Raw genomic sequence first — 118,321 nt, forward strand, 5'->3', positions numbered from 1 at the left:
CATATGTGGTCAAAATGAGACGTACAAAGGACACATTTAAATGCGAGGTGTGAACACTCGGTCTCAGTGCTATGTCCACATGTGATCAGATTACTGAGGATCGATGTTAATACCAGGTTTAACCAAGCCCAGAGTGTAGGAGAATCATGAATTAGCCGTGTCAGGAGTTTTCCCGCCTCAGCACCATCCATCACCGTGACTTTGTTCTCTTCTGCTGCTCTTAACCGTGTTAAAGTCAGGGCTATTTGTGCATGTTAATGGCCTTGTCAAAGGCCCCCGCTTAAGGTGTGCATACACTTGCAGAGACTGTTAACCACAGCAGGACAATTGGATTGTCAGACAGAGTAATTCACCACATTTCCCTCCGTGTTCCTCTGCTACTTACGCCTGGCGCACAAGTGCCCTCCGCTGCACTCAGGAGCACTCCTGGGTTCAAGTGAAGGAGTCGGTGTTTTCAGACACATTCAGAGCAGGAGGTGTTGGAATGAGTGTCTGGACTGACTCGCAGCTCTGCGCCCACAAGCTGTACTTCACCTCCCAGCTGCTCTCTGTCCCTCTGGATTCAAAGCAGGGGCCAAAGGAGAGGAAGGGAGGGTGAGAGGAGTGGTTTGGGTGGTGGTGGTGTTGAAGTTGGAGGTGGTGGGGGGGTTCGGGGGGGGGGCTCAGGCCCCTGGAAATTTCCGTTGCATGTTTCAGCCCTTTTCAGGATGGGAGGGGTTTGGGTTTGGGTTGGCGGGTGGTTGGGTTAGGGTTTGGGGACTTGGCTGCAGGCCAGCCACAGCAGGAAGCTTGCTAGTTTCACACGGACGAAAAAAAACCAGCCTCGGACGCTGCCTGGCTATCTGAGCGCAGCACTCCCGTTATCACCCAAAAAAAACAGGAACTCAGAAATGTGGCCCGTGCACTGATGGTGGCACACAGCTGCAGTCAATGCTCATATTTATTCATTTGTGTTGCCAAAGTAAAAAAGCGAGAGAGGATGTGTCTCCCATTTGTTTTCCTTGCAGCTGAATCCCTCCCTCCCTTCCTTCTGAAATTGTTCAGATCTCATGTATTCAGCGTGCATTCACCTGATGGGAGACGACGTCTGGCTGCCAAGTTTTCACTCCGGATTTTTACTGTACGTGTCAAATCGCCATGTTTTCTCTCGGCTGAGCCGAGCCTGTAAACATCCTCATTTACCAAAACTAAGCAGACAATCCGTCATCTGCTATTTCAAGCGCATGTCACAATAGGGATCTGACACCAAAGGATCCACAATTACAACAACAGCAAAACTCGTCTCGGGGCCATTTGGGAGCGAGGGAAGTCACAATTAAAAAAAAAAACCTGCCGAAAACAAAAAAAACACGACAATTACAAAACAAACTGGAGCACAACATGTTTTTATACTGAACTGAAAGAGATGTCGTGCGTTTATTTGCCCTGGCAAAGAGCCACCTCTCAAACAGGAGACTAATACCAGCAGCCCCGACATGCACAGCCTGGAGGACAGGAGGTGCTGCTGTGCATCAGGTGGACTGTTTGTGTGTGTGTGTGTGTATGAGGGAGAGAGAGAGATAAAGAGATGGGGAGGGGGTAGCAGGGGGCAGGTGGACACTGGTGTGGCTCGCTGAGGACTTAGGGCCCTGAGCAGGTGGATGCACAGAGATTGGAAACTGAAAAAAAAATAAAGGAGGGATTTGAAGGATGAAAGGAAAGCAAGAATGACTTGTCTCCTTTCCTGCAGTGAGGACAGAATTCAAACCAGCAGTCTCTGGTTTGACAGTTTTTACCGCCATGACACCTATTGTCGTTTTGAATATAAACCAACCAAGAGATATGTTTGATAAATGAACAAGATCAGTTTATTGAAAACACACATTTCATATTCTCAAATGGCCCCAAAAAAATGAAAAAAAAATCCATGCATGAGTTCTTTAACTGTTACAAACGCAGGGGTCAGTTCACAGCTGATCGTTTGGATTAATGTGGCACAGACAGGACTGTGGTGGAAAATAAATGAGCCTCTTCATATGAATCTTGATGAAAAGGCAGTAAAAAAAGTTCTGCAAGTTTATTTGGTAACACTTGACACCATGACCCAGTCTGTGGGAATGACTGATTACACGACAACAGACTCTTCCTATTTGGGAAAACCAAAGTTCAGAAGTAGAAATTGACATGATTTTTTTGTGTGAGATGTCGCAGTGAATGTAATTCATTATTAAAATTATAATTACTGCATATATATATATATATATATATATATATATATATACAGTATATATATGCAAATACCTTCTCTTTGAATTATCAGCCAGTCTAATAGATTTGCTTTCGTCTAGCAAAAGAACTGTCACACTTTGTGTTAAATGGGATTTTTTTCCAACAGACCATAATATTTGCTTTATAATTTGATATCTTGCAAAAAAAACCACAATTATTCACCTTCACTGCAAGAGCCAACAGCCAGCAACAAAATCCACTTGTGATGAATTAATCGCTGATTAACATGTCACTTCTTTGTTTACTCAATACAAAAGCCGAAGTGTAAAAACAGCTCTTTGAGGATTTATGTTGATCTCTGCTGGTCTCCTAGCAACCTGGCGGTGACACCAACAAGTCACCGTGGCTCATGTCCCAATTAAGCAAACAGCATGTTACAATTTAATTTGTGAGACGCTTCTGACAGAGACAAAGAAATACGAGCTGCTGCCACCATTTTCAGTTACTTAATACTAAACTACGCTGACGAACTCTTAAGCGGTTTGATATTCTCATTTAAGGTTTTGACAACAAACAAAAAAAACTATTACCTTATATAGTTTTCCAAATTATATTTCAATCAATTCATCAGTAAATCACCAATCTTGTAACTGAAATAGGCATACATCAGTTTAATATTATGCACTTTTTATTATATATATATATATATATATATATATATATATACATATATACACATATGTATATATATACTGTACATATATGTGTATATATATATACATATATACATGTATGTATATATGTATATATACATATATACGTATATATATACTGTACATATATACACATATACGTATATATATAAATATATGTATATATACTGTACATATATGTGTATGTATACATATATGTACAGTATATATATACGTATATATGTATATATACACATATACGTATATATAAATATATGTATATATACTGTACATATATGTATATATACATATATGTATATATGTGTATATACATATATAAATATATATACATATATGTATATATATACATACATGTATACACATATATGTATATATGTGTATGCATATATATACATATATATAAATATATATGTATACATGTACAATGGCCGTTTTAAAGTTGATGTAACTCCACTTGTGTAAGATAGAATTAGACAAATATGAGTCTCGTCTGCATCATGTCCAGCACTCATCTGGAACGAATAAAACGCTTCACTCTGTGCCTCGGACTGAAAATCAATATGATCTATATGAAAATTACACCGCTGCGTACAGTTTACTTGTGTTGTTGTGTATGGGGGAACACGACTGGATCATCGTGTGGATCGTTGGGGATCATTGTACACAACATTACTTATTCATGGCAGGGAACGATAGATGTGGTGCAAGGTTCCCCCCCGAGTATTGTCCATCTGTTGGCTGGACTACTGTACACACTAATGTAATATGGGAGTCCTCAGGAGGCGCGCTAATAGCCGCTCATGTGTTAGCGCTTCACACTGTTTATCTGTGTAATAACACTATCATTAATTAAAATGAGTGTCTCGTCGTTGGAATGTGATTTATCTTTCCCCAAAGAAGGCCAAGACAAACAGCGACGTAAGGTGTGACCTTACTGGTTTTATTTGATCACCACCGTGCTTGACAGCAGCTCCACCTCTCACAAGACACCTCCAACATGGGAAAATCCTCAGGTCTAATTGCTTCCTATAAGGCAGTCTATAATCTGTCTCCGAGGACTGCTGTACACATCATTTTACACAAAGCTGTAGATAATTTAATTTCCACCCTGGGAGTTTTCAGCATTAGCCTGTAATAGAAAAGGAAGATTGCTGCCAGATTTCCAACCTCGGTGCTTCTGTATCACTCTGATCATAAACTGAAGCAGGGAAATCAGTTTCCTTGCATTGATTGTTTTTCTAATGACAAAAAAAAAGGCAGCTGTACTTAAGTTGTTCAAACTTCCCAAAAGCAGATACGCTGCCCACGTCACAGAGCAATATTTGACTGTGACTCCCTGTCTGTGTGTTATGAGCCGTAATTAATAGTGTCTCGCTTTTAATGTCGTTTTCATTTTCTGCAACACATTAGGGCTAAATGTATCCATTACCTGCACATCTTCAGCTCAAATGACTTTTAGATTGAGCACACTGCAGTTCCAAACACACCTTTACATTATGTTGCTTCCATCTGTCACCAGATGCTGTGATTTATATGCAACAACTAAAATCATGAGGGGAAGGTGTTAGTCTCAGCTGTCATTTAATGAAATGTAACAAAGAGGCTCCTGCAGATGGTTTACATAATCACTTTCTTTTCGTTTCACAGTCTGACGGAAAAAAAAGACATCAGTGGTCTAGTCTGCATATAGGTAGATAATAACATGCTTTACCATGTGGTGTAATAGCCACACTGCAACATCTGATCACCTCTTCAGATCTTATCTGTGTCTTGCCTTCCAGCTTCAGCGTAAAAACACACAGCTGTTACAATAGACTGCAGTGTGGAGGGGTGTCTCACTTTGATCTTTAAATACCCTCTATCGTTAAAGCATGCTCATTGGCTTTGATATTTTTATTTCTTTTAACCAACTGTTGGGAAAAATGCAGACGCTCCCTTGAATCACTGTAGTACGGCAGAAAATACATTGCACCTCTATCTGTGCTCTCTTTTTATTTTTTCCTCTCCCTCTCTCTCCCTCCAACACCACCACCATCTGTCCCTTTATTCCACTTCATGTCCTCAAGCAATATCCACACCCCTCTCATAGCAACAGCACGTCGCCGCCTCGCCGCCGCCCCCCGCGCCTTGCAGTGGATTTTTCTTCCCCTGGATCTTCGCCTCGCACTATGCAGACGGTCCCTAGGTCCTGCCTGGCTGTTCACTGTTCCCCCCTCCCCCACCAGCCGCGCTCCTGTTTCACTCAAAGATGGCGGCGGCTCCAGAGCCCCTAGTCTCTGGCTGCATTTTTAGGCTTGTTGTTGTCTCCGTTTCACACGGTTTTGGCACCTTCTTCTCGGCGGCTCGACAAGAGATTCCGGTGAGTAGTAGCGGAAGCCAGACAGAGGAGAGTGTGAGGTTTTTATTTTTTCTCGGTCCGCTTTTACACGAGCTTCCCTCTCAAAGCAGAACCGGACCAGCTCGGGCTTTCAGGGGAACCGCGAGAGGTGGAGGAAGCGAGGGGTACGGAGGGATGATGATCGCGGAGGTGGGAGGGTGGTTAGAGGGGCACACGGAGGGGGGAGCCGAGGCCTAGCTACTTCGTTCCAGCGGCCTTGTCTTCACCGCACTGCAAGCTTTAGCGTTACGTGGGAGGGCGGTTGTTGGAGGGAGGAAGTCAGCGAGGTGGGGACGCGTCTAATGCCCGGAGACTTTTCTCTTAAACAGAAGGCTCAGAGCGACGCCGCGGAGCATGTTAACACTGCGGACTCCGCCGCTCTCACGTCTTGATTTTCGCAGTTGCCCGCTAGCGGAGATGGCCGTCTGCATGTTGCATTGTGCCTTTTACAAGGCCGCGCTTTCACGTTATTATCTGAATGACATTGGAAAAAAATCACATTATCCGCTGTGCGTGCTGTGGTGCGATTGTTTGTGTTGTGTATAACATTGGTTGGGAAGATGGGGATGTTGTCTCTCCGCACAGGAGCTCTGAACAAGCCCACAGTTCGTGCTGTTTACGTTTCGTGTTAGCAAGTAACGTTAGTAACCTAATCGTAACGTTAGCTCGCTGTTTAGCTCCCCGGGTTAGCTTGCTAAACAACAACAGTTAGCGGGAAAGCTTGTTGTTGATACTTCATTGATAAACATCATGTCAGAGGGAGAGGGCAACACCACCATATTTATCAGTATATTTATGTTGTAGTTAAACTGCTTCGTTTAAAGTTAGCACCCCAGCTAATGTTTGCTAACAGTCTATGTTTTCACTTCATCATGTTTACGTTAGCAACCCAAGAAGTCAACATTGCTGCTGCATGTATAAGGATGTTTTTGTGTAACTTGTTATAACCCAGCTCCTTTCTTTTCGGGGTCTTCTTTTGAATCATTCTGTCATTTCTGGCAGTTATTAGTAGACTGGTCGTACATGTTTGTTTACAATGTTTGTATCACAGTGGCTCTGATTTGGAGAATACTGCCGTTGTTGTATGAATACAAGCACGACATAGTTACAGTTAACTGTTAAGAGTTAACAGGAGTCGTTGTAGTATTTTTTTCGTTTCGTTTTGTTGTGCATGGCTAAACCTCATGGTGCTGTTTAAGGGAAAGCATGGCTTTATTTATATATCTGCGTGTGGGCACTGTGCCAGTGTTGTTGAACAGCCTGTTACCCTCTTTAAGATTCTCTGCATCTACCTCAAACACATGATCATTGAAAACCTAAACTTTGTTGTTGTTGCACTTTTGATGCTTTATAAAAACAACAACATTGTATTAAATGTTTTGCTAAGCAGAAAATAAGGAGTGATCATAAATATTATTGTATGCACGTATGAAGCTAAAACTCACAAAGGCGGTCAGTTATAATATTATTTGCCTTTCTCTTGTCAAAAGTTTTGACGCGTACTGAAATAACTTTTGTGTGGGAAAAACACCTAAATCGCCATTTTACAATACACTGTAGGCCATAAGCTATACTTTCATAGTTTTCTGTTTTCGCTGTATTAAATTGCTGCAGTACAACCCAACCAAGTATCTCAGGCTTTAACTTCATGTGCATGGCACAGGGGCACTTACTTGCCATGGCATCAAAGTGACCCTGACACAAGCTGACAGACAATCTTTGAATTAATAGAGAGATTGGCGGGTTGCACTGTTGTGCTGGTATGATGTTCCGTTATTTACATAGCTGATGCAGCTATTGCTATTAGGTCTACACACCCCATGGTGGAAATGGAAGCCAGATCAGTGTTTATTGTTTCAAATCATACCATATTGACGTGAATAGCACTGATGATGCATGCTGGAAATACATTTAAAAACAACCCATACTGAAATAAATATACTCCTATATATATATATATGTTTGTGTGTGTATGTATATCCTCCAATGCATCCTATACACAGACTACCACATCCTAAAACATTACAATAAACTTTCAAGGGTCTGGAAACAATGCAGCTTATAACAGACAATCATCTTAATTACTGAACAGTACCTTAATATGAGCCGGGTCATAGCTCTTAAAACCTTTTTTCCCAATTTCAATTTTGTCCTAATTTCCTTCTTTGCGCTTTCATGGTCCCTAAATATTAAAACTATACTTTTTTAAAGTTTAACTTTTCCCTGCAAGTTTTACTTACCCCTGTCTGTCTGTGTGTTATTTCCTTTCTTTTCTGCAGGGTTTGTCAGCTACTCAAGTGTACTGGGCATGAAGGTGATCGGCCCTGGCTGCTCCCTGGGGTGAGAAGCCTAGACTGCCAGTAGATCAGAAGAGGACAAGAAAGCAGGACAGTGAAGACAAGTGGACGTGGATACACAGAAAAATCCTCGATCTTGTGGAATGTCATAATCCACAAAAACATATTTTCTGCATTGCACCCACCTTTATCGTTAAAACACTAATTTCACATTGTGGACACCATGGTCATCTTTCACAGCGCACACTAAGAACTGGCTAGTTTGCCAGCAACACAACACAGATTGAATAGGTGTTTGTATTTTTGCTGCGGGCAAAGTGGGACCCTCCCTCTTTGAGATCTACTATCTTGCCAAGTGTGTCGTGGGAGTGTAACTTTCTATTATACTTTTTTTTAACCTCCTCCATACACCCCCCACTTTTTGCCAGGGATTGTCACCTGCCTGGTGGTGGGTGGACCTGACTTTACTGGGTAGAGGGTTGACAGGGGGTTTGTGCTATGGTTAGCTGCTCCCTTCCGTGCTCCGCACACTCAGCTTCTGAGGGACTCTCTGTACGACCCCAGGACAAGGGATAGTAAGAAGCAGAGGGCAAAAAAGAGGAGGCGGCGGCGCTACGGCGCAGGCCAGGTATTCCTTGGCTTACCGTGTCTATTTTTGTGTGTGGTCATTGTGGTAAGGCCCCAGGGCCCCCACACCCACCCAGACCGCAGCCATGGTGAAATTGGCAAACCCAACGTACACCCAATGGCTCCTAGAGGCCATCAAAAAGGTGAAGAAGCAGAAGCAGCGACCATCAGAGGAGCGCATCTGCAATGCGGTCAATATGTCCCATGGCCTGGACCGCAACACAGTTCTGGAACAGTTAGAGCTCAGTGTCAAGGACGGAACCATCCTTAAGGTCACCAACAAAGGTCTAAATTCCTTCAAGGACCCTGATAACCCTGGACGCTTGGCTCTGCCCAAGCCCAAAGGGGGTAGCAGCTCTGGGGGAGGAGGCGGCAGCAGCGGTTGCAGTGGAAGTGGAGGAGGAGGAAGTGGAGGTGGAGGCGGAGGCGGAGGTGGAGGTGGTGGGGGAGGTAGCGGTGGTGGGGGTGGTAGCAGTGGTGGTAGTAGCTCCCATTCTCATTCAGGAAAGAAACCAGGACTCGACTGGAACAAGCTTATCAAGCGGGCACTGGAGGGGCTCCATGAGCCTGGTGGCTCAGGCTTGAAGAACATTGAGCGCTTTCTCAAGTGCCAGGCTGATGTGGCAGCCTACTTGTCGAGCAGCGGTTCCATTGGGACTAGCCTCTTCCATCAGCAGCTGAGGGTGGCCTTGAAGAGAGCAGTGGCCCATGGACGTGTGGTTAAGCAGGGTCCACTGTTCCAGCTCATCAGTCGCAGCAGCTCCCAGGATGATGGCACTGGAACAGTGTCTCTGGAATCTCTGCCACCTGTTCGTTTGCTGCCCCACGAGAAAGACAAGGTAACATAATGCACAAGTACACAGCAAACAAATGTGTAAATTGTGTGCAAGCTTGTATAACTTATTTTAAATGTTAGTCTGTATTTTTAAGTCTTTTTCTAGTCATGATGATTACTCAAAAATGCTTTACAGTTCAAGTTTGTCATTTGCTTATTCGCAATCGCATTCATTAAGTGCATCTACAGTATATGCAGTACCTTTCCTGTCTGTCATACCCATTCCTATGCTGCAAGCCAGCAGCAAGTAACAATTTGGAGTTAAGTGTCTTGCCCAGGGACACATTGGCATGTAGACTAGACTAGATCACAGATGTCCTGTTAAAACGACTGTAGCTTAGTTGTAAATGTGCTTCTCAGTTGAACGTTTTTAGCATGATCTGTGGAAAAAAAAGGAAACCAATATACTGCTTCTATTTCACACTCGTGTTCTACTTATAAACTAGCTGCTGCGTGCCCAGAACTGTCCAGATTGATTGACTGGCAATGCTCTTAACATTGCCCATGCATTTTACTGCTTGTTGAAATTGGTCTTGCCCAACAAAGGTGTAATTACTGATAGTACAGTAAAGTCTTTAAATATGTGACTCTTAAGTTGTGAGTTTTCATCCAGCATATGGTGTTGTGGTTTATAGTTAGCATCTTGCAGGGTTATTTTAGAGGTTGAGCTGAGTAGGGCTGGGCAGCAGTTATAAGATCAGGCACATACCATTGTGAGTTTCCACAAATTGCAGAGTGTGTGTCTTTTTTAATCAATGAGTGTTTGGAAGTCCAGGGGTATTAGGTTGTTATACATGGCAGAGATACATCAATAGAGCCAGTTGGTCAGCATTAGTGCGCGTCTGCTGTGGTCCAGGCTGGCAGTACAGAGGTGATGCTGCGTGGGCGGCTGGAGTACCAGTTTACAGCGGTGGAGGAGGAGGAGGTCGGCGGAGTCTCATGGCTCACAGCCTCCTACAGGGAGTATGGACCAGCTGCATGGCTGCTCCCTGTTTAGAGCCGCCAGGAGATGGGAGAAAGAAAGAAGGAAAGATGGAGTGCAGACAGGAACAAGAGGGAGAGGTGGTCTGTGGTGAGGAAGAGGCCTGGATGACGCAAGCTTCAGGCCTCTGTATCCTGAAAGTGAGAGAGAGGCAGAGACATACAGGGAGAAAAAAAATAGAGAGACAGAATGAGTTAGAGGGAGAGCGGGAGAGGGAGAGGCAGACATGCAGGCGACAGTGGAGAGCAGAAACACACCCACTTTTGTAACTTGATCACAGAGAGCACCCGCCTGCTAACCTCTGGTTGTAAGGGACATGTACTCACTCACGCACTACCCATGCTGCTGTATATAAAGAAAGAAGCCATCACTAGCTGGACATATTATGCCTTGACATCCCACACACACATTCACACATTGGTTCACATCATACAGCATCTGCTTTAAATGCCTACTGTCTTGCTAACATTCAGTTTTACACCCATCGTAAAAAATAAACCTGTTGGACTTACACACAAGTGTGTGCCAACCTAGAGGCCCATTAGCTGGTCATATGTCAGCCAGGTTATCAGACAGTCAGTAGGACACTAGACTGTTCCTAAACACTGTTTTGACTGGCTCCTGGCTTTATATGGCCCTTAGTGGGTATGTGTGTGTAGCCACACAACCTTCTGGTAAAGACACACACACACACACACACACAGTCACAGGATTAGCCTAGAGAGCCGGCTGGAGTCTCATGGGCTCTGTCTAACACAGTGACCTGCTTAGCTGCAGATGGTCCACCTCTCAAGACAAACACAGTTCAGCCACTTCCTCCTTTGTGACTCAGCTACTGATTAGCTTATTCCCCAAAGGCACAAAAAACAAACCAGAAATGAATGTGTGTCTTATTGTGAAAGGAGGTAAATATTGGCAAAAAGCGAACTTTAGCACAAGTAATTATTTTGTGTTGCACCAGTGTAATTACTCGGTAATGTGAGAATTTGAATGTATGGTAATTAATATAGGTGATTTGTTGTTTGTTTGTTTGTCACTCCTCCTCAGGCTAGATAGGTCTTTGAGAAGCTGCTGCAGCAGTGAGGAAGTTGACATTTGTCGCTGGCATTCACATAAACCTGTTCTCTATTTCTTCTTGTGATTTTGCCTTGTTATTTCTCTCCAGAGAAACCAACCATACTGCTGCTCCATCATGTGTGTTTTTTTACCCACCGGTGTGTTCTTTAAGTATATAAGCAATTCTTTGCCTGTGCAAGTGGCACCTGCATGAAAGAGTTAGAAAACGGTGTGTGGGGAAAACAGAGACTGGTGTTGCACGATCATTCTCCCGCCTTCTCTTCCACTGGTGCATCATTACCATATTTCTCTGCATGATTGCTTATAGTCACGCTTTTCAGTGGAAATAGAGAGTATATGTGTGTGTGTATTAAGGCTGAGGGGGAGGAAAATCAAAACAAATGGATAAGCACTGGCTTTGACCCATTTGCAGGGAGATCTGTGTACTCAAATACGCTGATGTTTGTATTGGAGCACTCTCCTCAAACGGGATCCTGGACCCTATTTCTGTCTGTCTCACCCTCATAGGGTGCCATTGCCAGGTCATGAAGGGGGAGGTGAATGGGGGAGTGAAGTCATCCAGGGGTCATGGATATATAGATGGCAAACCTCATTGCCTCCCTGAGCACCCGTTAGCAGTATGAGGATACAGCCATTAGGTGGGATGGGCTTGAAGCTGAGCCTTTGTGTGTATATTCATCTGAGCGTGTGTGTGTATGCGTTCATTCTGTCATAATAGGCAAGCACAATCTCTCTGCCCCGCGATTGCCCTCTGCTCAACAGCTGGAGTGGGGTGAACCAGAGTTCTCGATGTCGATGTGCAGTGTCATGGCAGGGATGAGTGAAAAAATCAACTCGAGCAACATACCCACTGAGAGAGCCACATTCTCGTTGTCACATGCACCATGTTATGGTGATTTCCCTCCAAAATGTTGCACTGACCCCTTAACAGGTTTAATAGTTCATTTGCTGCAAGCAGTTGTAAGGCAGCTGCTACGTGAGATTTTTGATCATTATGAACCATAATGGAGTTATTTATCCTATGAAATGTATTCCTCTTGGCCTGTATTGGGTTGTCCACCACCTGTCTTTGTGACATCACACATTTACCTCTGCTTGTTTGCTGGAGGTGTAGACACCATGTATCGTCACTTAGAGGTCCATGAATACAAAATGTCCCCAGACATCGATTATATGCCTTGCTTACAACCTGCCTCTTCATTTGTTTCTCGATCGCCTTCTCTCCACTTTCCCATCCCCCGTCACCACTACATTACATTATGTAGTCACAGGAGAGGATTTGTGTCTTTGCTGGATGGATGGAAACATTCGCAGGGTTACATTGCTACACCACAGGAATGCTGGGAAAATGACTGAAGTTGGGTACTGTGAAATCGACTCCCAGGGATCTATTGTCAACTTTTCTTAAAATTTCTGATTTTGGATTGTGCCATTTTTAAAAGGAGGTGAAACATGAAGAAATTTGTCATTTCTGCCGCCCATTTCCTTGACACAGGCTTCTATTGTTTCCATTTTGCCAGCGCCCTGGCCTAAGTTGACCCATTATTATTTGCTAAAGCTAAAAAAGCCTTGCATCTCTGTGGTGACACCAGCTTTAACCTCAGGCTGTGTGCTACGACAGGCCCAGTTTTATTTGACATTTAGTGAGACATACCAACAGCGAAATGGAAAAAGTAAGTTATTTTTAAAATTAACTGCAACAAGTATAAAAAGACATTGATGCCTTAATAAGTAGAAATTAAGGGCCAACCTTTTGATCACTAATTGTTAAAACATAGTAATTGAATCTGTAGATAAAGGATTATGAAAACGGTCAGTAGTTGCATACTTAAATCAGGCTCGCCGTTCCTTTTGTGCTGTTTAGCCATGAAGACTGTGATCTGCTTTGACTGATAAGAAGCTTAATAACTTACAGGAACAATGAGCTGATAAAAAGTAAAAATTAAAATTTTACTAGTTTCATGGTAAATCCACAGCAAATTATTTTACGAATTTATATTCTCATCAAAATAGTTTGGATTACGCTTTGAAAAATACAAAGTAAACACCACAGTAATTATCTAGCATCAGCCAAAGTGGGCAGATTTTACTCAGGTCCCCTTTACACCTGTCACTGAAATGCATTTCCTGTGATCGGATTGCAGATAGCACCTGACCACATAAGTACAGGTGTAAATACGCCCGAGGACAAATTGTTATACAATATGCATATCGAAACTGAAATTGCAATACTAACCCACAAACCAGTGTTGCGGTTAGGAAAGGCACATTTGCGACACGCCCCTTCCAACTCCCAGTTTGTGCTAAAAAACTAAACATTTTTAAATTACTATTTAATATTTGCAGTGGTTGAGAATGAGAGGTTCAAGTAATTACTTAGTTACGCAGAGAGCAAGCCTCTCGCCAGACAATGTGGACATGATGGTGTTTCTCATGAAGAATTTTCATCTTCCTTGAATCAACTCTGCAATGCAACAAGTTTGGTTCTCTTAAGAAAAGAGTTGTTCATTTGTTAACTTGTGGTTTATGTGGTTAATGTATATTTGTGGCTAATGGTGCAGACAGCAAGTTTGTTCCCAAGGCTTAAATCATCTCCACAATGGAGTTTAGTTCTGTACATTCTTTTTAGCAGTATTTTGTTAGATGTTATTTCATTTCTGATTTGCAGCTCAGACTGGAAGTCTGTTACCTCAGAGTGTGGAAGAGATTATTTTAAACAATAATCTATGTAATTTACTTTGTCACAGAATGTGGAAGTGAAAAACATTGTTTGTTATATTGATTAAGTGTTTATTAAGTTTTGCTTTTCCACGTACTCCTTCCACATCCATACAATAGCGCAACTTCACCTGTGGCAAACATTTTGGTTGTTGATATGGCAGTGCACAGAGGTGGGGCGGTGGCCCACCGTGATCGGATAGCAATCAGATCCTGATGTGGACACCAGAGGCACATGTTAATATCAGGTGTAAATGTATGAGATGAATATCTGATCGTTATCTGACCACAGTAAATGCTTTCTAATGCAAGGTCATGTGTAAAAGTGGCCTCGGATGCAGGTGCAGAAGGCATCACAGAGTTGTAACAGAGACTTTCCAGCCTCTTTAGGTAAAGTAGTGTCGCCGAGATCATACAGTGGTTCTGTAGTGATTGAAACCTGGTCACACCACAGAAATCTAAATCGCTGCAAAAGGGGGCAACGGCTGAGACACTGTTTCAGACCTGAGGTGAAACACTGCATGTTGTTGGGCCACTGTTGGTGTTGTTGTCTGAAGAGTGCAGATACCATTCCTCTCATATGTTTCGAACTGGTTGTAAAAATGTAGCAGGAGAAACCCCTCAGACTCTTTGCAATTACCTAAGTTTTTGTCTTACTTTTGTATAAGTTTTGCTGTGAGACATTATATTTGGACTGGAATGTATCAGAATTTTTGTTGTATCTATTAACTGCCATTATCTTTTATCAATACAAATGTAACAACATAGACAAACAGAACATATCAGTGAGCCTCTAATATCTGTATAAATCTATTGAAAACAACACAATTATTGGCGTGGTGTAGAGCCACACTGCTGCAAAGGAGAGGGAGAGATGTCATTTTGATAGAAAATCATTCACAAAGTTAAACTATATTTACTGCCCTTTATGCATCATTGAGAAATTTTGACAAAAATGGAAATATTGGCTGAGACAACGTCTACCTCTGACTATAGAGCAGCACTGTCCTGCTGACCGAAGCAGAGAGAAGCAGCCATCAGCTGATTATCTGCAAGTCTTCTAGGTCTTTAATTGAAAATGATTAATAAATGTAAACAATTATTACCGCTCTGGTAGTTGTTCTTCTCTTAATACTCTCATAACCCTTTATTTAACTCTGTGACTATTCCATGGCATGAGCAAGAGTAAACGGAGGCAATACAGGTGACAGATGTTTTTTCAATTTGTATTGATTTTTCCACATCGATTGATCGTCAGTTTAGGCAAAGAAACCTGAAGAAACTCACCTTACCCAATTTGTCAGTGATAATAATGATCATGTTGTTACACCAAGGTGTAACAACATGATCATTATTGTTGAAAGCCATTTAGCGATCATTATCATTTTAGTCACAATAATTATGTTGTGACATATTCATACATTCATAGAAACAGTATTAGCAGTGTTGTCAGTGCCTGGGGTGAGCAGTTACCTCGAGCTCACTAGTGGCTGTGATGTGAATAACATTTGGCTCAGGAAGAGTAGCTGTGTGAGGCCTTGTGCATGGCTAACCTCACCAGCCCAACAATGTGTTGAGCAGCTGTGGAAGGAAGTGACGGCTGGAGCACGGCCAACTCCGCTCTGTTTGATGCAGTGATTTAGCTTTGTGCTCCCTGGATAACCTCAATTCTAATGGAGGATGATGCTTGGCTGAAAAGAGGATGCCCTGGCACTGCACAACCTTTTTCGAGATGTCACATTTGGACAACTTGATTTGAGTTTTAAAGTGTCCCATATCAAATAAATTGAAATTCTACAAATGTCCATGCATGTGTGTTTTTAAATGACAGTGTAACAATAGAGTATGAAGCTGTGTCTCATGACTGCTAACTTCAAGAGCATGTAATGGCTTTTTTGGACAAGTGCGTACGTGTTTGTGTATTGTCCCTGCTTGTGTGACGTGTCCTGTAACGGTGATCAATGAGTTTGTGTTGGAGGTGGGGCCAGCCATGAGCATCTGTGTGGTGGTGGAGTTAGTGGGGTGTGTTTCTGGGATTGGGCTCCCATGTTAATGAGATCCTTGACTTGAAATGAGACAAGGACAACAGTAAGGCTTTTCCCTTTTTTCTCTGTTGCCTTTTATCCTTTCTCCCCTCCTCCTTTTCCATTTCTGCTTCTCCTTTTGTCCTTCTGCCTTTGTCCTCTCCTTCCTGTCTCTATATGAGGGAGGCGGTGACATTGGTTGTTTTGTACATTTTATATCCCTTCTCAAGGTCCCAGACAATGCTACATGTTCCTCAAATATTAATGTCAACTGTAAAAAATTGGGAAGTAAAGGTATTTTTTTGGATTTTACGATGTTTGAAGACCTGTGGACCTGTGGAGGTATCTTCAGGGCAAAACTGTCGTTTTGTTTCAGCTGCAGTGGAGCACAGCAGAGAAAAGTGAGAAACTAGGGATGTCACGATGAAGGAATTGTCACTGCAGTTAATGAAAGTGGCTTAACAGCGCGGCGTCCCCTAATACCACAACCTCTCCAACACACACACACAGCAGCTGCAGAGATCTGCTCTGTTGTTGCTGTGCATCACAAGTCCTTTTTTTTTATTCCTCTCTCTCTAATATCTTCTCCTTCAGTATAATTGTGTAAAACTCACTTTCACTGTTAAGTTTGACTTCACTGAGAATGAAAGTGAGTAGCCATTGCTGCTAAGCTAACTGCTGGGCTTGGACAACCACTTTATATGAATATATGTTACTATACAGAGTGAGTTAGTGAAAGTATCACTTAGAGAGGATTGAACTGAAGTGTATGTCCAGTGGACTGATAGTCACAATTAAAAATGTGTGAAGTTGTAGAGAGCCAGGGCTCTAGGGTGCACCTAACTTGTGGCCAGAATGCATAGTTCACTCTCTCTCACACACAAACAGCTGATTTGTCTGCCCCTCCCCACACAGTGATTGCAGCCTAAACTGAGACACAGCACAGTATCAACATTATCTAGCGAGTGAAACACCATCACCCTTGTAAGTAAACTTGCTGCTCGAAAAATGCGGAGTTGTGGTTCTGACTGACAACATACTCAGTACAGTAGACCACACTACACAATTTGGTATAGTAGTATTCATTATATAGTATAGTGGTTTCATATTTTCAATAGATTTAGTCAGTAATAATTGAATAAAGTGGGCCACACGGTTGGTGTAGTGGTTAGTACTCTTGCCCTTGCAGCAAAAAGACCGGGGTTCGCGACCTGGTCGGAACAAGGGCCTTTCTGCATGGAGTTTGCATGTTGGGTGTGTGGGTTTCCTCTCATAGTCCAGAAACATGCAGATTTGGGGATTAGGCAAATTAGACACTCTAAATTGACCGTGAGTGTGATGGTTGTTTGTCTCTATGTGGTCCTATGATGGACTGGACTGTTCCACACCTATGTCTGCTGAGATTGGCACGACACCCCCCGCGACCCTCATGTGGAGGATAAAGCGGTAGAAAATGGATGGATGAAGTCTGCCATTAATTTTGTTAATTGTGTTTTTGTATGTCGCCCTATATTCGCCATTTAACTACGACAAAATTGTCAGGATTTTCTCTGTTGATATAACAAGTGAAGTGATGTCACCATTTGATGTGTGCGTTTTATGTTTACCTACACCTAAACATCATTAAAAAATGTATGAATGTATATTGGAAGTGACAAAAAGGCAACTTTTAAAATGTGTGCTGAAAGTGTACATTTTTTGCTGGTACATCTAGGTGAAAAAAGTAGGCGCATCAGTGCACCAATGCAAAATTTAGTCTGGAGCCTTTAGCGCAGTCGTAAACACAGCACAATACCAGTGAAACAGGAAGTGACGCAATATGCTGTTGGAGGAAGTCTGCTTGTGCTGCTCTAGCACCTGTTTAGCCTCTGGTGCAGTGGCTATTGTTTCTGTCTGAGTCAGGTTGTGGCAGTAGCTGTAATCCTCTGTGGGTTCGATCCTTACGCATTTTGTGGTTACTGCGGTACCACGAGTGAGAACTGCTGAGACCTTCCTCCCATGCGTACAGTCATCATTTTTAGTGTTGGTGGCAAGGGAGAAGTAGGGGTCAGCGATATTGGCAAAAAATATCGATGGACGATATTTTTATTATGACGATATTGATATTTAGCCGATATCCTTTAAAAATGTGATTTTAATTGTCTGAGTTATAACTTATTTATTGTTGCTTACAGATTACATCAATGGACACAATATTAAAGGAAACACTCTTATTTATTGTATTTAAACTGTAAAAAATAAAGAAAAAAAACAAATGTCATTAATATAAACAAAATCCCCAATTTTCAGTCAAATAGAAATGTATACCATTACTATACTGTATAGACCTGTTAGGACTGTCAGTTTCTTTCTCCAAAAGTTCAAATTAACTTATAATGACCCGTAATGTCGTTTTTCAGGGGCTCTCTTCAAACAGGTTATGAGATAATTCCGAGCATAAAAGAACAACACCCTAAGCAATAACGAGCGTGCAGACAATTTTTTGTATTTTGGCTGTTTTGTCAGTCCTGCCCAGCACCCAGTCTTAATTAAGGTTAAATGTGTGTGCCTAGTAAAGTTGGTTAGCACGTTATGTAGCAAGGCTAATCACAACAAAAACCGGTTTGCAGTCTATTGTACGTACCAGAAACTGGTCCTCCAGTATTCTCAGGTGACATGTCTCAGCAGACAAGAGAACAATCATGACAATAGTCCATGTGAGTGATACGACAACAGCTGACATCATGTTGGACCTCTGAGAATAATGTTGCGTTTGCTTACGTAAACTCCTGATGACTTTTCATGCTCTTATAGGGGAGTCAAATTTCATAGAGATAACATTTTTAACCACTACCTGTTGGGCAAGAGGTAGGGAAATGATATTGGGCCTAAATATAACGTGGACAAGTATTTTTTATTTCATCTGTGTCAAGAATAAGAAAGGAGAAAGATAACGAACAGAGTGGTGACCTACACATTGGGGAATATAAGTAATTTGAGAAGCGACTTGGCAAATTGTCTCCTCACAAGGATTTCAAAGAAGATGGGAGGGTAAAAAAATCCAGCCAGGCCAAAAGACTCTTAAGGAAGCATTTACCCCACTTCCGTATAAAGGCTCAAGATTCTTTGTAGAATATTTAGCCAAATACCTACTACACCCCTTTTCTGTCGTGGACAGCAAAAGATTCAGAAGTGTAGTTACACAGAACCTCAAGCAATTGGAGTGCATCTCACTCAGTGAACTGGTTTTTACTATGATATCATTACAACCCTTGTTAGCAAACAAAATAAAGAAGTAGGTAGCACAGACAGTGCTTCATGGAGTGTAGGGCTGCAACGATTGTTCGATTAATTGTTTACTATTACTATGTTTTGATAATCCATCTGTTTGTGTCCATCCATCTTCTACCACCTTATCCTCCTATATAACAAATAAATCATTACAACTGAATTAAAACTAATTTTGTTTTGTGGACAATAAGAGATTTTCTGACATTGTACGGACCAAAGTGGAAAAGCGCATGCCAACAGAACACATGAACCCTCACAGCCTTAAAATAGACACACACACCGCACACATGCGCATTTTCAGTCAAATGTTGGCCATGACACTTAACTGGAACAGCTAGTCAATGTGAGAAATTTCCACAGAGCTGTTGTGGTGAAAGAGCAGCCTGGGCAGGCAGCTGAGGAAGCTGACTGAGGTAGAAAAGGCCGGAACAGGGAGAAAAAGAAAGCTCTCAGGAGGAATTTGAAGATTGTGTTTCACCGTTCCAATTTCTCCGTCATGAAGGGAGGGTTAGCCTTTCATTTTTTAGTGTCTGTTGGGGATTATTTTACAGTGGGAGCCAGTAACGGAAGCTTCAATGTAACATGCATCTCTACACAAGGTGTCTGTTTGTGTTGACGGCAACGTTCACTCACTTGATTGCTCACTCGCTCACACTCGACTTGTGTTTACTCGAGCATTCTCGGGGTGAGAGGAAGCAGCTGACCTCCTCTGGCAGAGAAGGGGTTAAGCGTCAAGAATGATTGAGGTGGTGGTCTCACGCAAGCTGCTCTGAGGACTGCTGCTGCAGATTTTCTCTTTCTTAACACTTTACTTTGCTCTTGTGTCCTCTGAATTCTTATTTCTGTCCTCGTTCTGCTGTTTTAATACTCACCTCCTCTCTTTCTTGTAACTGAGATCAATTTCTCTTCAGTGGCTTTTTAGTTTTGTTGACCTTTTTTTGATCTTAATTCATTTCATGATCAAGACTTCAGTGAAAATGTGAGAAATGGAGAGCCAGTCAGAAGCCACCGTCTTCTCCTCCGCACCCTTCATATCTCTCCCTATCTACCTCTCTGTTCACCACTCACTGTTTTTAACCCTTCTCTCTCTCTGTTTACCTCTTTCTTTCCTTGCTTCGTTGCTCCATACCTTTTTGTTTCTCTTTCTGTGCCTGTGCTGTGTTGTGTTGTGTTGGTGTGCAAGGTGTAATGGGGGCTGCTGGAAGCAGCCTGAGTAAGAAGGAAATGAACCCAATAAATCAAGCCCTTGTCCCTGTCTCCTCCCTGCCAGGACCTGGTGCCTACCCAGCTCTCTGCAGCTCTGTGCATTTACACCACTGTCCTGCAAAAAACCTCACACCAATTTCACTGAATGTCACATTGTTTTTTTTCTTCTTTTTTTTAACCTGGCTAAATAAAGGATTAGATGGTCCTTTGTGAGTTGGGGGCATGATATTGACCTTGGCTGTTAGAAAAGCTCTTTCATGGTTTGCAGATCATTACATCATTATCTTAAACATACAGATGAGTGTTTTTCCAGTGATTCATCGCCGATTCCAAGGATGTGCTTGAGTAGAAGGTTTTCCTCTTGCCCCTCGTTAATCTTTCAGCCTGCGAATTCATTGCAAGTTGTGACAAAAGTTATGTGCAAGGGTGTATGTATGTCATGGAAAATAAGCTTTAATACAATTACATTTTATGTCAATAGTGTTCCTGAATAACAGCCAGTATTAAGGTGGTAGTAGTAAGGTACCACAGGCGAAGGCCTCATCGAGTAGTTTAAGTATATGAAATTAGGCTGACATTTATTTTAAATTAAGTTGATCTGTATTACCACTGGTTGTGATGGTATAAGAATTTGAACTCCTGTCTTGAAGCCTCCAGAGTCAGGAGTTGGCCGGTGCCATGTTGAGGTTTTACCAACAGAAGTTTAGAGACGTCACTTGCAACCAGGCACCTATTGGAAGATACCAGCTGGCAAGCACACTGGTCCACTTATATCTGCCATATTAAATCATCTGTTTTACTCTCAATGGGAACTTAATTTACAAAATTGATTACCCTATTGAAGAAGACCTTATACTAGCAAATAAGATAATTATCTCCTCAGAAAAAGTGTTAGTTGTGGCTGCTGGCTAAGTCTACGTCCAATTTTTATACACAAAAAACCCAATAGCCCACAAACAACACTTGATTCCTTATTGTCGTCGTTGTGCGACAGACAAGGCAACATCAATACGACTGCCATCTGTGTCCAGATGAGTGTTTCATCTCAAACATCAGAAGCAATCTGCATCCCACAGCTGAAAGTGTTTATCACATGACCATTCATGTAGCCTGGGTATGCACATTTAAAAAGGAAACAGATCGTCTCTTCTGCAGTTGTTTGCTTAGTTATAATATAAAGCCAGCAGCCAAGCACTCTTAAATGTTATATCACAGAAGTTTATTATATATATGTTATTACATATACATATAAAAATATTGGAAATAATATTTATAAGTCAACCATCTGGACTAACCACATTCCAAGTGTGAAGATTACCTCTGAAAAGTAAAGTGCCTGATGTTCCAACATTAAAAAAACACAAAATAGTTTATGTATATAACAAAGCCATTTTTACTATGAAAGTTTTTCTAAAAAATAGACCATTATGGGCCAAAATAATTGCAACAAATCACCTTGCTCATAGTGTCCCAATATATGGCAGTATTTTGTACTGCCCCTCCTGTATCTGGATTTAATACACAGCCCTCTGACTTGTGTATCATTACATCATCATACAATCGGTCTGTGGCAGGCTTTGCTACACTTATGTCACCCATGCTGCAGAAAAACACCAGTACTGCAACCATGCAGGGCTGCAACTAATCAATTAATCTGTTGACTATTTTCTCGATTAATTGATTTGATGTTTGGTCCAAAAAATGTTTTATTGTTGAATAGTGTTTCCCAAATTTTGAAATGTTGAAGTTCTCAAATATCTTGTTTTGTCCACAAAACAAAAGAATTCAGTTTCACTATTCAGACTTTTTTTTTTTATGGAGCAAAGAAACCAGAAAATATTCACATTTAAGAGAAATCTGAGATTTTGTTTGTGATAGATTAGCAAAATAGTTGGCGATAAATTTAGTAATCGTTTAATTGTTGCAGCTGTACAACCATGCAGTGTCTGTGGTCAATAGAAAAAGAGTGTGAAAAAACCTGGACTTTGGTGATCAGATCACAGAAGCTTCTTCATGCCTGCTGCTAAACACCAGCCCAGATGTGATGTCATGCGAGTTGTTTTCACTCAGTATTTCTCTCTGCCACTCTGCTGTAAAGGTGTGAATGTGAAAGCAGTCGGGGCAGTGAAAGACAGTGTTGTGTTCACACTCAGACTTGTACCTTTCTCCACCAGTGCTCACAGATATTTATTTTTAGGAAAAACCTGTGTATCTAGCTTTGCTTTTGTTGACACTTTTTTCCTGGATGAACACTTTGCACTTACTGGTACTTGAGTGCTACTTAAAATGAATTTAATTGCCACACAAGACTGATCGTTATATGAGGGTACATTTATAATTTGACCAGTTGTTGGTGCAGTTCAAGATGAGCATGCTGCTTCCAACAGGTATTGTCGTTTATCTTAATGACACTCGCTAAGAGTCTATTTATCAGAGATGCATAATTTTGGAACACACTGACATTGCGAGAGTGAGTTATTCTGTGATGTATTTGGGATTTATATATTGTAACAAGTTCAAAAAATGTGTATCTTAGTGTAATATTGTCTTGAGAAGCACTTTTCACTAAAGTTCCTTTGAATTGTTTGGATCGTCTTCATGACATAATTTGTTTGTGATTGGTATTGTTACAGATACAGAGGTGGACTGTATTTAAACCAAACATACTCTGTGTACACTTGTTTACACACGTGCAGCAGTAGCATGAGTAGCAGTGTGCTTAAAATAAGATATTTGTATTATCATTTATGATAATGATATTTAAGAGAGAGCGCAGAGACAGGCATGGAGGGACACTGGTAAAGGACAGCAGCTGTGTGCCGCAGCAAGATAATGAGTGGAAGAAAGAATGAAGTCATCATGCAGCTATATTGTGTTTATTGCAATATGGGATTTTCTCGTCTTATTGGAATGTTACTGGTGTTATCGCAAACTATACCATATGACACTGTCCTGGTGTTTGTGTAAATATGCAATATCAGAAAAAACTGTGCTTTTTGTAAATTAGAAGGAGGTCTTGTCTACCGCAAGTGTGGGATTGGCCAAATGTACGTAGAAATACATACAACCTTTATTTATGCCCAAGAAATCACTGAAGGGAGACATTTATTTACAATGATATTGAGTAAAATAGTGAGACACATACATTAAAGCAATACCGACTTGGATAAACAAAGACATAAAGACTGTGCTGTATAGTGTTCCATGAGTCATCCATCAACACTAAAAGCAGTTTTTCCTAAATGAGTCTGATGAGGTCCATCTATAAGCAGCTGGTTACATTAGCCATTGGCATTTGCATTATAAATGTATAACTATTGAGTTTAATTACTCTTATCATAAAATCTTAATGCCACTCAAGGATATCATTACTGTTAAACAGAATTTGAAAAGGTCAATGTTTTGAATGTTTGTCTTAAATTACCACAAACACTGTTATAGCGTTGGTTTTGTTTCCTGGCGGTTAATGCTCGTAAAATGTGTTTGTACACTAGGCATGTCACAGTTAAGGAATTTCCACTGCAATTATTGAGAGGAGCTAAACAGTGCAGTGTGCTGTCCCTCGTCGCTCCCTCTGTCCCACTTTCTAACATGTCCTCTTTCATTGTGACAATGTCTGACTTCATGGACATCTGAGAGGGAGAGCAAGTAGCCATCACTGCTAAGCTACCCGTGAATATACATGGTGCAACACAGTGAGTGTGTTGAGTGGAGTGTGAGGGCTGTTATGAATTAAAGAGAATAAGTGTATGTGCAGTGGAATGACAAGCAAAACATTTTTTGTTGAGAACTAGAAAACAAAGTGTAAGGTGTCCACCAAGTATCTAGTTTGGCCAGTGGGAAAACAAGTCAAACTTTAAAACATTTAAATGCTGAAAAAGCAACTATTCAAAACTGGGTCGGGGGTGTTATGAGATCAAAATCATATCATGATGGAATACCAGCCATATAAATATTAGTACTATGAGTTAAAATATGATAACTATTTAAAGAATCTCAAAATAAAAATAAAAACTGTAAACAAAATGACTTGTTTACTTTGCTCCACCTCCTCTCTTGGCGTTGTGTCTATGTAAAGTGTTTGATGTGCACATGCACAGCTTCAGGGATGTGATTTTTGCCATTTATTTTTCACACAAATCCCATTTGATGGCTCCAAAACTGTGTTTTTGTTTTCATTTCAAGTTTTGTTCTTGTGTGCATTGGAGGTACTGTGTTTTGAATTGGTAAAGATTAGTTGAGTACTTTCTGCATGACCTGAGAGGCTCCGTCTGACACAGTCACTGAACCAAAATATGGCTGAAGGGGTTGTGACTCACCTCACGATCTCCCTGTAACAGAGATTTTAGACATTTCATACTAAATGTTGGAGATTAACGCATGTTTTCAGGATTTTGAAGTCTTTTTAACGGATCTACAGTTCGGCATTGTTCGGTTTGATTCTTGTGTTGGATGTCATGGTCATGATTTGGTGACGTCTGTCAACATCATATTTTAGTATCGACTCAGCTCGCTTGGAACCTCGTCAGAGCATGTACCAAATAAAGCACCAGGTACTATCACTAATGGAACAGCAAAAAGAGTCCGCTAGAACTGTATAGTGGAAAAGCACCAAATAGCTTGTTGTAGCATGTCAGCTTGTGACTCATTACTGCTCTCTTTGAACTGATCTGAATACAAGGTGACGTTGTGTGCAGTTGTGGCGATGGCGTCCTTGTTTGTCCTCCTCATGGACTTGTTCCTACTGCAGTTTCATTTTTGCGATTACCGTGACAGCCCTTATGCACACACACCATTTATGTGAGCTGTAAAATATAGCAGCTTAGACTATAAAAAATGTTATGGTTAAAGTGACAGCAGTACCAATTTGACTTGATTCTATTTGTTGCATCCGGCTCAAAAGTAAACAAAAATGACTTGTTTACTGTGAGATATCAGGATGCCAACACTTTGCTTGTGGCTTCCAGGCTTGAGAAACTTTGAAGTAGACTTGCCCCGGGGCCCCACCTCCTCTCTTGGCATTGTGTCTGTGTAAAGTCTGTGAAGTGCACCTGCACCGCTTCAGGGATGTGATTTTTCAGGATTATTTTTCACACAAATCTTATTTGATGGCTCCAAAACGTGTTAAGTGTTGCACAGCCTTTTTGTTTTCATGCACACAAACCTCACTTAGGTTTGTTCTTGTGTGCACTGGAGGTACTGTTCTGTTTTCTATCTGAGTACACGCCTGCTGATGTTTTTTTTGGGACACATTAAAAGATTGATGAAGCTCCAGAACTGAATGTGTCAGTTTTAGTAAGTGGGACAGTGGGACATGCTGCAGCTCCTCAACCAATACAACCAAAATGACTGAACCACAACTTTTGATCAGGCAGCTCAGGAGTCAGAAAGAGGCACGAGTCCATGATGGCAGCCTCTAACATGACACAGTCCCATAAATTATACAAGCTCACTCATCACGGTAGCTCTCATGCTCTTTACTATCTAGAGCCTCTCTTCCATGGTGCCATTGTAGTTTCCAGTCTGCTGTTAGCTTGTTAATACACACTACAACAGTGGTCCGCTGTGGCAGGATAGACAAGGCCACTTTGTTGTTTTCATTTGTACAATGAAGCTGTTAAACTGACTGACAGTCTAAACTTGTGTCTACTCTTTCCCTCTGGCAGCCTGTGGCAGAACCCATCCCCATCTGCAGCTTCTGTTTGGGCACCAAGGAGCAGAATCGCGATAAAAAGCCCGAAGAGCTCATCTCCTGTGCCGACTGTGGCAATAGTGGTGAGTGGTAATTTGTAACTTTAGACATATGAAGCTTCACTTTTTAACGACACACACTCGATGTTGTCCTTTTGAAATTCCTTTATGCCCATCTTTAAATGTCATTTCTGCTACATTCATCGCTCACTCTTCAAGTGACATTTCTTTTATCTCTTGCTCTTAAAATTCAGCTACTTTTAGTGGTTACATGTCAACAGTCATTTCCTCTGCCTTCATCATTTACTCTTCAACTGATATTTTACACTTGCTTTCCCTCAACCTTCACTGAGCACTTACTCTGCACTTAAAGGTGCAGTGTCGAAAAATGAAGCAACATTTATAGGTGAAGTTGCATGTTGCAGCTGAACACGCGACGCGTCGCTTTCCGTGACTTCACAGTACCTCCTCAAAGTGGGAGGTGTCGTTATAGCTCGACCGCAGGAAACTGCTGTGACGTCGTTTTATACGACAACTAGTGGCGGGCAAAGCAGTTTTTTCTGATGTAATTGAATCATTAATCAGTTCATTAAAAAAGATTAGTTCAGTACTTCCTGCATGAGTCACTAAACTAAAATATGGCAGAGCAGCTTGTGATTCGGCTGAAGATCGCCTGCTTTAAGCTGTGCTGTTAAATACACCAGACTCCTCTGTTAAATATTGAGATTTTAGACATTTCCTTGCCAAATGTTGGAGATTAACGCATTGTTTTCGCATTTTTAAGTCTTTTTAAGTGATCTACAGTTCGGCATTGTTCGGTTTGATTTGAATGTCACGCCCAAGAGCAAAAAGCTGCATAAGAACTGAACTGGTTAGTCCACTGTGGGCTATTGTAAAAACATGGAGCTCCAATATGAAAGGCTCATTCTAGGTTATCAGAAAATAACAATTTATACAACCAAGTGATTGTGCACTTATAAAAGGAATTTAGTGTAATTATTCTATCTTCAATTTCTGCCAAATGAAAATGCCCCTGACCTTTTGAAGCCCACTTCATCTTTCACAACTTACTGTCGTCTGATTCAGAGTCTCAAGGCCTTTGCACATAAACAGTGGCCCAAATAAATGTGTTGGAATAATCATTGAAAATAAATGAATGTGTATTTCAATGAACCCTCGCGTTAAAGCATACCACGATTCAGTGATTAAACTCTGAGGACCAGAACAAGAAAAAAAGATCTTTCAATCGGGAGCAGCCTTTGACTTCTCATTTCTCCGCATGAAAACAGCAGTGGTTCTAAATAACATGTGTGACGTGGCGCAAGGAATTATGGGAGAAACCAGGGCTTAATTTAGCTTGATTTTGACCACTGAGCTGTTGTTTTTAATCATGTCTTTCAACAGTCCACACATCCGCACTGTTGAGGGCGGATTGGCTGTAAGTTGCAAAACTTGTCAGCAAACATAAAAATGATGTAGTGTGAACCAGGCTTAAATTAACACATACGCTTTTTTCTGGGCTTTCGCTTGAACCGAAACTTGAATCCTCTTTTAGATTTCACTTGTTTACTTCTATTTTGACTTATATTTGGCCATTCATTATTTAAATTATTATTATTTTTATTATTATTTTTTTTTAACGGATCAACTTATTTTTAGCAATAAGGACCCCCTGTTGTTCGCCATCTCATTAAATTCCCAGGATACTTTTCTTAAACCTAAAGACAATGATTGAACACATTCTGGTACTTGCCTATGCTTTCAGTAAAGCTGAGATATGATGGATTCTCTATAAAAATAATTTTCTCCACCAGCAGTTGTAGTGTTCTTGCCAAACCCTGACATTGCTGAGTGAAAGCAGAGGACAGATTGTTCTTTCCTCACTGGGTTTCTTTCCCAGACAAGGCTGTCTTGTTTGCTCTTCCTCAAACAGAGCAAAAGCACAGCTCTGACAGATTGTCATTTATGTTTGAACACTCTCTTCGCAGCCAGGTTTGATTCAGTGAGGGCTTTAATTCCAAAAGGAGCTTTTTCTCCCTCCTCCAATGATGCAAGTGGGTCACAGCTGTCAGTCAACAGTGGCATAAAGAAAAGGAGTGTGACATTAATGCACTCATTTGTATATGTCTGTCTCTGTACCTGCAGGCCACCCGTCCTGTCTCAAGTTCTCCCCAGAACTTACTGCACGTGTCAAGGCTCTTTGGTGGCAGTGCATCGAATGCAAGACTTGCAGCAGCTGTCAGGATCAAGGGAAGAATGCGGTGAGTGGATGAGTGAATATGGCCGCCTGGCAGGCACACAGCATCTGTGAACGATCTCTTCTCTGCTAAAGTGCCAGATCGAGATGCTGATAGTCATACTGTAACTGTGGTCGTGGGTTTGAGCTATTTTAGTCAGACTCTGCACAAATCCACCATGTTCCCCTTTTTGTTAAGGAATCCTTATCATTCAGATGTTTATTCATTGGATAAAATACACAATATACTTATTGTTATGATGCGCAGTGATACAAATCTGAGGAAGGTTGATAGAATTGCACAAGTATATGGTGATTTCATAAGAATGAGCTCTGCACATTTGATCACATTTGTTCGAATATGAATTGCATATGCATATGATGCATATTTCAGTATCACTTGGATGTTTTTACCTGTATAATTTATAGTAATCATCACTATTTAGCCCTTGCTACCTTCAAAGGCACGAGTTAAGTCCAAATTATTGTTAATATTTTGTAGTAGTATTAGTAGAATTATTCATGATGACATCACTGTATCAAAAAGTGCATCTTAAGGGCTTTAATAATGATTGAAATGTGTGTTTGTCTGTGCATTCCAGGACAACATGTTGTTTTGCGACTCCTGTGATCGGGGTTTCCACATGGAGTGCTGCGATCCTCCCCTCACGCGAATGCCAAAAGGTAAATAAACAGGACTAGTTCTTTTAACTAATAACCCACCTCCTGCTCTTCAGAGCAAGTGTCCTGCCTTTTACTTGAGTGACCCAGACACCTGGTGTGTTTTTTTTGTATGAGAACTGAAAAAACAAAGCAAAACTAATTTCTTTTAGTTGTCTACATCTGAAAAGAGCTTAAGATTCATCCCAGGCCGTGTTAGTATTTGCACTAAAGCCTGTCCTGTCTAATCTATCTCAGTGTATGTGAACCGGTGCTTTTTTTTTGCCCTCTCTTGTCTCAAAGGCATGTGGATTTGTCAAATCTGCCAACCCAGGAAAAAGGGAAAGACGCTTTTACATGAAAAGGCAGCACAAATCAAACGGCGCTACAGCGCACCACTGGGACGGCCTAAAAACAGGTAAGAGAAAAGTTTATGGCTTTTTGCGATCAATGTCAGCCCAATGAGAGATGCAGAAAGATGTTTCTAAGTTTTCTGCAGTGTTTTTCTTTGATAAAAATGTTCTATTTATGTTCCTTTTATCATTAAAAAACAGTGATGTATTTAATTTAGGGCTGCAGAGTTCTCTCAGGGTTTGGAGTCCATGTGTGCAGTTTGTCACAGACATGCAGATAGGGGTTAGGACAAACTGTTGGAGACTCTAAAATGACTACAGGTGTGAGTGTGAATGGTTGTTGGCTCTGTGACAGGCTGCTGGTGACCAGTGCAGGTTTATCCTTCCTCTCTCTGTCAGCTGGAATTGGCAGCTGAATTTCTCCACAACCCTCAAAGAATAAAATAGATTATACCCAGATTATAGTAGCCTGTCTTGGTTTTACCACTGCCAGTTTCATAATAATCAGACATTTTTTTTACACTTTTGGTTGGTAGATAGGTAGGTGGGTAGATAATAACCCCATAGGGGAATTTGGTTTGCAGAAAGTCAACTAAAGAAGAAAATATAATAAATGCACAGTCCACTCAACACAGTGTCCACCATCACCCTCTGTTGACCATGTCAAGGAAAGGAGAGCAGGAAGAGATGGTCTTAGATTGGAGCTACAATAGCAGATGTAAGAAAAAAAAATCTGTACCCATTGGTATTACATTTGTAGAAGCTATAGCTTCATATTTATGGAAGATTGGTTTGTTGTTGTTTCACACTAGTAGTGTAGTAGTAGAGTTCTCATCTCTCTTCCACATGCAGTGATCCATCTATCATAGTCAGGATGGCCGTCTTCGGCACTGAGAAATCCCTTAGCCTCGGTGGGGTCATTTTACAAACCCATAGTTTTTTACCTTCCTCAGTGGCCTGACAGAACTCATTAGTTTCTACTTTGGCAACGGGCACACAGATCTCAGCAGGCAGACAGACATTGTTATAACACATGGAGCTGACACTGTGAAGTCACAGTAAATGATCCTCATTGACCTGAACGCCTCTACTACCACAGATTGAATCTGTACCGTAGGCAACACTCTGAATCTACTCCACTTTACCACACTCCTGTCTTTCCCCACAGACCGGGGCGGCCTTTCAAGAAACTTAGCGGGCGTGGTCGACGGAAGCGCTCGGCCTCAGCAAACTCGTCCTCCAGCTCCTCCTGTGAGGGTTACCCTGGTGATGACCGGCTGCTTTTTTCAATGCGGGAGGATGATGACATGTCACAGAGCGGCCTTCGCTTCAACAACAAGACCAAGGGCCTCATCGACGCCCTCACGAAGTTCTTCACGCCGTCACCCGAGGGCCGCAAGGCGCGGCAGGAGGTGGTGGACTACTCGCAGTGCCGCATCCGTAAGAAATCTGGTCGCAAGGGAGAAGGAGATGACAGGGGGGGTACGTTCACTGAAAGAGGCATTAAGCTGAAGTTTGGAACAGCACATTGACAAAATTAATGTGTTACTAAAGTAATTGCGTAAAAGCAACATTAAATCCTTTTGTAATACTTTTGTCAGATTCTGTGCTTTGGGTCTCTTTGTCCCATTTAAAGTCTAATAGAATATCCAGCCCTGATTGAACTTACTTGAAAGTTGTAAGCGAAAGATAAAATGACACAAAATTGTTGCTGATATATAAAACAAATTGCTGCCACCTGAAGTTCTGTCTTCACTTTGTATTGATGGAAAACACAACAGCAGCAGTAGTGCTGTTGAGCAATTACTCATTTTCACATTCAAATTACAATTTGAGATAGACCAGTTGACAAATCACAGCGGCTGAAATGCATTTATTTACTTTCTGTGGGAGGAACAACATGAAAGGACAACATATCTTGGCACTCTATTCAACAATCTTCTCGCTAGTTTCGCATTAACGGCAGCTCTTGTTTTTTCGATCCTCAGACAATCAGGAAGGCAGCGACTGGCGTGACGAAGATGAAAAACTGCCTGGCCACGAGAACCTGACGGAAAAAGACATTGAACTCTTCAGACATATCCAGGAGGTGGCATTGCAGGTAACCTGCCAGAAAGATCAAATATTACATGTCTTACAAATGTGGTGAATGGACAGATGTGTGACAATGGGATGGTTGGAGGTGAATAGGTGAATTATTCACATGGGAAAGCACCAGCTGGGAGACACCTGTGAGACTATGACTGAGGCTGCAGTCTGCGAATGTGATATTGTGTGAATGTACTAGGGATGGGACTTTTTTCAACAAAACGACCGCCAATCGACACGTGCTCACCTTGACAAAAAAAAAAGAGTTGAAATGTCGGGGGGGCGGGGCTTGTGGGATTTTCATGTGTATTTGCGAATTGCATTTTATCTTTCAAGTGATGACATTGCCTATTCAAATAAACATCATAAAGTGCGCTACACAAATGAAGACGGCATCTCACCCCGTCAAGATCCTGCACTCTGGTGGTTCAAAAACCTGAGCCGTCTGGTGAAAGCCTACCTCTGCATCCCTGCCACATCCGTGCCAGCGGAGAGAGTTTTCTCTGCCGCGGGATTAATAGTGAATAGACTTGGGACTCGCCTTCGCATTGCTGCTGTTGAAGAAAAAAAAAAAAAAGGCCGGCAATTCGACAAAAATTCGACATGTGAGCCTCAACAATCGACTCTCAAAATGCTGTGTCGTTCCCATCCCTAGGATGTACTGTGTGTGGAGAAGGTGATTCTAGTGGTGATGCTCGGTTAACAGTAGCTGGAGTGTAAGAAAAGTGGAAAAAGTCAATGAGCTGTGAGAGGCCATTGTATTTCACCTCTGAAACAAATTAATTTGCCACGGAACAGCTGCCAGGTATAGTGTGTATATTAAAATCATCCATTACCATAGGTGCAGTGCACATAAGGCAGACCTGGCTGATCATTGAAGGAGTCTGAGGGGTTGAAAGATCTGGTTTTAAATTACCGGTAATTGTGAGTATCACGGGGTGAATGAAGGACAGCAGTTTAAATATAAGGTATATAATGAAATAAAAGTATAGTGTTGTCATTGGAATTTAACTTGAATTTCACATTGTACTTGTAATATAAATCCTACTTCCTGTTTTGGAGCTCACATAATCAATAACTGTATCATACCCAGTAGATTAGAATGTATAAGGCTGCTGTGAAGTCTTGGTTTGAGACATAAAGTTAGCATGGGTGTCAAAACATCTTCTATTTTATGGTATGATCACTGATCTGATTGGCCGAGCCAGAAGTTGCAGAGAGATATCATAAGTTCGCCACATTAGTGCCCTGTTTCATGGTGTCACTGCAGCAGTAGGTTGACCTGCGAGTGTGTTTGGCCACTGTCGTCAAAGTCATATTAAAACACCATCGCAGATCCGGACTGGAACATCCACACCAGTGTTTAAGTGTTTGATGCAGGCAGAGCACTAAGAATTAATGGCGTGCAAAAAGGGCTGATGTGATTATCGAGGCTGAGTAACAGTGGAGTCAAGTACATGATGTTCATAAAAGGCAGGCAGAGATGTTCAAAACGGTCTGTTTACATTCTTCAATAATGCATTTTGACAATTTCACTCGATACAGACTTTCCATGGATCAGAAATTGAGGAGAAAGTGTTGCTTTTGGCTCTTTGCCTGTATGAACCTTCATTGATTTTCCTACCTGTCAGGCTGATGTGTGAGATCTTAAACCTCTAATGTCCAATCTGCCTGATAAATGAACAGCTAATCTCTCCTGTAGTGACCTTCCCTGCCTCTTTCTCACCTTCTTCCTTCATCTTTGCCCGTACAGAAAGTCGGGGTGACGGGTCCACCAGACCCTCAGATGCGATGTCCGTCGGTCATCGAATTTGGCAAGTTTGAAATCCAGACGTGGTATTCATCTCCGTACCCACAAGAGTACAGCAGGTAAGCTAATGCACCCTAATAAAGCCCACCAGCGTTAATGTACTTAAGCTCACAGTCGGCTCGCAGCCACAGAACTTACAGCAGTTTAATGGAGCTCAGTTATATGGTTGTTTACAGTATCACTTAGGTTGGTGCTCAGCTTCTGCCACAGAGCCAAATAGATTTTCTTAAAGCTGCAGTAAATTGTTTACACAATTCTTGTCAATGTGAAATTTGTAAAAGATACAGAATACTGGGAGTGAATGATGCCCTTCACATCATAAATGATATTATTAATATAAATCCATTGGTTCTACACATACAAGTTGTAAAAAGGCTTACTATAACTTCTCTGTTAATTGTTCTTTTAAGTTAATCATTCATTTGCTTGTTCTGTAGAATTTCAGACAGAAGTAAAAAGCCCAATTTCATTTATGCCTGATGTTTTTTTGCCTGGGCGACTGTCCAGACCTCACGCATGTTCAATAAAGCTTTTATAGACATCACCCAATATTTATATCTGAAAAGCTATAACCAAAGAAAGTGGAACTGATAAAGAATTAATCTTTTCACACACTTTAAGTGCTTATTTTAGCTGAAGCTGTGACTTTTTTTTCGGCCTTGCCCTCCTTCAATGTATTCATAGTCTTCCTTCCATTTCCAGACTACCCAAGCTCTACCTGTGTGAGTTCTGCCTCCGCTACATGAAGAGTCGCAGCATCCTCTACCAGCACATGAAGAAGTGCAACTGGTTCCACCCTCCTGCCAACGAGATTTACAGGAAGGACGAAGTCTCTGTATTTGAGGTGAGGAGCTATTCAGAGAGAGGAACAGAATGAGTGACAATAGCAAAAACACACAGATCATCATGTGTTGGGGAGTCGAGCTAATACTGCATGTATACCTGCAGTCGGACCAGAGCCAGACTCAAGCTGACCTGGGCTCACGCTGCACAGTTCCCACCCTGACTTAAACTCGGAAATAATAAAAGAAGCATTTTTACTGGAGAATAAGACGATAGTAACACAAACATGAAGAAAACTGGAACTGTTCCAGACTGATTTTATTAGCTTAAACGACTGGATATTTCCCAGTTAATGGATGGTAGGAATGATGCTGGACATGCTAATAACTAGCCTCATACTAACAAGCTGAAAGGTCTATTCATCTGTATACAATCACAGCCATTAGAGCTGAAACAATTAATCGTTGAATCAATTAATCGAACAACTAAATTAATTGACAACTATTTTGATAATCGATTAATTGGTTGGAAGTTTTTTTCATGATTAAAACAAGATTTCCAAACTGATATTTTATGGACCAAAACGATTAATCGATTATGAAAATAATTGTTAGTTGCAGCTCTAACAGCCATAAACTTAACTGTGCATGGGAACGTAAGTGTCGCTACTTCAGTGACACCTCACAGTGTTTGATTGTCACATAAATGAGATCAACTTGAACGGAAGTTAACTGTCGGGGTGACCGTGATGAAATAGCAAGAGGATCTTGATGTGAACACCGGAGACGCATGTTAATATCACATATAAATACATGTGGTATAAAGCTATTCGATCATGGGACAATTTTAATGGCAGGTGTGAAGGGGGCCATAGATCATCAGAGATTAAAGATATGCATGGCACTTGCCAACCTCCTCATAAAAATACACTGTTTATTAGTCAAAGCGTAGTGATCTTTAATTGGCATCCCTACCTACCACAGTCGGAAGGATTAGAAGAAATTCATAATTACTCATTTCCACTTAAGCTCTTCCTCTGGGACTCATAATGTGGACTGTAGCCTGCCGGCCATGGCTTCTGCGGCTCCTGTGTCTCTGCTCCGCAGTCCATCTTGGCTCTGAGTCGAGCAGAGATGACTGGCGAGCTGCCAATCTGAACCTCCCTCCTCTTTCTCTTTGTAGCTCTTTGTTTCTCTCCCCTGCCCTATCTATCTGTCAGGCTCTCCAGAGACTCGGCTGAGATCATTGCTTGACACTAACGTCTTTACCATTCACTTTCGCTTCTGCTCCTCGGATCTCAAACAGAGGATTAAAGATGTGCCTAGGACCATTTCTCTGTGTGTGTTGCACTCATGTGTTTCCTCATTAATGTCACAACAGGTGGACGGGAACGTGAGCACAATCTACTGTCAGAACCTGTGTCTACTGGCCAAATTGTTCCTGGACCATAAGACACTGTACTATGACGTGGAGCCTTTTCTTTTCTATGTCCTGACCCAGAACGACGGCAAGGGGTGCCACCTTGTCGGCTACTTTTCAAAGGTATGTGTGTGATGCTCCTGGTATCAATTCTGTACTGTCATGCAACTTCTCAGTGAAACGACTTCAGGCTTGACTATTGTACGTCAAGTGTCCACTCCACTAAGCTTCTGAAGATTTGTACAGTAGCTTCCCAAATTTGAATCATCCTGCAAAAGCTAAAGAAACCCAAAATATGCACCGACATCATCCCACACTGGCACATTTCTACAAACACGCTCATGCTGATGTGTGCCAGATAAACACTGGCTGCTGTGAGCTCTGCGCCTCTGTTCAGTTTGCAGTTGCAGGTGTTCCAATTAAAATGCCACCACACTGCCAAAAATACTGCACTTATTGAACGGACACAAGACCGTCTCTGCTGCACACTCACACAGCTCTCTGTATTGTGACACAATGTTCTCTTTGCTAATGTGGTGATGTGTCCGTGTCTTTCCCTCTTCTCCAGGAGAAACACTGTCAACAGAAATACAACGTATCATGCATCATGATTCTTCCACAATACCAGCGCAAGGGCTATGGGCGCTTTCTCATCGACTTCAGTAAGGACATCGGCCTTAAACAAAACACTGACAACAACTGAAACTCAATTCAAAAACAAAGAAATAGTGTTTTATACAACATTAAATATGGTGTCTGTCCTTGGTTGTCTGCAGGCTACTTACTGTCGAAGCATGAGGGCCAGCCAGGGTCTCCAGAGAAGCCTTTGTCGGACCTGGGTCGGCTATCCTACATGGCCTACTGGCGCAGTGTGGTGCTGGAATGTCTCCACGAGGTCCGCGACCGAAAACTCTCCATACGACAGCTCAGCAAACAGACGGGGATCTGCCCGCAGGACATCACCACCACACTGCACAGCCTCACCATGCTGGAGCAGCGAGGAGACAGGTCAGACACAGGACGCTCATTATTCAGTCCCACAAATGACCTCATTCAGACCTGGTATTAACATCTGTGAGGCTTCAGCCATACTACTTTTTCATTTGAAAATCTCAGTATTAGAAGTCATCTGCAGCCATACCTGAAAACATACAGCATGTCATCATTTAGGCAGACTGGGCACGTACATGTTGGTGTAAACAGGAAGTAGATTTTCTCCTCTGCAGTTGTTTGTTTAGTTTCAGAAATTGCTACCCAGGAGTAAGCATAGTCATTTCTTTTATTAGACTGCCGGCGAGCTATAACTGGAAGTAAATGTTAACAGAGCTTTTCAGTCGCAGCTGTCACAACCAATTAGGAAGTAAATGCAGGTAACTGCGTCATTGTTTCCAACGGTCTCGGTTTCTGCTGCTCCAGTCTGACACACAGCCCTTGAGTTTTCAAATGAAAACAAAGCGGCCACATTTTTAACCGTCCCTGTTTTGGCAGCTCTAAAACACTGGGGTAGTGTGGACAGGAGGCTCATCCAGATCAGAAATTAAAGCAGAGTAGAAGCCTCAGTACGTCTGTTTATAGCTGGCATTAAAGTGCATCTGGAATGTGTCTCCTGTGTCCACTTGTGATTTCTATTACCCCCACACACAGACATCATTTCTGTTCAGAAAGATGTTTTTAAATGTTTAATCAAGGCTCCAAACAAACTTTTTGCATTGGTAACTTTTTAATTTATTGCCAACAAGAATAAACTTTGTATGAAGCACAAATATGCCATGTGGTAAACTGTATATGAGTATACTAGGGCTGTGTAATTAATCGAAACTTGCATTTCAATTACGATTATGGCCCCAAACGATTACAAAAACAAAATAATCAAAACTAATTGATTAGTGCAAAATGAGGGCTTTTATTATGAATCTTTTAATGTTGTAACGGTGGCTGACTTCCTGTCACGCTCGTCATCCGGCAAACAGTGTTGCCAACTTAGCGACTTTGTCACTATATTTAGCAAGTGTTCAGATCACTCTAGCTACTTTTTCAATAAAGCGACTAGTGACGAATCTAGCATCTTTTTCTTATGTTATCAGACGCCTTCGGAGACTCTGACGTGAAAGCACGTATCGCTCTAAAGGTCTTTACACAGCAGATGGTTCGAAAGTGAATCATTTGGATGGGAGGATGTACACACGCACAAACACCAGCTGCTGCTGCTGTACCATTAACAACACTCTGATTGTGACATAAAGAACACAAGAATCAAAAGAAGAAAGTTCATTTGTAGTTCTGAACATATTTAGGGCGTTTTTTACTCACTTTTTATCTATCCCATGACGTTATTCCTAGGTGATGACGTCATTTAGTGTCTTCCAAGACAGCCAATAGCCATTTTTTGCTTGCTGAGGAGTCATCCTTTGAAATAATCGTAATTCCAATTTTGACCCAAATAATCAGAATTACTGTTATTTTCCATAATCGAGCAGCCCTAGAGTATACTACTCACTCAAATCCACTTGCTGAATACACACAGACACTGATACACTTATTTAAATATTCAGTTTATAAGACTTAACCATTTAACTAAATACACTTATTAGACGTTACAATGTTCCAGAAATTGTCTCTATCTGGACCTCTCAGGATTGAAAGGTAAATGTCAGTATTAGACAGCCGCACTTGTTTTAGTATTGACCTATGAAACAGGTTTTAGTCACAGTGATGCAAAGTGGCAACCTGTCACTGTGACACTGACCCTGTGACATCTGTACTCTAAATATGCATGCGTGTAGTTACTGTATCTTCATGCACACAAAACACACACATACTGTCATATTCAGCGTGTAGTAAGACATGCACAGGGTTGTGATGCTGTTGTCTGTCTGTGACGGCTTTCATCAGACTCGTTCTGGTGCGGCGGGACAAGCTGGTGTCGACCCACATGACTCGTCTGAAGGCCCGGCCGCGACAGCTGGACGTGGACCCCGAGTGTCTCCGCTGGACTCCCGTCATTGTAACCAACACAGTGGTTTCTGACGCTGATGGAGATGACGACGATGATGAGGAGGATGAAGAGCCAGAGAGAGATAACCACAAGGAGGTAACTTTAATCTGTTTCAATGCTTTATTTTTGAGATTACAGATTGATAGTCTTGTTTTTATGGATTTTTTTAATGTAATTTTGTGTGCTTTATCTCTAAATAGATAAAACCAAGTCACAAAGTCCCCCCCATTTCCTGGCACATGCGCCAAGGGAGGAAGAAAAAGGAAGAGGAGGAGGAGGAAGATGACGACGACGATGATGAAGATGAGGAGGAGGAGGAAAGGAAGAGCTTCTTAGGGTTTCCGCTGAGACAAAGCTCTCCAATGTCCCCTCCGCTCCGCTGTCCACCCCCTGTCCAAGAACCACCACGACCCACTCCCCCAACAAATGGAGAGCGAAGACCACGGGGACGCCCACCTAAGAACTGGCCTTGGGGCAAGGTAAAAGACAGCGCACGCGTGGGAAGACCACCAAAGATCCGACCCGTGGAGGACGAGGACGAGGAAGATGAGAGAACAGAGGGGGGGAAAAACACCAGCTCTGCCAGCGGCCCCCCCTCACTCTTCTCCCTGGACAGACAAACAGAGTCCACAGCTTTTCACTCACTGGACTTGGCCCGGCACACCCCCATAACCCCCACACGGAGAGGACGACCCCCGAGGAAAAAGAGAGGTCCAAAGCCCAGACTGACTGAGGGACCTGGAGAGGCGCTGACGCAGCTTCCTGTGGTCTCTAAGTTAAATGACGCTCCGCCTGTCAGGAAGAGCTGCTTCAGTGAGAGCAGCGAAGAAGAGGATGATGACGAAGATGATGACGATGACGATGATGACAGGAGGGCATGCTCCCCACCCATCCTCACTAAACCTGCCATGGGGTTAAAATGCAAGGTAAGAAGATTTTAAAATGAGTCATTTTTCTGAAGAGTTTTAACAAATGTGAATAAATCACCGTCAGCTGTATTTGGAACTTGGGATGCCTCAGACAGCTTTTTGGCCCCTGATCTAATCTCGTTACTCCTTACTGTTGAGTATCTTGTCCCAATCTGATGCTTATATTTTCCCAGATAACAGAGCTGCACAGTAGACTTTTTTTTTTTTTTTTTTAAATATATGGTCTCTGTGAGTAAAATAAATAATGTTCCTAACTGAAGTTTGGAGAGAAGACTAGCTATTCTATTATACCATCTGTCTGTGCTGCTGCTGCTGCTGCTGCTGCTGCTGTTGCTGTACTGTTGGCAGAGACAAAGAGGGAGAGGGGGTGGGTGCGTAACCATCTCTCTGTTAGTTAAATTAATGCTATGTTTGTGTACATCTCACATCTCATTAAACAGCAGCCAAAATGGTGAAATGTTTGTTAATACCAGAGTATGTGTATTCTGTACACTTTGATGGTACGGGGTGTATAAGTGTGTGTGTGTGTGTGTGTGTGTGTGTGTGTGTGTGTGTGTGTGTGTGTGTGTGTGTGTGGGTGGGTGTGTGCGCACTAGGCCTGCAACTAACGATTATTTTTATAATCGACACATCAGTGGGTTTTTTTCTCGATTAATCAAGTATTCATTTGTTCTAGATGATGTCAGAAAATGTTGAAAAATTATGTTCTCAAATCAACCGGTTAAAGCAATTATTAAAGTTGTTGATGGTTAATTAAGTAATTGATTAAGTGTTGCAGCCCTAATCAAAATAAGGCATCATATGAAAATATGACCAGTTGTAGCAAACACAGGTAATATGAAATAACCTCTGTGATTGCCAATCTCTGACTGGTTAAAAAATACCCAGATCAGCCCAGATTTGATACTTGAGATCAGGATGATGACATCCCTAAAAAATTTTTTATGTACATCCCCTTAAATCTACTATAATCATCTTGATCTCAGTTAAAGGTCTGTAGGCATTCAAATTCAAAAACACACCTAATTTCTTCTCTGTTTCTCCCAGAAGCCTCTTAGGAAACGTCGATTTCGCCAGCGCAGCCACCCTCACAGCAGCGTGGTGACAGAGACCATTTCTGAGACCACAGAGGTGTTGGATGAGCCCTTCGTAGACTCCGACTCGGAGAGGCCTATGCCCAGGTTGGAGGAGGAGACGCCTCTGGGCCACCCGCTGCGCCGTTACCCTCCCGCACGCTCTGCTCTGAGGTTGTCAGACCCAGCACCCAAAAGGGGGCGACACTCCATGCTGTCTGATTCAGAGGACGATGGTGAGTATATGCGACCGACCAGTTCGTCCATCACATTTGTTTTCCAAAACGACACTTGTTTACTGTGATAGTAAAGCAAAGAAGCCAAAGCTTTAATGAAGCTGAAAGCAGATAATTTGTTTTTATTCTGAAAAACACTGTTGAAACAATGAACTGATAATTAAAATAGTTGTTTAGTGGTTCATTAATTATTATTTAAATGTTGTATAGCTCTGTAGAGAATATTAGCACATTCAAAAGTGATCAAAATCAGTTGTGAATAAGAAAGGACTGCATCTTTTTTTCACTGAATATTATCTGTGTATATATATAACACGTTACAGAAAATCCACAACATTAACGAGGAAAAGTTCTGAATTCCTCATGAGTTGATGTGGAATGACCGATGTGAACTTTTGCAGGATTTAATGACTGTTACGTGAGAAGGGTGCAGAGCTTTATCTAACACTGGCTTCTCTTCTTTTCTCCTCTCAGAGCTCACGCCTGTGCTGCAGCCTGCTTTGCCTGTAACTCCGTCAAACACCCTAACAGCCAATTCTGAAGTCCCAGTCAAGAAGAAGAAAGGCTGGCCCAAAGGAAAGAGCCGCAAGCCACTGCACTGGAAGAAACGTGGCCCTGGTAAACCACCTAGTGGTGGGCCCAGTGCTACTGCAGATAGTCAGGCCTTAAGTGGAGACCCTCCGCCTCCCAAAATCAAGATGAAGCCTGGCCGCAAGCCCCGTAGCTGGTACCTGCAGCGGGAGCAGGAGGAGGCAGACAGAAAGGAGCAGGAAAGACAAAGGCTTCTGGCACAGCATCTAGATAAAGATGCTCAGTCGCTGCTGACAGACGATCGTAACAGCAAGCGAGTCTGCAGAACCAGCACGGACAGAGACAACAAACAGAAAGACTCAGACGAAGAAGACGACTATCTCCCAAAGCCTGTTGAGCAGAAGGTGCCCAGGAGGCGAGGGAGGCCGCCCAAGAACCGCGCTCTCTGCCAGCCACCACAGCCTGCCCCCAAACCACCTCCCACCTCTGAGCCAGAGGAGGAAGATGAGGAGGATGAGGAGGAGGACACTGAAAGAGTGTGGGAGGAGGAGAAACCTAGCCGTCCACCGTCCCGTCCCCTGCTGTCCCCTTCTTCCTCCTCTTCCACATCAGCACCACGGGCACCACAGTCTCGGCCTCAGGACACAGATATGGGTGACAGAGAAGAAGACGATGATGACGATGACAGGGAGGAAGAGGAATGTGGCAGCACGGGCAGCGGTGGTGGGAATATCAACAGGAGAACAGCTGTCACAACAGGTTCAGGGAGCAGGCGCAGTGAAGACCACGATGCGGACGATGAAGGTGATGGGCACTTAGAGGAGAAGAGCAACAGCAGCAACAACAGCAGTAAGAAGAGAAAAAGTCAAGACTCTGAAGATGACGACGACGACGATGAGGAGGAGGAGGAGCCTGCCTCCCGCGCAAGCTCTCCTCCTGTCAAAGAAGAACCCCAAGGTGGCGAGGCTTTTTTAGACATGGAGAACAGCGTGGCCGGGGACTATGTCAGCAAGCAGGAGGAGGAGGAAGAAGAGGAGGAGGAGGAGGAGGCTGAGGAGGTGCAGGAGACCAAGTGTCGGCCCTCCTCGGCTGACCCTCAGCAGGAGGAGAGGCGGCGCAGAGAACAAGAGGAGTCTGCTGCAGCAGCTGCAGCAGTGGAAACAGTTACAGCCATGTCTGTTCCCTCTGAGCCCATGGAGCTCCAGCCTCTGCACCCTGATGACAAGGACGTCACGCTGTTGATGGAACCCCAGCACACACATCCACACTCGCACTCCCACCAGCACTCCGACTTCAAAGAGGAGCTGGGCCACCATCACCCGCACCACTCCCATCACCACTCTAATGAGCTGGACCTGGAGACAATGCAGGCCGTCCAGTCTCTGACTCAGGGCGAGGCCCAGGACGAAGAGACGGAGCCCCAACCACACCACGGGGCGTACCAGGACTGTGAGGAGACCCTAGCTGCCTGCCGAACCCTGCAGAGTTACAGCCACACAGGGGAGGCAGAGGAGGAGGCCCTGGCTTTAGTGGAAGAGTGTGGGGCCTCCCAACACAGCAGCCCCCTTCCTAATCCCCCAGTGCCACCCCTGCCCAGTCAGTCTGTACGGTCGGTGAACAGTCCAGGGTTACCATCAGGAATCATGGACACAGGACCAGCAGGGCAGAGGGGAGGGACTCCTGGACCCACAGGAGCAGGGGGCAATGGTGGAGGTGCTGGAGCTGGGTACACCCAAATCACACCAGAGCATCCCAGTTCTCTGTCTGCCCCATCCCAGCAGAACATGGAGACGTCGCCAATGATGGATGTGCCGTCTGTGTCCGATCACTCACAGCAGGTGGTGGACAGTGGCTTCAGTGACCTTGGCAGCATAGAGAGCACCACAGAGAACTATGACAACCCCAGCAGCTATGACTCTACCATGGGTGGCAATGGAACAGCAAGTGGGGGCAACGGAGGTGGAATGACCGCTGCTGTAGTTGCAGGAGCTTCCACAGCTTCCTCATCATCAGCCTCCTCTTCCTCCAGTTCAGCCACCCCGTCCTCCTCATCCCAGTCAAACAGCTGCTCCTTTGTGCCGGCCCCCAGCCTCACATCATCCACAGGCACTGGAGCATCCCAGATCACTATGGGAAGCTGTAGCCTCATTCAGCAGACTGGTCCGGGGCCCACTGGGCCTGGTTCCAATAACGTAGGCAGTGGTGTCCCTCAGCCCCCACCACCCCCACCGCCATCCAACACCCCTAGCTGTGGCATTAAGTCTCCACAGAGCTGTGGTGTTATTGAAAGACCTCCCAGCACCAACCAGCAGCAACAGCAACAGTCACTAAAAAAGGTTCCTCAGCAGCAGCAAACTTCCAACCCTCAGCCTCCACCCTCGGTGCAGCAGCAGCAGCAGCAACAACAGCAGCAGCAGCAGCAGCAGCAGCAGCAACAACAACATCAACAGCAGCAGCAGCAGCAGCAGCAACAACAACAACAACAACAACAACAGCAGCAGCAGCAAGCCTTGTCCCAGTGTAGCATGGGCAATGGCTTTGCCTCCACTCCCATGATCATGGAGATCCCAGAGAGTGGAGGAGGGGGCCGCACCCTCTACGAGCGCATGGGTCAGGACTTTGGCACAGGGGGTTACCCGCAGCCTTCGGCCACGTTCAGTCTGGCCAAGCTGCAGCAGCTCACCAACACCATCATGGACCCCCATGCTATGCCCTACTCTCACTCAGCCTCCGTCACGTCCTACGCCACCAGTGTTTCTCTGTCCAGTCCTGGGCTGGCCCCCTCACCCCACAACCCCCTCCCTCAGGGCCAGCCCACCATGACCCCGCCTCCTAACCTCAGCTCCGGCTCCATGAACCTGGGCTCGCTGCAGCTACAGTGCAACATGCCTACCACCAATATTGGCCTTGGACCACCGCCGCACACTCAGAGGCTACAGGGCCAGATGGCCACTGTCAAAGGTCATATCTCCATCCGGTCCAAAGCCACCCAACAACTGGCCCCTGCCCCACACCAGCAGCAGCTCTATGGTCGCAGCTCAGGGGCTGTGACCATGCAGGGCACACCGCGCACGTTGGCTGTGCAGCGCGGTATGATGCCAAACCTCATGCCGACGCCGGCAGCGTATAATTCCATGAACATGACGCCGCTGAACGCCATGTCAGCCGGCTACCGGATGCCCCAGCCGATGATGAACAGTGGTTATCATGGCAATCCCCCTTACATGAACCAGCCCGCTCAGTACCCGATGCAGATGCAGATGGGTATGATGGGAGGGCAGGGTTACCCACAGCAGCCTATGCAGCCCAATCACCATGGCAACATGATGTACACCGGCCCCTCCCATCACAGCTATGCTGGTGTCCCAAAGCAGTCGCCGTACATGAGTAGATGAGCAGCCCTGAACTGAAAAAGGAGACATGAGGCCAGAGTTGATACTCGCTGTACTCTAAATGTCCATAACTCCTGTTCACCCTCTCCAGTGCCTCAGCAGGCACCAGTGAGTGCGGGTGAAGGAAACAGAGAGGGTCTTTGGGGTTCCTGTTTTTCTGTGTTGACATTTTGTCCCCTTTAATTTGGACTCGTTTCCCCTCCCCTCCCAGCTGGCTGTGTATGGGAGCAAGTCGGTAGGATTCAGGAGTCACGGTGTGTACATGGACCACGACTGTGCCGTGCTGCTTCAGGTCAGGCCTACACAGTCCACGCGACCTGGAACGACGGGGAAGGTCCACAGAGACGGAGCGTACAGGCGAACCTGCAAATGAAAAGTGAACATTGTAAACCATGCACACAATCTTTTAACTGATATAGGAAGCCTTACCGTAAAAAAAAAAAAAAAAAGAGACAGTGAAACGTTGTAGGTGGACGTTTTTGTTTTGTTTTGCTCAACATTGACGTTGAATCTTTATTTTTTTTTTGTTGTCGTTTTTGTTTTGTTTTTTTTAATACTCGTGTGCAGTCCGACATTTTATATGCTTTTGTCTTTATGTGTGTCATTCTGTGATGGTGAAACACCCTCATGCATCTCTGCGTCTCACGTGGTGAGACCGCTTTTCGCCTGGTTCCAGGGGTTGGAGGTGTTGAGCCGTTTCCACAGTCTCGGTCTTCCTGGAATAGTAGACAGTGTTGTACCAAAACACGGCAAAGACACGGGCGCGTTACTGTCTTTTTTTTTTTATGTCCATAAATGAAACAAGTAGCATTATTTTCCAGTTTGCCGCCTCTCTGAAACGTTTAGATGTAAATATTCTGGTACTTCCCAATATCCAGCACATGTATACACACAAATGAACACAGAGCCCGGGCTAGCTGTCGCCAACAGGCGGCTGGCACAGGAAGCATTCAGCTGTCCCACACTCCACTCACAGACAGTGTAAACAATGTCAGCCTTTTTAGCAGTGTAGGAAACGCAGAAGTAACGGTGAGACTCCCTCATAACTGCTTTAAAGAAATTCTCCCTCCCTTAAGTGTTAGTGACCTAAGAAGGTGGAGGAGTCTGCTTTTGAATGGTGTATTCTGTTGAAACTGTCCTTTAGTTTTCTTTCTCCAAAGTTCTGCACTCCCATTGGCTAGAAATGAGGCAGTAAGACGGTTAGCCTTTATAAAAGGCGTGTGCCTAAATGCCCGGTCTAGTGCATGGTTTGGCCTTCACATATAAGGCACAGACACACAGAAGCAGGGTCAGAGGTGAGTCGGTGTCCGACGTCTCACGGGTGAAACGGTCGACCTTGTTGTTCCGTGTACCAGTATTCAAAGTCAAAAGAGGAGTTTTGATTTTTCTTACAGAGCTGACATTGCATACTTTATTCGTGTGTACTGTTGTGTTCTGTACGTACTTATTGTTTTGTTTTCTTTCTGAATTTTATCAGACTGGGCAGCTTTCTTTTATGACACAAGCTGACTCTTTTTGACTTAGAAAAACCTATTGTAGAGAAAATGTTTTTTCTATAATATAAAAAGGAAATTCTGACATTGATATTGGTACTGTCATTTTTTTCCACTTCTGTTTCAGGAAAAAAAAAAACAATACATATTTTTTAGCTCGCCTCTTGGGTAATAATTACTAAGAAATTCAAAATTTAAAAAATTACCACTCACTTTTAGTGACTTTAAGATGCCTTTAACCTCTCCATTCCATCTCATCTCTAGAATTTTTCTATCTTTGTGTAGTATATTAATGCTATTTTAAACAAAATGACTACAAATATCTAAAGGTCACTTGGCATTCTTTTCTTTTTTTTTTTACTTGTGTGTATAGGATGACTTCCTTACATTTAAGAGGCATGTAAAAATGAGCTCAGTATATTTCTGTCTGTTTATATCGCTTCCCTTTTTGTATCCTTTGTAATTGTACATGTTGCGTTGTATGCTAAGAGATGGCGCAAAATAAAGAGAGGAGTGACAGCTGGGCACACAGTGAAGGTTGATTTGCACCCAGCAGCCTCGACTCTCGATTCTGTCCCTGTATGTATTTCCATTTATTTGTTTATTATTTTTTTTTCTTTCTTAGCAAGTACTTTCAAAGAACTCTGTACATTTTAACATAAAATGAAAATAAATTATGTTGAGCCATTCACGTTTCCCTTGAGCCTTTCATAATTTTCAGTTTGATTGCAGTCGTCGTCACAGCTCACTCCTGTGAGAGTTGCCTCCAAACCTGTGGCTTAATTAAATGACACAGACGTCCTTCCTTCGTAGGCTTAATGTTTAATGGAAAGGACACAAGATTGTGTCGTTAAATGTCTCGTGCAGAAATAAACTAAACTGTTTCCACTTAGTATGTACTGTATGTCTCTGGAACTCAGACACGCAATAAAAGTTCTTATAAAGAATCACAAAACATGTTAAAAAAGGCAGAGGTCTGACAGTTTGATTCTATGGAGTTTATTCCTCTTGAACTCAAGCCTGGCCCATTGCGACCCGATTCTGTGTCCATGTTTCACTATGGTCTGAACCAGCTCACATCCAACACTTGGTGAATTCTGCTTCTCAGCTGTAAGGATACAGCAGCTATACCAAGGACACACTGATGGGAACCAACCTGCACCAGGACACTCAGAGGTGAGGTGTCACTGACACATTTCTTTCAAAAATTAAAGAATTGAGCAGAAGTTAAATGATGTTCAGATGAAATGAGTGTGTTCACAATACTGTGAATTATAAATTGAATTTATTGCTTCTCCCTCCAGTCTTTATAAAGGGTGGCTATAACCACCTGTGGCCACTAGATGTCACTGTAGGCGGTGAGTATAAGCAAGCATGTCATGCTGAGGCTTGGAGGTGGGAACATGAGTTTTATCTCATCACTCATGTTTTTTGTCTCACTGGGTCTCACATTTACAGTAATACCTCCACACACACACAGAGGTGTCAGGTCTTTACAATGGTAAAGCGTAAAGTCTGATCATTGATGTCAATGAACCAAAGTTCTGAATGTGAAGTATGTTTGCCATATGTATCTCAATCTATAGTTAGAGGTTTATGATAATGTTACCTTTGTAGATAATAAGCACTTTTCAGTGCATTGAGTGTATGTTAAAAATGACATTGAAGTGATAAAACACACACTATGTGGACAAATGTATTTGGATACCTCACCATTACGTATTTAAATATATATGCAGGACTTTAATATGGAGTTGGTCCTGCTTTTGCAGCTTTATCAGCTTCCACACTTCTTGGAAGACTTTCCTCAAGATTTTGAAGTGTTTCTATGTGAATTTGTCTCCATTCATTCTGTAGAGCATTGTTGAGGTCAGGCCTGACTCACAATCTCTGTTCCAGTTCATCCCAAAGGTGCTCGATGGGGTTGAGGTCAGGACTGTGTGAGTCAGTCAGGTTCTTCCACACCAAACTCATCAAACCAGGTCTTCAGAATCAGGGACACAGTCATGTTGGAACAGAAAAAGGTCTTCCTCAAACTATTAGAAGCATATTATTGTCCGAAATGTCTTGATATGCTCAAGATTGTCCTTCAGTGGAGATGAGGCCTGATTGATACACCAGAATTCAATACTTAACAGGTGTGGCCAAATACTCATATATACTATTAATCGTGCAGGAAATTCAACCATCCAGGAGCAGCTCAAAACTCAACATCACCTTTGACATATAGGTAGCAAAAGTACTGTATTATAGATAAAGTTATATCCATAAAAATGATTCATATAAGAAAACACGAAGACAAATAAAATCATTTAAATAATACATATATCACACAATGATTTAAAGTTTAGAATAACAAAAAAAGTGTCAACTCTGTGAAGTTTGAATGGAAAAAAAAAAAAAAATAATACACAAGATGAAAACTGATCCTGAAAACAAAATGTCAGACCAGCTCCATCTCGCAGCCAATCAACGCTCGGCTCTGCTGGTGTTTACCGTCGCTCTCCTTCCGCCGTCCAATCACAGCCGTGCTCGAAGTCGGCCACTTCCTTATTGTTGACCAATGACTCGTTTGAATAGGCGGGACTATAGTCATCTCTGCGTCTGATTGGTTCGCCGTAAACCTGTCGTTTCCTCGCGTCAGGATCCGCTTCACCAAACGGGAAGCAGCGACTGCAGCTTCGTATTTCATTCGGTAAAACGGTTAAAGGCGAGACTGGCACGAAATAAAACAGTCTTCGGTGAGTTTTTTTGCACTTTATTGACATTTTAGGAGTTATTGTTAAAATTTGCTCCACAGCAGCGAGGTTACTTTGATATGTTTTCATCTCGGGAAGCGGGTGACGGGGCTTTTCCTCTGTCATGAGACTGTGAGGGAGGAGGAGGAGGAGGAAGAGGAGGAACAGGGACTGACTGATGTAGCATCTTGTGAGGAGATGGAGGCCTTCAACCGCTGTGTGATAGGAACCAATCCCTCTGTTTTATGTTCTAACACGGCCTTAATTAAACGTAGATGCACTTCGTACGGGGTTCCGTCGCGCTCGGTCCGCTATAAACCGGATAGCTGTGCCGCATAATTCATGAATATTCCGGTGTCACGTTTCTGAAACCAAGTTTTACTTAAGCTGACTGAGCTACAGTGTATGTACTAAAACCCTGTTTAATTCTACGTATAATAGTTTAACTGTTCCTTGTTAAAATGAACATTTCAGATATCCCGTTACTCTTTCTAGGACCTATGACGTCACTTGTCATTGCAGCTATATCTATCTAAACTAAATAATTACTATTCACTATTCCAATTCGATATGTTTACAGTTTAATTCAGACGTCAGTAGATGTGGGAATCACAGGGTACCGATACATGGTCGAAGATATTCACGATACAACAATACTGTGATAATCAATATATTGCAGGACAATCATATCGCGATACTTCCTGATATCTGTCTAACTGAAGTAAACAAAATATCCGCGAGAAGGTCAAAGTGCAGGATCTCTCTATTTATTCACAACATAGACAACAAAGTGCATAAAATGTAATGTATTGAACGTGGATAGAGCATCTCTTAGCGTAGCTTTCTCCACCATTATCCAGTTTTAAACTCCCTCTTCTTCAGTCAGGTAACTTCTACCCAATTTTCCCTCATTCATCGTATCAATGATCCCATTGCACGAGGAAGGACGAAGATATATCACCAAATCCATATTTGACCCACCCGTACTGGTCAGAATGAAAATGTGTGTATCTCAAACTAGAATCATTAGTATAGTAGTCATCATTTAGATGTTTAAATGTTGGCAAAAAAGAACGAAACTAACAATAGCACATGGAACAATCTATGTTTATTGTATATATCTTTTGGAATATACATATTGCGCCTGTATTTTGCAATAACGGTACATTTTCGATATATTTTGCAGCCCTACTCCCTACTTCTAAGGTTTATTGCCAGGTAAAGTTTACTAACACTAGGATTTTGCTCCAGTCAGTGGTGCGCATATATAAAGAGACACAGATAAATAATATAAGGAAAATTAAATAGTAAAGCGTTGAGGAAAAAGTTATTTACAGAGAGAATAACTATTGTCAGTGCACTATGGAGTTGTGGAATCAGTCAAAACAGAAATTAGAAGGCTTAAGCAGCAGTTTATTTTTTTTGTAGTCACTCTCAGAAGGTTACAATTGCATTAATATTAGTAAAAAAATGTCTTATAAATGCTTTGGTTTTCTCTTTTTTTGGTCATTTACATCTCAGCCTTCAGCCAAAATGATCCACAGCCTGTTCTTAGTCAATGCCTCCGGAGACATTTTCTTGGAGAAGCACTGGAAGAGCGTGGTCAGCCGCTCGGTGTGTGACTACTTCTTCGAGGCACAGGAGCGCGCCACAGAGCCAGAGAATGTCCCACCCGTGATCCCCACACCACACCACTACCTTATCAGCGTGCTCAGGCATCGCATCTTCTTCGTCGCAGTCATCCAGAGCGAGGTGCCGCCGCTGTTTGTCATCGAGTTTCTCCACAGAGTTGTCGACACCTTCCAGGTACGCGCTCACATTTGTTTTTGGTGCACTTTCAGTTTATGTATCGACTCAGTCTGACTCGACATGGTGGTGTTCTGGCTGTTGTCCGTGTGTCTGTGTCCTCAGGACTATTTTGGAGTGTGTACAGAAGCTGCCATCAAAGACAACGTGGTGGTGGTGTATGAGCTGCTGGAGGAGATGCTGGACAACGGCTTTCCACTGGCCACAGAATCCAACATCCTCAAAGAGCTCATTAAGCCTCCCACCATCCTCCGTACAATGGTCAACACCATCACAGGTACTAACTATTCACATGAGTCTCACAGTCCAGAGTGAAAGCCTCTAAAAGGGGCGTGGTTTTTGACCTCTGTATTAAACCCATCAGACAAGCCGGGCACAGGAGCAGTGGGCAGCACTTTTCTGCACCCTGGGAGCAATGGGGATTGGGTGCCTTGCTCGGGGGCACCCCAGCCCTTGAGCCATCCTGGGATTTGAATCTTAGGTTACTAGGCAGCACTTGGCCTCTTCTGGCCATAGAAAAACTGTACAGACTCAGTGTTTACATGAGAGGAAGGAAGTGATGCACGGTTCTGGCTGTTCTGACAGGTGTATTTTAGTGAAGTAGGTCAAAATAATACAAACAAAATAAAATCTCAATCTTTCTCTGTGGGGAAAAATGAAAACATAAACGCAAACAAACAGACAAATAAACTCAGGTCAAAGTCATTCATAATATAACTTTATCTGTAGATCCAATCAGAATAATAACGCTTTTCCATTATACAGTTCTAGCACGGCTCCAGCCGAGTAGTGATAGAACTGTATAATGGCCATAAGATTGCAATCTCAATGTGACTTCCTGTCTGTGTAGTAGTAAATGTGTCGACTAATTCACATCAAATCCATGTGTGTTTTCCAGGCAGCACAAATGTTGGTGAACAGCTTCCCACAGGCCAGCTGTCAGTGGTGCCATGGCGACGCACCGGGGTCAAATACACCAACAATGAAGCCTATTTTGACGTGGTGGAGGAGATCGATGCCATCATTGACAAATCAGGTGTGACTGCAATAATTACACACACAAATATATATGTAAAAAAAAAAACATCTTTCTCCACAAATCAGCTTTTGGAAAAAACGTTTTAAACAAAGCGTTTGTTGTTTTCTCCTCAGGCTCCACGATTACAGCAGAAATCCAGGGAGTCATCGACGCATGTGTAAAACTGACGGGTATGCCAGACCTCACCCTGTCATTCATGGTGAGATCACAAAGCTTTTATCTCTGAGTGGATCAGACTAACACACACACACACCGTCAGAAGCACCAGCTGTCGCTCTAATGCTCATATAATTGTGGATTAATAATAAAGCTTAATGGAAAAAACATACTTTTATTTAAGTTTAAATAAAGTGTTCAGTTCTAATTCTTTTTAATCTGCTGTATTTTTTTTTTTTTTTCTGTGACCAAACTATTGCTGCTCTCTTCTCCCAGAATCCTCGGCTGCTGGATGATGTCAGTTTCCACCCCTGTGTGAGGTTCAAGCGCTGGGAAGCTGAGAGGATTCTCTCCTTCATCCCACCAGATGGAAACTTCCGGTTGCTCTCCTATCACGTCAGCTCTCAGAAGTCAGTGTTTTCTTTTCCTTCAGTGTCTCAATTATGTCACATTATGGTGAAGACACATATAAGACGCTGTATTTACAGTATATAAAAATACGAGCACCACAAAAACAGTAGCATTGTTTGTTGTCTGCTGCTTCTTCAGCCTCGTGGCCATCCCAGTGTACGTTAAGCACAACATCACCTTCCGCGAGGGAAGCTCTCAGGGACGATTCGACCTGACTCTGGGCCCCAAACAGACCATGGGCAAGTCTGTGGAGGCGGTCCTGGTCAGCAGCCAGCTGCCCCGCGGCGTCCTCAACGCCAACCTCAACTCCTCCCAGGGAACGTACACCTTCGACCCGGTCACAAAGGTACTGTGAAATTCAGTCATCACAGCATTTGCTGCCATATTATTGATGAAGCCTAAGTAAATACAGAAGAGAGTGCATAGGAATTGAATGTTAACACCAGGGGTCAGGTTTGGGAACCTGAAGGTCTCAAAATATATCTTTTAATGAAGATGCACGTCCGACGAGAGCGCCGCCTTTGCACCGTGCATCTGTTGTGACGGCCCTGTTTTTCAAAGAATTAGGTCAGAATGGTCTTACTCACTAACTGCCATCATCATCCAGACAAGGGCACAGGAGAGGACACTCCCAGACACACTCGGTCTGTTTTCCAGACACGCACTGAGCAGCTAAAGCTGTTGTGAGGGAAAGACAGTGCTCATAATCCATCGTCGTTCAAATTCATTAATTCAGTGAGGCTGCAGCGACATGAGTCATCACGGCTCCCGGAGCTTTCCCACCGACATCATGATACTAATGACATCATGGCATAGTGATGGTCTAATACTTGCCATGTATCCTTCTGCTGCTGTGTCCAGATGTTGACGTGGGAGGTCGGTAAGATCAACCCACAGAAGCTGCCTAGTCTGAAAGGGACAATGAGCCTGCAGGCCGGGGCCTCCAAGCCTGATGAGAACCCGACCATCAACATCCAGTTAAAGATCCAACAGATGGCCATCTCAGGTACACACACACAGACACACAAAACCCCATATTCTAACACAGCCATGTTTGTGTCTCAATTGTGTCTTTACATTTCTTATAGGAATACATTTTAAATTGTAAATCAAAAACACACAACCACTAATATTCTCTGTGTATATTATTTATACATAGAATAGTTGAACTCATGCTTCTAAAGCCTTTGCATACAATCGATGTTTTCATGACCAGCTCAGCTGACGATCACCTGACTCTGGTGCTGTGTGTGTGTGTGTGGTCACATGACAGCCACTAGATGGTGCCAACTGTAATAAATAAGCCTCTACTGGCACATGATGATGTAAAAAAATGTAAGAAAACAGTTTTATTTCTTTTTAATCTTTCATTTCATTTACGCAGACTTTGTTCTGACTGTTGAGTCTGTCTCTGTGTTTAATGCATTTGTTTATTTTGACCTTTTTCTACTTTGTTATGGATTATATATTTTAATTCTGCCTGTGTTGTCTCGCCCTATATGCTATAAATAATCCACAGCATTAAAACAAGCAATTGATGTTTGATTAAATCATTGAAGATATGGCTTTAACTACTGTTTTGAAGAATCCTCTTATATCTTACTAAAGCAATATTCCACCAATATATATAATGCAGAAAATAGCAGATTGTGTATCGTTGATGCATTGATATTTAAGTGGTAACTGTGTCCTTGTGTCCTTCACCAGGGCTGAAGGTGAATCGCTTGGACATGTACGGTGAGAAATATAAACCTTTCAAAGGCATCAAGTACATGACAAAGGCCGGCAAGTTCCAGGTCCGGACATAAAGACTCCTACTCTGTGACCACCGGACCAAACCAAACCACAATGAGACTGAGAAGGTGATGTGAGGGGTGGGGGGGTGGGATGGGGAGTTGGTACATTCCCTGTGTATATGCATTTCAGGATTTACCTGCACAAACTGGAGGTGGAAAAGGAGCCGCTATCACTTATAAACATCGTAAAAGCTGATTACAGGGCAAACGCAGCTCATCCCCATGTACTGTATTCGACTTACTTTCCATGTCTACTTTAAATCCTGAGCCCAAATCAAATTCAAGAAGTGTGAAGCTTGATTTTGTCAACATAAATTGCATCATTTGTCGTGATTGTCTGGATAAATGTGTGTGTGTGTGTGTGTGAATTTGTTTTTCTGGTAAATCAGAGTAAAACTCCCCACGAAGGACCTCCTGCTACATGAAACAATATTTTATCCAATCATCAACAAACTAGCGTCTGTTGATTTGCTGGATGTGAAAATGTGACTCATGTTTAATTTGTGTCCTCATGATCAGACGCATAAAAACTTCCCACGTCCGTTTCCCTCTGTTACCGTGATGTTTCCTCTCAGCACACTGACGTCTGTGACACTGGAGCGAGTCATAATGCTGGTACTAATGTTTCCCTAATGAATGCAAGTGATATCAATGCAGAGGGACCAAAGGAGAACTTTTCTGTTTTTATTCAACTTAAATTATTATTTATTCAACAAAGCAAATGATTTGCTTCCCGTTCCGGCATCACAACAACCTCGCAGACCAGAGAAACGGTATAATGTGCATCCTAATATCTCTTTATAACATTATGAACGTCACCATGGAAACTGGAATAATCTGGCTACACCTTTCTGTGAGTCAGTTTGATAAATAAACAAGGTCATATCCACTGGATTTGAGGTTCATGTATTCAACCGTGTATCAGTACAGTGAGTAAGGAAGGACTCTGGAAGATCTGCATTTTGTTGTCATGGAGTTTTATTGGTGTGTTTGTTTTACAGCTTCCAGTGCAGTGTTAAACTGGTGTAAAAAAAATAAAGGTTCAATGTGTTATAACTGCAGTGATGGCTCTAATTACACTGGGATTTCACACAAGTGATGATGTCAGAATTCACGTCATACACCTCAGAATAACAGCGCAGCTGGTTCATAATTTAGATTTTTGTACAGCGTTGCAGAACAGTGTCTGTGTTGTGAAGTCAAAATAAATGGTTTGATTTATAGAGTTGTGGACTTTGTGCTCGTGTGCTGACACGTCTCTACGGTAGCCTGGGTGGACAAACCTGTGTTTGCATGTGATGCATACAATAATAACATCCTTTTTTTTTTTGGAATGCGAGGGCCACCGTAGTTCCCTGATGCTCCTCCCAGGTTAGCGACACAGACCAAACATCTCAGCTTTGCACCTTCACATTAAAAGTATTTCACGGGTGAAACACAGCCAAACTTTTACTTTGAAATAGTCACAGAAAATTAAATGTGCATAACGCATGTCAATGTGAATAATATGCATGTTGTATTAAAGAAGGGATTAACGATAATTTTAAAACCTTTTATTTGTGTCCCTGCTGATGACAGAGAACCTTGTTCCCACAGGCTGTTGCTGCTTTTCTATTAGACAGTTATAGCACTACTCGACTCGACTCGTATTTTTGCTTTTCCATCAGTGATAGTACCTGGTACCTGCTCTGACGAGGTTCAGCTGAGCAGATACTAAAATGTGACGTCATCAGACTGCCGGTCACTGATTGGTCAGAGAGTGTCGTCACTGAAGAGTCATGAGCGTGATGTCCGACCCAAGAACCAAACTGAACAATGCTGAACTATAGCTCAGTTAAAAAGACTTAAAAATCCTAAAAACATGTGTTAATCTCCATCATTTAGCAAAGGAAATGTCTAAAATCTCCATATTTAACAGGAGTCTGGTGTATTTAGTGACAGCACTGCTGAAAGCCAGCAATCGTGAGCCCAATCACGACCACGTTCACCTGTATTTCAGTTCAGAAGTCTGTTCTCGACTTACTAATCTTTTGAATTCACTGATTCTAATGATTCAGTTACACTGTAAACAACTGCTTTACGTGTTTTGTGTCAGGTTCATGCAAGGTGGCAGGTTCATGCAATGGCAACCCCGCCCACATTGAGAAGTTACCATAGTAACGGCTAATTATCAACCCGAGTAGTGCTAGAGAACAGAACTTCCGCTGCACCAGTAGGTGGAGTATAAGCCCCGCTAGGATAGTCCTCTGTCAAGGATAGTCCTCTGAGCCTCGACCTGGTGACCCACGAACCGGCTGGACAAGCCTTTCAGCCGTGAGCCGCTCCAACCGAGGGAGCTGTAGCATCGCTCTCTTTGCTAGGAATGCGTCCAGACTTGTAGCGCCACCCGATGGTGAAGTGGGATACTACAGGATCCTGACGCGTGAGTATTCCAGGGTCCATAAGAGAGTCGTATGAGTATACCTCAGACGTAGATGTCACTAATTCTTACACTCGATGGCGGAATTTAAATGTAGTATATATTATTTACTTCTTCTTTGAAGGAAAGCTACTTTACCTTTTCACAGGACATTGCATTTCAAAAAATGGATGAATTAAAACCCCACATTTCACATGTCTCCTCAGAGCTTCCACATCATGGACCCCTGCATCTCCTCTTTCTGTGTGAAGTCACCACTCCCCCTTTGAGCCAGCTGGCTGGAGTCCACTCCATAATTTACTGATGGCTTTAACCCTTTCACTCTCTCTCTCTCTCCCTCTCTCCCCTGCACGGAGACCACACTCTGCAGCTTTAAGTCTTCTCAGTTATGTCATTACCACCAACTTTTCCCCCTGACCCACTTTTTGTGCACGCGCACCAATTAATGTTGGTGTATTTTGACTCTCATTTACCTTTAGTAATTGTTCTTTTAAGAGTGTTTTTGTGACTTCTTTGCGTTGCTTGTTGCAAACGCATCTGGAGTGAGTGAGTGAGTGAGGGAGTGAGTGAGTGAAGGACGGACGGACATCGAGGCATTCTGAAGATCCACTCATCGCAGGTGTCAGGTTTGTCTCTTTTCTTACTTTGGCAACAAAAGTTTCTGCACTTTTCTTTGTGTAAATGAAGTGATTATTATTATTATTATTATTATTGTTATACTTTGAGCAGGGAAACTTAAACACGCGCATTACAAGTCACGGACAACATGTGTAATTGTCTTATTATAACAAACACCTTACAGATGAATGAGTGAAAGAGTGACTTGTGCAGACCGAGCTGGAGGCTCGTGTCTCGTGGATGTAAATCAAAGTCACACCAGGAGAAAGTGTGACTTTTGTCGCCTCAGAGCAATTAATGCAGTGCCCTGTGTGTGTGTGTGTGTGTGTATTCCAGTGTTGATGAGCAGCTTAATCTGAGTGTAAATCTGAGGATGTCTGTTAGCTCTTATCAGATGTGAGCTTTCATATCACTTAACTGACTCAGTGACTCCCTGCTGTGACGCGAACAGCTTCCCTGTCGCTGACCACGTGGACACGCAGTAAACGCCACCGTGTCACGTCACATTATGCCCACTGTGACAGCGCAATTATGATTAAAATCGCAGGTATCTCCAAACTGGTGAGTTGTAGATAATAACCCATACAAAGGTAACGTCATTCGACCCAGAAATCTACAAATGTTTAAAAAAAAAAAGTGCTGTAAAACATTTCAGAGCAGATGTTTAAAGTTAAAGTGGCTCCACTGCCGACTCCTCATCACTACCTCGCGACGTTCGCGCCTTTTATGGCGCGCGCGCGCGTCAGGGCGCATTTTTTGCTGCTGCTGCACCTGATTTAGCACTTTATATCAACAAATATGTTGTATGAGATATTTTTAAACTTCACAAGGTTACTTTTTGTACTGTGTGAGGAAGTGTTGTCGTTTTTCCAGTTTTCTTTCCTCCAAACTTTACGTCACAGAGGTGTAGAAAGTACTTAGCACTTTATAGTTTGGCTTACTTGAAGCACTTACTTACTTCTAGCTCTTGTTTGTACCCAAATGTTTAAATGCACTTATTGTAAGTCGCTTTGGATAAAAGCGTCTGCTAAATGACATGTAATGTAATGTAATACTAGTTTTACTAGCTAAATACATCAAACCAACTAAGCTCCATGGACTCTTGTATGGTAAGATTTCCTTTTATCCTCTACTAACTTTATTTGCATTCATTATACTTAAAATGGGCGGTAAAGCAGTAAAAAAGTGTGTTATGTTGCTTTTCCACTTAATGGTCCCAGCACAGCTCGACTCGACTCCCCGTGCTCCTGAGAGGTTCCAAGTGTTTTACAAGTCACTAGTTTGAGGAGATACTATATTGTGATGAAAAACCGACCAAAACCGTGTAAAGCCAAGCTGTGGACGAGGCGGGTACCAAGTTTTTAATTTGAAGCTCCTTGTAAATTAGACATTTGGTCGTTATTGTATTATTATACTCGTGTGATGACTTTGTTACAGAGTCTGCAGCTCGTATTCATGGTTCCCTTTGAACAGCCGCCATTTTGACAGGTGACATTAGGTGTAAATAATCAATGAAATGATGGGTCAGTTTCTGGCTGCATGATAACGCTAAACTCTTCACACTGTCTTAGCTTATAGGAACTGAACAGACACGTTGTTAATGTGTGCTTTTTTCTGTTAAAGTGGTTGCAATGCAAAGCGACAATGAAGGTACTTACGGTTTAATAAACATATTATTACAGTAAGATATTTTAGAGCTGAGCCCTGTTCTGTTTCTCCAGAGAACAACAAGACTAGAGCTGCAACTAACGATTATTTTCATAATCGATTAATCTGTCAATTATTTTCTCGATTAATCGATGAATCGTTTGGTCCATAAAATATCAGAAAACCATAAAAAATGTTGATCGGTGTTCGTCAAACCTGGAAATGATGATGTTCTCAAATGTCTTGTTTTGTCCACAAACCAAAATGATTGACTTTTAATGATTCATTTGTTATCCAGAGCAAAGAAATTAAGAAAATATTCATATTTATAAAGCTTAAACAATCAGAAATCTTGTTTTAATCATGAAAAAAGCTTCAAACCGATTAATCGATTATCAAAATAGTTGTCGATTAATTTAGTAATCGATTAATAATCGATTCATCGATTAATCGTTTCAGCTCTAAACAATACAGAATACAGTTTTCCTTTTCACGTATAATTTTTTTGTAATAACAGAAAAGGCAAAAGGTTCAGACGTTTGGTGCCTTGTGTTTTTATCGTAATCTTATTGTAAAACATTTTGTCCTCACCTCGTTGTTGTGATGTAATGAACTGATGATCTGTACGTCGGGAGGAAAAATGAGGACTTATCCACAATAAGCGACAATAACATTCGCCCCATGGTTCTCAAACTGTGGCATGCGATAAATGCAGATAATTATATCATAATAAATTAATTAATAATAATTAGTCACCTTATCTCTCGTTCCATACATAAATCTGCCTCCATATTTACACCACTGTGTTTTAACGTTGGTGATAATGGTGTCTTTTTGTGGTACTTGGTATAAAAAGTTTGAGAAAGCACTGACGTTCGCCATAATGTTTTGCTCAGTCAGGGTTTTTTACTCTAACTCGGAGGAAAAGTACCTGAGTTGTTTCTGGCACAGGTTTCTAGTTCACCACAGCATTGGTTGCTGTGGTTCACAGGAACTACTAGAGATATGAGAGTTGCCTGTTTCCTGTCGTACTTCATTATAACGTAAGTAAAGCTAGTAAGAAAGTTGGCAGAGTGATTTTTTTTCCCCCCACAGATAAAAGTCCATATAAATTTTAAATCCACTGTGTTTTGTATTGCCCCCCCCCCCCTCATCTGTTTGTATTTAAAACCCTGGTCAGTGCAGGACCAGAAACTCTGGGTTTGGGTGAGCACAATCCACTTCATTGACGGTTGACTGGAGCGTGTGACCACAAGACAAAGAAGACTGTCCCTGACTTCAACCCCCGTCTTTTATCTAGGACACACACACACAAACACCCACACCAGACCCACCACTGAACACAGAATCCCCTCAAACTGCTGTGTGTGTGTGTATGTGGCTATGAGCCAAGTGGAGACACAGCGCTGACAGCTGTGTTTCGAGAGCAGACAGAATCCAGACAATAATCCTGGATATCAGACTGAGCACCAGTGCAGGACAATTCAAAATCATGTGTACAGCATAACGTGTATTGACTTCTTTTTATATATAACTTTTATATAATTTTTCCTTCTGTCTTTGGCTTTTCTTTCTTTTAAACGACACCTGGATGTAAATGAAGTGTCTGTATTGTGTTTTGAAATCAAATTCTTCTTCCTCTTTGTCTTTGCTCAGTCTCTAGACCGAACCCACACTGTGCAGACACCGCCATGATTTCCCAGGAGCCAGCTTCACTATCCACACTGTCCTGGTCCAACAAGTGCCCCTCGGGGTAGCAGGGAAACATGGACTCCATCCTGGTCCACCAGAGTTCTCCTGGGGGTCCCACCACGGACGACCGTATACACACAGTCATGATTAAGTTGACTAGACTAGACGGGATGAACATGAAGCTAAGTTTGATGGCTGTAGCCCAGAGAGTTCAGGAGACTGAGGCGTCCTCAAGTACCTTTAATATATAGATGGACAAAGTCAGTCGTGAAGGCAGAGCGGACCCCAGATATTATAAACTCCCCCTTCTTTAAATTCAACTAGTTCTGGGTCAGAAGCCATGCCCAGGCCCAGGGCTGGACCTGATCCTCCACCTGAGGACATTTACGAGTTCTCCATGGATGCAGAGGAGGCTCAGTCTCTGCAACTCTGCAGGAAATCCACGGAGGAGACGTCTCCTCTGAGCAAATACATCGAGAGTGAACACCAGCAAGCGGGGCTCTTCTCTCTCTCCCCCTTGAATGGTTCCCCGGACGCCACCGCTGTTGACCTGCAGAAGAAGCGGAGGAAGAAATGTGGCGAATGCGCCCCCTGCCTCCGAAAGACGAACTGCGGCACCTGTGCGAACTGTCTGAACCGCAAGACGGGCAAGCAGATCTGCAAGCTGCGCAAGTGTGACGAGCTGAAGAGGAGACGCGGCGAATGGGAGGCGAGCGAGGTAAGGATACGTCCGTTATCTGATAATATTACCATGGGATGTACTGTAGTGGTGAAAGTGGTCAGTCCAATTTTGATATATCAGCATTCAAGACTGGTATGTTCATCACAAACAAGTGCAAATGTGTGGTTTTTATGGGGGAAAATGTACATTTTTAAGAGACTTTGTGAAGTAATGCTATTGCTATAAACCAGGGACTCACTGATGAGTTGGCTGCCGTCAGGGACGGCGTGAAAACAGATTTTTAGATTTAACAAATGGCTCACCTTATAAAATCTATGGCTGCTTACGTCTACAGTGTTTTAACCTCAAGAAAAGTCCAGTAGTTACTGTATCACTGACCTTTCATACATTGTCGTCATGCCGTGTGTCTTACAAACACTAAGCACTTTAACTTAAACTCAGAAAAGTAGGAGGACACTGTGTCGCGTGCTCGCTGAGGAGGATACAGATGCAGGGAATCCTGATCCAAAGCCAATTGTTTCACAGTCTTTAAGACCCCGTGAAACACTTTTGTCTGAGTGGACGCTCAGTGTGTGTTTGTGTGGGCCACTCAACAGCAGCACTGGAGAATTCCTGCAGTTGCCTGAGCTTTGAGCTCTGACCTCTGCGGCCTCGAACGGGAGCGGGGGTTAACCTTAGGCCATCTCTTCCTCCGTGTGTGCGTGTGTGTGCACGTGTGAGGAGAGGGCTTGTCTTTTAAGAGCGTGCAGTGCTGCGTTAAGACCAGTGTGTGTGTGTGTGTGTTTGTTGCGTCAGAGTGAAACGCGGGGGGGATGGGCGGTGGAGTCGAAGAGGACGGGAAGCAGCGGTAGATGGTCAGCACATTGGAGGAGGAGAAGCAGGAAAAACAAGAAAAGGCTTTTAGAGAACAAACAATGGACACGTGCTGCCTCTCCAAAGGCTCTTAAACATCAGCTCTGCACATTCCCACGCTGATCACAAAAGTGGAAGAATTAGACGGCACAGCAGCTGGTTTTTAACACATTTTTAATGGCAAGAACACAATTAAACTTGTCCTGGAGGACGGAGTCACCTGGGCAATATTTGGGTTTTTAAATGAAAGGCTTTTATCAGCCTCGCACTGTAGCTGCTATGATGTTATAATTAAAGAGCACGGGGAAACTGCACCCTTCACAGGTGTAGATGTAGCCTGTGCACGCAGGGACACGTTAAAGTGTCGACGAGGAGGAAAAGATCCCGGGTTTGTTTAGTCCCAAACAGGAAATGAGGGTTGTCATTAGCACTTCTACAGGCCGGCAGTGAGTTCAGCAGCTCTTGTGTAAAGAGGGTTTTTAAGTGTCTGAGGGCATCATGGATATTTATAGGCCCCATGATTCAAAACCTCTGACCTCTGAGGGAACTTTTACTCTCTCTGTTCTTTATCCAGCGTCTGTCGTCAACCTTTCATTTCATACCAGCAGATCCTCCTCTGATGCCTCTTGACTTGCAGTACAGTTAGTTTGTATGAGATACTGTAGGAGATACGTCTTACAAGATAAGTGAAACAAAATGCACCAGGAGGAGAATACACCAATCACACAGTCACACCCACACCTGTAATCAGTCACTGTCACTCAGACTTTGTTTACATTCCGATTTGGACAAAGTAATATAAGTGAAAGAGCTTTTCAGGATAAAACAAAGCCCTCGTCACCCACCAACACATGAACACAATAAAAGAACTGACATATTATTAAAGTAAAATGTAATTGAAATTGAAATTATAAAAATGTAGACTGAAATGTAAGATTAGATAATGTACAGTAGGCTCCAGGCCACCATGTAATCAACACATGCCTGCGCAGCTTTTTCTCTCTCTCTCTCACACACACACACACGTCAGACAGAGATTTCCTCTGTTTCTTTTTCTAAAATAACACGATCACTGCCTTGATATTGTTGTGTGTGTGTGTGATCTTGCAAAGCTGGTTTTCCACTAACAGACAGCAGGGGGAGTGCAGACATTCCCCAAAGTCATTACATGAGGGTGAAAATCATGCATAGTTCTGCTTTTAGGGAAATGTAACTTGCGTCGGAAGTGTGCATTACTGTAAATTAATACTGTTTACTATTTTTTACTATTTTAAAGCACTATCTATATATAAGAGTAGGGGCATGATCGTTGACCAAAAAAGACATTTATTTAAATAATGTAGGTCCCACACCTGGATTAATGTGTTAATGTTGTGTCAGGATGAGACTATTTATGACCATTATTATGTATTTTTTACTGTTGATGTATTATTCTTTATCATTTTAGGAAGACTAAACCCTTATTAATCCGGCAAAACACTGAATTTGGCCATTTACCATGTGCAGCACGCCAACAAAAGACCATTTTATTGTCACAAATTATGAAGGAATCCAGAGCATGGCCATGTTCAGGGAAATAATTAAAAGTTTAACTGTTTATCTGCATCTGTTGAAAGTTCTTAAGCCTCTGGTATGCAGTACTTTCTCTGCACGTCGCATATCGCGGACCTCAGGGTCCTTTAGTATCCCCGTTCACCACAGGGTGGCGCTACAAGTCTGGACGCAGTGAATAGGACGCATTCCTAGGAGTCGAGGTATCAGTCGGTTTGAGGGTTGGATGACTTTCCTTTGCGACTTCTTCTTCAGTTGCCGAAATGTTTATTCTGCTTGGTGGGTGGGGCTTAATACTCCACCTACTGGTGAGGCGTGAATTCAGTTTTGCGCGCTCTCTGCACGTGGTTCCAAAATCAAGGCTGCACGTGCAGGCCTCTATAGGTCAGGTGTAAACACTGCAGATAATGAAGACAGACGGGAGATTGAGGAGCAATCCTCGACAGAACAATATGTACCGCTGTCACATTGTTAATTAATTAAGGACTGCGGTCCTTAATAAAGTGTGTGCACTCATAAAACAGGACGTTTGCCATCGGCTGTAGCAGGTATTGTTACAGAATGATAATTACCCCCTCACATCATTCTTCCTGCTCTCAGAGCAGCAGGAGATGCTGCAGCTCTCTCTCTACAGTATATACATGCTTTTAACCAAGCATCCTTCTATCTATCCATCAATATTCATCCCCCGCAATGCCTCCATCTGTGCCTTCTAACCTCTGAATAGATGCAGCAGCTTAGTCCCTCATTGCCTGGTAACCACATCCTCCGTCGTCTCCTGTGACTGCTCGGCAGCTCACTGTTGCACTGCCATCAGCGGCAGCTCTTAACCCTCTGCCTGTTGAGAATATAATACAGTGCGATCGCTTCCAGTCAATTGAATGTGTGTGTTTCGCATGCACACTCTGCATCACACTCTGGGGTTTTTAAGAGGCAGCGTTAGCATTGGTGCGCCTCGTTAGTAGCTCTTTCTGAAATGAAGCAAACAAATGCAGACGAGAGAATCAGCTGAAAATGCTCATTTCAAATGACATAGTAGTCGTATAGATGTAAACGTGTCGTGCAGGTGCCACATGCTCGTGCACATGTATGGAGAAGAGTCGACCTGTGCCATGTTTTGTCAGTGTAGAGCGTGTGACAGCAGTTTTAAATGCAGCGCATTCATCCTCCTGCAGCTAAATGCACAATTGTACAAACACGGTGTCTCACAGTGGCTTTAATGAGCTTCCCGCTCTTCTGTCTATGTGCTGGACCGCTGAATGTGAGCAGGTTGGTAACAGCAACAGCAGACGAGTGAGTGAATGCGAGAAAGTTGAATGAAGGGCATGGTGCTGTCTGTGAGTGGATCAGATGTGCGTCTGTGTGTGTGTGTTGAAGGCTGGGAAAGGTGGATGAAGGTTTGATTTGTTGACGCGCTTGTTGTGGTCACGTCTTCTGTGTTTTCCCGTCGCCGCTCGGTCTTTCATCTCTTTCACATTTCTCATAATAACCACCCCGGCGACCTGCCTTCACTGCGGTACGACGACTGCCTCGACCAGCGGTAACGAAGTCCACTGAAGCCGACAGCGGCTCTTCCTGTCCGGCTTTACAGAAACACGCCTCCGCTCACACGTAAACACACATTCACTCTCACACACACACATACACACGTGGCCCATCAGACGTCAGCAGAGGGGATTTCCCGTGCTGCACGAGCGCGTCAAACAGACACCAGAAATGCTGTGTCACTGTGTGGCTGCCTCACCTCCCCACACCACACTTCAGCTCGCTCTCTCTTCTCGTTTTCCCTCTCTCTGTGTCTCTGTCTCACTGCCGCTCGCTGTCTCTGTCTTTTCCCGCCTCGATGTGCTGCGTCTTCGCCAGGCTGCGTGAACTTTCGCTGACTCTGTCTCGCCTTCCCGCAGACGTCTCGTTTTCAAGCCACCATTTTCACTGCTTTCTGCCGCCGTCCGTGTCCGAACAGAGCGCTTTGCTTCTGTTTATCCTTTCTGGTTTACAGAGAGTTCGAATGGACGGCAGATTTTTTGAGGGCTTTGCTAAAGAAGGAAAAAGACAAATAATGCATCTTTGCGGCGATGCCCGGTTATTTGATTGGACAAAACCATTCCCACTCCACTCTTGTGTAGGTGATCCGTTTGGTGTCAGTGTGCGCTGATGTCTGGTTAGAAAGATTCCTAATGTAAACATTATGGAAACAGGCGTTCAGAATAGTACGCCGAGGATGTCACTCTCGTGTAGATCAGGGAATGTGAAAAGGTTGAAGTGCTCGCATGTGATTTATAGAGGTCTCAAAACTGGGGTTGATCTTTGCTTTTGGCTGTTTGAGTGTTTATTATATCGAGTCTAAAGGTGGCATTGGAACACATTTTCGTGTCTTCACTTCTTGACTTTGAGTCAGCATATTCTGCCTGTCAGAAGGGGTGTCTGTGTGTGTGTGTGTGTGTGTGTGTGTGTGCGCGCGTGCACTGTGCAGTCCAGTCCAGTTATTGCAGGCAGCCCTGACACAGATGGTGCTCAGCCATACCACATACCAGAGGCATTGTTTAGGGAAGGCTAGTTCGAGGAGATAATTGACGGGCATATAGAGGACCCATCCCCCCCTTACACACACACACACGCACGCACATGCTCGTGCACACACAAGCACACATACACACCCACCTCCTGTCCACCTTTCCTCTCCCACTCTGTTTGGCAGGTCTGCACACACTCACAAACAAATTCAGCGTCTTTTGTAATTTAACCTCCTTTTAAGCATCTCTCTCTCTCTCTCTCTCTCTCTCTCTGTCTCTCTCCCTCACGCTCTGTCGCCGCCCTCCCCGGCTCTCCTTCAATTTCACCCTAGCAGCAGAGCCCGGCCCGGCCTCTGATTGGTCGAAGGACTGCCTTTGTGTGCTATCTCTAGTGTGACGTCTCCCCGGCGACCTCTGTGTGCGTGTGTTTTGTGTGTGTGTGTGTGTGTGTGTGTGTGTGTGTGTGTGCATTTGTCCATGAGTGTATATGTTTAAAGAGACAGAGAGAGAGAGAGAGAGAGAGAGGGGGGCATTCACATCATGTATGCAGAAGGAGAAGAAAAAAAAAACTGAGCGAGTGGGAGGAAGGAGTGATAGTGATCACAGAAAAAACCCGCTGTTGAGTATGCGTGTGTGTGCGGTAAACCTATTGGCATACTAGCAGGAGAGAGAGAGAGAGAGAAGGAGGGAGGGGGTAGAGCAAGAGTGTTAGCGACAGAGAGAGAGAGAGAGAGGGGAACGTGCATACGAGGGCTCATGTAAAACCATAGTAAAAACACAAGATGGCTTCCTGAATGGGCTGCTGCTGGAACAGACGAGAGAACGAGAGATCAAGAAAGAGGAGTGGAAAGCGAGCGACACAAGAAAGGGATAGAGGGATAGAGGTGAAGACAAGAGGGGGTTGGAGTCTTCTGATGGGGATTCGGCCGGCGGACGGAGGAGTACAAACCAAGGCAGCTCAGAGACTTGGAGGGTAAATATTCATCACTCCAGACGATTTTAGGCTTGATAGTTTCTGTGTGTGTGTGTGTGTGTGTGTGTGTGTGTGTGTGGGAGGGTGATGGACGGAGGGGGTGAGGGATGGGATTGGCGGGACTGAGGGGGGGCGGCTAAAGACAAAACACATTATTTAACATTGAGACACAGCCAGAGCCGTGTAGACAGAATGTGAAGATTCTTTTGTTTTATTCCCACACATTATTCTTATCATTATTATTGTTATTATTACACCTCACTCTTTACTAAACAACACACTGACACTCTTTAAAGTTGCCCTTTAAAAAAAAAACAAAAAAAAAAAAAACTTGTGTGGGGTCTTCATGAGAGAGGCAGTGCCAGGTTAGTGTACAGACATTACATAATTGTATAAATCAAACAGAACCCCGGCTCTGCTCTCTCACCGTGCCGGCAGCAGAGGGAAGTGCCGGCTCACTGTCGGCGCTCAAATCAAAGAAAAGTGATTTGTGTGCACGGCTGCTTCTCGCCGGTCGCTGGGGTTGACAGCGCCGATGAGACGGTTGCACGTCGAGTGTCGCGCGTGTCGTACCCGGTGGTCCAAGTGTCCTTAATGATGAGTCTATCTGAACAGGCCTTTGTCGCATTATTCTATTGATTGTTATTCACTCCCCCTCCCATCTCTCTCTCTCTCCCTCTCCCTCTTTCTCTCTTGCTCTGTTTAATGGCTGTAAAGGTGGAATATTTTGAAGACATCAGTCGAGGCTGTTTGGGAAACCTTAAACTGGCAGCTGAGGTAAGAGAGGGCATTGGGTTTGTGTGTTCACTGCTGTCTCTGTCTCTGTGTGTGTGTGTGTGTGTAATATCATTCCAAGTTGGTTTTCTTCTTCTATTCTTAATTGTTGGTTTAATCTATGCTTTCATATGTCTATTTACACACGAACCGTAACAACTTTAATTTGAATGTTCGTCTGAATCGGTTTATCCAGTAATTCCCGTTTCACAGAAAAGGCTGGGGTGTTTCCTGCCTCGCCAAGTTGGTCAGGTTATGTTCTCTCGCTCTCCAGTGAAGACATGATTATACTCATCAAATAAAACCCTGATATCGTCGTGCGAGGTGGCAGCCGTCCTATTTATCCGCCTATCTCCCGTCGCGCCCCTGAGCTGACAGCGTGAAATCAGCTACTTTGACTTTATCTCCACGTCGTGGTGCCGAGCTCGGCGCCTTAGCGAGGAAGTGGCAGCATCCTCAGTTTAAAGTGTCCCACGCTGCCCACTGATTGGTGCCAGAGGCAGGCATGTGTAGATACAAGAGACCAGAGAGAAGAGGAGGGAGGAGGAGGAGGAGGAACCCTGCGCGTTGGCTCTGGAGCGAGGGGGCCGTCCTTCTTCTCCAAGGTTCTGGAGTCAAATGAGGTAAAGGGAGTAAAAGTTAGTGGGTCACGCATGCGCATGTGTGTGATAGTCGGGCGTAGTAACCTGTGGCGGCGTGGCCGCTGAGCGCTGCTGTTCTACAACTCGCCGAGCCGGGGCATGCGTGTGTGTTTATGTGGAGAGGAAGTGTGAGCGGCGAGGATTCACAGAGGAAAGCATGACAGGGTTGTAGAGTCATTAGAGTCCTGTGATGTTCTCTTAAAGTAGAAGGAACAATCTCAGAATTGTCTTTAAAAAAACGTCTCAGTGGGAAGGAACGAGTCAGGATCCAAACGTGCATTTAAACGGGATCGTTTATACCAGACACGGTAACCTGTGTTACTATAGTGACAGGAAATATAGGTCAGTCTGTCTCATGGCGCATTGGCATGAATGGGTTTAACTCAGTTTTACTGACATAGCTCACCGCTAAATCTGCTCTAATCCCGACTCGTGTGTAGTCTGCCTCTTTATCAACAAAGGTTTCATGTACACACCCAAGCTGTTGACTTTTACAAATGTGTGCTCTCTGCCACTGTGACTCTCCTGTGTTTCCATCTCTACACGGGTAAAGACTGTTGAGTTTGTTGTTTTTTAACGTAAAGATAAAGATATCCATGTGTTAATAATAACACAGTAACATAGCAGTGGACTGACACTGACACATGGACGTTGGACTTTCTCATGAAACAGAAATCAAATCAGTGTGAAAAACAGAAATGACTTCAGTTCCTTGTGGCTTTCTCTGACTTTAGAGGTTATACCAACACAGACAGACAGACAGTCTGAACTCGTGTGATTTTTTTCCACGCCCATACACAGGATATCCTCTTTCAACACAAGATGAACTTCTCTCCGCGCGCTGGTGGGAAAGCGCTGAGCGTAGAGTTGAAACACTCGCTGCGTGCGTGCGTGACAGACGCATGGAACGTTGGCTAATCACATGTTTAGCAGTGCGTGGAATCCCCGGGCCCTCGCCCGCTAAGGGTTAACACTGACCTAGTTTCCGTGGCAACACTGAATGTCTGATGACATCATTGTTTTAATTTTAGCTCGAGTCCGGCATCCAAGGTTGGTCACATGACCGACTTGTGTGTGTGTGTGTGTGTGTGTGTGTGTAGTAAGTGCAGAGAGTCAGGAAGTGGAGGCTTTGACATCAGCTCTTCCATTCACTGTTTACTGCTCTGTGAGGTTTCCACTCGGTCAGTACAGAAGTGCAGCTTTCTGTGTTTTTGCTCTGGCGTCATGTTCTTCTGCTCTCTCTTCTGTTTAGTTTTGACTTTTCCCGTCATGCTGTGATTGTGAAATGATTCACGTTTAGGGGGGGGGAAATGTGTCAGTGATCTTTCTGACCAATGTTGTGGTTCGATTTGCGATAATATGACTTCTTAAAGACAAGCCTCGGTTCAGTGTTGCTGTGTTGTAGTTTAAAAACATGTTGGAGCGTTATTATGGGAAACCATTGAGATATTAACTTATATAATGGCATGCGAGGACTTAAGAACTTAAAGATAGTTTTTAACATGTTTGTTGACGTGTGACTGTTTTAACTTGTTGCTCTATTTTGTGGACAAATCTAATTTTTATAAACAAATATAAATATAGAAATATTGATTATATGTCTGGGATGATTTTGACACGGCTTCCTGAATGATGCTATTTTCTATACCAATTTTATGAAATAATTGCACAACACACTACGGTTTAAACACACTATTTCATTTTTACAGACTCACAAACAAAAATAAATGAGTACATCAAAAATAAACCGTAATCATTTTTTGCCTTGACTGTTGATGTAAATGGGTTGCCCTCCTCCTCTTCATTAGGGTCGGCAGAATCTAATGTGAAGCGATAGAAAAAAGAGATGTAACACAAACTGAGAGTTGTTATTTTAAATAATGCAGTTGACCTTCTAACCCAGTATACAAGCCATGTTTCCATCAAGTGTAACTGGCCGATTTGGTACAGCTTTGCCTTTTCATTAGTAATAGTACCATAATAACCAGCCCCTACCATTAGCATCCTTCCTTTGGGCTACCAGAGTAAAATGGTGCGGTACAGTCAATAGACCAGCTCCGCCCACGACAGTCAGGTGACTGCAGTTCATACTCATACAAAGTTTGAAAAAAGCTGCTGGATACCCTCCTTTGTTGTTTGTTGTGTCACGTTCGATACAACGTCACGCCAAGTATCTCGCAGACTCGGCCATCGAGTATACGGCAAAATAATTGTAAGTCTTGTCACGTTTATAATCCGACAAACCTGGCAAAGACACTTACAATTATTTTGTTGGAACGAGTTCCAGACGGACAGCGACTGCTTCCGGTCCACTGAGCTGTCGCTCAGAAACTCAGTAGCCAATCGGCAACAAAAAAAACACGGCGCAAAGAGCAAACGATATTCCGATCATCGCAAACAAAAAGTGTTGTTTGAAAATATTGACACAAATCTAATTCCATATTGAGTGCAGCCCACACCCCCGTCCACTGAGTAATGGTACAGTTCTCAGTGGAAACACAAGCCTGAGCCGGGCTTTACCATTCCAGACCGTACCGTACTGTACCAAACCTGAACCTGAGTCAAGGAAACTGAATAAAGTACACAGTTCAAAGTTTGATAAACATAAATGTTACCTGCTGCCGTCTTAGCGCCGCTGCTGTCCTGAGTGGATTTCTCTGTAAAGAACTCCGGCTGAAGGAGGCTCCGCCAGGCGACACAGTCAAACACAGAGCAACACACACACACAAGATCCCAGTCAAACAGCGTGCAGCAAAGCTGATGAGATTAACTCTTCATGTACCGAGCTTAGGTATCAAAGGGCAACACGTGATGTAATACAGAGGAAGTTCAGTTGATCGCAGCGATAACTGTGTCTGTCTCTAGCTTTTCCCCCCTCAGCATATTAATAACATTTATGTGTAATCGTTGTTAACCATTAACTGTCCCTGAGGAGTCACCTGATCTCTGTTACTGTACAAGGGTTGCATCACCTGAAAACAACTGCTGTAGATCCTCATTAGCTTCCACACGATTTCCCACAGGTGACGCGTTTACATACAATCATCAACATACAGGGACTTTCTATTTTATTAAAATAAACGTGAGTCTCTGTACTTTGTACTGTACCGCTCAACATGACTGCAACCTACACTGACTCCTGGTGTGATGAAGCCGTGAGAGGTTTGTCAGCCGCCCGGTGCCGCAGTTAATAAAAAATGAATGGAAAGAGGAGGGGGAGGAGCTCTCAGCTGTTGCCGGAGCTCTTTAACTCTCACCTCACTGGCTCTTGCACCTCCGCTGCTCCCGCCGGGCACGTGCACTTCATTCAAATCCCACTGCTGCAAGACTCCACCAGGTTTTATGTAACAGAGAGTCACAGCTGTGTCAGGTTTCATCACAGCGGAGGCTGGAGTGATGTCATTAAGGCATAAATAAAGACTTTTCGCGACTGGCCCTTTAAGCCCGGCTTGGCCTGACTTGAACATATGGGAAGCTAATCTTAGCCCACGTCCTGAGAGAGACAAGGCTGGCAACCAGCCACTGTGCGGAGCTGACGATGGTTTGTCTGGTTTTATCCCGTTGAACATTGAAATATTGTCCCGAATTGCGACATTAATAATCAGTCAGATTGTTGCTCTACAACTGTGTGCTGTTAATCATTACATCTCTGACCGCTCTGCTGTGACCACTTCTTGTTGTGTAGCACTGCTGTTTGTCGTCCACTCTCTTTGTTTCAGGCACTTTCTCACGTATTATGGTTATTGATTACTTCCCTCTCCTTCTTTTCATCTGCCAAACCTGAAGCACAAAGAGCTGCCTTCCCCCCCCAACACACACACACACTTTCTCCTCCTCCTTATTATTTTTTTGTGGCTCCACCCTTCCCAACAGCGCCCCCACCACCACACTGCCCATCACTACCTTTCAATTTTTTTTCCCTCCTCCCTCCTACAACCAAACCACTCCTCCCTTTCTCTTTGTGAGGCATGTGTGTGTGTGTTTGTTGGGTGGAGGGGGGGGGGGAGGCTGCTTTCCCCAGCTGGGTGGTTCGTGCTGACTTGCACGTGCCAAATGTCAGGAGGTATGACTCAGACGACTGGATACACTACACTCGTTACTACACTGCACACCCAAACACGCCCTGAACCTGATCCTGACTGCGGAGTAAACACACAGACGGACGCTGTGATGAAACCTTAAATATTAAATATAAACATTGTAGTAGAATACAGAGACAGATGCACTCGTGCAGTAAATTAAGTTTTGTTTTCATGTTTTTAAGGGAAAAAAAAGCAGTTATTTTACTGTCTATATAAAAAAAGAAAGCAGTCTTGGAGTATGAATCTGCTAAAGTGAAGTGAAATATGTCCCTTATTTAGTTGAGCCCAGGCTCAAACTCTTTGTTTTGCTCGTGCACTCACTCCAGCCCAGTGCCCTCTTTGCCCCGCCCACCAATAAACCCAGTGATCCTCACTGAACAATCCAATACTGTATGAGTGCTCGCATGCACTGTACGTGTAGTGGAAAATACCTCCAAAAATATGTCTCTGCTTTCAGTGCCTCGGCCTCTCTGTGCATTTAAAGGGACAGGCGTGACTGTGTGTGTGTGTGTGTGTGTGTGTAAAGACAGTGATAGATAGAGAGGTAAAGAGAGGGAGGAGGAGAGAGAGAGAGTGACAAAGTGTGTCAGATCAGATGACCTTGATGCCATTAGACTGCAGGCTGTTGGATGGGTGGGGGGGGGGGGTTATTGCAGCAACGGTGGAGAGAGGTGGAGTCAGCTGACAGGAAGAGAAAGGAGGAGGAGAAAGGACCCTCATGTCATGACCATGATGCTCATGTGAGTCCTTTAATGGCTTCTTGTCATCTAAATGGAACAACTTCTCCCACCACTGGAGGTCAAATCACACACACTCTTTATTAACTGTTACTGCACACACACACACACACACACACAGCTCAGGACACTGCATTGACTCAATTCATGTTTACAGCCCTAAACAAAGCCCGATCCCCAGCTCCCACCATAACCAGTAACTGCCTTAACCTAACCTGAACCTCATGACAATTCAAATCTTAACCTAACCAGTGCTTGAGAAATGCCTACTGCGAGTACTCCTGATTCTGACAAGGTCAGTGTTTAAATTGCTAAAGAGGTAACAAATACACACACACATGCGTGTGTGATGTTCTGGTAAAAATTTCAGAAGCTCTTATTTCAGTATAAGGGTTTCATTTCAAGGCTTTGTTGAGAAGAAAGGAGAAAGATGACTCAGGTTTAGTCATCTGTAAGTCACACACTGCTGAGGATTGGACTTTTGTTGTCAGTCATCTCCTCCTACAACCAAAAACCTTTCCTCCATGCTGCTGAGAAACCATGAGCAAGATACAGAGAAGTGAGAGCGATGGAGCGAGAGAGAGAGAGAGAGAGAGAGGCAGATGAGGGCGTCAAACAACTCCCTTCAATGATAATTTTGACTACATTGTGAGATGAAGTGATCGATTTGTATCTCTCTGACTCTACTGTCCTCTCCATCTCAATGCCCGGTTACAACAGGTTCACTGTAAGTGTTTTTATTTCATTTTCACTCCAGGGTTAAGGTGTTCAGATTGTTAATTGTAGTCATTTCTGAATTGCTGTCTCAGTCTTGTGAGGAAACGGTTAAATTACAAGTTAACTGGGACACGGGAGACTGTTTTTTCCCTCTGAGGTTGTGACGTAGCCTGCCTCGTGTTATCACGTTGAGAATGTAACCTGTTGTGTTTCACGGTTCAGTTCAGGACAGCTCTTTTGGTCAAACCTGAATTTCAGCTTTGTGACTCTGCTTCAGTTTGATTAAACAATAACATCTCGAAGGCAATGAACGCCTCACGAGTCACGAGTCGAGCCGGTTTACTCTGAGCATGTGAGTCGAGCACTCAGTTGTCTAATGTGATGTGGTTTGACTTTAATTAGTAAACCAACTGTGTTATTTACACTGTATTTACTTGCTGAGTATCTACGGTACGTCACGTGAGGGAAGCAGCTGGATCTGCTGCGGTGGAGTTTCCCTTTAACGTTGTGACGTCTCGGTCAAATTGACTCAACTGTGAACAAGGACAGTGACAAATTCACACGACCGGCCGCTCTCGTGTGTAAACTGTGGTCGACTTCCTGTTTCATCTGTTTCTTTATGGTCATGTTTTCACTGTACGCCTCTCGGTTTAATTTTAGATCTCGCCGTCACAGCGAGATCTCTTTCATCCGAATGTCTGTTCGCTTTGAGAGATCTTTTATTTGGTCAAACGCTGGATAGCAAACACATTTCATGATCCCCCTGCACAGAGAGGACTAACTGTTGTGATCGCAGCGCCGAGCTGAAGGACAGAGAAAGTGTGTTGTGCTCACTAGGTCTTTGTTATGATCCGTGCGTGGACGGCATGTGACTCAGGGGTTAAGTCGAGCTTTGAGCGAGAAATGCAGCGTCACGGCAGGCGAGGGTGAGCGCAAGCAAGAATACATTGTGGAGTGCATGTAGGTGTGTGGTGTCGGTGGTTTGAAAGAGTGGGCATTTGTCAGATAAAACATGTGCCCACCAGAGTGGTGGAGGCGAGGATCCTGGTGGGAGCCGCTGCTGACGATGCAGTGACGTCATTGCCACATGTGTTTCCTACCTTTCTCGCTTCTGCTCATTGGCTTTCCCCCCCCGGTCATGTGACCCAATGTTCTACTTCTCTCTTTCTCATGGACGGCTTCGGCTGCGCTGTGTTTCTCTTGGGGATTGACGCTCATCTGTGTGTGTGTGTGTGTGTGTACATACGAACGTGTGGCAATTGAGAGACAGACGGTGCACAATTTGCAGAGCCAGAGAGCGGCTGCGTTACTGTGTGTTTATACGGTAATGCATCACGCTATGCTAGAGGGAGAGAAGGCTCAGGAAACAAAACAGAGAGGCACATCGAGAGAGAGAGTGAGAGAGAGAGAGGGAGGGAGGCAGAGGCAGATTGAGAAAATGAGACATCACGAGAAACCAAGAGAACCGGGGTAAGCAAATGTTAAAAAGAAAAGCAGGGAAAAAGGTTAGTGAAGTTAATCCAGCCGTAGCCGGCGTAAGTAACATAAAAATACTGCGCTGAGATGATGACAGTCTGCATGGAGGAAACAGCCATGTTTTTTTTTCTCCCCTCATCCTCCTCGTAAACATCTGCTCGGAAAATCCAACAGCAGTGTTGGAGAGGAGAGGAGATCCCGTAAGGCCGGTCATCTAGCGAGTGGACGTGAGAACAACGTCCAGCGATCATGATGACTTTGATGATGAGAAAGGCAGTGGCACCAAAGCAGGGCAATGGTGAGGAGAGAACTACAGGACATCACCATAGGCTGGTGAACACCCCGAGTCTGGCAAACACGGATGGGTTGAATTCTTGTGTTTGCTGGTGGCATCCTCTTCCTCTTCCTCATCATTTTCCTCTCTGTCACAGAAGCAGTCACATGAATAACTGAGTGACTCTGACATTCATGTTATCGCTACAGACTTTCTCTGGGTTCCCTCTCCTCCGTATCTTTCCTCATCCTGCTGCTCTTGCTTGCCGATGTCGAAGTCTCATCCGCTATTCTCTCTCTCCACTGGCAAACGTAGCCGTCTCGCTCATTTTCTAATCATTTTGCCGTCAATGTTCCATTTTTCTTCCTGCTTTAAGGTGATGGAGTTGACAATGTAGAGCTTTGAAGAATTCATTTGTATATCAAGTGACCCTTAGCTGCCTTCAGCGAGAACCCTTCCGCCTTGTCCGTATCCTTTGGATCGCTGAGGAAGGGCCAGCGAGACCACCAGCAAGCCTTGTTGGAGGATCTATTTTTGCGCCACTTGTAAAATTGACGCTTCCCTTTCGCGCAATGAACGGGCAACTGACGTGAGTGTGGATGCGAAAGATAACGGACATTGAGGAACCATTTTTAAGTGGCTTCTCCTTTTGCCCAGGGTTAGATGTCGAGCGAGGAAGAAAATCTCCATGAGGAAAACAGATACCTTCTGCGGAAGGAGGAAATGTCGTTGTGAGTTGAGAGTGTGTGAATTTTGCTCGCCAGCCGCTCGCTGCTTTGCCCCTGGAATCAACAAGCGATCGTCTGTCTTTGCAGAAACTGCTAGTACTTGGCTTTTGTGGATCAGCAAACACAACACAATCAAAATGTAACATCATCTCATGCAGTAGAGTAAGCAATGTTAAAGGGCACGGATAGATACAAAGAGAGAGAGAGAGGCTTTCTCATTGCTAAGAGCTCTGCTGCACTGTGCTGTTTCCTAGGCTGCCGCTACGAGTGACTCGCCCTCACATTTCAGTCTGTTTCTGCTCACTGCATACTCCTCCATTCCATCGTACGTGCCCGCTGTGGCTCAGATAATGGCCTCTCGCTCTGCACACACTGAAGAGAGAGAGAGAGGAGATGGAGGGAGAGGCTGTGTGAGAGGGAGGGGAATGGAGGGAGGGAGGGGAATGGAGGGAGGGGGGTCGGGGGGAGGCTGCGAAGAGAAGCCGACTGCATGTGTTGCCGAGAGAAAGAAAGAGGATATTGAAAAAAGGCAGGGAGGAGCAGACAGAGATAATGAGAAAGGAAAAAGGAGAGAACAGAAAGCACTGGACATAAGGAAGCAAGGGAATAAGAAACGTATGTGCTGTGCAGGGGGAAGGTGTGTTGTGTGTGTGTGTGTGTGTGAATGCATGCATGTGTCTTTCGGCTCTCTCTCTGTCTGTGCGCTGCACACACTGGAAGAAATGAATAGGAACAATCTAACAAGGCCACACTGCTTGCAGGCTGCTATGTCGGCACACGAGTCTCATGCTCCTCTCTGTGTCCGCCTCTGCTCTCTGCTGTACAACCAACTGCACCTGGACGTCTAGGACCGTGTAAGTACGCGCCGCTGGTCCTCAGGCTCTTTGCCGGCTTCATATTGTCAGCGTCTCTGTTTCATGTTTCTGCTCAGCACGGCAGCAGCGGAAGGGGAGGGGGGTAGAGGCACAAGCAGGAGGATAAGGGGGTGTTGTGTATCTAGGATTTAGGTTCAGCTGTCTATTCACGAGCTGAACTTAACCCCCTCACGACCATCGGTAGTATCTTTACACACTTTACCGCTTCCCTCCAGCTGTGTGTGTTGTTCTTGTTTTGTCAGGGTCACTGTTAAACACAGCTCACTTTGCCTTCACACACACACACTTCACAGCTTTGAAGACATCTCTTGTTTAAAGGGCTCCCAGACACGAGGACCTTGTCTACCAGGTTCTGTAAGATCTGATCTGGTTTGGTGTGTTGATGCTTTTGGATGCAGTCGCTGGTGTGTCAAGTCTGTACAAATATGTGCATGTTTGTGTATTTGTGAGCGACACAGTTAAAGGGAGGGCAGACATAGAGTAAATATTGGTCCAAGCACGTGACTTGTTCAGGAGCAGGCAGCCTGGAGGTGTAATCATTATTTATAGTGTTTTCATCTAAGACCAGGATATACTCACAAAAAAAGTCAGTAAAGGTTATGTGTGGTGTCACATTTGTCACGAGGAAAACATCATCATTTAAATATGCTGTGCTCTAAACTCATGTGACTTCAGGCTGTGGTATTTGTGTTGTATGTGTATCTGTGAGAAAAAGAGGAAAAGAGAGCGTCAGTGTGTGACTGACACTACATGACTGTGGGATGTTTGGTTGTGCAGTGTTGCAGTCACTCTGTTTCAACACTGCAGTTCTCATAACTGCCGTGCACAGCAACTCCCCCCCCCCCCTCCTTCCTCTTTCCCGTCTGATGCCACTGATAGTGCAGACATGAGGCCTCTCACGTATTGCATGCCGGCTGTTCACTGCTACCCCCAACCCCACACCACCTCTCTCCAATAGTATAGCCGCCCCCCTGGGATCCCCCATCAGACACCCGGCGCAGAAGGTGGATTGAAAAGAGCTGAGCATAAAGCCTGTCCAGTAATTAACCACTTCAAAAGCTTATTTCAGTAATATTCAAATGATGTGGAAGCTGGACGCCAGGCTCACTTCTACTGTCATACACTGATGGATCTACAAACATAATCCACCTTTCTTCTTTCTGGCTGGAGATAATAGAATACTGGGCAGTTTTTCATTGATCTGAATCAGGAAGTAGTTTTATTTTATGTTTTGCTGTGAGTGTCCACTGGCTGGGTTCAGGGCATGTGTGTAAAATATCATAGTCCACTTTTCATTATGCTCTCTGGTCAGTGAGGATTGTGCAGTTTATATTTAAGGTTATATTGTGGAGTGTGAAGCACACAGTCGGTGACTGTTTGTTGGCTATATTTTGTTCTGTTTATAGTAAACTCTCAATTGTCATTACTGGTGCACTGGCTCCTTAAAAAGCATTGATATTATCGGTCTGCCATTGTTTTTGTTTCACAATAGCAGTTAGAATCCACTGCTCAGCCACAACATGAACTCTGTCAATGATTTCTCAGCCTGCCCTTGGTTTATCTATGTTTTCTGTTCTTCTCCCGATCCATTTAACTGTATCTATGAGGAACTGACTTGGGCTGGATACTGTTTGCGAGCATAATTCAGGTCATCTTCCTTAAACAGAAAACTCAGATTAGTGATTGTTTAGACAATGAGAAGACTCCCTACATACTAGAATTAACAGGATGATTTGAAATAATATGACACAAGGTCAGTTTTACAAATGTTACAAATGTGGTGACTGCCTCTAAACTAGTGTCCTGACCAAATAAGCGTAATGTCATAACACCAGGTCATCTTCAAACAAGACTTTCTTTCACTTTTTTTGACAAAGAATGTCAGTATTTGCAGCTCTACTCTAGGGTCAGCAGTACTTACTGAATCTTATGACTCTGCTGTTATCAACCGGGGCATGGTCTTGGCTTATGGATGATTTAGATGAGATGTTCATTGTCATATAATCACTGAATGACTGTATGTTACATTTATTTTGGCTTTGCATTTAAAGGTCTATTTTGGATGGAAATAATTTGGGTTTGTGTTCCTGTGTGGTTTTAGACTCTCAGTTTAGCTGCAGTTTGTTGCTACAATCATTTTTCAACACTCAAGAGAAAACCTTTGCTCAGATTAACATCAAATTTATTATAATTGTTTTTCACATTACACATGAGCATATCTGGGTGATCATAGTGCAGTGTATGTTTTTTGCACAGCAGTCTTGCATTTACTGTACTGGCTTCTTGTAACCTCACTGACCTTGCTGTATGTTTCTCTTCCAGATTGTTCACGAAGTCACTTCAGTGGATGGCCTCAGAAGTGGAGGCCAGATGGAAATTGGGTCACATGACCGCCTCCAGGAAGGCGTGCTGAGCCTGGAACTGGCCAATGGGGTGAATCGCTACCGTAATAATGATGAGGCATCTATACAAACAGAGCAGCAGAGGGCAGGAGGTGTGCCACCAGGGCAATGCTGGGTGGAAGGACATGGCAAAGGCGGTGACACCCAACAACAGCAGCCATGTTGGAATAACAGCAGTGGTGCAAATCCCAGTGAGCCTGTCCATCATGCAAACATGGAGGATGCCCACAACCTGGTGGCTTTTTCTGCTATCGCTGGCTCCCTGCCTCCTTCCTCCTCCTCTTCCTGCCCTCTTGTGCAGCCTAACACAGCCCAGTTATATGAGCAGTTCATCCAGGAGATGGGCGCTGAGGGGGCTCAGGTCCGACACTCTGCAGGAGCTCCAGAGGTGAGCTGCCAACCTCCAAGGGACCTGAACACCCTACAGACCGCACTAAACCAGGCTAAGCATGGACGAAAGCCCCCTAACTGCAACTGCGATGGGCCTGACTGTCCAGACTACCTTGAGTGGCTGGAGAAGAAGATTAAGTTAACAACCAATGAGGATCAAAGTGCCCACAAGATCACTAATGCCACCCCACAATTACAGCCTCATCCACAGCAACCCCTTTTGCAGCATCAGTCTCAGCCATATGCCCAGGTGAATGGTGGCCACCATACTTCATACTCTCAGCAGCTACAGGGATCTCAAGGCCTTCACCCAGAAAAAGTGCCCTGCTCCAAACCCCCGATCCCTTGCTCTCCCCAGGTGCTCTCCATCGCTAAGGAAAAGAACGTAAGTCTTCAGACAGCCATTGCCATAGAAGCCCTGACCCAGTTATCTGGTACCAGTCCACAAGCTACTGGCTCTACAGGTCAAACCCACTACAATAGTAACCTCCATCACCACCAACATACCCAGAACCTTCCACCCCAGCTCCTCAGTGGTTCCAACATAATCCTACCATCTCCTGGCACACTCTCATCTTCCTCACGCTCTCAGTCCGTCCCTCCTCCAATACACATGAATAAGCAGCCTCCGATGTCCTGTGACAACAAAAGGCCCCAGTCCCAGGGTCAGCCGCTCCATGCTACCCCTCTCCCTCCCTCTACCTCTCCCTTCCCAGGTCAGGGAAAGCCTCCAGGAGTCAACCCCAATCCCCAGAAATGGCATCAGAGCTCAGGCAGAGGCTCTGAACAGAGGAACTCATGGATGTGTATAAAGTCTGAGTCTAAGTCTCACTTTGCTGCTGCACCTCACAGTAGCTCAGATCCCATGTCAGAGCTCAAACAGCTGCTTGGTGACACCAGTGGCAAGTTCAACAGTGCTCATTTCAAGCTTCCAGTCACACAGCAGCTCAACTTGAATCACAATGAAAGTATCCAGGCCCAGGATAACCCAGCACTATCCAGGTTAAAGCAAGGGCAAGACTCTGGTGAGCACTATCATCACACTGCATCTATGGGACATTATGGTATGGCTAATGGTCAGCAGCAAGGTCAGCACTACCCTGGCAGTCCGCTGTCACCTGGCCAAGCAACCATCAGCCACTCCACTCAGGCAGCTCTGCAACAGCACCTTCATTACAAGAGGAACCTCTTCTCTAACCCACATGCTCCCGCAACTTGCCAAAACTTGAAAAAATGGTGGCCACAGATGGAGGCAGAAAGTTTTCCCCATCTGGCCATCAAACAGGAACCCAAGGAACCCAAGAAGAGAAAAAGCAACCAGGGATCTCCTGTCATAAAGGCTATGAGTGGGATGCTTACAGGCTCTCCCCTGCTCAAACCCAAACAGATAGTTATCAAAAAGACTAAGCAGAAAGCCTCCATGCCAACCTTCCTGCCTCAAACTCAGATCACCGTACAAAAACCACCAGTCCTCATGACGGACAGAGCCCCGGCCCTGACCAGCCTGAAAGGAGGTTGTTTTCCTTCTCTGCCCTTCCACAGTAACTCCATTCAGGCTGCTGCTGTAAGCCTCCCTACCCCATCCCAATCTCAGGTATCCATTTCCAGTTTCTCAACGACGACTCACTCTTCCACTGTTTCTGCTTTATCAGAAAACACTCCAGCCTTCATGAATGAGCTGCCCCCACCTGTGGCCCCTGTAGCCAACGAGAAGTCTAAAGGAGTGGGCACCATGGCCTCCAGTAACACCAGCACCTCCATACCTCTGACCTCCACATGTCCATCCAACACCTCACAATTACGGAGTCTTATCAACTTAGACCCGAAGTATGAAGAACTGATACGCCAGTTTGAGGCTGAATTTGGGGACTCTGCCCCAGATCTATCTTCTGGTCGGCCCATGGAAGAAACTACTACAGCCTCACAACTTGGTAGTCAGCCCAAAATCAATCCACAAGACCTCAGTACCACATCATCATCCATGCCTCAGTCGGCTCCCCTAAGTCTCACAACTCAAGCCAGCGCCACACCTCATGCAAATGACCAGGAGATGGAAGTTAAAAAGGATGTGTTAGCTACCCAGAGTGAAGCAACCTTAAAGCAGGCATCCGCAGAAAGCCCCATGGAGAAGCAGGCTGAGAGACCAGACCAGGTCTCTCTGCACCAGGAGGCTATTCTAGACAAGCAGCAGCAGCCCAGCATGTTTGAGGATAAGTTCAGCATCCCACCTTCCCCGCTGCCTAAACGGATGAAGATTGAAACCTCAGGGGATATAGCAGTACTGTCCACCACATGCTATTCTGAGGAGGACACGCCGACTAAAGACAGTCTGTCCTGTTCTCCATCCCTCAGAGGCTTCCTAGAGTCTCCTCTGCGCTACCTTGACACCCCCACCAAGAACTTGCTGAATACTCCTTCCAAGGATCCACAGTCAGAATTCCCTGTCTGTAACTGTGTGGGTAAGTCAGTGTGTTGATGCTCGTTTGTATGAAACTAGCTAGCACAGAAAACACATTCAGTACAAACAATGTTCCAAAAATGACTGCATCAGTATCTGATCACCGGTCAGTATATAGTAGGTTTGTAATGAAGTGTTTCCACTGCAGCAAGTAAGCGTGCTCAAGTACAAAGAACTACACTTTAAGAATGACTTCATTTCACAAACTTTATTCCACTAGTTGATCCACACATTTCGGATGTTAGTGTTTTCAATCTTGCCCCTGCAGCGTGACCATGGATACTCGCATACTGCGACATTGAGGCAATGAAGGCAGTTGTGCCAGACATTAAAGTGGGTTTGAGTCGGAGAACAGAGCAGAACACGGGTTCAGTGCTGTGGATTTGGCAGAATCCTGCTCTGATTTGTAAACGTGCAGATGTACTTAAGTATTAAAAATAAATGAGGGACTACTATTTTTTGTAAATGTTTTAATCAGCCTCAGCTGCTAGATAAAACAAGTCTAGCTGGATTGACCTCTTCAGTACACCTACCTAACAAGACCCTGCATGTCTCTGTCCATTAAGTCATTTGTTAATGACTCAATAAATCAGAAAATAACTGTGCTAGCTACTGCACGTAACAGTTTGTTAATTTGAAGCGACCAAATATTATATTAATAATATTTCGCTCTGAGAGAAGCCCCAAAAAGTCCATGCTGCTGTTGGGTTTTAACTATAAGACAATGAATAGTTGCATAGCTGTCCGTAAACTCTGAACACACAGTGAGCAACGGGGAGAAAGCAGCTGCAGCGCAACACTTGCTAGTTGTTTACTGTTACACGTCTTCACGGTAATTCTTGGTTACACGCGGTCCTGTCTAATCCTGGTAGTACAGTGGAATGAAAATGCCTTCAACACTCATAGATGCAGTCGGTGCAGTCCCACACACACACACACACACACACACACTCAAAAGAATTTAGTATCACTCCTCCACTTCCTGCCCTGAGCCACGCCCTGGTGCCTCCCTGCACAGTTGAATCAGACCACAACACAACAACAACAAATATGTGCATGTACATACTGAAGATAATTGTATGATTATGTCGTTTTTATTTATTTTATTGCATGAAATCACATGTGTCATTAATGTACATAAGGGTCTACCGCAGCTCATTCCCGAGTCTTAAAACTGTAAAAGAATGCACATCACATTCATGCCACTGCCAAGTGAATTTACACAACACTGATTAAGCCTATCAGCTCCAGAAGTCTCTCTCTGCGCTGCTCAGTCAAGCAGTGTTTTGAATGTCGTGACATTCCCAGCAAATGATTCGTTTTACATCACAGCTGATGGCGGCAAGGAGGAAGCACAGCAGTCATATTGTGCCAGTGAAGTGGATGATAATGTGGATAAATGCTTCTGCTAACTTGGTAGATCATGTAGTCACTGCCAGTGTTTTGGTAAATACCCACAAGCCACATACTGGAGTTTTAAAGGTTATTAAACAGTTAATCAAAGAAACAAATGTTGTACTGTCCTTAGGAGCATTTATCTTTGACTAAACTTATATCAGTCACAGGTTACTTATTTAAACAAGTCTTATTTTATCTACTGGAGCTGATACAGAAGATTACTGTGCAGAAGCAAAGACACAGTTTTCTGTTTTAAAACATATCAAGATGTTAACAGAGCCATGCAATGCATTACTCTGCAATTATAGCAGCTGCACACACACAAACACAAATGTACACAGTGTGCACTTAGACACACCCTCAGAGCCTTTTAACACTCACACATACTAAGTCACTGATGCTACCTCAAACATCCTCTCCTTGATCTCCACTCATGCACCACCCTGCAATCCCAGCCCACTGGAATTCTGGGAACTAGATGTTGCAATCAGTGAGACATTCCCACGCTTCTCACACATGATTTAGCTTCTCCTTAAACAGTACAAAATACATCGAAATACAGCAGCTCTTACTGACTGACTTACTGTTGAATGTTTGTAATGTGAGTGTCTCATTTAAATGATGCAAAATAAATATCATCATATATAACATCATTAGCAAAATAAATAAGCAAATAAATGATTGATCTGATGAATGCAAAGTCCCAAAAAAGTCACATAATCATAATAGATATTGTCTTTAAATCATGTCAAAGGGAGTATAGATGTCAAAGCATGTCTGTAGTGGAGATATAGTGACCAAAAGCAGTACATGAAAATGACTGTGGCCAATAACCGCGCTGGTCTTTCATCTGTCAATGTCTATATTTGAATACAGCACTCACAATAAACCCAGTCACACGCAAACACACGCTGGTAAATTTAGTCAAATGTTGCCATACATCCTCTGTGGGTGAGACAAGGAAGTTGAAAATGAATCATAAACTGATATTAAATTTGTAAGAGTGTGAGTAAATGTCAATGCCAACGTTGGTCTTATTATACGGTGTTTTATTTGTTTCAAGAACAAATCCTAGAGAAAGATGAAGGGCCCTACTACAATCACCTGGGATCTGGACCAACTGTAGCCTCCATACGAACGTTGATGGAGACAAGGTGAGCACCTCTTCTCCTCTCCTCTGTCCTCCTTGCTTCCTGCGCCTCTTCCTCCGGCTCGAACTCCCCTCTTCCTCACATTTGTCTCTTAGGGGAAACTGTAACCCAGAATCCAGTAGTAGCAGGAAGAGCATCATCAGCATACCAGAGGGAGGACGGAAAGTTAGAAATCAAATGAGAGACAGAAAGACAAAGAGGGTGGGAGAGGATGTTGGAAGGAAGGCACAGAAGAGAAGAGAAAGTCAAATTGTAGGAGAAAGTATAAAATGTAGTGTATGTAAATAATAAAGTGTAAAACCCTCTACTTTTATGGATGTTTTTCAAGGATGAAATCCTCCAAATCAGATTGAAAACACAAGTTGGTTCCAGTCACTTTAATTGCACAAGAAAAAGTTTTGTTTGGACTGATGATGTTTCAGACACACGTGGGCACATATTTGGCTGTTATTGACTGAAATGCTGATGGTCATTAGTCTCAGAGGAGCACATGGTGGAGAGGATGTGAGGCTCGAGACCCCCGTTTTGTTGTTTGAGAGATGATGTAAGATGTTAAGACCCCATAGATCGTAGCTGACCTTTGACCAACCCCTGACCCCGGCAGGTCACCCCTGTGGTGCTAGAGCCGACTCCCCTCCCACTCTCCCTCGCCCCCCCCCAGGGTGATTCCTATTCAGTAGCAGCCCCTTGTGTCCACTGTCATTCCAAATCTGGTCAGAGCTGGAACACTCACAATGGCAGGTATTGGGCAGCCAGGGGACGTGATATGGCTTCTGACAGGTCGTGATGGTCCACCCCCACCCTTAATGCAACCTCTGACCCCTCCCTTCTACTGCACACCTCCGCACTCCATCACAAGATGCATCTGCCCGTCTAAGCTCTTTGACCCGGTGCAGATCTGCTTTTCTCAGCAGTTATAAATCTGAATTAACATTCAAAGTTTAAACTGAGATTATCTTCTGTGAACTACAGAACACTCATGTGTTCATTAACAGGAAAAACAAATCCCAGGTTGAAGTAACGAGCTGTCAAGGCCAGTCAAATTTTTCTATCATTGTCAAATGATAAACTGCAAAGTTTAAAACAAAAATGTGTTCAGAAAACCTTGTCACGTGAGCACATGGAGACAGAAACTCCACAACAACAATAACGATGTCCAACAGGAGCCGTGTGGCTGGCGTTGTGCAGGCTCTAGTGGCTTCTGATTTGCTCTAACGAGCTTGTGTGAATCTCGGCAGAGCGGTGTGAACCCATGAACCTGCTGAGCTTTGCAGTACCTGGGAAAAAATAGAAGAAATCCTCTTAATGAGGTCAGGCATGACACAAATAAATCATTGATAAACTCTTGTGTCTCCTATTACAGTACTGCATGCAAGCTGCTGAGCTGCTTCTGGATTATTTACTGTGGACATGTGTCGATCATATGATGTCAGTGTCAGTTTCTCAGTATATTATTATTCAGTTCAAACTTTATTAAAGACTCTCAAGAAGCCATTCATGTGTTTGATTGTAAGGCTGTTTTTTTCATCTCAGTCCTTCAGTCCTCAGTCAACCCAGCTCCTAACAAACTAACGTTTGTCTCCTGTCTAGGTTTGGAGAGAAAGGGGAAGCCGTCCGGATTGAGAAGGCGGTGTTCACAGGCAGAGAGGGAAAGAGCTCACGAGGATGTCCTATTGCGAAATGGGTAAGCACTATCACACACACGCAGGTGACATGAAGAGGAGAGTTTCACGTGAAACTAGTTTCCTAACAGTTAAAAGTGGCCGTTACTGCCAATTAGAAGATCTATGTTTGCTCAAGCATCTTCATCTTTGCTCAAACACCCCACGTATGAGCAAGTCTGCGACTGGCAGACTACTTTATATGGACCTGATGTTTTATTTTTAATTTGTATTTTCTAATTATTTGGAGTTTGAGAAAAGAACACAGCGGAATATAATAGCTGCATCTGTTCAAGTTTGTTAAAACAATAAATTATAAAGCCACTGTTTTGTTATATATCAATCTTTTGATCTGCCACAATAATGTGATAATGAATTTATATGAAAATACCTCAAGTTGAGGGCTTTTCTAAGTACAGATCATAATTAATTAATCGCTCAATTTTTTTAATCTCTTGACAGCACTAGTTTTAAAATGTCTTGTTTTGTCCACAAACCAAAATGTTTAACTTTTAATGATTTAATGAGCAAAGAAATAAAGAAAATATTCACATTTAAGAAGCTTAAACAATCGGAAATCTTGTTTTAATCATGAAAAAAAGCTTCAAACCGATGAATCGATGATCAAAATAGTTGTCGATTAATTTAGTAATCGATTAATATCACTAACAAATTCAAAAAAACACAATTTAATGCTTCCATCGCCACAGAGACACAGGGTGTTCACCTCACTGCCGGATGTCAGAGACGATGCTGAAATAACGCCAAGCTCTGTTTCCCACCAGGTGATTCGTCGAGAGAATGAGACAGAGAAGCTGCTTTGTCTGGTGCGTGAGCGGGCGGGTCACCGCTGTGAAAACGCTGTCATCATCATCCTCATTATGGCCTGGGAAGGAGTCCAGAGGGCACTGGCTGACACGCTGTACAATGAGCTCAGCACCACCATCACCAAATATGGCAACCCCACCAGCCGACGCTGCGGCCTGAACGACGAGTGAGTAGCCAGCGTGTGTGTGTGTTTGTGTTCCTGGTAGTTTTGGTCAAGTGCTCCACTTTTTTTTTTATCTCAAGTAATCTTTATCAGGTGTGTGAGGAAGACCAGTGTCGCCAAGGAATGTGCCTGAGTTCACAGACGCCGGTCCTCATTTATCAAACTTGCGTAGAAACTCGTGCGGATTTAGGCGTAAACTCATGATTCATGAAACGTGTGTATGCCACCCAATCCTGGTGAACCCCTGAACATCCATCCAGAGAACCCGCAGAAAACCCACACCCAGACGGGGAGAACATGCAACCACGCCCCCATATATTCACGGTTTCGAGACCTCGCCCCCTTGAGTTCACGACACTGAGATGTGGAACACGACCGAGGAGAGAAGCTTCGGAAAGGGAAGTCAGAAGTCAACAATGTGGAGAGAATTCAGCGGTCAACAGCGATTTGAATATTTCATTTATCCATTTGTGATGTTGCACAAGTCGTCTTATATTAAAGCTTTTGTTGCTTGATAAGACCTCACAATCGCCACCAAAAACAGTGTACCTGCTCCACTGTCACCTGCATGAATTATGACGTCTCCTCTGTCGTTAAAAACAATCCCTCCCCTTAAGATATATATTTTAAGTGTTGAATATATGTCACATTGTAATGTCATATATTACAATGTTTATAATCGTCATCGTTTTCCAACATTTTGCCTGCAATATCTGAAAACTTAGATACAAACTTACATTACATGTAATTTAGCAGACACTTTTTCCCAAAGCGATTTGAACTTGTCTCTGCACAGGGGGTACCGGTCTTAACCACTGAGCTACCCCACCCCTTACAGTTGAGTACGTTTGTGAACCTGTGTGTGAACAGATATTGTGTTATTATGATCTAATAACAGTTATCCACACTTTAAGAGCTATGTCTCTTTTTTTATTTCTGAGATTTTCCCCCCAACCACTGGAAGCTTGTATTTCATCTCTTATATTCTGCCTGAGGCTGAATATAAGAGCTTCATGCTGGGTTATTTGCGATCCCCTAGGTTAGGTTTTAAGTTTTGTTTTGATTTTGTTGAAATGAAAATTGAAAAGATGCTTTGTGGAAACAAAAAAATAAGCGGGTATTGGAAGAAAATAAATCGGAAGAATCTTTGCACATAAAAACAAAACCTACCAGCACTTTACAAACACAGTCACACAGTGCACTGCAAGTCCACAGTGATTTCAAACTGGCTTACACCTGGTCTGAGATTTGATCGTATGCTATGCCAAATATGGTCTGTATTTATACATGTATTTTTACTGTATTTTCTACTTTACACTACAGTTTTGCCATTCACACTTTCATACAGTGCATCTATGTGCGGCGCATTTTCTATCACTCATCTGTCACACGCTGCCTACAAAGCCGTCAGGAGCAACGAGGGGTTAAATGTCTTGCCCAAGGACACATCGGCATATAGACTAACACCCACTTTTTAAGTGTACGCACGTTTGATAAATGAGGCCCACTGTCCTGTAAGATGGGAGTCCATTACCTAAAAAGTCATTTTTGTCCCCCTTTTTTCCTTTTCACCCCAACTGGCCGAGACAGATGCTGCACATCTATGAGTCTGGTTCTGTCAGAGATTTCCTCCTTTCTTCCATAATATTGCAAGGACTCAGCCTTACTATGTTTGAGATAATGTCTGTTGTACATGCATACGTGAAACACCCAAATCCGTCACCAGCTGTTTGCACATGTAATTAAAACTGTATTAGCCAAAGGTCTCACTGAATAATGTGAATAATAATAATAACGTCGCGTGTGGACTATTATAATATGGTGTTTTATTAATGCTTCAAAAGAAATGCCCAAATTTCCTGCTCCAGATGACACACAGTGTCCACACACACAATGTACAAGCATCATTTGCGTGCCCTCTGTCTCCCCCTGCAGTCGTACCTGTGCATGTCAAGGCAAAGATTCTGAAAAAAACGGTGCTTCCTTCTCCTTCGGCTGCTCCTGGAGCATGTACTTTAACGGCTGCAAGTACGCTCGAAGCAAAATGCCACGCAAGTTCAGGCTACAAGGAGATCACCCTGAAGAGGTAAAGTCATTTGGAATAAATGTTTTTCATTTACAGTTTGATTCCTTAGCAACAACTGATGTGGGGTCCATTTTTTTTCTTGGCAGGAGGACAAACTCAGGGATAACTTTCAGATTCTGGCAACCAAGGTGGCTCCTGTATACAAACAGCTGGCCCCACAGGCGTACACTAACCAGGTTTGTATACTAAATTCATGTTGCCACTAACTATAGCTGTGCTGTTCTAGATTGTCCTACGTTTTACCTGCGATGTCCCGCATTAAAGTGAGAATTCCCTCTTGTTTCTGTCGTCGTCCACAGTGCCAGACAGAGTCCTTAGCTTCAGATTGCAGACTGGGTTTAGAGGAGGGCCGGCCGTTCTCAGGAGTCACTGCTTGCATGGATTTCTGCGCCCACGCTCATAAGGACCAGCACAACCTCAGTAATGGTTGCACAGTGGTAAGAACCCCCAGGATAATCTGAAATGTGTTTTGTGCGATCATTTCAAGTGAATACAGGCTATAATGTTTAAGTTTTAATTTATATTTCATCATTTTTTCCCTGTTTCCCTGCTTTAGGTGTGCACTTTAACTAAGGAAGACAACCGTAAGGTGGGGGAGATCCCTGACGATGAGCAGCTTCATGTGCTGCCTCTGTACAAGCTCTCTACAACTGATGAGTTTGGTAGTGAGGAGGCCCAGCGCCTCAAGATGAAGACGGGGGCCCTCCAGGTGCTTCAAGCTTTCCGCCGTGAAGTGCGCACGTTGCCTGAACCTGCCAAGTCTTGCCGCCAGCGTCGTTTAGAGGCTAAGAAGGCTGCCTCAGAGAAGAAGAAAAATAAAATCTTGCAGCAGTCAGGGGAAACTCCAGAAAAACCAGTGGTGAAGGCTGAGGTCTGCAGTTCACCTCGACCCCAAGGCAATGGAGGTGGGTTTTTGTTTTGTGTTCAACCTCTTTACTTCTCATGTAGCCTGAAATGCATTCACACTAACCTGCAAACAGAATATAAAGGACCACAGGAGAAATAAACAACTAAATGTCTTAAATAAGCTGAGTCTTTAATTTGTCTTTTATTTGTTTCAAACATTTCAGCAGTTATAAAACAAGAGATGAGGCCCAGTGTGAAGAGGGAGCCCTTCAACGGCTCAGTGGATGGTTACCCTGTGCAGGCAGCAGACCTATTCAACAACATTTATCCACAACCTCCCTACTATGCAAGGGGAGGCCTACCCCACACTGGCCAGCCTTCTATACCAGATCCCCTAAATGGTTACCATCATCCGTCCAATCTGCCCCCAGTGCACTATGGATACTACAACTACCCTCCCAATGCACTTTTCCGCCCCAAACTGAGGACCTACGAGGGTCGAAATAGCTCTTCGCCCAAAGCATGTGGTAAGGTTGTCCAAGAAGACAGGAAGCCTGATATTCAGAGCCTTCAGGCTAAACTAGCCCAGTCCTACCCGAGCCACCTAGAGCATACCAACCAGTCACACCTTAGCGCTTATAGCCAGCCTGTACAACCAGAGTACAACCAGAGCCGTCCTTCCTCCGTCTCCTCTGAGTCCTCCAACAGAGGCACTCCAATAATCAAGCAGGAGCCGATGGATGTGCCAGTCTTTGAAGGCACAGTTCCAAACCAGGGAAGGGCTCACACACCTAGCAACATCCAGCCTGCTGCTTGGCCAGGACACAAGCTTAATGGAAGTATGGTCCCCACAAACTGGGAAAGCCATCTAAACCATAAACAAAGTCCTGAAGTGTCGTCGTTAGATCTGGAAAAACAGCAGTTTCACCAGCACCCCTCTTTCCTCCAGCAGTCACCGTGCTACCCTGGCTTAAATGCGATGGTTTCTGCTGCAACATCTCTGCAGGTACCACTCTCTCCATCTCAGTCCCCTCACCCGGGCACATCACTCCCAGGTAACATGTATCAAGGCCCCCAGCGTTCTACCACCTCACGCCCAAACACCCCTGTGACACCACAGCCTGGCACCTCTCACTCAGGCTCAGTAACGCCACAGGCAAGAACCCCAGGCCCGGGCACCCCGAGGCCCTGGCCCAGTCCTGCTCCTAGTCCTCAACCAAATGCATGGGCCATGGGGCCTGCTGCTTATAGCCCTGGTTTGAAGCACAGCAATCCTGCAGGAGCTTACCCTGACAAAATCTGGTCCAAAACCGGGGAAAGCCGGTGTTCCACTCCTCTTGGTCTCCAGGAGAAGGCTTGGAAGTCTTGTGGAGGATCAGTGGCAGGCAGTACCCCGTCCCCTGCTCCAGAGGGCCGCCTCTTCCCTGATGCCCTGCAGCAGCCAGATCAGGTGTGGGATTCAAGGGGAGTGGACAGTGATATGGAGAGCAACAAGGGTCGGGAAGACGATGATGAAGAGCTGTGGTCTGACAGTGAGCACAACTTTCTAGATCCCAATATTGGGGGAGTAGCTGTAGCACCAGCTCACGGCTCCATTCTGATTGAATGTGCCCGTCGCGAACTACATGCAACCACGCCGCTCAGAAAGCCCGATCGCTCCCACCCCACGCGCATCTCACTGGTCTTCTACCAGCACAAGAACCTCAGCCAGCCCATGCACGGCCTGGCATTGTGGGAGGCCAAAATGAAGATCCTGGCAGAGCGGGCGCTGCAGAGGCAGCAGGAAGCAGCTCTGCTAGGTCTTTCCCAGGAAGAAATCAAGGCACTCGGGAAGAAACGCAAGTGGGGTGCTACGACAGCAGGTGCCAGTCCAGGACCTGGACAATCTAAAGACAAGAGGGAGGGGCCAGTGACGCGATTAGCCCCCACTTTCCATACCACCTCCACGGTTACTGTGTCTCCTTATGCCTTCACCCGCCTCACTGGGCCCTACAGCCACTTTGTCTGAGGTCAGACAGACAAACATGGACTGACAGCTACAGAGCGGTGCAGTGAAGTGCAGGCTGGAGAGAGCGATGAACACGATGAATGTCTGTCCGCTGTCTCGCAGTCTGGCGTCTCTCCATCCTGCCCCCTCCGCAGTCTACATGGAGGAGGGGACATTTTTATTGTTTTTTACCTCATGTCAGGCAGTGGTTTGGGCGTCAGACACACTGCCTGTGGTGCTCTTCCTCTCTCTTCCCTGGAGAGGAACTCTGTTGCTTTTTCTTGTTTATAGAATTTTAATGGTTCTAATTATTGCTATTATTATCAATATTATTATGATTGCTATTGTTACTGTCAATGTTGTCATTACAGGTATTATTATAATGAAGACTTGTTTGTTTTTATTATTACTGTTTTCATTAATGTTATTAATGATGTGTTTTTTTGTTTTTTTTAACCAATCAGTCTGAATCAGTCGGACTCAATGTCGTTTTCCATGTTTGGAAAATGTTTGCCCTATTTTTCTGTTTGCTTTTCTTTGTTCTTGTCAAGCGTGTGCTTAGAGGAGGAGGCGGAGCCATTATCTGACTGACGAGACAGCAAATCAATATTACAGTGATCACATGGCATGACTGCCTATGAGCAGGCTTGCCTTAGATATCTTTCTTCATACTGACAATATTATGATATATAGCTTTAATGTTATTGTATTTAGGCATCATTTAAAGGATCATTTGGCTAAAGTTTTAAAGACACAAGTCTACTTTTCTATTATTATAAATAGTGAACTCTAGTGGGAGGAAAATCATCAGCAAAACTGAACTCTGCTTCTTTAAAACTCCACACAGAACAACAGAAGAGTTTGGTTCATTTGCAGAGACTTTATGACTCAAGTGAAACAAGTGCAATCATTCTGGTGCAAATGGTAGAAACAAACGCCACCCTCTGACCCCACGTTACTGCTCGTCTTGGCTTCAGATGATGTACTCCTCCTCCGCCTCTTCTTCTTCACCCCCGAGCTTTCAAATGGTGCTCAACTTTTAGCTCTGATCATTTTTCATTCCTCCACTCCTCATGGCTCTTGATGCTGTACTTGTTCTGGTGCTCCAGCTCAGATCTGGATCAAATAGGATTTGCAAGGTCCTCCGCTATGATGTTTTGACCCAGGTGGAGTAACAACAACACCATGTTTGGGATTATTTGGAAACATATCATGCAAACATATACAGAACGGTCTCCTGTGTGGAAGAGATTCCACAAAATGAATCACATTGCAAATGCCATTTGACACAGATCAGCAATTACCACAGAGATACAACAGGTGGCACTCTTAATCTTCCAATCACGTTCATGTAGGTTTGAGCACTTCCCAATGTAAACTCTAGAGGGCAGCAGTGGCTGCCGTTTCTTATTGGTGTATTCAAAACAAATCTAGAAGCACTTGTGATTCCCTCAGAAACCAGTCGAGCCTTGCATTGCTGCCTTGACCATCTATGGCCTGTAGAGGGGGCTCTCACACCCTGCCTGGCCTCAGCGAAGCAGCTCAAGGTAAAGCTGATCTTTGACCCACTGAGGCACAAATGTGATTCACGTCCACCCTGGGTCAGAGCAGAGGGGAACAGTGCTTTTGGTGCTTGTAGACTCACTCTGGTGCTCTCCTATGACACTTGATTTCCTGTGAAGGGCCAGCCCCTTCCTCTGCACGGTGCTGAGTGACGCGTGTCCTTCTGCAGGCACCACAGAACCAGCCAATCAGCGTGTCCACCTGCCTTGTGGCTGCAGCTCTTGTCACTGGGTCTAAGAACTGGTTCCTTTTGAGTGTGTGTTTTTTTTTGCAGTTAATCGCAGGTTTTTATCTCACACGTAAAGTACACTGTACACGGCGGAGAAAGCACAGTCATTCAACACGGTCCCGAGAGATGAAGAGAGGTTACTGTAGCTTCTAGGAGTTGGCATCAAATGCATTCAGTCACTGGATCTCTCACTCTGTGTGTGTGTGTGTGTGTGTGTGTGTGAGAGAGAGAGAGAGAGAGAGAGTGAGTGTGTGTGTGTGTGAGAGAGAGAGAGAGAATGACGTAATGCATGAGCCTGTAAAAGAGAAAGAACCAAAGAGAGAGACTTATTTGACAAAGCCCCGTGAAATCACTCGTTTTCATTGTGATGGAAATGGAAATGAACATGAGCGGCTGACAAAACTTAACACATGCCAACTCTTGGATGCTGTGTGTGTCATCATCATCATCATCATCTGTGAAAGACCCTGTTGCCTCTCCAGAGGGTCTCCAGCTCTCTACCTCACGCTGTAGAGACACTGGTCACAATTACAACTTGCTACTGAGGGCAAAGAATCATGCATATGTCCCGTTTCTAGATCTCCTCACTCGTTTGAACCTTCCCCTCTTCACTGTTATTTATTACTACATGGTGATAATAATGATTGTCTTTAATGTTTTATTTTGTTTTTCATCTTCTTTTTTTTTTTATATAGCTAATACAAATTGTACATACAGAAGAAATGTTTTATAAAAGCACTTTCAATCTTGATTTTAATGACAAAAAGAAAGAGCCGAATATTGACAACTTGAAGCTTAGGTTTTTTTTTGTTTTTTTGTTTTTGTTTTGTTTTCCTCAAGAGAGAGATGAAAAAAAAATGTAAATATTAAAATATTTAGGTAAGATTATTTAACTGGTGAGGATAGTAACTGAACCATAAATGGGGGGTATTTTGAAGTCTCTGAGAGCCCTAACAACAGTAAACAACACTTGAACCCAATGTGTTGAGTGTAATTGTGTGCTTTGTAACACTGTTGTTTAGTACTGTATCCCACGTCAGCATGTCACTGACAAATCCTCATCTAACATGAGGCCACACCTGTCTGACCAAAAGAGACAGTTCTATTTTTTTTCTATACATTTTACAGCAGAAACTCTCCCGTCACTGACGAACACAAATGTCACCTTTCGTTTGAGCCGATGTGTGTGTTGTTGTAGGACATCATTCATGAAGATGCGCCGCCTGAGCGGAGAAGATTGAAGCTCTTGTCATGTCTGTATCGTACATGTGAAGCTGGTGCCAGCAGCTGGTTAGCTTAGCTCCGGTGGTGCCGTAGGTGACATCTATGCTTAAGCTTAAGTTAAGATTAGCTCATGACCCAACATGTCATTTTCCACAAACTGGTTTTCTTTAAGTCTTCGGACAGATGGGAGCAAAACACTCAATCTTCTCTTCTACCCCACAATGTAACACCAGTTAGTTTTGTGCGAAACCAGCAGCAGAGCCACGTGTTGGAACACACTGTGGAAAGTCAATCAGTTTTTGGCACGTCATAAAACGACCACTGTGTTTTTGTCAGTTGTGACAGACGATTGAGTCCGACTTTACATGGAGCTGTTATCTAATCCAGTTCTCAGTAACATACTAAGTATGCACTTAGCATACAAATCATCGCGCCCGCCCCCTACCTGTGTGAAAGCATTGTGTTTGATGCGTGTGAAGATAATTGCATACATATATTATGTGTGGTGCAGACAGGATATGCTTTACTCTTTAATCACGATGCATGGCCCTTATTACACACACACATACACACTTGCATAATAAAGGGTGCTGAGGATACATGATATCTTCTAACTTAATAACTGTATATTTCTGATAGGCGGTGCTCGCGCCAGGAGCGTCCTCTCAAGGCGAGGGGGGAGGGGTTGGTTAGCTGGTGCTGTTATGATGCTATACCTTGAATTCACTGTGTGTTCACAAATCTGATCAATGACGACCACAAATATTTCCTTCCTGTGTTCCCTGAATGTCCAGAGAACTTTGCTTTTGATCACAGCAGTTCTGCTGCCCTGGTGCTGACTTTAGCAAAAGTCTTGTTACAAACGCTACTAATTGACATCTCTTTTTTTGAGGGTAGGGGGCGCTCCAACGGTCAATCAACCTCTCTATTAATATTCATTCCATGTTGTACTTGAAGTCATTTAAAAATAGGACGAGATATAGAGTCATATTATGTAAGGACTGTTATCTGGGGGTTGACATTTGGTGCAGCGCAAGTACCAAAGTGTGTGGAAACGATGTTTTGAGTTTGTTGTATATGTTCACGTTAACTGAATGCTAAGATATTTGAACAATACAAGAATAGCAGTCGTGTGCTGCCTCCCTCTTCCTCCTCCTGGTCATGCACTTCCTTTACTCGACCCCTCTCTTTCTCTTTGTATATTTTCTCTCTCTCTTACACACACACACACACACATAGATATACACATGCATCTTACTGTGTATGGCCCACTTTTAAAAGTCTATCAACACTTCATTTGATTAACACTCTAAATTTGAGACTTGGACCCTGGCCCATACAAAAAAAAAAGAAAAGAGAAAAAAAAGAACTAACACAACTGGCAGCTACATTCCTTTTTGAGTTTTGGGATTGTTCGAGGTTCTTTATTTTTCATGTCAAAGATGCAGTATGTAAAAAAGTGTTTTTGTTCAGCCTCTCTCTCTATTTGTAGCTGTATGGTGTTTTATGTGAATACATAGTGTATGTGGTAAACAGCCCACAATATTGTTTTATGTCACACAATAAATAAAAACATTGAAGTGAAACCGTACTTGGCTGCGTTTTCTGGTCAAGCTGCAACCAATGAACGTTTTGCATTTGTGCCATTCTTCACAGCGCCCCCTCAGGTCAAACACCTATGGAGTGGGCCGAAATTTAGTTCCGCCGAATTTTCACGAAATATGGTGGGAACATCGTTTGGCCCAAGACGCACAAAAAATCGCATTGGGACCATGACCTCGACTCAACAGGAAGTCGGCCATTTCAGATGCTTTTGTCCACTTCTATGTTTAAACGTACAGTTCATTCCGGCTATAAGAATGTGCAATATATTGTGTCTTATATCCTTTTTTCCAGCACAACCTAGGCAATCTGCGATATAAAATGAATCATAACGTTGACTCAACATCACATAAGGCGACGGGAAAAAAAACATGAGAATATGTGACACACAACACGATAAACACACATCCAGGACGTCCATATAAGGAGTGGTGTATTATTCCCATGACAATTTACCAAGGGTGCACGTGCATGTGAGCACTGTTATTTACCATTATATGGAGCAAATAATTGTGAATCAAGTGAATTGATTTAACTGATTCACTCATTTTATTGAGACCTACTACTGTTCATTTGTCTGCAGTATTTTTAGGTGCAGATTGAGCACAGAACCCTGAGAGGAACCATGTGTCTGACCACCTGCTGCTCAGCCTCATGGACCAAGGAAGGGGCAACGTTGCCATGATGCTGGGGCTCGCTGCTCTAAAGCTGTGTGTGGAAAAAGCTGCTTTTATCTGGTGAGACCTGATATTAGAATTCAGGTTAGTGTTAATGACCCTTATGTACAATTACAAGTGGCATTCACAGCTCTACCAGCGGTTTGACAGGGGCTTATTTTTCAGTCCTGGGTTTGCTGGCCCTGTACCACTCAAACAGCCAATGACCAGGGTGGAGTGAGTCCTTTAGGATGGTGTTGGAGGTCCTCCAGTGTGGGTATAGGGAACATCCGATGACCTTCTCAGCCATTTTGGTGACCCTCTGGAGCTCTGCCCTGTTAGCCAGCATGCAGCTGTGGAAAACCACGCACAGAGGCAGTAGGTGAGGATGCTCTCCATGCTGGAGCGGTAGAAGGAAACCAGCTATCTCTGGTTGGTGTTCTTCCTTTTGAGGATTCTCAGAAAGTGGAGTCTCGGATAATGGATAGATAATATTGTCCTCTTAGCTGGGAATGTGTTCCACCGCCTCTACCTCTGGACCACAATGGATCATTCAAAAGGGGTAAACTAAGATTAGCTAAACCTCTCCAAAACTGAACTGCTGCTCTTGCCAAGCCAACATCATAGCATCTGCAATAGTATTGACTCCCTCTCTCTGGCTCCTTCCAAGACAGCAAGAAACTTGGGTGTCATTATTGATGACCTTTACAGAACATCTGTCGCCTGGTCATGTTGCTTTGCACTATTCAATATAAGTGAAATCAGACCTTACCTAACTCAACAGGCTCCAGCTCCTAGTACAGGATCTCCCGCCTTGACTACTGCAAAAGCAACACCCTGCTCAAGACAATCCAGACTCTATTCACATTAAACACACTTAGCAAAGGGGAAATGTTTTCATGCAGCACATCCACAGAAACAGACACACACACATATTCAAACTCCCAAGGTCGCTCTTGACAAATAGGCCGCAAATGGTTGCCACATTTTTATCAAAGCTTATCAAAGTCAAACCCTCTCCATATTCAACAAAGTCTTGTTTGTTCCACAAAGCGTTAAGATATTCCTTTTTGCAATAACCATGCCTTATTGCATTGTCATGCCCTTGCAGGTGGTGTTAAGCTCGTAGGTCTCCGGTTCTGCTGGTACAATATAACAGTAAGTGAAGCCATGGACACGGAAATCAATGTGAAAAGAAGCATTTCAGGTGCACACGTGTGGTGGCCGCGACATGCGACCACCCTCCTACTGAACTCCTATAACACACACGTGCGGTGCTTTTTTTAACTTTTTTCCTCGAAAATGGAGCATAATTTACAAAATTGACATAATTTACAGCAGGGAACGCTCATTAAATCCCACTTCAAAGCCATCCATCCATCCATTATCTACCGCTTTATCCTCCACCGGAGGGTCACAGGGGTGCTGTGCCAATCTCAGCTGACATAGGTACACCCTGGACAGTTGGCCAGTACATCGCAGACTGAATATAATACACAAGATATTTAACCCTTAGAACATTACTATGTTTAAACATACAGTATATACAGAGGGTATGGGAATGTGCAATATAGAGTGTTTTATATCCTTCTTTTCAGCACAACCTAGACAATCTGATGAAAAAAAGAACACATTTTCACCAACTATATAAACACACCTGAGCAAAAAGTACTCAAAATGTTTAAAATCGGACCGAATTTGTGAAATTTGGAAATACGTTCACTTGGCTCGTTTTTAAGAACAATAAGAAAAGAAAAATGATATAAAAATATGATATAAAATGAATCATAACTTTGAAACAATACATAAGAAGCATTTTTTTTTTTAGCACTAAGGGTTAAGTAAACGAGTCTGCAATGATGCTGAAGTTGGCATGGAGATTCGTACACTATTAAACCTCAGTAAGTGTAAATGTGCCAGAACTCTCCTGCCTAGAAACAGCGGTGAATCAGCGGATAAATGTGCTGTAATTTCTGACATTATGACACACAGCTATATTTATCAAAGAGGCTGGATGAAACAAATCAAATGGCCTCAAAGACATTAAGTACTAGACCACTTTCTACTTTTAAAAATACACATGACATCAGTGGAGGGAAAAAAAGAATCCCTTTTAAGAGGAAGAAATCTCTTACTCTAATGGCACATTTCCTCCGGCTTTACTCTCCTCGCCACGCCACGGCACGGTTTAAGTAGTGTTTCTACTAGCATAGTACCTGGTACTATTTTCAGTACCTCAACTCGAGGTTCCAAAAGCAGGCTGAGTAGGTACTATGTGATGATTGGTCAGACCGCCGGCCTGAGTGCCGTCACAGGAAGTCCCACGTCCCACACACAAATCAAGCCGAACAGCGCCAAACTGTAGACCACTTAAAACTACTTAACAGGCACTTTTTTTGAAGTGGAGATGCAACCTTAATCGTGCCGTGTCGTGCCATAACTATCTATTTACTACTGCGCGTAGCAATCATTCCCTTGGGTTTATGGTTACTAAAAAAACATTTATTTGACATGACAGTGCCCCCATCTGGTTATAATTTGCTTTACATTTAACCCTTAGATCTGTGCCGCAGGTGCACCCATGGTAATTTGCTGTGGGAATAATACACAACTCCGTATTCATATATTCAGGCTTAAAAAAAAAATGCATTTTTTTTTTCGTTATGTGTTGTTGAGTCAAAGTTATGATTCATTTTATATTACATTTTTAGTTGTGATTTAAAGCAGCAATAATTGTGTAGAAGTCACAAAGTTAGACCGTTTTTCTTTTGTTTTTGTCCCTAAAAACGAGCCAAATTCAATCCGATTTGGTGAAAATTAACTCCTTTTTTTTCATCAGAAAAAAAAAAATGTAAAAAAAAAAAAAGTAGCTGAAATGCTCTATGTTCTAAGAGTTAATTGAGGCCAGTCCTCAAGAGTAAAACATGTTTTAGGTGACATTTTACCCCCTGAATTTTCTCACTCAGTTGAAAATTGTTTCCACTCAGGCTGAAACAATCTGTCAGCCTTGAAACGTCTTAAACATCTTTATGTGACATTTCATAGTGATTTTATGTTTTCATCTTGGTAGGAACAAAACGTACTGTGACGGACTGTAATTTATTGATGGTCCCTAGAGGGAAGTCCCGGTGGTGATGGATGATGGATGGAGCGCGCGCTCGCAGTCGCTTTCCTTCACTGACGCTGGGTGACACTGAAGACGCGCCTCGCGCTCTTGTCTTTCACACTCAACCCAAACTTGGGCAGAGACACGGAGGACAAGCCACGGAGACACGGAGGACAAGCCACGGCACTGCGGGTTCGTCTGAGACAGATGTGAGTTATTTTCTTGTTTCTTTCTTCTTCTACACACATTCTTCTGAGTGGACACGGATTCACGCCACATCTGCTGCTGCCGTCTTCGCCTTGTCTTCGTCTCACAGATGTTTCTTCTTCTTTTTAAAGAAACTAAAGTTGACGGTGAAATTTGAACTTTAAACAACATTTTAACAACACATTTCACAAAGACATAGACTTTCTGTGTCGTTATAATAATAATAATAATAATAATAATAATTATCACAATAATAATAATAACAACAACAACAACAATAATAACTGTTTTTGAAAATTGTATTTAATAGGTTTTGCATTTTATTTTAACATAGAAAAAGCATGTGAAACAACACAATAACAGACAAACATCTCCATCTGATGAAAGAATAACAAAGGAGTCACAAAATTGCTTAACCTCAATTGATATAAATGTGCCAAATATCTGTCTGTGACAAACCCATACATGAACTGAATATTAAAGACAAAAGCAAAATACTTCACAAGTTTCTGAGAACAGGAGAGACAGGAGAGAGTCCTTCAACCTTTCTCGAGGGGCATAAAATAAATGAGTCAACATCATTAGTATCAGTGCAGGCAAATGAGAATAAAAATGACATATTACTGGTTTTCATACATGGCTAAACTCCACCATGAACATGAGGACATAATAAGTTAATAATAATAATAGTTTTTCCCCCATCTTTACTGGGGGATTGTATAGCACCACCCTGAGGAGAGCAGTGTCTTTGTTTCCGGTTTACAGCTGTGTTTGCTTCTGTTGGTGGTCGATCGGTATCGGTCGGTATCGGTCCGATACTGGATTGGATATTGGGAGAGATAGAAATGTAAAATCGTATTTTTTTTTTTTGACTGTGTTGAATCTTTTCCGATATCTAATCCTTTGATTTTGACTGGTGTATCTTATCTAACAGAGAAGATATTGATACAAATCCCTTATATCGCACGCTTCACTATGCACAGGAACTGCAGAAATGTAAATAAAAATCAGCAAAAGCCTTTTAGCTGAGTCATGTTTGGGCTGTTTGACAACAATATTTGTTAAACAGTTGGAAACTTTCGTGTTTGCAGTGACTCAAATGTGTTGCTTCGTAAATGGTAATGGAATCGGAGTAATATCAATTTGGTGATATCGGTTTTGGACACAAGACAGCGATATCGTGCCATGTGCACACATGTGGGATTGTTGCCTTGGTATTTGTGAACATTTACTGTTTGCGTTGCATGTGTCATGTCATATGAGCATCAGTGAATCAGTGAAAGGGCTGCTTGTTTTGTAATATTGAAGCATTCTTCTTTGATCGGCCAACACGGCCAGCAGTGTGCTGAGAACAACCACACACAGCTGAGGGAAATCATTAACCACTTACCATGTTAATTATTACACAGACAAAGGAGCAATTGATGTGGGGGCAGCCTCCGCAGTATTCTTTGAACCACTGATTTTGGAGAAGTAAGTGCCTTCATGTGTAAACAAGAGACACAGGGCAACATAGGTGCCAGTGAATCATGTGTCTCTGTTACTATATCATCAAACAACAGATCATGAAAATCTTCAGGAAATAAAAGATATCACAGGACATCTATTTATTTAAATATTCAGTCTATATTAAAATAACTCAAAATTAGAATTTGGTCATGACATTTTGCCAACTTACCCAACAATGAAATCTGACTTAAGTTGCACATGTGGACTTCAGACTTGCTTGATTAACGCTGGTCAAAGGCTTGAGTAAAATGACTTGAAATGACTTGTATGTTTACATTTCCTCAATTTTGAAACATGGAAAACATTGGGTGTCTGCTTATAAAAGCTGGCAAGGTAAGACACGAAGTCACTTAGTCGCTATTTTAAGATAACGTTAGTTAATGTCTTAGTGGGTGAAAAGCTGGTGCGCGAAACGTGCGTCTGTAGTTCTATTTATTTTCATTTTATTGATGTTAATTATATGTATAATTAACATCAATAAAATGAAAATAATAGACTTGAAGGTTAAGACTTGAGACTTGAAGGTTAAGACTTGAGACTTGAAGGTAAGACTTGAGACTTGAAGGTAAGACTTGAGACTTGAAGGTTAAGACTTGAGACTTGAAGGTTAAGACATGAGACTTGAAGGTTAAGACTGAGACTTGAAGGTTCAGACATGAGACTTGAAGGTTAAGACTTGAGACTTGAAGGTTAAGACTTGAGACTTGAAGGTAAGACTTGAGACTTGAAGGTTAAGACTTGAGACTCGAAGGTTAAGACTGAGACTTGAAGGTTAAGACTTGAGACTTGAAGGTTAAGACATGAGACTTGAAGGTTAAGACTGAAACTTGAAGGTTAAGACATGAGACTTGAAAGTTAAGACATGAGACTCGAAGGTTAAGACATGAGACTCGAAGGTTAAGACTTGAGACTTGAAGGTTAAGACTTGAGACTTGAAGGTTAAGACATGAGACTTGAAGGTTAAGACATGAGACTCGAAGGTTAAGACTTGAGACTCGAAGGTTAAGATTTGAGACTTGAAGGTTAAGACTGAGACTTGAAGGTAAGACTTGAGACTTGAAGGTTGACTTCAGATTTAAAGGTTAAGACTTGAGACTCAAAGGTGAAGACTTGAGACTTAAAGGTTAAGACTTGAGACTCGAAGATTAAGACTTGAGACTTAAAGGTTAAGACTTGAGACTCGAAGATTAAGACTTGAGACTCGAAGGTTAAGACTTGAGACTCGAAGATTAAGCCTTGAGGCTTGAAGGTTAAGACTTGAGACTCTAAGGTTAAGCCTTGAGACTTGCATATTATGCCCTATGTCAGCTGGGAATGTGTCAGTAACCCCGCGACCATCATGTGGAGGACAAAGCAGTAGAAGATGAAAGAATAATAGATATTGTTATTCTATTGTGTGATTATGACATGGCCTCACAAAGCTGCAAATCAACCCTTCCTCAGAAAATGAATACAGCCTGGGGTCAGTTTCATATTTGAAGTGTAAGTGAGAAGCAGCAGTGGATCAATACCCCCTGTGCGCTAACAAAGCTACACCTGTTGCAGTGGTTCAATTTCTGATGATGTGCCCGCCATGCTTTGTTTGTCATGTAATGGTCTAGAGTTTTCAACGGGCCTGAAAATTACCACCCGAACCCGACGCGGCCTGAAATACATTTTCCCATTGATCGAAGCGCAGTGTTTTATTTGCAGTGGGAGCGGGACGCAGCAACCGTCTCCGGGCTTGCGTCATCTGGGTCAGCTAACAGGCGGAACTTCACATACTGTTGTACATTTGACATTTGGTCAGTGGGCAGCACCTGCAACTGGTTGAATTTTGGCCACAGGAATGTTGCGGCCTTGTGGAGTGGTGCGCAAAACCATGATCAAGGTAATATTCAATAAAAAAAAAAGAAAAGAAGCAGCTTAAATGCTCTGTGTTCTGAGGATGAAAGTAGTAAAAGACTGTCAAACTGACTTTGGTAGATAGACAAGGTTTTTGTATCTGACATGAAAAAGTGATTTATACAACTTTCTTCAAACCTTTCTTGTTCAAGGCCTCGTCATGAGGCCATGTCAGTTGATATTTACCATAGAAGTTATCTAATAACATATTTCTGTGAATATAAAGCTGGAGTATGTGACTTTAAATTCTGATGCATTTCTGGTTACACAGATGTCTGAGAAGAGCTCATTTGTCCTTGACAATAAAGGATATCCTGCATTCCAGTAGTGACTTTCAGGTTTTAACTTCATCGACTTCAAGGCTGTGAGGAGAATACTGGATATTATGCTATTCTTTTGTAGTTTTGTGTCTGAATGGGTAACATGTTCCAAATGGCATGCAAATAGGTTTCAAGTGCATTTTATTAGCAGTGAGATAAGACTCTGAGACTGTCCTTTTATCCAAAGAGGAATAAGTTACATAGTAGAAGTCTTGGAAAGAACTCCATTAGATAGATAGATAGATAGATAGATAGGAACAGTGGACTGAGAGTGCAGAAGTGGATCCAAGTGCAGAAGGAGATGAGCAGGAGAGGGGCTAAGGTAAGTGCTAGGACAGAAGATGCTCTAGGAAGAATTGGGTCCTCAAGAGCTTCTTGAAGACAGACAGGAACGCCCTGTTCTGGTAGCGCTCGGCAGATCATTCCACCAGCGTGGAACGACACATGAAAAGAGTCTGGATTGTCTTGTGTGGAGTGTGGAGTGTTTGCACCGCCAGACGACGGAGCAGCCGAGGGGTAACACAAGCCTTTAGGAGAGCATGTAAGTAGGCAGGAGCAGACCAATGAAGCACTTTATAAGCCAGCATCAGTGATTTGAATTTGATGTGGGTGGATAATGGTAGCTAGATGAGAGGTCTGGTTCCTATTTTGAGATTAGTAGAAGTATGAAGGTGTGCTTTTGAAAAGACTCTACCTGGTCCTGAGATGTTAAAGGTTTTTTTTTCTATTGGAGTCAGTTTAGTGATGGATTTATTGTGTTTGGGTTGGATTGCTGATTTTTAACTGGAACTTTAACTTTTAATTCCAGTAATGGATTTTTTTCCTTTGCCAAACTTCTGGATTATGAACAAAGCTGAGCAGACTGACTGATGTGAAAGAGAGACTCCTTCAGGCTCGTGTTTGTTTGTTTGTTGTGGTTATTATTATTATTTTCAAAAAAAAAAAAGGAAGGTTGGATAAATAAAAGTCAATGCATAAAGCTCGCTCTGTTTCTAAAGAGCGAGTGAACCATTTTCTAAGGGATTTGAGCTGGTTGGCATGGTGATATATATCAAAAATTCCACAAGAACTGTGAAACTGCAGAATTAAGGGATTTAAAGCATGTATGATCAGCATAATTAGGAATGAGTGAAGATAAATAATTGATCCCTGGAAGGACAGAGATTTAAATTGTTGCCATTAATTCTGAAAGAGATATGCATAGACTGGTCCCGCAGATTAAATCATCTTTCACTGAAATAAATAGAATATTTAATCTCATTCAGAGTAATAACATTTAAACAGTTTACTGAAGATTGTGAGAATGTTTTTATAGTTAGGGAGGAAAGGTGAGTAACAGCACATTATGTGAAGATAGAGGTTCATCAAGAGCACTGGCTTCTCGTGTGGGATGTAGTAGTTTTATAAAATCAATACATGTTTGGATATCAGCAGAGTTTGGGTTATGATCTGAGGTGTCTAGAGTTTTGTAAAAGTCTCTGAATACACATGGCTTTTCCACAACACAGTTCTTGCACGGCTCGGCTCGACTATACTCGATTTTTTTGGGTTCTTATCAGGGCCGGTTCTAGGCAGGCATATATGAGGGGGCAGTCAGAAATGTGAAGGGGGCATCATGTGTACACATCATGCTCCAGCACCTTTTTTTTCTGGGCTTATAGTCACAATGCTTTCTTCATTGAAAGGGGTCTATGTGTCCAAACCCAACCTGGAGAAGTGGATTGCACTTTGTCAGGCCTCTACCTTCAGACCTGTCCAACTTGGGTGTCCCACCTGAAGACTAAGCCCCTGCTGGTATAGCTCTTAAGGTCACTTAAGAGTGACCACCCTCCTCTCCTTCATGTGACCATGTTCCTTCTCCACATTGTCACGGGATGTGGAGAACATTCTCCACAACAATGTGGAGAAGGAACATGGTCACGGGTTGTAACCCCCTATCGTCGCACCATGTTACACAAGAGAAAGAGGAATCTGGTGATTTTGGCCCATGAGAAGTCCATAACAAATAACTTGGACATGGATGAATTTGTGAGAGTTTTTGCAAAGGGAAACAGGAGACTGCTGTTGTTGAGTGGAGTGGAGAGGAGAAAAAAGAGGAGTGGAGAGGAGTGAGAGAAATGAGAGAGGAGTGGAGAGAAATTAGTTTTTTGAGCTGTTAAGTTGCCAAAAAAAAAATAGTTCAGCTGTATGTCTGTTGTGTTTTATAAATAAGTTTAAGAAGATGTTTTATTATTATTCATAAGACTACCTTTCAGTTTTGTAAATATTGACTATAGTGTGTGAAGTCCTATTTTAGGTTCAAATTTATTTGAGAATAAGGCCATCCAGTTAAGATAAATGTTATGTTGTTGGTTGATCAAATCTGGATGAAGGATGTTTTATTTTATTTTATTGTATTTTATTTTATTTTATTTTATTTTATTTTATTTTATTTTATTTTATTTTATTTTATTTGTTTATTTTATTTTATTTTATTTTATTTTATTTTATTTTATTTTATTTTATTTTATTTTATTTTATTTTATTTTATTTTATTTTATTTTATTTTTCAGTTTCCCCCCCTGAGGGATTGCCACCTTATTGTGGTCAGGGGGTTTGCGTGCCTCAGTGACCTTAAGAGCTATACCAGCAGGGGCTTAGTCTTCAGGTGGGACACCCAAGTTGGACAGGTCTGAAGGTCGAGGCCTGACAAAGTGCAATCCACTTCTCCAGGTTGGGGTTGGACACATAGACCCCTTTCAATGAAGAAAGCATCGTGACTATAAGCCCAGAAAAAAAAAGTGCTGGAGCATGATGTGTACACATGACGCCCCCTTCACATTTCTGACTGCCCCCTATACTACTAATTCACATTTACTATTTTTTGGGTGGTTTTCTTTTTCTTTCAGTTAACGAAAATGTTTTTTTCAATTTTATTTTCCGTTATTTCGCTAGTTTTCGTTAACTATAATAACCTTGTGTGTGGAGGATACAGGGGTAGTAGACAGTGGACGGACGGGTCACGACTTGCCGTGCCGTTTGCAGTTCCAGTGAACGTGGGAAACGATAATGAGGTTGACTTTGTCACCTGGGATTTCCAGGTGAGTTATTGTGTGAGAATAAAAGGCTGTCTCCCATGGATTGCAGTATAAATCACAACGTTGTCTCCTTCCCTGTCACGTTGGCGAGAAGTATGGATTTGATTGTGTTAGAACTTGGTGTCATCGCTCAATCACCTTGTCACTCACCTTGGAAGAGCAGTTGGTGCGTTTGGTCTCAGTAGGAGAGTCTGAATGAACCTGTTGGGATACGGTTGATCTGTGGTACACATATATAGATACTGTACATACATGCAGTATCTATATTTTCTTTTGTCAGTGCGGGGGACACAGAGATTCCATCACTGACTCACTGGTTCGTGTCTATGTGTCTGCGGTAGAGCTGCAACTAACCATTATTTTCATGATCAATTAATCTGTCGATTATTTTCTCGATTAATTAAACCTTCAAAAATGTTGATCGGCGTTCGTCCAACCTGGAAATGACGATGTTCTCAAATGTCTTCTCTCGTCCACAAACCAAAATGATTCACTTTGAATGATTTCTTTGTTATTACATAAGAAACGAAGAAAATACTCACATTTAAGAAGCTTAAACAATTTCAAATCTTGTTCTAATCATGAAAAAAGCTTCGAACCGATTAATCGATGATCAAAATAGTTGTCGATTAATTTAGTAATCGATTAATAGTTAGTAAAAAAAAGTTTAAAAAACGTATAAATCCTGAAAACGTGTTTATCTCGCAAAAGCTTGCAAAACAACATACAGTATATATATTTTCTTTCAACCCAGGTGAAAACAATCAAAATGATTGTGAGAAAAACCCACAAGGTTCTTCAAATTCAATCAACTCAAAGTGCTTTACATGAGGTGAGGTCAAGACGTCACGATCATGACGTTCAGAGAGGAGAGAAAACAAAGCTCCCTTTGAACATGAACTCACCAGACTCAGTACAAACATCTGCCTCAACCTGTTGGGGAAGGAGAGAGGAGAGAAAGGAGGGGGAAGGGAAGGGATTTAGTGAAGGAGAGGAGGGTGAAAACGAGAATGGACAGGTGAGAAGAAGAAGAGCATATGGCACTTTTCCATCATACAGCTCCTAACACATGAACCCAGATGTTAGATGTGCTGTCAGCTCGTGCTGAGGAGGCGGGAACTAGCCACAGATCACACACTACAGAGTTTTGACTTATTTTCCGTTACAGTCAGTCACTATTGTCATATTGACAATAAAATATGAGACATTATTTAATTATGATATCAACAAGCTGTGTTAAATATCTAGGTGAAATCGCACTGACAGCTAATGTCCTTAAGCACTTAAGGGTTAAATAAGGACACACAGTCTAGTTCCCCAGTGTTGTGACAGACTTTCCCAGTAAGCACAAACTTAAACATTAGGCCCGACACGTAATGAGAGTGTAGAGACAGCTGCCTCTGTGACGAGAGGACGACAGTGCAATTGTCACAGATCTTCGGTCTTAAATCCTTCATCAGACAATCCCAGACACACTCGAGGATGTTGAGATCAGAGCTCTGTGCGGGTGAGACCATTATTTCCAGGACTTCTTGTTCTTCATTACACTGAACACGGTTTCTTAATGACATTGGCTGTTTGTTTGAGGTTGTTGTCGTGCAGTGGCAGTAGCTGTTTATTTATATATAAATACCCAGGCCCCACACTCAGCCCTTCTGCTACATCCAATTAGTTCAAGTTGTGACTTTTGTGTCCAGAGCACATGCTGTCATTGTCACAGTTTGTGCATAAGTGAGTTGCACAAACTCCAACGTGGCTTTGTTTCCACGTTGGAGGTTTGGATTTTTGGCTGTAATTCCCCCACACACAAAGACTTCCACTTCTTTTTCACTCCAAATAGTGAATTTGGCCTCTGCATTAAACCCATCCTTTTTTTTTTTCACACCAGAACACACATAAGCCAGACACAGGAGCAGTGGGCAGCACTGTCAGCACACAACTGACTATAAATCTGCAGAATCCCCGACTTTGTGCGAATGCAATAATCCAGAATTGATGCTGGGGTGACGATAAATACTGATACTAACCCTCAGCCATAAAAACAACACTTAACCTGTCTGCAAGAATGTCTTACTAATCACGACGTAAAGTGTCAAGCTTGCCTTTTGCTTCCATTGGTTGACATTTCCGAGCTCCTGAGGGAGGTTCTCCTGACAGAGAGCTGACTTTCAGTCTGTCTCTGCCTTCAGGTGTTCACCTGCTCGAGCTACCGCTGTGATTACTAATCAGCACATCGATTCTATGCACTGCACAATGTCTAAAGAGCAGAAGTGGGTATAATATGACCCTCTGGCGTTATTAGAAATGAGGGGGGGGGGGGATGTAAATGACAAGGCTGTAGATACTGTGTGTTTATCTAGTTGGTGAAAATGAAAAAAAAACATTTGAGAAAATGGTCTAAGACACTCTATATTGCACGTTGTCATAGCCTCTGTATGAACTGTAATGTACGTTTTAGCACGGTAATCGAAATGCTCTGTCTTCTAAGGGTTCATTTCGTTTATTGTGCGTTTCTGTGCTGCCCAATTTACACCGACATGACACAATTTACTGCTTTGACGGAAGAGATACAATGAATATTGAACAGAATTGAGTTCAGCCCATTGGTCCAGCCCTTAGAAGTATTTTATATTGTATTTATATGCCCACCCCTGCTATACTGTAGAGGCTGTTGTGTCAGCTCTATCAGTAAGAACGACACCTACGTGTGTGCCTGAAGACAATACAGTCACTTTACATGCACCTCACTGACAGTGTCAATTATGTTATTATATAATTATTATGTGGGACACATATTGAGGTGATTTGCACTGCAGGCTCATTCACGTACAGTGTTTACCATTGCGTTTATTTTCAGACATGGACTTAGAAATGTATGACAACTCTTAATGTGATGATGTGATGTTGTTTTTTGTCCTGCTGTGCTTTGTCTGTGGAACTATTATATTCTACCCTTGAAATACAGATGTAGAGGACTTGTTTTTCAGAATTGTCAGACACAGTTTGCACACATTCGCCTCTTTCATGTACACGAAACAAACAGTCGCTGGAATCTGGGCAGTGTCTGTGTCTGTGTACGCTGATTCCAGTGCAGCCTTCATTAAAAAATGAGGGAGGGATAGGGAGTGAGTGGTTGCACTGTTTTTTTGTAGATGTATGCTGTATTGTAACACTGCTAAGAGGATCTTTTTCTAGCTTTCAAACAAAGTTTTATGCCTAAAACTAAATTCATGTCCCTAACAAAGCATTTTACGCTTTAATCAGATGAAAAAGAGACAAGGTTGCAGCCACAAAACTTGCAGTCTTGTTTTAATTACTGGTATCAAACAGTGAAAGTTCTCCAGTGACTTATTTTTAAATGAACTCTCGTTGGATTGCTACTATAAAAGACAGCACGTACCTTTCATCACGGCGTGAGCACAAAGGTCCACTATTGTATCATCCACCTTATAAAACTGGACTGGTTTTCAACCAAACGAGACAATAAAGAAGACGGTCACCATGGAAACCTTTGTCGTGCTCTGTGAGAAAATCCACCAGTACACACTCACAACTGAAGCGACTTAAGTGGAAATTCAATTCAATTCAATTCAATTTTATTTGTATAGTGCCCAATCATAACATACATTATCTCAAGGTACTGTACATAGACAACATCAAGGAGAGCACAATGAGCAAACACTAGGCATCAGTGGAGAGAAAAAACTCCCTCTGAACAGGAAGAAATCTCTGACAGAACCAGGCTCAGAGATGTGCGGTCATCTGCCTCGACCGGTTGGGGTGAAAGGAAAATGGGGGACAGAGGAGAGGTGGGGGATAGAAAGGGGGGAGAGAAAGGACAAGAGGGAGATGAGGTAGAGACAGAAGAGAGAGAGAGAGACCAGGAGCAGATACACAACAACTGTATCAAGTTACAAGTTTATACAGTCAATGATATCGACTTTTAATTAAAGCACAATAATAATGGGGATGATATGGATAGCCTCGAAAACTGGATCTTGATCCCGCAACCTGCAAGATGAGGATACAGAGAGAGAGAGAGAGGGAAGGAAGGAAGGAAAGAAACAAACTAGGGAGAGAAAGATGGCATTTCTGTACATAGACACAGCTTCAGTTCACTAAAATAATGTGAAATTGATGCCACAACTTTCTCAAACTATACCCTTGATTCCATCAAAACACTTTTTTCCAACATGTCAAAGTTTTACTTGCCTCCTTGGTTTGGTCAAGGAGGTGGAACTCTTTAAACTTTCAAAACTCAGTGCTTCCTCTCTTTGCGTTACACATGTTTTATATAGATTGCGTAATCAAAAAGCAAACAGGTAAAACCTCACAATTAGTTTTCTTTCTTGTTTTCAAAACAAAATATTGACGTGTCAAACTCAATTGACCTGTAATTCACAATAAAAAAACCTGGCAAAATAAATCTATTAATATCAAAAACAGACAAATAAATGTAAGATTCATTCAATAATAATGTGGAAAACTGTAATTAAAACACCAAACAGGCTTCTAAAGTTGCATGTATTTGATTGGGGTGGGCCACATGCGGTCCGTGAGCCAGTACTTTGACACACCTGGTCTAGTTTATGATAACTAGAACGTTAGATTATGAGGAAGAGAAACATTAGGAGTGCACTTCAGAGAACCCAAGGACACTCGGCTCTGGAATAAGCTATCAATTCAATTCCAAAATGAGAGGTTTAATCAGGGATTGTGGAGCACAAGGGTTATTATTTAAAAATGATTTCATTTATACAACTCTAATTTAAATGTACAGTTCCGCCAAAAAAAGAAAGAAAAATGAGAACAAAATCTTAATATTATGAGAATAAATATGTGTGCGTCCCATGTGCATGACCTTTATATATTTTCACCTGAAACTTACATTTTCCATAGGGGAACCAAAGTGGTTCAGACTGAGCTTCACAGCGCTGCCAATTAGCAACAGGGGGCTTTTGTTTTCGTTTGTGCTGGGAGATATTTGCTCTCTGCAGAGATTGGCATTTCTTGTCTATTCCCTCATGTGTGCCATTACAGATGATATCCAGTCCAGCAGAACCCCCTTGATAATGTTGTTACTAAAAATGGATGCCGTTCATGTTTGTATCAAACGAAAACACCACATCAATCAGAAGCCCCACTGCAGCAGCAGCTGTGTAGAAGGTCACAATTATCTTCTTTTGTTTGGAAACAGGGTGTTTCAAATAATATGAATTACAGTATATGAATCATTTTTTTGTTGACTCGTATCAGCAAAGACAGGAGTCGTTCGATGAGCAAAGAAAATATGTTAAAATGGGATGGGAATAGTTTGGGTTTTTGATGTGTTGTACGAGATTCTGAAACAAACTCAACACTGTAGTGCAGGGTAACTCAAATACAAATCTTAAAGGGCCACAAAGACAAGATGTGACAAGAAAGTCATAGTATATTTAGGGGTGTCAAATTATCGCGTTAATTGAGATGAATTAATTACAGTCATATTTAGCGTGTTATTTTTTTAATCGCGGTAATCTAATTTTTTATCTTTTGTGTCACGAGTTGTTTTTTTATAAAATCCATTTTTATGTGTTGGGCTCCTTGTGCTTGAGTTGCTGGGGGTGGAAAACAATGGTCAGTCGCACCCTGAAGTGGACATTGGCTGTCACTGTGTTTGGAGGGCAGAGTGAGGAGCAATGATTACAGAGAGGAGACGTGAAAATGGAGGAGCATGTGAGAGTTCTTGGCCCAATGAACGGGACATTTACATTTCAAAAAGCCCTGACGGCACCATTAATAAAGATAAAGTCAATATGCCTTCTGTGTAAGAAGAAGGTCGTCCTAAATCACTCAAAAAAAGTCATAGTATAGTATGTCGTCCAAAATCAGTCAAAAAAGTCATAGTATAGTATGTCGTTCAAAATGACACAAAAAAGTCATAGTATAGTACGTCGTCCAAAATGAGACAAAAAAGTCATAGTATAGTATGTCGTTCAAAATGACACAAAAAAGTCATAGTATAGTACGTCGTCCAAAATGAGACAAAAAAGTCATAGTATAGTATATCGTTCAAAATCACACAAAAAAGTCATAGTATAGTATGTCGTTCAATATCATTCAAAAAAGTCATAGTATAGTATGTCTTCCAAAATCTTAAAAAAAATCATAGTATAGTATGTTGTCCAAAATCACCCAAAAAAGTCATAGTATAGCATGTCGTCCAAAATCATTCAAAAAAGTCATAGTATAGTATGCCGTTCAGAATTACACAAAAAAGTCATAGTAAAGTACGTCGTCCAAAATGAGACAAAAAAGTCATAGTATAGTATATCGTTCAAAATCACACAAAAAAGTCATAGTATAGTATGTCGTCCAAAATCTGTCAAAAAAGTCATAGTATAGTATGTCTTTCAAAATTACACAAAAAAGTTATAGTATAGCATGTCTTCCAAAATCTTTAAAAAAAACTCATAGTATAGTATGTTGTCCAAAATCACTCAAAAAGTCATAGTATAGCATGTCGTCCAGAATCTGTCAAAAAAGTCATAGTATAGCATGTCGTCCAGAATCTGTCAAAAAAGTCATAGTATAGTATGTCATCCAAAATGAGACAAAAAAGTCGTAGTATAGTATGTCGTCCAAAATGAGACAAAAAAGTCATAGTATAGCATGTCGTCCAAAATTTGTCAAAAATGTCATAGTATAGTATGTCGTCCAAAATATGTCAAAAAAGTCATAGTATAGCATGTCGTCCAGAATCTGCCAAAAAGTCATAGTATAGTATGTCGTCCAAAATGAGACAAAAAAGTCGTAGTATAGTATAGTATGTATGTAACCCAAATCTTAAAGGGCCACAAAGACAAGATGTGACAAGAAAGTCATAGTATATTTAGGGGTGTCAAATTATCGCGTTAATTGAGATGAATTAATTACAGTCATATTTAGCGTGTTATTTTTTTAATCGCGGTAATCTAATTTTTTATCTTTTGTGTCACGAGTTGCTTTTTTATAAAATCCATTTTTATGTGTTTGGCTCCTTGTGCTTGAGTTGCTGGGGGTGGAAAACAATGGTCAGTCGCACCCTGAAGTGGACATTGGCTGTCACTGTGTTTGGAGGGCAGGGTGAGGAGCAATGATTACAGAGACGAGACGTGACAATGGAGGAGCATGTGAGAGTTCTTGGCCCAATGAACGGGACATTTACATTTCAAAAAGCCCTGACGGCACCATTAATAAAGATAAAGTCAATATGCCTTCTGTGTAAGAAGAAGGTCGTCCTAAATCACTCAAAAAAAGTCATAGTATAGTATGTCGTCCAAAATCAGTCAAAAAAGTCATAGTATAGTATGTCGTTCAAAATGACACAAAAAAGTCATAGTATAGTACGTCGTCCAAAATGAGACAAAAAAGTCATAGTATAGTATATCGTTCAAAATCACACAAAAAAGTCAAAGTATAGTATGTCGTCCAAAATGTGTCACGAGATTGGGAATCGAACCCATCACATAGTTTCATCTGTATTATTGTTGACCCCATCAAACCACTACTCCACCATGCCACCTGTTTTTCTGTATTCAAATGTCATAGTTCATTGCGTCGTCCAAAATCAGTCAAAAAAGTCATAGTATAGTATGTCGTTCAAAATGACACAAAAAAGTCATAGTATAGTACGTCGTCCAAAATGAGACAAAAAAGTCATAGTATAGTATATCGTTCAAAATCACACAAAAAAGTCATAGTATAGTATGTCGTCCAAAATGTGTCACGAGATTGGGAATCGAACCCATCACATAGTTTCATCTGTATTATTGTTGACCCCATCTAACCACTACTCCACCATCCCACCTGTTTTTCTGTATTCAAATGTCATAGTTCATTGCGTCGTCCAAAATCTGTCAAAAAAGTCATAGTATAGTATGTCGTCCAAAATGAGACAAAAAAGTCATAGTATAGTATATCGTTCAAAATCATTCAAAAAAGTCATAGTATAGTATGTCTTCCAAAATCTTTAAAAAAAATCATAGTATAGTATGTTGTCCAAAATCACCCAAAAAAGTCATAGTATAGCATGTCGTCCAAAATCATTCAAAAAAGTCATAGTATAGTATGCCGTTCAAAATTACACAAAAAAGTCATAGTATAGTACGTCGTCCAAAATGAGACAAAAAAGTCATAGTATAGTATATCGTTCAAAATCACACAAAAAAGTCATAGTATAGTATGTCGTCCAAAATGTGTCACGAGATTGGGAATCAAACCCATCACATAGTTTCATCTGTATTATTGTTGACCCCATCTAACCACTACTCCACCATGCCACCTGTTTTTCTGTATTCAAATGTCATAGTTCATTGCGTCGTCCAAAATCTGTCAAAAAAGTCATAGTATAGGATGTCGTCCAAAATGAGACAAAAAAGTCATAGTATAGTATGTCGTCCAAAATGAGACAAAAAAGTCATAGTATAGTATGTCGTCCAAAATGTGTCACGAGATTGGGAATCGAACCCATCACATAGTTTCATCTGTATTATTGTTGACCCCATCTAACCACTACTCCACCATCCCACCTGTTTTTCTGTATTCAAATGTCATAGTTCATTGCGTCGTCCAAAATCTGTCAAAAAAGTCATAGTATAGTATGTCGTCCAAAATGAGACAAAAAAGTCATAGTATAGTATATCGTTCAAAATCATTCAAAAAAGTCATAGTATAGTATGTCTTCCAAAATCTTTAAAAAAAATCATAGTATAGTATGTTGTCCAAAATCACCCAAAAAAGTCATAGTATAGCATGTCGTCCAAAATCATTCAAAAAAGTCATAGTATAGTATGCCGTTCAAAATTACACAAAAAAGTCATAGTATAGTACGTCGTCCAAAATGAGACAAAAAAGTCATAGTATAGTATATCGTTCAAAATCACACAAAAAAGTCATAGTATAGTATGTCGTCCAAAATGTGTCACGAGATTGGGAATCGAACCCATCACATAGTTTCATCTGTATTATTGTTGACCCCATCTAACCACTACTCCACCATGCCACCTGTTTTTGTGTATTCAAATGTCATAGTTCATTGCGTAGTCCAAAATCTGTGAAAAATGTCATAGTATAGTATGTCGTTCAAAATCACTCAAAAAAGTCATAGTATAGGATGTCGTCCAAAATGAGACAAAAAAGTCATAGTATAGTATGTCGTCCAAAATGAGACAAAAAAGTCATAGTAAAAAAAGTCGTCCAAAATTATTCAAAAAAGTCATAGTATAGCACGTCGTCCAAAATCTGTCAAAAAAGTCATAGTATAGTATGTCTTTCAAAATTACACAAAAAAGTTATAGTATAGCATGTCTTCCAAAATCTTTAAAAAAAAATCATAGTATAGTATGTTGTCCAAAATCACTCAAAAAAGTCATAGTATAGCATGTCGTCCAGAATCTGTCAAAAAAGTCATAGTATAGCATGTCGTCCAGAATCTGTCAAAAAAGTCATAGTATAGTATGTCGTCCAAAATGAGACAAAAAAGTCGTAGTATAGTATGTCGTCCAAAATGAGACAAAAAAGTCATAGTATAGCATGTCGTCCAAAATTTGTCAAAAATGTCATAGTATAGTATGTCGTCCAAAATATGTCAAAAAAGTCATAGTATAGCATGTCGTCCAGAATCTGCCAAAAAGTCATAGTAAAGTATGTTGTCCAAAATGAGACAAAAAAGTCGTAGTATAGTATGTCGTCCAAAATGAGACAAAAAAGTCATAGTATAGCATGTCGTCCAAAATCATTCAAAAAAGTCATAGTATAGCATGTCGTCCAAAATCTGCCAAAAAGTCATAGTAAAGTATGTTGTCCAAAATGAGACAAAAAAGTCGTAGTATAGTATGTCGTCCAAAATGAGACAAAAAAGTCATAGTATAGCATGTCGTCCAAAATCATTCAAAAAAGTCATAGTATAGCACGTCGTCCAAAATATGTCAAAAAAGTCATAGTATAGTATGTCGTCCAAAATTATTCAAAAAAGTCATAGTATAGCATGTCGTCCAAAATCTGTCAAAAAAGTCATAGTATAGTATGTCGTTCAAAATTATTTTAAAAAGTCATAGTAAAGCATGTCGTCCAAAATCTGTCAAAAAAGTCATAGTGTAGTATGTCGTTCAAAATTACACAAAAAAGTCATAGTATAGCATGTCGTCCAAAATGAGACAAAAAAGTCATAGTATAGCATGTCGTCCAAAATCTGGAACGAGATTGCAAATCAAACCCATCACATAGTTCCAGCTGTATTATTGTTGACTCCATCTAACCCCTACTCCACCATGCCACCTGATTTTTTGTATTCAAATGTCATAGTTTAGTGCGTCGTCCAAAATGAGGAAAAAAA

At 42.8% G+C, this 118,321-nt stretch overlaps 3 protein-coding genes and 1 long non-coding RNA gene across 10 annotated transcripts; 3 read left to right on the top strand and 1 right to left on the bottom strand.

Annotated features, from left to right (window-relative positions):
- Positions 1–5,101: 5,101 nt before the first annotated feature.
- kat6a (K(lysine) acetyltransferase 6A) lies at positions 5,102–46,711 on the top strand. Of its 3 annotated transcripts, none has more exons than XM_058635292.1 (17): positions 5,102–5,280; positions 7,578–9,061; positions 26,001–26,109; positions 28,171–28,286; positions 28,864–28,945; positions 29,225–29,339; positions 30,443–30,756; positions 31,263–31,375; positions 33,116–33,231; positions 33,875–34,016; positions 35,336–35,497; positions 35,943–36,036; positions 36,151–36,382; positions 38,267–38,465; positions 38,570–39,295; positions 40,349–40,607; positions 41,082–46,711. In XM_058635292.1, the coding sequence occupies exons 2-17, from the start codon at positions 8,309–8,311 to the stop codon at positions 44,531–44,533; spliced, it is 6,984 nt and encodes a 2,327-aa protein (XP_058491275.1). In that variant the 5' UTR covers positions 5,102–5,280; positions 7,578–8,308; the 3' UTR covers positions 44,534–46,711. The 3 variants fall into 3 exon arrangements, with proteins under 3 accessions (XP_058491275.1, XP_058491274.1, XP_058491276.1); XM_058635291.1 differs by having other exon boundaries at positions 5,103–5,280; positions 40,346–40,607; XM_058635293.1 differs by having other exon boundaries at positions 5,104–5,280; positions 30,443–30,714; positions 40,346–40,607.
- A 1,940-nt stretch (positions 46,712–48,651) lies between these two features.
- ap3m2 (adaptor related protein complex 3 subunit mu 2) lies at positions 48,652–55,025 on the top strand. 2 transcript variants are annotated; one of them, XM_058637325.1, is made up of 9 exons: positions 48,652–48,764; positions 50,283–50,567; positions 50,673–50,844; positions 51,466–51,603; positions 51,720–51,805; positions 52,039–52,172; positions 52,312–52,519; positions 53,035–53,179; positions 53,881–55,025. In XM_058637325.1, the coding sequence occupies exons 2-9, from the start codon at positions 50,295–50,297 to the stop codon at positions 53,979–53,981; spliced, it is 1,257 nt and encodes a 418-aa protein (XP_058493308.1). In that variant the 5' UTR covers positions 48,652–48,764; positions 50,283–50,294; the 3' UTR covers positions 53,982–55,025. The 2 variants fall into 2 exon arrangements, with proteins under 2 accessions (XP_058493308.1, XP_058493306.1); XM_058637323.1 differs by lacking the exon at positions 48,652–48,764 and adding an exon at positions 49,140–49,164.
- Positions 55,026–66,454: 11,429 nt separating this feature from the next.
- tet3 (tet methylcytosine dioxygenase 3) lies at positions 66,455–97,197 on the top strand. Of its 4 annotated transcripts, XM_058635347.1 has the most exons (11): positions 66,455–66,916; positions 67,634–67,693; positions 79,543–82,471; positions 84,932–85,022; positions 86,610–86,703; positions 87,466–87,674; positions 89,607–89,757; positions 89,844–89,933; positions 90,057–90,194; positions 90,314–90,662; positions 90,828–97,197. In XM_058635347.1, the coding sequence occupies exons 3-11, from the start codon at positions 79,591–79,593 to the stop codon at positions 92,609–92,611; spliced, it is 5,787 nt and encodes a 1,928-aa protein (XP_058491330.1). In that variant the 5' UTR covers positions 66,455–66,916; positions 67,634–67,693; positions 79,543–79,590; the 3' UTR covers positions 92,612–97,197. The 4 variants fall into 4 exon arrangements, with proteins under 4 accessions (XP_058491330.1, XP_058491327.1, XP_058491328.1 ...); XM_058635344.1 differs by lacking the exon at positions 66,455–66,916 and having other exon boundaries at positions 67,236–67,693; XM_058635345.1 differs by lacking the exon at positions 66,455–66,916 and having other exon boundaries at positions 67,236–67,693; positions 90,831–97,197.
- Positions 70,014–72,303, bottom strand: LOC131463572 (uncharacterized). The gene is made up of 2 exons (XR_009241060.1): positions 70,947–72,303; positions 70,014–70,151 (listed from the first exon to the last, which is right to left on the bottom strand). It is a non-coding gene; the product is annotated as an uncharacterized LOC131463572 (long non-coding RNA).
- Positions 97,198–118,321: the final 21,124 nt, after the last annotated feature.

This window comes from Solea solea, chromosome 8 (assembly GCF_958295425.1).
Source record: "Solea solea chromosome 8, fSolSol10.1, whole genome shotgun sequence".
NCBI classification, from domain to species: Eukaryota; Metazoa; Chordata; class Actinopteri; order Pleuronectiformes; family Soleidae; genus Solea; species Solea solea.

What these genes read in the sequence shown, in the direction of transcription:
- tet3 (XM_058635344.1), top strand. Translation starts at nt 67,622, where the DNA reads ATGGCTGTAAAGGTGGAATATTTTGAAGACATCAGTCGAGGCTGTTTG. An exon ending in CCCTGTCTGTAACTGTGTGG is followed by an intron (nt 82,472 to 84,931) that starts GTAAGTCAGTGT and finishes ATTTGTTTCAAG; the next exon opens with AACAAATCCTAGAGAAAGAT. An exon ending in CGCTGCGGCCTGAACGACGA is followed by an intron (nt 87,675 to 89,606) that starts GTGAGTAGCCAG and finishes CTCCCCCTGCAG; the next exon opens with TCGTACCTGTGCATGTCAAG.
- kat6a (XM_058635291.1), top strand. Translation starts at nt 8,309, where the DNA reads ATGGTGAAATTGGCAAACCCAACGTACACCCAATGGCTCCTAGAGGCC. An exon ending in CCTCACGCGAATGCCAAAAG is followed by an intron (nt 28,946 to 29,224) that starts GTAAATAAACAG and finishes CTTGTCTCAAAG; the next exon opens with GCATGTGGATTTGTCAAATC. An exon ending in TTGTCGGCTACTTTTCAAAG is followed by an intron (nt 35,498 to 35,942) that starts GTATGTGTGTGA and finishes CCTCTTCTCCAG; the next exon opens with GAGAAACACTGTCAACAGAA.
- ap3m2 (XM_058637325.1), top strand. Translation starts at nt 50,295, where the DNA reads ATGATCCACAGCCTGTTCTTAGTCAATGCCTCCGGAGACATTTTCTTG. An exon ending in ACCTCACCCTGTCATTCATG is followed by an intron (nt 51,806 to 52,038) that starts GTGAGATCACAA and finishes CTCTTCTCCCAG; the next exon opens with AATCCTCGGCTGCTGGATGA. An exon ending in TATCACGTCAGCTCTCAGAA is followed by an intron (nt 52,173 to 52,311) that starts GTCAGTGTTTTC and finishes CTGCTTCTTCAG; the next exon opens with CCTCGTGGCCATCCCAGTGT.